This window comes from Hemitrygon akajei, chromosome 30 (genome assembly GCF_048418815.1).
Source record: "Hemitrygon akajei chromosome 30, sHemAka1.3, whole genome shotgun sequence".
NCBI lineage: Eukaryota > Metazoa > Chordata > Chondrichthyes > Myliobatiformes > Dasyatidae > Hemitrygon > Hemitrygon akajei.
Genome location: NC_133153.1, coordinates 10696699 through 10840877, shown reverse-complemented (window position 1 = coordinate 10840877; position 144179 = coordinate 10696699). Strand labels below are relative to the sequence as shown.

Below are 144179 nucleotides of genomic sequence, written 5' to 3'. Positions count from 1 at the left end.
ACAATGTTACACATTGTCTGACTTCTTCCACATTATCCAACGACCTTTTCATACTTCCTATCTTAACATCATTATTAACTCATAAACATTTCAAATAACACACCAACTCATTTGTTTCTCCTCTGGATCTCTCACTTTGGATAAAACAGATCAATTTTTCTATTACTGGAATAGTAACCCAAAAGATCAAAACAACGATCTGGAGATCACCACTGAAGCTGAGGAATTTAAATTCGGTCTAATAAGTGTCCAGAATGAAAAGCCATGAAGACACCACATTGGTTTGAAAACTATGGATTTGCACCCCCCACCCCCACCCCAATCCCTCTGAACATCAACATTCTTTCGTGCTTTACCTTTTACTATCATGTTCTACTCCCATTTGACCAACTAATAGACATCACCTTACACTTGTACAGATTAAATTCCTTTTGGGAACACTCTTGCCCAATTTTCCAAAGCAACACACACAAGATGCTGGAGGAGCTCAGCAGGTCAGGCAGCATCTGTGGAAATTAATAGATAGTCGATGTTTCAGGACTTGAAGAAGGGTCACAGCCCAAAATGTCGACTATCTGTTCATTCCCATAGATGCTGCCTGCCTTGCTGAGTTCCTCCAGCATTTTGTGTGTCTTACTCTGGATTTCCAGCATCTGCAGACTTTCTCATGCTTGTGCCCAATTTTCCTTCTGTGGCTTGAGACAACACTCCTCACTATCCACAACTCCAACAGTTTTCATGTCAGCCATTAACTTGCTAATCATCTCCCTTAAATACACATCCAAGGTGTTAATATACTGTTCATCACAAACAACCAGGGTTTCAGAACCAATCCCTGAAGTACACAGGTTTCCAATCAGGATAGTGTCAATCGAACGTTGTGTGATAACCAGAGAGTAAATGAGGCGATTTACATTTAACAGTGCATAACTGGTTACTTTTATAGCCAATTAAGCTGATTATAAGACAATTGAAAGAAAAGGTGCAGCAGGATGTTTGAAAGTTCTACTGGGAAAAAAACTTAGAGTGGTTGAGGGCTAGGTACTGACAGGGGAGAAGAAGTGAAATGTGTCAGGAAATGTAGAGGAGGCTTAACCCAAATGCAGAGCAAAGGAGATGATTTGGTGTTGAACAATAACTTTACTAATAGCTGGCAAAATAATAGGCCACAAACAGTGAATAGCCCTGAACAGATTTGATATGGAAAAGTTACTTCCCATGGTACGGGAGTCTAGGACAAGAGGGCACGACTTCAGGTTTGAAGGACGTCCATTTAGATCGGAGATGTGGAGAAATCACTTTAGTCAGAGGGTGGTAAATCTGTGGAATTTGTTACCATGAGTGGCTGTGGTGGCCAAGTCATTGGGTGTATTTAAGGCAGAGATAGATATGTTCTTGATTAACCAGGGCATCAAAGGGTATGGGGAGAAGGCAGGGGAATGGGGATGACTGGAAGAATTGGATCAGAGCAGACTTGAGGGGCCTAATGGCCTACTTCTGCTCCCATATCTTATGGTTTTATAAATCAAGAGAGAACAGAAACTGAACACAGTCGGCAATAAGGTAAACTTTAGGCAGGGAGAGTGAAGGCTAGAAGCAATTGGTTGAGTGCAGCTGGTTCAATGACTGAACAAGGACTGGGTTAAGTAGGCTGGAACAGGTGGCAGGTGAATCCTATTAGCTGTGTGGCGACTGGGAGGTGACCACATTTGCAGGCTGGGTTGTGTCAGCAGGAGCAGGCCTGACATGACTCCACTCCCTTTGGCCAGCCTCTGATGGTCCAAGGTGATCCGGATGGGTCCAGTGGAACTTATCTACGAGCAATGGGTCCAGGACGACACCCAAGACCTCTCCGCCATGCTGTACCCTTCCCGGTTATCTAGGTGTTACACACCCCACTCACCCAATATGAATCCAGCAACTGGTGAACCGTGTACACTGCATCACCTTCCACCATCCTAGGCTCCGGAGATGCAGGCTCAGGTGTCCATAGAAACTGGGCTTGAGGCAGGAAACATGGAAGGTAGGTGAGATCCTGAAGGATGGTGGCAGCTAGACACAGTAAGTCACCATCACAAAGGGGCCAATTAACCAGGCTGAGAGATTGCAGGAGTCGGTACGCAGGAGCAGATCTTGGCTGGACAGCCAGACACAGGCTCCTGGCTAGAGTAGTCCATCTGGGCACCCATGGCAGTTGGCCTGGTGGCAGTAGGTATGGTTAGCATCTCAGATGGCTATCCGTGCCCTCCTCCAAGGATTCCAGCAGCAGCAAACTAGGGCCCTGGTGGACAGGACCTCCTTGGGGAATGGCAGGAGTTGGTAGCCATGAATCCTTTCAAAGAATGATATATCCATGGCAGAGGAGGTGTGTAGATTGTGGCACAGCTCAGCACAGAGCAGATACTCCTTCCATGTAGAAGGGTTAGAGGCGGCAAAGCTCAGGGGATCTTCTCCACTTGTAGTTCACCAGAAGCAAGAGATGATTTGTAGGCCGCAGTCCGACACAATGTCCTGACGGAAGCCTTGAAAGCAAATGACGTGTCACAGAACCAGGTCCGCTGTCTCAGCAGCTGACGGAAGTTTTGGCAGGGCAATAAAGTAGGCCACCTTGGAGAACCACCTTTGATCACCCCATAGGAAGGTGGCAGCCCTGTGATGATATCCGTGGCAACGTGGAATCATGGTAGAGGATGCAGAAGACTGGAGGCCCACAATCTGGAGGTATTGGGTTGGACTCACTGAGGGCAGGAGTGACAAACTGTGGTACATCTGTGACCGTGGTAGGTCGTCAGAAACAGAGTCATGGAAAATCCAGGTTCTGCCCTGCACCTGGATGACCAGGGAGGGGCGAGGAGTGGGCCCACCGGGGAGCTTCAGAGGGTACTGCCCAGCGCCGGCAAGTACATGTGGTCAGACGTGTCGGGTGCAGCAGGCGCGTGCAGCAGGGCCTGGCAGATCTGGCTCTCAAGGTCCCAGATGATGAGGGTGAGGATCTGAAAAGATATATGATGGAATGAGGGCCAAACTGCTGTGACATGGCGTCCGCCTTTGTGTTCCTGAAACGGGGTCGGTAGGAGCTGAATTGTCTGAAGAAGAGGGTCTAGTGAGCCTGATGTGAGTTGAGTTGTCACGTCTGTTGTGTGGATATGAAGTTCAGGTTCTGGTGGTCAGCACAGATCAGGAAGGGCCTGGTGATTCCCATCAGCCAAAGTGGTTCCTCTGAGGCCCAGTTAACAGCGAGTAGCTCCCCATTTCGTACTCCATGTGTAGGGTTGAACATGTGCAAGAAGGAACACAAGGATGTGTCTTCCCATCCAGTCCCTGCTGGGAGAGTATGGCCCCGGTGCCCACATCAGATGCGTCCACCTCTACCTCAACAGGTCCAGGGAGCTACAGATAACGGGAGCGCTGGCAAAGTCTCTCTTGAGCTTCTTGAAAGCGTGGTCAGTGACAGCAAACCAGGTTATCCACGAGGTAGGTGACTTGGAGATAGAGGAGAGAGGAGCAGTGATTCGGCTGTGGTTTCTGAGGGAAAGGGGGTAGAAATTGAAGAAGTGCTCCAATTGTTTGTGGGAGCGTGGTCATGGCCATTCAACGATGGCATGTTCTTTCTCTGGGTTCGTGGTTATGATATGGGGTGAAAGGGCGTAAACCAGGAAGGAAATAACTAGGGTGTGGAACTAGCATTTTTCTAACTTGCAGTACATTTGCTTTTTGAGGGGATGCTGCAGAACTGAACAGACATGACAGGACGTTGTCTTGGGGGTGCTTGGAGATGATGAGGATGTCATCAAGGTAGACAAATGGACACCGGTGCAGCATGTCTCAGAGGATTCCATTAACGAAGGCTTGGGAAATGGTTGGAGTGTTGAAAAACCTGAAAGGCATCACCAAGTATTCATAGAGGCCATGGACACCATCTTCCACTCATTCCCCTAGCGGATGTTAATCAGGTTGTGCACACATCATAGATCTCATTTGGTGAAGATCTGGGCTATGCATAAAGGGGAGAGTGTAGCAGTTCTAACATTGACTCTGTTGAGTCTATGGTACTCAATGCTGGGACAAAGACTCCATCTTTCTTTTTGACAAAGAAGAATCCTACACCGGCTGGGGACTGGGATGGGCGAATGAATCTGCGCTGTATTGCTTTGGCAATGTAGTTATTCATGGCTTGGGTCTCAGGAGGGCAGAGGAGTAACGGACAGATCCGTGAAGGAATGGTGCCTGGGAGGAGGTCGATTACACAGTCAGATGGTCTGTGAGGTGGCAGGGTGCTGGCTTCCTTTTTACTGAAGGTGGTGGCTAAGTCGTGACATGCCTGTGGGAGTCTGGTGAGGTGAAGGGTTTCCTATATCTCTGTGGATTTATGGGGTGAAGTCAGTGGTCCCCAGCACAGCACTGGATGACCAGGTGAAGTGAGGGTCGTGAGTGGAGACTCGGGACTATCCCAGGATGCAAGGGGCGCTGGGTGAATCAATCAGGAGAAATTGGATGGACTCGCGGTGCTCTCCGATGCTCATATACACGGGCTGTATGCATGCTCTGACTATCCCAGACCCCAGGGAATGTATGGCACGATGCTGAAGGGATGAGAGATAGGTTTGGCAGGGAGTCCAAGCTGCACACACAGAGTTCGATCCACAGAGCTGGTTGCTGCATCGGAATCCACCAGAGCCTCCTGCGGTTGTGGAGCCAGAGTGTGGAGGAAGACAGAGAGAGTGAGCCGGGCTCGGGCTGTGGGGTTGGAATGAGGGGCTGGGGAGAGCCTGCCGGATAGAAAGCCCCTTGTCTCTACCTCGAGGCGTCGTTTCCCAGATGCAGTGGGCATTTGATGAGTTGGCGGTTGGCTGCTCTGCAGAAGTTGCTTCTCCACCAAAACTCGTGCTCGGGGGGTGGGGTGGGAGGAATTAAGGAAACTCTTCCTAAATGCATGGCTGATGAGGGTCCTGCAGCCTGAAATTGTTCTGGGAATGGAACTGGGTGTCTGGCTGATGATCCAGAGGGTCGTTCCACAAGACACTTGTCAAAACGGATAGTCAGAGTGACGAGGCTTTCAAGGTCCATGGGCATCCCCCAGATAATCAGCTCATCCTTCATGTCCTACAAGTGGCCATAATGGTAACGGACCAGCAGCACTTCTGCATTCCAGCCCCAGTCCACCACGAGGGTCCTGAATTCTACAAAGTAATCTAGCGCAGACCGTGAGCCTTGACGCGGATGAAGAATCGGATTCGCTGCCTCCCTTGCACTTCTTGGATGGTCAAAAACCCAGTGCACTTCGGCAGTGAAGTCCTTTCATTTATCGTTCCATTTAGCAGTCGCCCATGCCCGAGCTGGCCCAGTCAAGAGGGAGTTGAGGAAGGCGATCGTGGCCTGGTCCGTACAACACAGAGACAGCCAGAGTTCGAGGTGTAAGATTCATGAGAACAGGAAGTTGTGGCATTGGGTTGGACATCCATCAAGGAATTTGGGCAGAGGAATCTGGGGCTCAGAGGGAGGAGGCTGACTGGTGCGGAGCCGCTGCACTGAGGCGGAGAGTTGATGAGGGTGGCGGACAGATGGTCAATGGTTTCCTGCTGCCACTGGATCGTGTGGTTTAGTCAGAAAATGACTTCCTTTAGGTGAGCATATCCCGCTGGGTCAACTGGTTGTTCACTCATTCTATCGGGGAATGTAGAGGAGGCTTGACCCACAAGAAGAGCAACAGAGAATTTAACAGTGAACAATAACATTAATAACGGACCGCAAAATAACAAGCCATGGGGGCCACAAAATAAGAGGGGACAGAAATTAAACACAGTGGACAACAAAGTAAACTTTAGCACAAAAATACAACTGCAGATGCTGTGGATCAAAGAATACGTACACAACGCTGGAAGAACTCAGCAGGTCAGGCAGCATCTGTGAGAAAAGAGTAGCCAACGTTTCGGGCCGAGACCCTTCATCAGGAATGGGGGGGGGAAGAGAGGGCCGAAGCCCAGGAATAGAGATAGGGGAGGGGGTAGGGCCTAGAAACTTTAGGCAGGGAGAGTGCAAGCTAGGAGCAATTGGTTGAGGCTGGCTGATTCAAAGAGTGAATTAGGACTGCGGATGAGAGCCGGGGCTAAATAGGTCGCCGGTGATGAGTCTGGATCGAGCAGCAGGTGAATCCTGTTAGGTAGGTGCAGACAGCAGGTGCTTGCATGTGCAGGTTGGGAGGTGTCAGTGTGGATATAGGCCTGACAACATCAAGTTTTCTGAAAGATGGGAAATCATCTGACCCAGGTAGAATGCATGTTGCTGAACAAGCAGAGAAGTATTAGTTGAGGCAATTTATCTCTCAATGCATGATGGGTGCCATAAATAGTGCAGCAGGGTTGGAGACTTGTCAAAGTTGTATCTGTATTGCTAGGGAGAATTATGGGTCAGATGGTTAACATCTACTGGTACTAAACAGTCGTAACACAAAAAAAGAAAGTAAGGGGAAGTTTAATCTAGAAATCCCCTCACAAATGATTAACTAACTTGAATGAACATGTTTATGAGGTAAAAAAAAATTTATCAGGGCAGGTCAGTAACTATAAATCAATGCTTGTTGGTCATTGGCAATGGAATAACAGACAGGATGAAATTAAGGAGACAATAATGGAAGAGATACAACGTTGCCTTAGATGGATTTTTATTGGCAGTCAAGATGAGGTGCTGCTTTTTATACCTAGATCAGGACTGGGACACTCAGTAATAGTGTAAATGAGATATATTTCAGGATTGCATAGAAAGCTGGGGAGACAGTTACACTGGAGTTGGGGTTCAGTGCAGATGTAGATATGACACAGTCTTAGAGTGTTACATTGATTACTTAGCAGTATCATTCTAGACTCCAAGTAGGGGCCAGGTGAAGTATTGAGAGTAGTTCTGGGAAATGTGAGCATAAAACTACACATAAAGCTCACTGGGCTGTTGCTTCGATGTTTTGCCTTCATTCCAGTTTTTGGCAGCTTTATGCATTTGACTTTACTAACTGCTTCTGAAAGCCAGGCTTCTAATTGAATGCCTGTCTCAAGCATTTTCCTTTATTAATTAATATAATAAAAATGGTATGCAATTCCTGTAAATAACATTAAACTTAAGCATCACATTTTCTTGCTAGTCAGATAAATGTCAATCAGTAGCAAATGAGAGTGTGTATTTGTGCACCTCCTGATATCATAAAATGTCTCAAAGTGCTTTAGAGAAACATAATCAGACTGATGTCAATATTAGGACAGGAGATCAAAAGCTTGGTCAAAGATGTATGTTTTAAGAAGTATGCTGCCTGACCTAATGAAGGGTCTTGACCCAAAACATCGGCTGTCCATTTCCCTCCACAGCTGCTGCCTGACACGCTGAGTTAACCCCACACTCTGCTTGATTTATCTCTTTCCCAGTTCTGACGAAGGGATTTAGTCTTGAAATGTTCGCTCTGTGGGTCCTTCCACAGATACTACCCTACCTGTTGAGTGCTGTGAACATTTTGTTTTTATTTCAGATCTACAGCTTCTGCAGGTTTTGTCCTGATTTTCATTTCGTTATCTCAATGCTTGGCTACCTGAGAACAAGGACCAATGTTCTGGAAAAGGAGCAGGAATGTGAGTTTGAGCACTATTGCCCCTTCAATGGACAGCACAGGTCCCCCGTATGTTGTAATCACCAACCCTGTTGTTATTTCCATTCTTTTGCGTATCTATCTAACAGAAGGACCATAGTCCCTCTTACATTGCTGGGCCACTCATTTAACCTTACTCCTTTGCTTTTCTTCATAGTGTATCATCTTTTGTAATGGTACCTTGGGGTAACTGCAGTTCTGTAAGCTGTTGGCAAGATGCTGCACTCTGCAATCAATGAGGAAATCACTGTTCACTTAGAGAAGCTTAATGTCATCAAACTAAGTGAAGACATTTTCCTGAGTTCTTTGAGGATATAACAAGCAAAGTTAATAATTTTGGGTGTTCGGAAGGTGTTACAGAAAAGGCTGGCGCACAAGCTAGGAGCACTTTGTCATTGGGGGAAATCTACTGTACTAGATGAGTTATTGCATGGCAAACAGACACTTGGAATAAACGGGACATATTGGGATGGAAAATATAACTGGTGGAGTGCCCCAAAAATCAAAGTAAAAAGTCACCTCTGTAAGGGAGGGTAGATTGGAAATTGGAAGCAGCCTAAAAGAGATTTACAAGAATAACTTCTAGGTTGTGAGTTAGAGAAACCAGATCTACATTCTTTGGAGCTTAAAGAATCTGGGGTGATCTTATTGAAGTAGTTAAGATACAAAGGGGATTACAAGGTAGACAGTGAGATTTTTCCACTAGTGGAAAACCCCCCAAATGAGGTGACATTGTGACAGGATTAGGAGATAGTCATTTTAACCTGAGGTGCATAGGAACTACTTCATGCAGAGGCTGGAGAATCCCTGCAGTATTGTTTCCCAGAGAGTTGTGTGTCCGGATCTTTGGGAGTTTTTAAAGAAGTAGATACATTGCTGCAGGATCAGGGAATAAAGAGGTAAAGAACCAGACGGAGAAGAGGAGATGAGGACTGTGGCAGACCAGCTTTGATTACATTGAAGGATAGGGCAGACTCGAGAGGCTGAATTGTAGAGTTCTGTTCATTTGGGCTATGTAAGCATTCAGTTGGGATGCGCGTTCCCTGTTGTGGGCATGCACGTGGGGTGGGGTGGTGCGTGGGGGAGGGATTGTGGTTAAGAAAATGACAGCCCTTGTGTACTGAACGTGAACAGAGAAAGCAAAGTTGTTGAAAGGAAAGAAAATCTTTTTGGCTTAAGCATTAACAGAATGGCCTGCTCTCGTATTACTTACTTTCTTTCCTCTTTGGATATTTATTCACTCTCTTGAAATGACTATCATATCTGCTTCAATCATAATTCAAGGCAATTCATTCTACATCACTAGGACTGGCTGTGTGATTTTGAAAATAGTTTCCTCCTGTCAGACTGAGTGGGACTGAGATAGTCTGTGACAATTGAACATATTAGTGTAAATCGATAGAGCAGAGGTTAAAGATTGAGCTTTCTTCGATCTCAGTACTCCACCTGAGGCTAGGTTGGTTATTGCTCTTCAACCGTTCATATTGGAACCTTTTAAACATGACAAGGACTTCTGCCACCCTTTCTCTACATCTCAGACCTGCCAACTTTCAGGTGATTTTTCTCTCTCACTCCTCTCTCATCCTTTCACCAATTAACTCAAAGCTTTAAGATATAATTATCAACCTCCTTGCCTAGGTCTAGGTCTTTCAGTTTCAAAACTTCTCGTAATTTTATACACCTCAATTAAATCTCCCCCTTTGTTCCAAAGAAAGTAGCCCTTTCTTAATCACTCTCGACATAACTAATAGTTTACACTTTCTACGCAAATTTGTCTTTCCTATATTTGCACAGCTTCTGGAATGATTGCCAGGATCGGGAGAAATACCAGATTAACCCATCCACAAGCCCGTAAGGAAGCTCAAATCACAGCTTATGCGGGTCAAAGATGACCTGAGACTCAGGACAGCTGGATTTACAGGATTCCCTGTGAATGCGGAGCAGAGTATATCGGCCAGACGGGACGCACAGTGGAAACCCACGTCAAGGAGCACAGCAGGTGTATCCATTTGGGTTACCCAGAGAAATCGGTAGTACCAGAACATTGCATTCACAATGGCCACAGGATTGATTTAGACGACACAAAACTACTCTGCCATGCCGATGGCTTTTGGAACTGCCTGGTAAAGGAAACCATTGAAGTAAAACTAGAGGAAATAGTTTAACAAAGACAAAGGTCTCGCTCTAAGTAAGAACTGGAATTTGATTGTAAGCAAGGCGGAAGAGCAGAAACCTGATTGGATGAGGACTATCCAATCAGGAGTGATGGAAGACTGGTTTATAAATACCACCGGACTAGACACACCCAGACATCATTCCTGATGAAGATGGCAGAGTCTGTCAACAAAACATTGGTTATAATTAGTACCTGTACCTGGATGGAAGCCTATGAAGACTTTATTTGTCATATATGCCAGGAAAGCACTAGATCCTTTTACTCTTCAAATCAAGTTTGTTATCCTGTGCATAAGTATGGTGAGGTACAGGTAGAATGTGTGTAGATTCAGACAACACATAGAGCATCAATTGTACGTAAAATAGACAAGACAGTAAAGAAGCAAAAGATCTGTGAAAAGCAAGATATCAGTGCAAAAAAAAGCACAGTCAGAGACGGATCTCTGGTAGTGAAAGAGGTGGTCTGTAGTGTTCCACTGCTGAGGAAGGGGGAGGATTGTGCAGGTTAGTTCAACAATGGTTGTTGGAAAGCTAACACAAAGATTCTGCAGTTGCTAATAATCTTGAGCAACTCACACAAAATGCCAAAGGAACTCTGCAAGTCAGGCAGCATCCATGGAGGGCAATCTCACAGCTGAAACGATGAGGCCACACCCAGATTGGAAGAACAACACCTCATATTCCGTCTGAGTAGCCTCCAACTTGACAACATGAACATTGATTTCTCAAACCTGGTAATTTCTCGCCCTCCCCTCTCTTTTCCCATTCCCCATTCTGGCTGACCTCTCACTCCTCCTCTTCTCCTCACCTGCCCTCCAATTGCTGATCTCTGAATTGCTGAGATCCTCCAGCATTTTTGGTGGTGTGTAGAAAAGTAGCTGTTCCTGAACCTGGTCCTGTGGAACGGCAGGCTTCTCCACCTCCTGTCTGACAGTAGCAGCCAAAGAAGGCCATGGCACCATTCTACGTCAGTCCAGCACTATTGCATCCTTCCTACAGAGTGATGACGTGAATTGTAGGCAGCACTTCAGTAGCATCTTAAATAACAATTTGTAACCCTTTAGAATGACCTTTCTGCTATTTATCAGCCAATGAAGGCAATTTTCTGGTATGTCTTCCTGACTATCTGTCCTTCACCTTCAGGAACATGCACTCTGCTAACGCTCACTTCTTAATACCTGCAACTCTTCATCAGGTTTACCCTATCCGTAGGGATGAGTTTGTACGCTTCCCAGAATGAATTCCATTAACCACTATTGGGCTTGCCAATCCAGTCTGTCACTCTTTTCCTACAGCCTCAAACTTTCTTCCTCATTTTCAACCATACTCCTAACTTTGATATATTCGGAAAACACTTAAATCATATCCCCACCTTTAAATTCAAGCGACTAAATTACTTCTCAAGAAGGGGTTAATTCTGTGGCCCATGAAGCACCAGTACATTCACATTGACCACTTGCCTTTTGCTTCATGTCACTGAACCTAGTTTTAATCCAGTTATATTCTTGATCCCATTTCTAATCCCATGGGATCCCATAGTATCTATGCTGACCCTCAGAGTATTCCCATCAATCCCTTTTCTAAACTTATTTTTGGATTCATTCTTTCTAATTTTCCTGCTACTCTTCTACATTAGAGGTGAATTGACGTAACCAGAGAGTGGTGAATCTGTGGAATTCTTTGCCACAGGCAGCTATGGAGGCCAGGTTTATAGTTATATTTAAGGCAGAGGTTGATGAATTCTTGATTGGTCAGGGCATGATGGGATACGGGGAGAAGGCAGGAGTTTGGGGCTGAGAGGAAAATTGGACCAGCCATGGTGAAATGGTGGAGCAGATTCAATGGGCCAAATAGTCTAATCCTGCTCGTATATCTTATGGTCTTATCAGCCAGCACACCTTTGGAGTGAGAGGTAATGAGATCACTGAGTGGAAACCCACTCAGAGAACATCCAAATCCCACAGAGAAAGCACAAAGTGTTAGGATGGAACCTCGGTCACTGGAGCTGTTTTAGTGCCCCTATGCTGGCTCAAGCAGGTGGACCGACTGTATCAATTATAGTATCAAATGGACCCTGATTATTGATACTTTATCAATATGATAACAAAGTCAGAAGAGTGTAAATTGTTGAAAGCATATGGATATGAATTGTAAGACTAGGTGAACAGTAACCATCCAAAGCCAGTAGTCATTGACTTTAAGGTTAGATGGATACTGGCTGCTTAAAGTGCTAAGATATTTATAGTAAAATCAGATGGATTCTAATTTCTGATAAATATCAGATATCACGTATAATAATGAATTGGAAACTTGCTTGGGTTATTACTGAAATCTCCCTGATACGATTGTAACACTTAATAGATAATATTATTGAAATTTAAACTTTGAATCTGAATTTAGACTAACATTTGTATTTGAAATATAATGGTTGTTGAAAGTTTGCCATTATTGAATTCAATATTTAATGGAGACATGGAAGGAACTGGGTGGAAATTTATTGTAAAATTGGATGCTGTTAATAATTGATTATGAATGTTGACTCTGACATTACATTTTAAAAACGAATGGTTATAGAATTGTAAAATCTGTTGCACATTGCTTTTTGAAATAAGTAGACTATTCTCATTGAAAGCTGATGCATATTGATTTTCAAACTGGATCTACAATAATTTTCAAAGCTCATGGTCATTAAGTTTTAAATTAGCTATGGCTTTGATTAATTGAAAGATGATAATCATTGTCCATCATGGGTAAAGCCCTCCCAACCATTGAGCATATCTACGTGAAATCTGTTGTAGAGAAGCAACATCCATTATCTGAGATCCCCACTGGTCAGGATGTCCTCTCTTCTCACAGCTGCCATCATGAAGAAGATACAAGAACCCTAGGGCTCCCAGCCACCAGGTTCAGGAACAGTAACTACTCCTCAACCATCAGGCTCTAGAACAAAAGGGGAAAACTTCACTCAACTTGCCCCATTATTGAAATGATTTCACAACCACTGGACTCACTTTCAAGGAGTCCTCATCTCATGTTCTTGATATTTATTGCTATTTATTTATATTTGCATTTGCACAGTTTTTTTTCTTCTGCACTTTGGTTGAATGCCCTAGTTAGACGATCTTTCATTGACTCTGTTACAGTTCCTATTCTATAGATTTGTTGAGTATTCCCACAGGAAAATAAAACTCAGGGTTGTAAATGGACAAATATATTTAAATACTTATTAAATAATTAAACAAATCAAGCAATTAATTATTTTTATTTATTAATTGCTAATTTATTAATAATTAAATAAACTAATTAAATAAATAAAATGTATTAAAATACTTAGAGATATATTTGTCCTATATATGTAGTTCTTTATATATATGTGTGTGTGTGTGTGTGTGTGTGTGTGTGTATATATATATGACAATAATTACTTAGAACTTTGAATTTTGATTGATTTTCAAATTAGACAGCAACCAATTATTAAACACCAATGTAATTGTTCATGGTGCAGCAAAGTTTTCAAAAGAAAATAATGTAGTATTTGATCAAAGAAAAAGGGTTATAATGTTGTTGGAAATACAGTTAAGCCTACTGATACAGAACATTTCAGAATTCGGTAAAAAAGGACCAAGTTTTTGATAAGGAAAAGAAAGTAGGGTACAGGAGTTAGACAGTGAGACACACAAAAACAGGCAATAAGGACATAACAGACTATAAATTCTTCTATAGATATGTATAAAGGAAAAAATTAACAAAGGGTGATATGGTTCTCATACAGAATGAGACAGGAAACAATTAAAAATGAAAGCAGAAAATACTGAAAATACTCAGCAGATCAGGCAGCAGCTTAGAAAGAGTTAAGAGAGGTAATGTCTCGGGGCCAAAGACCCTTCATCAGAATCCATCCAAGTTTTCTGAAGATGCGGTGTGGTTTTCTGCAGATATGGATAGATTAACTAAATGGGCCAGCACATGGCAGTTGGAATATAATGTGGAAAAATGTGCAATTACCCAATTTTGTTGGAAAAAAACAGAATATTTGTTAAGTACTGAGGTTGTTGTTCAGAGGAACCAGGCTGCCTTAGTCTTTGGGTCACTGAAAGTTAGTGTACTGGTACAGCAAGGAAACAGGAAGGCAAATGGTGCACTGACCGTTACTTCAAAGGGATTTACCCACAGGAGGAAAGACTTTGTTCTGCAATAATGTAGCAGCCTGCTGAGACCCCACTTGAAATACCCCCAGTATGGGAATGCTGATGGAAATTGATTGCAAAATGAGATGAGCATTAATAGAGACTGGTTATAAATCTATTGGACACAGATTTCATGGATTGTTGAATCAAAAGTTAAATGATCATTATTATTGGAAACTGAATTCTGAAGCCTGCAAATTAAGACAAATGCTGATATTGCAAGCTGTTGCAGATTAAATGCAAAATTAGGCAGATACTGACTCTGGAGAGCTGATGGACATTGATTGTAAGATCAGATGAATCTGATTATTAGGATCCGATGGATATTGATTGGAAGATGTGGTGTAAGATAATTATTGAAAGTGTGCATATTAATTATGTCAAGATGATGGATGGAACTAGTAAAACGGCATGGAAAATGAGCATTGAGAGTAGATGGATGTTAATTTTAAAATCTGATTTTCTGGTGATTATTGAAATCTAATGGATATTTATTGCAAAATATAATGGGCAGTGATTATTAGAAACAAGTCAGATGGACAATGTCTTTAGCAAATAGAATGGACGTTGATAGATAAAGATCATTAACTGCAAATGGATATTGATTGTAAGGCAGATGGACGCGGACTGCTAAAGGTTACTTTGGATGATTTGTAAAGTCAGCTGGCTGCTTGTTATTGACACCGAATAGTTATCACAATTTAATATTTTTCACACTGCAATCACTGTACATGGATAGATATTAATTGTCAAATCAGGTGGACACTGGTTACACAAACTAATAGACACTGTGTGCAAAATCAGATGGAAGTTGATAATTAAAAGCTGATGGGAAATGATCACAAAATGTGATATGCAGCAATCATGATAAACGGATGCATATTAATTGCCAAATTGGGCCAATGACTATTTTAGCAAGCTACTGGATAAAATAGCATGGATAATGATTTTTGGAATGTTGACAAATCCTGATTATTAAGATATTGAATGAAAAAATGTGATTAAAATTGGTAGATATTATTTGTTAAGTTAGATAAGCAGGAAATTTTGAAATCAAATGAACATTGACTATAAAAATTACCCTAAGCTGGAGGATACCAACACAAACTGACCTGAACTGAATACACCTGGACTGTTTCGATGACCGTTTGTTTGATGTTTTATATTTCGTGTTTTACTCTTGATCTTTCGCTGTTGTTGTGATTTTTTTTTTGTGTGTTGGGGTTTTGGTAATTTTCCTTTGAACGGTTTCCATGGCTTTCTTTCTTTCGTTGTTGTCCGTGGGAAGATGAATCTCAGGATTGTATACTGCACACATTCATACTTTGAAAATAAATGTGGATTGAACTTTGAACAGAGGAGGCACAGCAACACCTCTACTGTCTTAGAGATTAGCACAGATCTGACATATTATCTAAAGCTTTGGCAAACTTCCACGGAGGCTCAGCGGAGAGGATCCTGACTGGTTGCAACGTGGCTTGGTATGGAAACACCAATGCCCGTGAATGGAAAAGACACAGCCCAGTCCATTGCGAGCAAGTCCCTCCCCTCCACTGAGCACATCTACAACGCGCTCTGCCACAAGAATATAGCATCCATCATCAAGGACCCCGACTTTCCAGCACATACTTGCTTCTCACTGCTGCCACCAGGAAGGAGACACAGGAGCCTTAAGTCTCACACCACCAGGTTCAGGAACAGTTACTATCCTTCAACCATCAGGCTCCTGAACAAGCGTGAATGATTTCACTCACCTCAACTCTAAGCTGATCTCACAACCTAAGGACTTATTTTCAGTAATTCTACAACTCATGTTATCAGTTTTATTTAATTAGTTACTTGTTTGTTTGAACAATCTGTCTTTATTTGCACATTGGTTGTTTGTTAGTCTGTGTTTGTGTGTAGTGATTCTATTGCATTTCCCTGTTCCACTGTGAATGCCTGAAAGAAAATGAATCTCAGAGCGGTATATGGTGACGCATACACACTTTGATAATACATTTTCTCAGAAATTTGAAGTTTAAAATCAAGTGGTCATCACTTATTTTTAGATGATAGAAGTTATAGATATTCATTATAAACTTAAATGAATGCTAATTATGAAGGATAATAGATATTTCTTGTAAATCAGTAGACTCTGATCATTGAAAACTTGTAGAAATGGATGCTGATTAAGGTAAACCTTTGGTCATTGTTTGCAAAGAAAAATGGACACAGTTTTTAAAATTTTGATTGACATTGATTATAATACAAAATAGTCACTGATATTGAAAATCAACAAATATCAATAGCAAATCAATAGTGTTGATTATTGAAAGCTGGTGGATGTAGATTGATGGATATTGGATATGGGAAATCATTGCATATTGATTAGAAAGTAGAACGGACAGGATTATTGAAGGCTTATGTGTATTGGTTATAAAACTACATTGAATTATGACAACAACACACACAAAATGCTGGTGGAACACAGCAGGCCAGGCAGCATCTATAAGGAGAAGCACTGTCGACGTTACGGGCCAAGACCCTTCGTCAGGACTAACTGAAAGGAAAGGTAGTAAGAGATTTGAAAGTAGTGGGGGGAGGAGGAAATGTGAAATGATAGGAGAAGACCGGAGGGGGTGGGATGAAGCTAAGAGCTGGAAAGGTGATTGGCGAAAGTGATTCAGAGCTGGAGAAGGGAAAGGATCATGGGATGGGAGGCCTCAGGAGAAAGAAAGGAGGAGGGGGGAGCACCAGAGGGAGATGGAGAACAGGCAGAGTGATGGGCAGAGAGAGAGAGAAAAATAAACGAACAACTAAATATGTCAGGGATGGGGTAAGAAGGGGAGGATGGGCATTAACGGAATTTAGAGAAGTCAATGTTCATGCCATCAGGTTGGAGGCTACCCAGCCAGTATATAAGGTGTTGTTCCTCCAACCTGAGTGTGGCTTCATCTTGACAGTAGAGGAGGCCATGGATAGACATATCAGAATGGGAATGGGACGTGGAATTAAAATGTGTGGCCACTGGGAGATCCTGCTTTCTCTGGCGGACCGAGCATAGGTGTTCAACGAAACGGTCTCCCAGTCTGCGTCGGGTCTCACCAATATATAAAAGGCTACACCGGGAGCACCGGACGCAGTATACCACACCAACCGACTCACAGGTGAAGTGTTGCCTCACCTGGAAGGACTGTCCGGGGCCCTGAATGGTGGTGAGGGAGGAAGTGTAAGGGCAGGTATAGCACTTGTTCTGCTTACAAGTATAAGTGCCAGGAGGGAGATCGGTTGAATTATGATTATTGAATTACGAAAGACAATGTTTATAAAATCAACCGGACACTGAATATTGAAGATGTTGCATATTACTGCAAAGTCAGATGGACTCTAATCAAACAAATGTATTTTAAATTGTAGTCAGTGGAGGGGAGGAAGGGATGTCCGTGAAGTGATGGAGGGCAAGGCACTAACAATGCATGTTATTGATAGATGAGGAGGTAGAATAGGGGAAGCTGAAGCCCGGTTGTAGAAAGAAAAGAGCAATTCTGGAATCGTGAAATGGAGTTGCTAGAAATATGAACTAAAATGCCCGTAATACTCTCCAGATTGGGTAATATATGTAGAAAGAGAACAATTAGTTAATGCCACAGGGGGAATGAAAGTAAATGGATTTCAACTGCACATAGTGTGGATATTGTTTACAGAATGTAGACTGTAAAATCAGATGATACTGATTATAGAATGCTAGTGAATGTTGATATTAAGATAAGATGAATACTGATTATGGAATCAACTATAACATCGGTTGGCAATTGGTTATTTAAAGTTGACAAATATTCTTTATAAATGATGAAGGAGAGTTGATTGTTCACAAACTTCGATTACACAGAATACCAAAAGCTGATAGCTTTTGATGGCAAATCACATAGATACTGATTTTAGAATTCTGATTGATTTTAATTAGATAGCAGGATGGACAGTGATTATTAAATGCTATGGATCTTCTTTGTAATATCAGGTGAGTTCTAATTAGTTTATGATGGATAGGGATTGTGGAATCAGGAGGAAAAAGGTGACAGTCATTAGAAATATGAATTAAGGTGATAGCATGCTCAAATGCAATGGCTTCTATGGATGTAACTGTCTTTTTTAAACATATTTTTAACAACCACAAGACCCTGCTGGACATTAAGAACATGGAAGTACTTCAAGTCTACCCCATCACAGGTAGAGGAACTGAAGGAGCTGAACTTGGGGCAGACTGCACTGCTGCTGGCTTCAAAAAGGCATTCAAAGTAGCCAGCGCAGGAGGGCAGTGTACAGTCTAACAGCGAGCGATCGCATTAGCCGATTTTCCTGCGTTCGTAAGACCCTGTTGAACATTGTTAATGTGGAATTCACCGTTATATTGGCGGTCAGCAGGGGCAGATGGCGGGGAGCTGCATGGCCTTGGTCATAGCAAGAACTAGGCCTCAAGCCGCGGTGTCACCTGTTTACAGCAATCCAGGAGAGAGGCACTGGAGTGCCAGGGGTGGTGTGGCATGGCATCGAAGCTGGAGTCAGTATTCCCCCCCCCCCCCCACATTTGTCCTCTTGGCCAAAAATCAAGCTGTACTGTATTGTGTTTGACTGAAGACTGCTTCAGCGTTCGTGGACTCAGGGTCTTAACTTTTTTTGGGTGTGAATGTATTTTACTGATATCTTACATGTGCTTACTATCTAATATGTGTTTTGTGCTGTGTGTGACTGTTAGTATTGTGTTTTGCACCTTGCCCCAGAGAAGCCCTGTTTCATTTGGCTGTATTCATGGGTATTCATATACAGTTCAATACCAATTAAACTTGAACTTCAGCTTGAAAGATTGTAGAAGACTGATTGATACTATTTTAAAATTGAATTGACACTAGTGATCAAAAGCTGATGAAATCTCATTGCAATTTATAAAACAGTTAATCATAATACTGATAATTATTGATTGTAATTTCAGTTGAATGTTGATAATTGAAAATTGATAGACACTGATTGAAAATTCTTTTTGGCAAAGATTATTGAAAGATAACAGATGTTACTTGTACAGTCAAATGCATGTTGATTATTGCAAAGTGATAGACTTTGACTGTAAAACCAATTGGACACTAATTAAGGAAATACGTCAGAAATTGATTTCAGCATCTGGTTGACATCCACTATTCTACACTAATGTTTATAACTTATAAAATCAGATTGATGTGAATTGCTGAATGTTTACGGAATTTCAAAGTGCTGGATGGGGCCATATCCATTACTTTTTGTTGCCTTTTCCATTTGAGGGCATTAGTGTTTCCATACCAGGCCATGATGCAACCCGTCAGGAAATTCTCCGCTGTGCATCTGTAGCAGTTTCTCAAAGTTTTAGATGACATCCCAAATCTTCACAAATTTCTAAGAAAGTAGAAGTGTTGCCAAGCCTTCTTTGCAATGGTATTTATGTGTCGGACCCAGGACAAATCCTCTGAAATGAAAATGCCAGGGAATTTAAAGGTATCTCGGCCAGATGCAGCCAGAAGGCCAATATACTGTATGCCTTCTTAACCACAGAGTTCTCCCTCTTGAAGGATGCTCTCATCTCGGCCTCAGAGACTGAAATCACAGAGTCGTCCAAGGGCATTAGGAGTTTGTGAAGGTACCTCCATGTTCTGTCGGTCAAAACGGGCATAAAAGGCATTGAGCTCATCTGGGAATGAAACCTTGTCACCTCATGTCATTTGGTTTTACTTTGCAAGAGGTCACAGCTGTTGAGCATCCTTCTGTAATTCAAGTTTGGCCTGGAGTTGTTACTTTTCATGTGAGATGGTTTTGCAGAGGTCATATCTGCATCTCTTGTACTTTCAATGAAAATATTTTGCAGAAACAAATGGATACTGATCACTAAATGCTTCTACCTGTTTTACTGGAAAATTCCATCAATATTTATGATAGTGTTTGGGAATATGAATGGAGACTGATCATTGAAGGCTGACTGATATTGATGGTAAAATCGAATGTGCACTGGGTATTGGTAGATTTTGCCTCAAAGTTGACTCAATGCAGGTAAGTAAAGACTGATGGCTATTGATTATAAAATCATATTGAATATCTATTTTAGAAAGATGACAGCTTCATTTAGAAATACGTACATAGACATTGAAACTTGATGGATATTAATTGCAAACTTGAAATCTGATAGAATTTAATTTTAAAGAAAGATAATTACTGATAAAAGAAAGTTGATAGATACTTTAAAATTAAATAGATGACTACAGAAATATTGGGTATTGATTACAAAATATGATTGATAAGAGACAACATTGAATTACAATATGTTGATTATAAAATCAGATGACCATTGATTCCTGAAAGCTGCTCAATTTTATTACAAAATTCTAAATACTAATGTTAGAAATCTGATTATTCATTTTAATATGTGACAGACATTGATTATTCAAAAGTGTTGGATATTAATCAGGATACTTATTTCCTGCAGACTCTTGGATATTATTTGTAAAAGCAGATTGGTTCTGATTTCTGAATAATGGTGGGTATTGATGGACACCCATCACTAATGGAAATTTATTGTAACATCAGGTGACATTAAACTGAAAATTGATGGCTTTAGATTGTAAAGTGGGATGTACACTGTTGAAAGATGGTGCTTTTGTGTTTAACAGTAAACAGATGTATATTATTGAACAACTGCCAGTTTGATTTTATAAGTGCATACACAATTCATTGAAAGTCGATGAGCATTGCTGAATTGGATGGACACAAATCATTGAAAGCAGATGGATTGCTAATATGAATTGGAGGTGGGTAATTATTTAAAATTAATGGATATTGATTACAAATAGAACAGAAAATAATCACAGAGTGGTAGATATTGATTATAAGGGAATATGGATACTGATTTGAGCAGATTAATTGCTGCTTATTATAAAATGGAAGTAACACTGTTTATTTAAAGAACAAAAACATTGATTGTAAAATGATGATATTGATTGTGCAATTGATTAATGGGAGGTTATTGGAAGCTTGGATTTTTTTGTAGAAAAATTTATGCTGTTTACTGAAAATAGATTGTAAAATAGCTGCTGTTACTAATCTACACAAGGTGATGGACATGGATTACTTAAAGCTGAAGTAATTCATTGTGAGATCCAATGGATTGGTGAAAGTTGGTGTATAAACAAATAGACCCATGCTTTAGAAAGAGACTGTAAAGTCATTTGGTTAACAGATGCTGATTGTAAAATCATACACTAATTATTAAAATCCGACAAGTGTTAATATTAGTATCAGATGAATGCTAATTATTGAAGTTTAGTCAATGTAAAATTAGCCACTTATTTCAAAAAGCCATTGGATATTGTTAGGAATCACGATGATTGTTTATTGATCAATGATGGATATTAATTGAAAAATCAAATGGGCTCTGATTTAACCAAGCTTGTAAGCAGCCGATACAAAATCGGGACAGACAATTTTTTGGAAACTGATGAATCTTGATTTTCAAATAATATGAAAAGTGATCATTGAAAGTGATAAATATAGTTTGTAACATGGATATTGTTTGTAACCTTACTGAAACCTGATGATTTTGATTTGCAAGCTTATATAGGCACAGATTATAGATTGCTAATAGATATGGATTTTAATATTGGATGGAGTAATTATTTAAAGCTACAATATTTGATACTGATCTGTTTTGAATGTCAATTGGCTGGAGAATGATCACTGAATATTGATGGATATTGATTGTAAAATCAGATAGACATGGATTATTGAAAACCATTTTATATTAATTTCAAATGTATATGGCAATTGAATATTGAAAGCTTCTGATCTCCTCGGTAGAGATTGTTAAGAGCACCAAATTTCTTGGTGTTCACCTGGCGGAGAATCTCATCTGGTCCCTCAACACCAGCTCCATAGCAAAGAAAGCCCAGCAGCGTCTCTACTTTCTGCGAAGGCTGAGAGAAGTCCATCTCCCACCCCCCATCCTCATCACATTCTACAGAGGTTGTATTGAGAGCATCCTGAGCAGCTGCATCACTGCCTGGTTAGGGAATTGCACCATCTTGGATCGTAAGACCCTGCAGCAGATAGTGAGGTCAGCTGAGAAGATCATCGGGGTCTCTCTTCCCGCTATCTCAGACATTTACACCACACACAGCACCTGCAAAGCAAACAGCATTATGACGGACCCCATGCACCCCTCATACAAACTCTTCTCCCTCCTGGCATCTGGGAAAAGGCACCGAAGCATTCGGGATCTCACGACCAGACTATGTAACAGTTTCTTTCCCCAAGCCATCAGACTCCTCAATACCCAGAGCCTGGACTGACACCAACTTACTGCCCTCTACTGTGCTCATTGTCTTGTTTATTGTTTATTGTAATACCTGCACTGTTTTGTGCACTTTATGCAGTCCTGGGTAGGTCTGTAGTCTAGTGTAGTTTTTTTCCCTGTGTTGTTTTGACATGGTTCAGTGTAGTTTTTGTACTGTTTCATGTAGCACCATGGTCCTGAAAAACATTGTCTTGTTTTTACCGTGTACTGTACCAGCAGTTATGGTTGAAATGACAATAAAAAGTGACTTGACTTGACTTGAAAATCACATAATATTCAATGTGAAACGGGTGAACACTAATTATTAAAAGCTGCAGGGTACTGATTGCTAAATCAGAAGGATAATTTGTGAAAATGGGTTAATAACAGGAGAAATAGACAGCAGGTATGTAAGATATGATGACACTGATATTTGTTAGCTGATGCATGTAGATCGTTAAATCAAATTGATTCTCATTACTGAATGATGATGTATGTTGGTTGTTAATTGATGGACACTGATTATTGAAAACAGGTGGATATTAATTGCAAAACAAATGGAGAATTATTATTGAAACTTGATTGCCTTTAATTCTATAACATAGCAAGCTGATAAATATATTGTATAAAGTCAGAAAAAGACCTATTATTCAAATAAGATGCACAATGATTTTTTATATAGTATTGGATACACGCTGATTAATAGAAGCTGACAGATTTTGATATTAAGATTGTGTTGGCACGGTTAATTGAAAGCTGATGAAGACTGATTTCAAAATTAGAAAGGTACAGTTTATTGGAAGTTGACGATAGGAAAAAATAATTGAGAGCAGATCATTAATGGTATTTGCAATTACATTTTGATTTTAGAAACTTGATGGATATTGATTTTGAAATCATTTGGGAGTTGGATATTTAAAAGTGACCCATATTCGTATTGTAACAAGGATTGATTTTGATCATGGAATGCTGATATTGATTGTTAAATCAGATAATAGACAGTTATTGAAAACCCAATCATATTGTTTGTAAAATCTGCTGGAGGCTTATTACTGAAAGATAATGGATATTGATTATAAAATCAAGTGAACTCTGAATATCAGAGGCTGATGATATTGTTTGTTAAAATAAATAGGCTAATCTCTTAGAAAGTTTGTGGAAAACAATTGTAAAATAGGATAAAACCTGTTTATTGGGAGCCAGAGATTATAGGTAGTAATGGTAAATAATTTTGACAGCAAGTAGTACAGGAGATAAATTGAAGATTTTAGTCAGTGAGTAGTTCAGAGAGTGAATGACCTGGGTATTGAACAGGAAATTTAGACGTTGAGAAATCAGGGCAGTGAGAATGTTAGAAGATAAGTAATCAGAAAAGTAAAAATAAAGAAAAAGATAAAGTGGGCCTTCGTCCCTCTCCAGCTCTGAGTAAGATCATGACTGATTGTTTAACTCAGCACAGCTTTTCTTCAGCAACTCCTTGGGTGGCACGGTAGCGTCGGTGGGCAGCAGAACACGCTACAGAGGCAGCGAGCAGAAGATTAGGGCTCAGTTATAAGGAGTTGGTATGCTCTTCCTGTGACCACGTGGTTTCCTCAGGGGGCTCCGATTCCCTCCCACATTCCAAAGCCTTAGTAAATTGTGGGAATGTGATGTTGGTGAAGAAGCATGGCGACACTTCCAGGCTGCACCCCCACCCCCCCACCCCCACCACAATCCTTGGACGGCACATTTGACAAATGAAGCAAATCTCTAATTTCTCTCTTTGTTCCCGAAGTACTCAGAGCTATCAGTAGCTGACTTGACTATACTTGGTGAATGGGCCACCAGCATCTCTTGAGGGTTGTACAGCCTAGATCACTGGAGAAGATAGATTGAGGTTTGAAAGACTGTAAGGCTGAAGATGATGTAGACCTGGCACAGAAGAGGAGAGAAGATCATTCATACTGAATATTGTGGTAAACTGGAGGGTCCAGATGGCCTACCTCTGCTCCTATTTTCTTGCCTTCTTGTGTTCTCTATTTGAACAAATTTCTTCTTATCTCATTCCTGAATGGCTGACACTTACTTTAAGGGTTGTTATTGCTAGCCGGGGTGAAACCCTACTTCTGTCCTTTCAAGCCATCCAAACATTTTATATGTTACATCTTTTATTAATTCAGGAGCGCACAAAACCTAACAAGAGAAAACACACAGCAAGCCAGGCAGCGTCTGTGGAAACAGAAATAGGGAGTATGTTTCAGGCCAGAATCTCCCATTTTCTGTTTTCGTTTCAGATTTCCAACATCTATAGTATTTTTTTCTGATTTTCAGAGTCCGTTTGTATGATAAACTGGACATTCCAGGAATTACTCTGCTAAACCTTCCCTGTAATCCACCTATCGAGAACATCCTGAGCAGCTGCATCACTGCCTGGTTCGGAAATTACACCATCTCGGATCGCAAGACCCTGCAGCGGATAGTGAGGTCAGCTGAGAAGATCATCGGGGTCTCTCTTCCCGCCATCACGGACATTTACACTACACGCTGCATCCGCAAAGGAAACAGCATTATGAAAGACCCCATGCACCCCTCATACAATCTCTTCTCCCTCCTGCCGTCTGGGAAAAGGCACCGAAGCATTCGGGCTCTCACGACCAGACTGTGCAACAGTTTCTTCCCCCGAGCCATCAGACTCTTCAATACCCAGAGCCTGGACTGACACCAACTTACTGCCCTCTACTGTGCCAATTGTCTTGTTCATTATTTATTGTAATGTCTGCACTGTTTTGTGCACTTTATGCGGTCCTGGGTAAGTCTGTAGTCTAGTGTAGTTCTTTTCTGTGTTGTTTTTATGTAGTTCAGTGTAGTTTTTGTATTGTTTCATGTAGTACCATGGTCCTGAAAAAGTCTCATTTCTACTGTTTACTGTACCAGCAGTTAAGGTCAAAATGACAATAAAAAGTGACTTGACTATTGCAAATTTATCCTCCCAGATTTGCACAATATTCCAAGTATTAACCTGGACATACTCTTGAAGAGCAACACCTCCTATTCCATTTGGGTTTCCTCCAACCAGATAGTATGAACATCTTTATCTCTAACTTACGGCACTTACTAACCCCTCCCCCTTCTCTCTTTCTTCAATTCCCATTCCGGTTACCCTCTCACGCCTGCCCATCACTTTCCTCGGGCTCCTCTTCCTTCTCTTTCCCCCATAGTCCTATTAGATTCCTTACTCTTCAGCCCTCTACCTCCTCCACCTATCACATCAACCCCCTCCTCCCACCCACCAACCTTCCCACTCACTTGGCCTCAACTATCACCTGATTGTGCTCCTCCCTCTAACCCCCCCCCCCCACCTTCATATACTGGCTTCTTCACCCCCCCCCCTCATTTCTTGTCCTGATGAAGGGACTTGGCCTGAAATGTTGACTACGTGTTCCCCTCCGTTGGTGCTGCCTGACCTGCGGCGTTCCTCCGGCATTCAGTGTGTGTTGTTTTGATTTTGTACTGGTGTTTCCGAACAGCAGCTGGGCGATTTTCCGCATGGTCGGGTGGCTGCCGGTGTGTAACTGCACGGCTTGACTTGGGGGAAAGCTCAATACTTCAGTACTCCAGCTGGGACGATGGCTGGATGCATTGCCTCTGTGTGTGCGCTGCTCTTGGTCGCTTCTAGAGTGAATTGTACTGTCCAGAGTCTGGTAGGGATCCCAAGTGGAAGCCAAGATAAGACCATAAGATATAGGAGCAGAATGAAGCCATTTGGCCCAATGACTCTCTTCCACCATTTCATCATGGCCGATCCATTTTCCCTCTCAGCCCCCACCTCCTGCCTTCTCCCCGTGTTCGGTCATGCCCTGACTAATCAAGAATCTATCATCGTCTGCCTTAAATATACCCAATGAAGTCCTCCACCATCACCCGTAGCAATGAATTCCACAGATTCACCACTCTCTGGCTAAATAGCTTCCTCCTTGTCTCTGCTCTAAATGGATGCCCCTCTATTCTGCTGCTGTGTCCTCTGGTTTTAGACACCCCCACCATAGGAAATATCAAGGCCCTTCAACATTCAACAACACAAACAAAATGCTGATAGAACACAGCAGGCCAGGCAGCATCTATAGGGAGAAGCGCTGTCGACGTTTCTCGTGTTTGCCCTTCAACATTCAACGGCATTCTCTGAGTTCACCCCTTATTCTTTTGAATTCTGGTGATTACAGGCCCAGAGCCACCAAATGCTTTTCATATGACAAGCCTTTCAATCCTGGAATCATTTCTGTAAACCTCCTTTGAACCCTCTCCAATGTCAGCAGCTCCTTTCTTAGATAAAGGGCCCAACTCAGCAAATCCTGTTAAACATAATTCTGACTGTTTCAGCACTCTCACGTTGGGCTGCTCCTCCCTATCTGTGTACCACAGTGTCATCTCCTCTGTCAGATCCGTGCTGTCAGGTAGACAAGCTTACAGTGTTGGAGTTGTCCGTAAGCTAAGAGTGAGTGTTACTTCAATAAGCTTCTGATTTACCAGCCTGTGGGACAGCTCCACCCCACAACTTTATGAGGAGGGATTTGGAAGACTAACTGAAATAGGTGCGCTGTGTCTGAATCCTTCCTCGGTCTGAGTGCAGTGCTAACAATAAAACATAGCAGCTTGAGGACATTTGAAAGTCTCCACATGAGATGGGTGGTCAGTCTGTAGATATCTACTGGCCAGACTGGGTTGGTTTGAAGTTTTTTTCCTGTGAGCTTTTTACAACAGTCCACTTGGTCTTTATCATTAAGACTAATGGTTGTTTTCTCATTGACCAGATTATTAACTGAATCTAAATTCTTTCTGTGATTCAACAGGTTAATATCATCCCTCACTATTGCAGATACCCCATCCTGTAATGACAGAGATACTGTTTTTCCTGTTCCTTTCTGCCAATCTCCCCCCCAAAATTCTTCTGAATATTCACTTCCAGCCTTCAACACCTTGCACCTTATCTCCCTCAGAGAGGAAATCAGCAAACCAACCCAGTTTCACATCATGCCATCTATTTCTGTTTATGTTGTCAGCTCAGTATCTTGTCACGAGGGCTGCCTGCTTCCAGATAAAGTGCCGTTATCTTATCACTTTTCATTACTCTGTTATATTTGTCCATTCTGCCACGTCCCAAAAGTCTATGGTTTTCATTATCACTGATTTTGCCCTTCTTTCCTCCTTTCATGCTAACTGCCCCCTCACCTGAGCCTCTGTCTTTTATCTCCATCTTAGCTTTTCTCCCTCCTGATCTCCCGTCAGGTTCCCAGAGTCCTGTCAGTCAGTTGAACTCTCTCCAGCATTGTCACACAAGGACATTGGTCCTGTCCCCATTGAGGTGCAACCTGTCTGCCTTACAGAGGTGCCCAAAAATGTTCCAGCTTCCATAAGTACCCATCACTGCACCCAAACGCCACAACTTTCAGCCTCAGCCCCATATGGACTTACCTCTAGCTATATTCCCCAGCAGTACTCAGCACCAAACAATGGTTGCTGAGAAGGATGGGTTCAAGAGACTCCTGTACTTCTTCTGTCTGACATCAACCCTCTGGTGTGCAGTATTAAGCTGCAGAGCACCCATCTCCCACAACGTGATAGCTGTATTGTTGTGAATCTACAGCCAGAACAAGTCAATTGGCACCGCTCAGGTGCTTCAGAACATCTGGGTAGTAAGCGATGCATGCATCAGGTGACTACGGTTCACTATTCAACACTAATAATAGGCATCCTTCCATGGATTTGCACCTTGGAAGGGCGCAGGCCTGGGCAGGGTTGTATGGGAGACCGGCAGTTGCCCAAGCTGCAAGCCTTCCCCTCTCCACGCCACCGATGTTGTCCAAGGGAAGGGCACTAGGACCCAAGCAGCTTGGCACTGGTGTCGTTGCAGAGCAACGTGTTGTTAAGTGTCTTGCTCAACGCGTTGCCTCAGCTGAGGCTCGAACCAGTGACCTTCAGATCACTAGACTGATGCCTTATCCACTAGGCCACGTGCCAACACGACCATCCACTCAATACTCAACACTAAGCTGGGTCTTAATACTCCCTGTGCAACTGGATCCCTGATTTCCTGACAGTATGCGTTGACAATAACATCTCCTCCACACTCACCATCAGCACAGGTGCACCACAAGACTGTGTGCTTAGCCCCCTGCTCTACTCACTTTATACCTACGATGGTACGGTTAAGTTCAAATCGAATGCCATATTTTTGCTGACAACACCACCGTTGCTAGCCGATTCAAAGATAACGATTGATCAACATATAGAAGGAAGGCTGAAAATCTGGTTCGGTGGTATCACAACAACTTCTCATTCAATATCAGCAAAACCAAAGAGCTGGTTATCGACTACAGAAGGGAGAAACCAAAGGTCCATCAGTCAGGCGTCATTAGGAGATCAGAGTTCAGTCACTTTAGTTTTCATTTTAAAAATCTTTTTATTAATGAAGATTAACAAAAAGATACATTAAGTCAATATGTCATTATGTACAATAAATAATTAAATTAGCAAATAACTGATCAACAAAGCTGAGCAATATATCAATAATAACAGAAAATAAAGTGTTAAGAATATTTTTTGAAAGAAAAAGAAGGAAAAAAAGAACCCCTACTAACTGAAAAAAACAAACAAAATAAAACCCATTGGGAGCACAACCCTGGAGCTATACATCATACAAGCTTCCATAAAAAAAACATCAATCTGCCAACTCAAATCCACTTAAAAAAAATTGGAAGGAAACCATATTAATTCACTCAAATCAAATGATAGTAGCGGACGAATGAACCCCACCTTTTCTCAAAATCAAATCGAGGACCGAAAGTTCGACTTCTGATTTTCTCCAAACTAAGACACAGCATCACCTGAGAGAACTACTGTATCAAAGTAGGAGCAGAAGCATCTTTCCATTTCAACAAAATAGCCCTTCTGGCCAATAATGTAACAAATGCAATTACATGTTGGTCTGATGGAGAAATACCATGAATATATTGAGGGACTATACCAAATAAAACTGTCAATTTATTAGGTTGTAAATTAATTTTTAAAACTTTAGAAATTGTAGAGAAAATAGACTTCCAAAAATGTTTCAGTACAGAACACGATCAAAAGTTCAGTTACTTTAAATTCGTGGACATTATCATATCAGAGGATCTGTCTGGGGCCAGCACAAAGGCACGGCAGCACCTCCATTTTCCTAGTGTGTGTAGATTTGCATGCCACCAAAAACTTCGATGAACTCCTATTGATGCACAGTGGAGAGTATCCTGACAGGTTGCATCACAGCCTGGTATGGAAACATCAATGACCAGGAACAGAAAAAGTCTCCTAAAAGTGGCGAATACAGCCCAGTCAATCACATGCAAATCCCTCCCCACTGAGAATATTTACATGGAGTGTTGCCACAAGAAAGCAGCACCCATAATTAAAGACACCATCCATCCAAGCCTTGCTCTCCTCTCACTTCTACCATCTGGCAGGAGGTACAGAATCCCGAGGGCCCACACCAGCAGGATCAGGAACAGTTATTATCCTACAACCATCCAACCATCAGGCTCCTACTGACTCAGTTTCGGGAACTCTTTACACCTCATGTTCTCCATATCTTTAATGTGTTGGCACAATTTGTTTTCCTTTGCACGTAGGTTGTTTGTCCATATAGAGTTTTTCATAAATTCTATTGTTTTTCTTCATTTTCCTGTAAACACTTGCAAGAAAATGAGCCTCAAACTAGAATATGGTTTTTTATATATATGTGTGTGTGTGTGTGTGTGAGAGAGAGAGAGAGAGAAAAATACACACACTGTGTATGTGTGTGTATATATAGATATATATATATATATATATATATATTCACACAGTATACAGTATATACACACACTCTGATAATAAGTTTTACTTTGAACTTTTCTATGCATCTTAAGGTTAGAACTGGGGTGCTCACTAATTATCGCACAATGATCAATTCCATTCACATCCAAAGCAAATTATATAGCTCATACCTGCATGCAGCGGGACCTAGATAACCAGGGGCTGATAAGTGGTTGGTAATATTTGGGTCACAAAAGTGCCAGACAATGACAATCTCTAATAAGGGACAGTCTAACAAATGGCTCTTGCATTACCATCACTGTGTTGCTAACCATCAATATTTTAATGGTGACCATTGAGCAGAAACTCATCTGGACCAGCCACAGAAATACAGGAGCACGTGAGAGGCTGTTTTACCCTGTGGCAAGTGACTCACTCCATGACACCACGAGGTGCAAGTCAGGACTGTGTTGAAATGTTTTCCTCGAACGCACAGCATTAATTAATCCTAAGAAAATTCTACATCAGTTGGGACCAAGAAACCCACTAGACTGGTGCCTCCCTATTCATTCCCTTCACCAGGGGGGCAGGTTGTACCACCTACAAACTGTTACTCTGCCGGGTTACTCAAACAGCAACCCCCCCCCCCCCCCCCCCAAACACCCTGTACTCGATCACCAAGAAGAACAGGCACAGAGGAGTATCTTCATGTTGCCTTCCAACTCCAACTCCTGGATCTCCCTCCCCACCCGCACCGAGGGAACATCTTCACCAGAAGGGGAGCAGCTCACTGCCAGCTCCTCAGCTGCAGTCAGGAATGAGCGATAGAAGTTGGTCTTGCCGGAGATGCCCAAATCCCTGACAGCAAACAGGGTCATTGAGTTATATCATTACACAGCAAAGAAACAGGGCCGTGCCCCAATTGTTTCATGCTGACCAATATGTCTACTCCAGCTAGTCCCATTTGCCCATGTCAGGCCCATATCCATCTAAACCTTTCCTATCCAAATTCCTTTTAAATATTCTAATTTCACCCACCTTTACCGCTTCCTCAGGCAGCTTATTCCACGTACCCACGCACTCTGTGTGAAAAGCTTGCCTCTCAGGTCACTTTTAAACTTTTCCCCTCTCACGTTAAAACTACGCTCACTAGTTTTGGCGTCCCCTGCTCTCTGAATACACTGGCCGTCCACCTTATTCACGTTCCTCGTGATGCCATAAGACTCTGAAAGTCACTCCCTCAGCTCCCATTGCTGCAGGGAAAACAGTCCCAGCCTATTCAGTCCATCCTTATCACTCAACCCCTCCAATCCCTGTAGCATCCTTGTGAATCTGCTCTGTGCCCTAGACAGCTACAGTGAAGCAGCAATTCAGGCAGAAGAGAGATAGGTTCTGACAATGCGAAGTTTGCACATTGAGAGGCGAGGACTGGCGCTGAGAAATGTAGATGGAAGTTGGGGAGTCCGAGCAGAGACATTCAAACTGTCAGCGTTCACGCAGAGAGTGAGATATACAGACAGTGTGAGGCTTGGGCAATGAGAGCTCCAGGAAGTGAGAATCTTGGATAGAAAGGTATCAGGCCGAGGTTTGAACAGTGAGAGTTTCTGACAGAGGTAGATTTGGCCAATGAAAACGTGATTCAGACATTCAGCATCACATCCCACCCAGTCACTTCTTCCATCCAGTCCATCTCCGTGGTGAAGGATCACGGTCATAGTCAGATGGTCAAGGATGTCTTCCATCCGGCCCATTCCCCTTACGCTCTTCTACCTTCTGGGGGAAGACACGGGGGCGTGAAATCCCAGATGCCCAGCGCAGCTTCTTCCCCATTGCTATCAGGACTTCTGAACCATTTGCCCCCTTTCCACAGTAGTGGTGCGGTGTTCTCAGACTGTTAACTCTACCCGTCTCGCTCGCCCCATTCTTGTCACCCCGGGTACAACCGCTGCGCTTTCGCGCCCGTCGCTGTATTTATTATACTCCGTGAACTGTTGATGTTATGAGGAATTTCATCGCGCTCTGGTGTTCGTGACAATGAACCATCTGAACTTGAGCGGGACGGACCGCGAGATTCTTTTCCACTAAGGTATTCAAACAGGTGTGAGGAAGTTTTACCGATGGGCGAGTCAGCAATGAAGCTGGGCTGTGCGATGAGAAATGACAAGAGCGAGGGATTTTACCTGGGTGAGTTTCAGTGACTCAGAGGTAACCCCAAGAACGCAAACGCTGAAAGTCTCGGGCAGATCGAGATTCCAACAGGTAGATCTTGGCACCTGGACGCCGGCACATTCACCTCGGAATGAGACAAACTCATTCCGAAATCCTGCTTCTCCTCAGCTCATTCTGGGACAGTGGGTACAGGGGAGGCAGCCGGATGCTGGAATCTGGAACAACTTAAAAAGCGGCGGATGAACTCAGCCGGCCGGGCAGCATCTATGGAGGGAATAGGACAGTCCACGTTTCGGGTCGAGTCTCTGGACTGTCCATTTCTCTCTATAGGTGTTGTCTGACTCGTTGAGTTCCTCCAGCAGTTGTGTATGGATTGAAAAGGCGCTGTTGGGATGGTGAGAAGGCGGACTCACCTGTCTCCCTTACCCTGTGCACCTTTTACACACTTGCGCATGGCTGAGGTTTAGTTAGATGCCCACCTACCCCGCGATGTTGGCCGCGCACCGCGCATACACTTCCACTGTTTAAATGCTTCTGTTACGTTGGCAGTGTTTAGCGGAAGCAGCGATGAATGAACTTGGAGCAGTTCGCCTGTCAGTGTCACTTTAAACAGGCGGGACTGGCTCGGTGAGGTGGGACCGACCAATCGGTTGCCGGCAGCCCGGTGCTTAAAGGCTGCTCGCCATCAACTGCCCCGAGAGCTCGCTGCTGCTTGTCGCACCGTGCGGCGGAAGCGAGGGGTCGAACGGCTGTGTTTCATGGCTTCAAACGGCGTGATGGACCACGGGGAGAGAGGCGGAGAGCAGCAGCCGAAGCCGGCCAAGAACATGCGAGTGAAGTACACGAAGGTGTGTGTGAGAACAGGTCGCTGCAGGGTTGATGGGTTTGGGGAGCGGCGTGGCTGGGGGTCCGATCCAGAGTACGGGGCAGATCCTCCGTGGTCCGAACCCACTCTAATTGTATGATAGCGTGGCATCACGTTAATCTGGATCAGCGTAGGGAGCACGGGCAGAGGTTTAGGCTGATCCGGATTCAGAGTGAACAGTAACAGGGGTCAGATTTGGAGGGCGCTGCCTTATCTCTGGTTATAGGATCAACCGAAAAGAACTGAACCGCGGTGGAAAGATACATAGAGCAGGTAGGGTCGCTAGTGCGGGGTCGGGGTTACCACTAATGGGGGGGGGGGGGGCGGCAGATAAGATGCGAACAGACGCGATCCGCTTCAGATTGAGTGGGAACCGATACCCGCGGATGTGAGGAGGTGCACGGTGACCCGGAGTCAGGGCGAACGCTTCTAGGAGCGGGCAGGGAACGGTCATGGACAGGTTCACCTTGATCCAAGGTCAGCGCAAACCGTTATAGACACCAAGCGGGATCTTGGATCTGGACTGGGCAGGGATAACAGGGTCAGAGGAGAACTGGCAGACCCGTTCTGTTCGGTTCCCCGTGAGGAGCTGTAGGAACTGATGCCAATGCGTTTGGAGAGTTTCGACTCGATGCGCCGGTGTCGCGAACAGCGAGTGCAGATTTAGGCAACTTCATTCGAGTTTATCGTCATGCGCACAAGTACGGTGAGACACAGGTGTGATGAAAATGAACCTTTAGCAGCATCGCGGGCACCTGCATTCAGGCAATACGCACAATATACATGATGCCTAAATCGTACGAGATAGAAAGAAATAATTTTTGCACTAAAGTATTGTTTCACACGATCAGAGACAGATGAATAGTGATCAGTGCAAGAGGTGGCCTGCGGTGTTGCATTGCTGGGATAGGGTCAGTTCAAGAACCCAACGGTTGTCGAAAAGTAGCTCAGAGTAAATTTAGCAAAGAGCAGATATGTCACGGTATATTACTCCGAGATCCATTTTCTTGCGGGCTTTCGCAGTAAATGCAGAATCGGTGAAAAACTGCACACAACAAGACGGACCAACAACGAAAGTCCAAAAGCCGTTCCCGAACCTGGCGGTTTGGGGCTTCAGGCTTCCGTACCTCCTGCCCGACCGTAGCAACGAGAAGAGGGCATGGCTTGGATGGTGGAGGCGTTTGGTAGATGCTGCTTTCACGCAATATCTCTAGTAGATGCTGTCCGTGGTGGGGAGGGCTGTTCCTATGGTAATTTATGATCCGTGTCCAAAATTGTCTGTAGCCCATTACGCTCATGTGCATTGGAATCGCGCACAATGATGCAACCTGTTAGTCTACTGTCTGTGGTTCATTACTAGGAGCTTGTTAAGAGTACTTGATGACTTGTCCAGATTCAGCGCAAATAGTATTGTGATGGCACAATAGATCTGGAAAGTTCCTGTGATCACTGGGAACTGAATAGGAACTCGGCTTACCTTCCTTAGAAAGAATGTGGTTGCGGTGGAGAGGACACTGGCTTGGACCTCCCTAGGATGAAATGTTTCAAGTATGACGAAATATTGGACACAATGGGCTTCTACTGCTTGGATCTGATAGAGAGATACAGAATTGTGAAAGGCATTGAAAAGATAGATAGTAAAAAAAAAATTCTACAGAGCAGAGTTGTATAACATTAGTAGACATAAAACATGGGAGCAGAATTAGGCCGCCCAGCCCTTTGAGGGGAATTGAGGGTTATGGGGAAAAGGCACGTAGATGGAGATGAAACCATGGCCAGATCAGCCATGATCTTATTGAATGACGGAGCAGGTTTGATGGGCCGGATGGCCTACTCCTGCTCCTATTTCTTATGTTCTCATGGAGTCTGTTCCACTATTCTATCATGGCTGAGTTATAATCCCTCTCTACCACATTCTCCTGCCTTCTCCCTGTAACCTTTGATGCCCTGACTAACCAAGAACCTAGCAACCTCCACTTTAAATATACTCAATGACTTGGCCTCCTCTGTCGCCTGTGGCAACAAATTCCTCAGATTCACCACCCTCTGACTAAAGAAGTTCCTCCTCGTTTCTGTTCTGAATGGACGTCCCTCTATTCCAAGGTTGTGCCCTCTGGTCCTAGACTCACCCACTATAGGAAACATCCTTTCCACACCCACGCTGTCTAGGCCTTTCAATATTCGATGGGTTTCAATGAGATCCCCTTTCATTCTTCTAAACACAAGTGAGTACAGTCCCAGGGATATTAAACATTAACTCCTTCATTTCTGGAATCATGCTCATGAACCTCCTCTAGATCATCTCCAATGCCAGCATATTTTTTCTTAGATAAGGGGCCCAAACTGTTCACAGTACGCCAAGTGCAGTCAGACCACTGTCTTATAAAGCCTCAGCATCACGTCCTTGTTCTTGTATTCTAATTCATTTGAGCTGGATGCTAACACTGTATTTGCCTTCCTTACCATTGACTCAACCTTCAAGGTAACCTTAAGGGAATCCTGCACAAGGACTCCCAAGGTGTTCTGCAATCTGATTTTCAAATTTTCTCCTTGTTTAGAAAATAGTCTATCCCTTTATTCCTTCTACCAAAGAGTATGACCATACACTTCCTTACACTATTATTCCATCTGCCACTTCATTGTCCATTTTCCCAATCTGACCAAGTGCTTATTTAGACTCCCTGCATCCTCAACACTACCTGGCCCTCTGCCTATCTTTGTATCCTATGCAAACTTGGTCACATAGCCATCAATTCTGACATCCAACTCCCCTTAAGGAAACCACATTGACTTTGTGCCTCCAAGTACCTTGAAACCCCTTCCGTAATAATGGGACTCTAACATCTTCCCAACCACTAAAGGCAGGCTAACTGGCCTATAATTTCCTTTCTTCTGACTCTCTCCCTTCTTAAAGAGTGGAGTGCTATTTGCAATTTTCCAGTAATTCCAAAACCATTCCAGAATCTAGTATTTCTTGAACGATCCTTACTAATGCCTCCACAATCTCTTCCAGAACTCTGGAATGTAGTACTTCTGGTCCAAATGATTTACCTACCTTCAGACCTTTCAGCTTCCCAAACACGTTCTCCTTAGCAGTAATAACTACACTCATTTCTCCCTCCAACACTCTCGAATTTCTGGCATACTGTTAGTGTCTTTCACAGTGAAAGCTGACACAAAATACACATTAAGTTTGCCTGCTGTTTCTTTGTCCTCCATTGCTACCTCTCCAGCATTATTCTCCAATGGCCCAATATCCACTCTCCCCTCTCATTTACTCTTTATACAGTACATCTTAAAAAAAACTTTTGGTATTTTTGTCTAGCTTGCCTTCATATTTCACCTTTTCTCTCCTTGTGGGTTTTTAGTTGCTTTTTGTTGGTTTGTAAAAGCTTCCCAATCCTTTAATTTCCCACTAATTTTTACTATGTTATGTGCCCTGTCTTCTGCTTTTATGCTGTCTTTGACTTACCTTGTCACTCATGGTTGTCTCAACTCCCTTTAGAATGTGTCTTCATCTCTGGGATATTTCAATCCTGTGCCATCTGAGTTGCCCCCAGAAGTTCATGCATTACTGTTCTGCTGTCATCCCTGATAGTGCCCCCTTCAAACCAACTTTGGCCAGTTCCTCTCTCAAGCCTCTGTAATTCCCTTTACTCTACTGTAGTACTGATACATCTGACTTTACCTTCTCCCTCTCAAACTGCAGGGTGAATTCTATCATATTATAGTCACTGCCTCTCAAGGATTCTTTTACCTTAAGCTCTCTAATCAAATCTGTTTCATTACACAAGACACAATCCAGAATTGTGTTTTTCCCCTAGTGGGCTCAGCCAGAAGCTGCTCTAAAAGCCATCTCGTAGGCATTCTTCAAATTCTCTCTTGGCATCCAGCACCAACCTGATTTTTCCAATCTACCTGTATATTGAAATCCCTGTTGACTATCGTAACATTGGCTTTATTAAATGCCTTTTCTTTTTCCCATTGAAATTTGTATCCCACATCCTGGCTACTGTTCGAGGTTATGTACATTACTCCCAACAGGGTCTGTTTACACTTGCAGTTTCTTAACTCTATCCACAGGGATTCTACATCTTCCGATCCTGTACCACCTTGTTCTAAGGATTTGATTTAATTTTTTGCCCCCAGAGCCACTCCATCCCCTACGCCTACATTCCTGTCCTTTGGATGCAATGTGTGTCTTTGAATGTTAAGCTCCCAACTGTGATTTTTCTTTCAGCTAGGACACAGTGATACCCACAACGCAATCCCTGCCAAACTCCTAACTGCATTACAAGATCATCTGACTTGTTCTGTATACTGAGTGCATTCAAATATAACACCTCTATTCATCACCTTTTTCGATTTTGCCCCCATGTTACATTTCAGCTCATCCCACTGACTGCAGTTTTGCCCTATGATCTGCCTACCCATCCTCACAGTCTCACTACACGCTGCCTCAACTTGTATACCAAACTGCCCCATCCTCAGCCTCATCATTCCAGTCCCTATTCCCCTGCCAACTTAGTTTAAACCCTCCCCAGTCACTTGAGCAAACCTGCCTCCAATGATATTGGTTCCCCCCCCCCCCCCACCATGTTCAGGTGTAAGCTGTCCTTTTTGTACAAGTCATAACTTACCCAGAAGAGATCCTAATGATCCAGAAATCTAAATCCTGACCCCTGCACCTCTTTCTCTGCCACTACTTCATCTGTACCATCATCCTGTTCTTGCCTTCACTAGCACGTGGCGCTGGGAGATATTACTACTTCTGAGGTCCTCTTCATCAACCTGCTCCCTATACTCACTGCACAGGACCTCTTCTCCCCTTTCTATCTGTGTTAGTGGTACCATTGTGCACCGTGACCTCTGGCAGCTCAGCCTGCCTCTTGACAATCTTCTGCAGCTGCCCTGAGACATCCTGGACCCCAGCGCCTGAGAGGTGACACAACATCCGGTCTTCTCTTTCGTGGACACGGAATCTCCTGGCCGTTCCCCTAACTACTGAGTCTCATATCACTACAGCTCTGCCTGACTCACCCTTCCCTGCTAAGCCTCAGAGCCACTGGCTTGGCCGCTGCTGCTGTGCCTTGAGAGGTCACATACCACCCCCCTCTTGGAGCAAGAATTTTTTCTCCAAGTGGTGTTGGAATCAGAACACACTATCTCAGGTTTGCTGAAACTCTCACAGCAAGGGGAAGAAAGTTATTGGTTAGGTGCTGGTTAATTGGATTAGTATAGATAGGTGTGTGACGGTAGGGTGAAGGACCTGTCTCTGTGCTGTGTGATTCATTGTGAGACAGGAGTCAAACAGCCTCACATTAATACAGAACCAGTGAAAGCTCTCAGAGCAACTGGAAAACAAACATGGCCATACTGATTGTGGGATAGATTCTGCGTGTACAATTAAAGGACCAGATTAGAACAAATTGGGGCATTTTCATTTCTGAATCACATCTGAAGAAAATTGATGGGAACAGTTCCTGATACAACGTGAGAGGCAAGAGAGGAGATCAGGGCAGTTGCGCTATGGTAGGACTCACTGTGACAGTGGCTGGGTGTGATGGAACACATTTGAGCCAGTTTACTGTGACTGGATTCTACACAAGCACTGACTGGAACTAACCAGAATTGAACAAATCCATGTTTTGAGAGCTTGGGTTTGGAATGGAGCACTGTGGTCTGGATTCAGTATGAACTCTGAAAATAATTATAATAACTACCACTTGTCCTGAAGAAGGGTCTTGGCCCGAAACGTCGACTGCTTATAATTTCCATAGGTGCTGCCTGACCTCCAGCATTTTGTGTGTGTTACTCTGGAATTCCAGCATCTACAGGATCTTTTGTGTTTAGAATAACCAACTCACAGACTATCTTCTACCTGCCCCGTCAGACATCTCCTTCCCAATCTAGGTGAGTCTGTTGGTTTTGTCTGTGACTTCAGAACCAACAGAATCAGAATGGAAGCAAGATCTGATCTGAATATATTTATTGTGATCCACATTATGCAAGTGAGCTGTGATAGAAACGTACTTGGATAGATTCAAGGCAAGGGGGCTGATGCAAGTACATTAGGAGAGATATGGAGTTAAAGGAAGGGTTCCCAACCTGGGATCCACATTCCCCTCAGTTAATGGTAAGGTCCATAGTATAAAAAAGGTTGGAAACCCCTAATTTAAAGGAACTATTGAGAAGTGGGAAGGTGTAACATGATCCAGGCTCACTGTAGACAGTAAAAGAACAGACAAATTTGTTCTGATCCAGATTCAGTAATAAGCAGGACTAAGAGTACATGGGGACAGATGTGGCAGAATGTCTGATGTGGATTTAGTGGGGATGGTTAGGAACTGCTGAGAACAGGTTTGGACAGAATCACTGTGACTGAAGACAAAATACACTGCAGATGCTAGAATCTAGAACAAGAACACAACACTGGAAGAGCTCAGTGGGTCAGACAAAATATGTAAGGACTTATGCAGGGGCCTTGATCCCAAACATCGACATATCTTCTGCCTCCTTTTCTGACGATTGAGTTCTTTACAGACAGGTAAAGGAGGAGATCAGAGTCTTGGACAGGTTCTCATTGATCTTGTTCAGTGTAAGCAGTAGCAGGAACAGATGAAAACTGGACAGATCCATTATGTTCCTAACTCTCCATGAGCAGTAATAGAGGCATTTGGACAGGATTACATTCCAAAGTTTATATTCTATCTCCTACCCAAGATCCACAAACTGGACTGTCCTGATAGGCCTATTGTCTCTCTTTGCTCCTGTCTCACAGAACTCATGTCCTTGTATCCCAATTCCATTCTATCCCCCTTGGTTCAGTCCCTTGCTCACCTACGTCCGTGACACTTTCTCCTCAGTAACTTTCAATTCCCCGGCCCTGGCCACCTCATTTTCACCATAGGTTTTTCAGTCACTGTACACTTCTATCCCCCATCTTGAGGCTCTCTGTTTCTTTCTTGACAAAAGAACCAACACAATCCCCTCCATGCCACTCTCCTCCATCTCGCAGAACTGTTCGTCACCCTCAAAAATGTTTTCTTTCAGCTCCTCCCACTTCCTCCAACCCAAGAGGTAGCCATGGGCACCTGCATGGCCCCAGTGTTGAGCCCCCATGGCCTGCCTCTTCATTAGCAATGTCGAACAGTTCATGTTCGAAGCCTTCCCAGTAATACTCAGCAACTTTTCCTCCGCTACATTGACGATTGCATTGGTGCTGCTTCATGCACCTATGCTGAGCTCGTCAATTTCATCAACTTTGCCTCCAAAGACCACCTTGCCCTCAAATCTACCTGGCCCATTTCCTCCAACACCTCCCTCCCTTTCTTGATGCCTCTGTCTCCTTCTCTGGAGACAAACCGTCAGCTGACATCTTTTATAAACATACTGATTCCCACGATTATCTTGATTACCTCTTCTGTAAAAATGCTATTCCCCTTTCTCACTTCCTTCATTTTTGCCGTATGTTCCCAGGTTGAGGCTTTCCATTCCAGAACCTCAGAGATACCCACCTTCTCAAAAAAAACAGGGTTTCCCACCTTCCACAATCGAAGCTGCCCTCACCTGCATCTCCTCCATTTCCTGAACATCTGCGCTCACTCCATCTTCCTGCCGCCTTAACAGAGATAGAGTCCCTCTTGTCCTTACCTACCACCCTATCAGTCTCCACATCCAACACATCATCCTCCACTGGTTCCGCCATCTCCAAAGGAATCCCACCACTAAGACATACCTTTACCTCCCAACTTTCTTCAGAGATTGCTCCCTCCACGATTCCCTTGTCCACTCATCCTTCCCCACTAATTTCCCTGCAGGCACTTATGTCTGGAAGTGACCCAAGTGCTACACCTGCCCAAACATCTCCGAACCTCACCTCATCTCCATTCAGGGCCCCTAGCAGTCCTTCCAGGTGAGGCAGCACTTCACCTGCAAATCTGCTGGGGTCGTCTATTGTGTCTGGTGCTTCTCTACATTGGTGAGACCCGTCGTCAACTGGGGGACCCCTTCATCGTGCACCTCTGCTCCATTCGCCAAAAGTGGAACCTACTAGTGGACAAACATTTTAATTCTGATTCCCGTTCCAACATGTCAGGCCATGGCCTGTGCTAAGATGGGGCCACCCTCAGGGTGGAAGAGCATCACCTTGTATTCTGACTGTGTAACCTCCAACCTGATGGCATGAGTTTTGATTTCTCCTTCCAGTTAAAAAAAATACCCCTTCCTTCTTCCTGTAATCCTCATTTTGACCTTTTTACCTCTTCTCACTTGCCTAGCACATCCCCCTAGATCCCCTCCTCTTTCCCTGATGATCCACTCTCATCTCCTATGAGATCCTTCTTTTCCAGCCCTTGACCTTCCCCACCCACCTGGCTTCACCAGTCACCTTCTAACTAGCCCTCTTTGCCTCACCTAGTATCTTCCCCCTTCCTTCAGTCCCGAAGGAGGATCTCAACATGAAACGTCAACTGTTTATTCATTTCCACAGATGCTGCCTGACCTGCTGAGTTCCTCAGTAGAGAATCAAATAGATTTACTGCAATGTGTTCTCAGTATAACCCGTAACATACAGGGGTTGACTTTCTCACTGCCTGTTACGCCACTGGTGTTTGGGGCAGTAGTGAAGATTCTTCATCTCTGGTGGCGTTCAGGGCTTCCTTCGTCATGTCCGGAGCTTCCTGGTGCTTTTTAATATTGTCAGAGATGCAAGTCCTGAGTGGAGAATCAGCAATACCTCCACACTCAGATGTGGAAGGATTCTTCATTGCTGTTTCTATAACAGTTTTGTTTTACCAGTCAGGGTTGTTAGCTGTGAACTGAACCCCCGAACCTGGAGGGCCGGAGGACCACTCCTAGTCTGGCCTCTGCCCTTTGACCTGTTTGGCATGGGTGACCCTACCAAGAGCCAAAGCATAAAGCCCTAACATAGTTCTCTGGGTCATTGAGGCACGCAAGTCTCCAAACCACGACAATGTTGTGGACCCCTTGGAGGATACAGAGATCCCTACAGATTTATTGTGATCTAGGTTCAGTCCTGACCTGTACTGCTGTCTGTGTGGAGGTTGTGCACTCTTGTAATGTGTGGGGTTTCCTCTGGCTGCTCCAGTTTCCTGCAACAGCCAAAGCATGGAAATTGTAAGGGTAACTGGCTATCGTAAATTGCCCCTAGTGTGCAGGTGAGTGGTAGAATCTGGGGAGAGTTCCTGAAAATGTGAGGAGAATAAAAGATGGGGTTAGTTTTGAATCAGTGTAATTGTGTGATTGATGTGTAGCACAGACTCGAAGGGCTGAAGGGCCTGTTCCCCTGCTGTGTCTATCTGTGGCGCTAAGACTCTGAACTCAACGGGAGTAGGAACAGATCTGATTGATTTTATTGTGATCTCCATTCAATGTGATTTGGAAAAGAAGCAAATGGAAAGTAAGGAGAAGGTGCCTGAGAAACTGAAAGGTCTGAAGGTAGATGAGTCACCTGGACCAGATGGTCACCCCAGGGTTCTGAAAGAGGTGGCTGAAGGGATTGTGGAGGCATTAGTAATGATCGTTCAATAATCATTGGTTCTGGAGGACTGGGAATTTGCAAGTATCAGTCCACTCTTCAAGAAGGGAGGGAGGCAGAAGAAAGGAAACTATAGGCCAGTTACTTTGACCTAAGAGGTTGGAAAGATGTTGGAGTCAATTATTAAGGATGTGGTTTCATGGTACTTGGAGGCACATGAGGCTGCTTAACATGATAAGAGTACAGGAAGGATACCAGCATGGATAGAACAACACACAAAATGCTGGAGGAACTCAGCAGGCCAGGCAGCATCTATGGAAAAAATACAGTCGATGTTTCATAACCCTCTGAGAGAAGAAGTTCCTCCATCTCAGCCTTAAGTGGGATATCCTTATCCTGCTTCCCCCATGACTGATCTTCACAGTCTGGTATGTTTCAATAAATGGAATAAAAAGAGATGTGGCCAGATCTGAAGGTTTAGTATGGATGGCAAAAGAAACAACACCTGGGAGAGACGTGCCATGATCTGTATTCTCTGAGTTTTATTAGAAGTAGGACCTCCAGCTGAAATAACCACCACATGTTTTTGCACAAATTTATTTGATCCAATGCTTGTAAGTAACTAGTTATAATTATTAAGCAATATGAGGTACTTAAGAATAGTTAATATCTAACTCATGGTATAAAATGGGCGAAGAGGCTACCTTCTGTGCAATTGTAACCATTACTCAAAGAGCAGATACTGACGAAAATGTGCTGGGAATTGGATGGGTCCTGGTATTGCTGTACACTGATACAAAGCCAAGTGGGAATATGAGAGGAGGATAAAAAGAGGCTTCAGTAGCACGGACGTACAAAGAGGATGTGGTCAACAAACATGGCAGATGGTGTACATGGGAGGTTATCCTCTTGTGGCAAAACACTGAGCTGAGTATTTTTTCTAAATGGTGAGAGATTCAGATCTGTTCAAAGAAACTGTGTTCCCTTGCATATTGGGTCATGAGGGAGTGCATGTGGAGTATCATGCACAATTTTAAAGGGATGATGGAATAGGGCAGGTAATGTGGCACTGAGGTAGATCAGTCATGTTTCTGTTAACTGGTAAAGCAGCTCTGATGATCCAGATGGCCTACTCCTGCTCCTATTCTTGAGTATAGAATAGAACAGGATCTTTCCATGCCAAGTACCCATCTCTTCACAGTCCTGATAAAATAAGCCATTGAGAGAGGGCTACATGGGTTCATCCAGAACGCCAGATATTCCAGGAGAGGTGGTTTGGCACAATATGAAGAGATGGAACCGGAAGCCGTGGGAGGAATTGACAATGCGTGATTAGTGGACGGAAGAAAGTATATTTTGTAAATGTGGCAAAGATTAACAAAAACAAGGAAAAATTGAACAAACTGCATGTAGTTAAGGAACTGAAGACTGCTTCTTTATACTTTGATTTCTTTTAATAGGTAGTTCATGAACTTTCTGCTTGGGCACGGATAAATGTCCTGAATCAATAAGATTTTAAATAGGTGCATTTTTGTAAAGCTGTCAACCACTGATAGTAATAATTATGTTTACATAATTATAATTTATTAGTTACTCCTTGAAACTTTAAACTAGGTAAGATTTTATAATAATCTTATAAGGTGTATAAGATGATGAGAGGCATTGATGGTGTGGATAGTCAGAGGCTTTTTCCCAGGGCTGAAATGACTTGCACAAAAGGGCACAATTTTAAGGTGCTTGGAAGCAGGTACAGAGGAGATGTCAGGGGTAAGTTTTTTATGCAGAGAGTGGTGAGTGTGTGGAATGGGCTGGCAACGGTGGTGGTGGAGGCGGAAATGATAGGGTCTTTTAAGAGACTCCTGGATAGATACATGGAGCTTAGAAAAATAGAGGGCTATTGGTAACCCTAGGTAATTTCTCAGGTACTATAAGGACATGTTCGGCACAGCTTTGTGGGCCGAAGGGCCTGTATTGTGCTGTAGGTTTTCTATGTTCTATTTAAAGGCTTTACCTAAGTAGTAATTGGAGCAGCAAGATGGTCCTGGGGGGTGGAAATGCCCTAGCCCCATTCTGTACAGTGAGACCTTTCAGCAGGTTGGTTAGTTCAGGCTGTTTCTGTTGTGTTAAACTGCTAGCCTACATAACTTAGTTCATAAATGATCACTGCATCAGTGATGGTTTTGCCTGGCCACAAAATCTTTATTCTTACGGAAGTTTTCAATAGGCCTTTGCAAATATTTGTTGCTTTAAAACTACCCTCTGACACACGAACGCTCAAAAATCCGCAGCGTTGCTGAAGCCCCAGTGGTAACGTTGCATCTGAGTGCCCGGCTGAGGAACTGTTAAACTCTGCTCTGTCTGAGATTTACCTCTCCCTGTCTGTTCCGTGAAGAGCAATGCAGGGATGCACACCAAACAATCTGCAAATACTGAAAATTATTTTAGCATTAATGTTCATTATTATCACAGACAGATAACTAGACTCCTTTTATCTCTGGAACATTGGAAAGATTACTGAATGTTTCTTTCCTACTGTCACCCCACCCCCTTCAATCCTTTAGGAAGCCCTTTTTAAACAGCTTTTTGATGGTGGCTTCAGTCATCACCTTTCCCTCTCCCCCTCTGCCCAGATATTTTGTCTTTCCGAAATACTTCAGGACATTCTATTGCATACACACATAAGGGCAAGGTGGGACTGTCTCTAATTTTATACTGCAGCTGCTAACATGCAGGAACAATGACACATCATGTAATTGTGAGCACAGATGGGTGCCTTAGTGTACTTGTGTTTATGTAGGTGTAAATCTTCCTGTGTCCATGTATCGGTCTTTAATTTGAAAGGCTTCAGCCCAAGAAAGAGCCCCTATGTTAGTATGTTTTCCATACATTTCATCACAACAGGTGTTATTTGGCGTCAGTCCGTTGTTGCATCTGAAAGGGCTGCTGGGAAGTGAATGGGAGGAGAGGGGATTCCGACCATGAGGGTGATGATCACTGGGCCTTGGTTTACCTTAGTGGGGATCTGCTATTTGTTAACCTTGGAGTATTGTGTGCAGTTCTGGCCACCCACCTACAGGATAGATGCCATTAAAAGTGCAGAAGGGACTCACAAGGATGTTACATGGACTGGAGGGGGTGAGTTATAAGGAGAGACTGGAAAGGTTGGGACTTCCTTCCTTGGAGTGTCAGAGGTTGAGGGGTGACTTTACAGAGTTTTATAAAATAATGAAGGACATAGGTATGGTGAATGTTCTTTTCCAGGGTAGGGGAATCTAAAACTAGAGGTCATAGATGAAAGCTGAGAGAGGAAAGGGTTCAGAGAGGCTGTGGATATATGGAATGAGCTGCCAGAGGAGGTGGAAGAGGCAGGTACAGTTACAATGTTTTAAAGACATTTGGACAGGTACATGGATAGGAAAGGTTTAAAGGATATGAGCTAAACACAAGCAATTGAGACTAATATGGCTAGAGATCTCAGTTAGTATGGGTAAGTTAGGCCGAAGGCCTGTTCCTGTGTTGTGTAACATAGTGACGGAGTCTAGGGTGGACAGAGATTCTAAATGATGTTCCAAGCCAGTATTGAGATATGTACTTTAAAGAAATGCATGAACACAGAGATTCCGCAGATGTTGGAAATGCTAGATGAACTCAGCAAACTAAGACCTTAGTGCATAAAAACAACACGATTAGTAATAAATCCATGATTGTACAAGAGGTGATTCATAGCATTCTGTCACTAAGATAGGTTTAAGGTTGTGCAGGTTGGTTCAAGAACTTGATGGCTGTAGGAAAGTAGCTAATGTTGAATCTGGTGACACACACACAAAATGGTGGAGGAACTCAGCAGGCTAGGCAGCATCTATGGAAAAAAGTACAGTCGACATTTTGGGCTGAGACCCTAATGTTAAAAAAATGTCACCTTGAGAAGGAACTGTTAAGGTCCAAAATTACTCTCCACTTCACTGCAATCATCCCAGCCCTTGTCGATCACTGCATGCAGTGAAGCAGCTTGCACACACATCTCCACTCTCATCCTACTTAAAAAGCAAAGGGGGAGAATTAGCAGCAACCCTTGTCCCTTGTCCCCTCATTGTCTTGACACCTGCCAAGCCATACCCCAGGCTTACTCCTGTCAAAACTGTCAAAGAGATTTCATCTCCATTGTTTCCAGTTTTTGGCAAGAATTTATGTGGAGGTGTTATCACAATTTTGCTTCTTAAAACAAAGTCAACCCTTCATCTGTTTTGGGAACAGTAGAAATTCAAGAATGTCGGGTAATTTAGTTTCATTCCTTCAGCTGAAGTAAAGTGAAGGGTGTTTAACATTGGAGCAGGATGGTAGCGTAGTGGTTAGCACAACGCTTTACAGGACAGATGACCTGGGTTCAATTCCCGACACTACCTGTAAGGAGTTTATACATTCTCCCTGTGACTGTGTGGGTTTCCTCCCATAGTCCAATGATGAACCAGTTGCTAGGTTGATTGGCCATTGTAAATTGTCCCGTGATTAGGCTAATTAAATTGATGGGTTGCAGGGCTATGCAGCTTGAAGGGATGAAAGAACTCCACGCTGTATATCAATAAATAAATAAATAGAATTTCACTACCAGTTTCTTGAAGCCAAAGCCCTGGATAATGCAAGAACTCAGAACATACTGTCTTGGCAGTACAGAAGTTCAAGACGAAATCCTTTCAGCATTGCTGGTTATAAGTTTTTTTTCTTTTGGGAAGTGAAGGACATGACTACTAAACTTACTAACCATACATTCATTCTGAAACCAGACTGAAAGCAGATAACAGGAAACAGAAACACCATTCCTCTTTTAATTTTGAGTCTCCAGACTGGCCACGTACAGTAGAAAATGAATAAACTTTTGCTACTCTTGCAGGGTTAGTTAATCAGACTCCGATTATTTATATTATTTATGAACTATGATGTCTTCTTTATTTTCTTCTAAATATGCCTGTCTTCAGCCGAGCCACTCTCAGATACCAGTATTATATAATGAAACCAGAAACAAAAGCACACATGGTGCACAGGGTTTGTATAATTGTTCACACTGTTCCCCTATTTGGTTAATCAACAGAAGCATTAGTCCAAAAAGATGGCACAGTTCAGTAAACGATTATCAGTGGGTTACTTGAGGGCCCCTACATTACGATCAGAATTAACGCTACCTCTTTACAGTTAATTCACACAGACTACAGAAAATAAAATTTATCAGAGAGTAAAACACCTTCTCTCGTCTCTATTGTTCTCTCCTTTTCTAATTCCCGAGGCAAGTTGTTTGTGGCACGTTGCACGGGATTGACGTCCTTGAATCCTTAAACAGGGCACTCAGCAGCTTCCTGCTGTCGCTGGGTTCAGCAAGCTGATGGCTGGGTTCTGTGACAATGGGACCTCTGGGGGGGGGGGGTGCAGAGGTGTGACATCTAACACTACAGGGTAAAAGTTGCTCTGGGATTACTGGACACATCGCTGAATCTTCCTCCTTCCATTGGCTGTTTTACTGAATATAAAAGAAGCAAAGAGCTGTGATGTCGACAGGCTTGTAGAACCCCCTCACTCGGCATGTTGATTCCAGTGTTCAGTAGCTTTGCAGTCCTGTGTTGTAGCTTCTCCCTTTAGACGCTGCATTTTTAGCTATGCCTACTGCTGCCGCTGCATGCCTTCTAATGTCTCTCCTTAACCCAGGGCAGGTTCCCTTGTTTAATGAGAATGGTAGTGTGAGGTCCTGACTGAGGAGCCTGCATATTGTGGTCGATTGCCTCTCTGCTGTGGTCGACACACTGCGCCTTATGGACGTCCGGTGTCGAGATGCTGGATCTGTGGTATTAATGGTGGAACTTCACCTGCACAAGTGGTTACCCCCGTCAACGTTCTCCAGGGTGGATGTATCTGCAGCAGGTGAAATATTTAAGGGGAATCTTCGTCACTCAAGGTGGCATGAGTATGGGATGAGCTACCATAGAAAGCCAGTTGTTACATTTAAGGGAAGTGTGGATAGGTACATAGATGAGTGGGACATAGAGGACTGAGTACTGGTAGATTTGACTAGGCTGGAATGGACTAGATAGGCCGAAGGACCTGTTCTGTGCTGTCATGCTGTAAGACTCCATGACATTTGGAAGACTTGTTCCATCTGCTGCTGCCAGTTTTCAGAATCAGTGAGGTTGTTCAGTCCAGATGATACCAAGCCTCCCCTGGGGTTGTACATTGGATTTCCTGTCCAGCGTCCATGTCATTCCTCACTGCACCCAGTACTTCCTCCAGGTTTACTGTTCACCTGTGCTGTGCGCTGCAAGCATTTTGAATTATGTTTTATTGACTTATTTCTGGTGCTGTGCGTGATGCATGTTGTGCGGGCGCACCGTGATCCGGAGGAGCACGGTTTCGTTTGGATGACAGTAAACCTGAGGGAGTGCTCAGTTGGGAGCGGTACTGCTTCATCAGTAAGGGGAAGGCAGTGTACGGCAGCCAGCAGGAGATTTCCTTGTCCATGACTGACCTGACGCTGAGAGCCCTCAGGGCACCAAGCCAGTGCTGAGCAGTGCCTGAGCTGACGTCTCCTGACTGTGAACTGTACCGCGATCTAGCAAACAGCAGAGACCGAGCTTTTTCACATCCGACATCTCAGAGTCAGAATCACGTCTGTGATCACTGGCATATGTCGTGACATTTGTTGCTTTGTGGCAGGGTTACAGCGCAAAACATAAAATCACTGCAATTATATAAATAAATGGCAAAAGAAGAATAGTGAGGTGGTGTTCATTGGTTCATGGACTTTCCAGAATTCTGATGGCAGAGGGGGAAAAAGCTGTTCCTAAAACTTTGAGTGTAGGTTTTCAGGCAACCATACCTCCTCCCTGTTGGTAGAAATGAGAAGAGGACTTGTCCTGAAATGTGAGATGCTGCCTTCTTAAGGCACTGCCTTTTGAAGATGTCCTTGATGGTGGTACTTCTATAAAACTTTTACTGTGCAGAGTCTATAAAACTGAGAAGTGATTTTACTGAAACATAAGATCCTGAGGGGCCATAATGGCAGAGATGTTAAGGATGGCAAATCTTGTCTGAGTTAAGGGGAAAACACTTAAAATTAAGGTGCATAGCAACTGCTTCTCGCAGGATGTGGTGACGTCCTGCAGCTCTCTAACCAGGGGAGTTGTGGGGTATTTAAAGAGAAAGCAGATAACTCTTAGAAAGATTGTGGAAATGAGACCCAAGAGGATCTGGCATGATGATACCCGAGGTAGATAAACCACGACCATACTGAGTGCTGACACAGGCTTGATGGGCTGAGTGGTCTACCTTGCTACTACGTGGCAAGGCCATGCCAGCATCCAGTCCCTAGTTTTGGTTGTACTCTGAAAATGTCACTTCCTATCCACAAACATCTCAACTTCCTGAGGGGTCTCGGCCCGAAACATCAGCTCTTTATTCCTCTCCATAGACCTACTGAGTTCCTTCAATATTTTGTGTGCATCACTCTCCACCTGGTCCAGTTTGCTGAGTGGTCCATATAAACCTCACAGATTCGGATTCCTTTCCTGCCCAGTCTTGAAAGCAGAAATAAGTGGGCGAGGTATGATCTACTGCATTCTGATTTACCTGGCCTTTGGTCACCTTTATCCACCCACCTTCTGACCTTCATAAAGGTAGTCCGCCAATCAAGCTCTGCCGCGTGATGCTTCATGCACACACTATCTTTCCCAAGGCTGGGAATCGAGAAATAGAGAGCATTGGTTCAAGGTGAGAGAGGACAGATTAATAGGAATTGAGGGCCTACTGTTTTACATGAAGAGTGGAAAGAGCTGCCAGAGGAAATGATTTTGGCAGGTACAATAACAACAGTTAAAATGCATTTGGACAGGTACATTGGTAGGACAGGTCTAGAAGGATATGGGCCAAATCCAGGTAAATGGGATCTATTGAGATGGGCATCTGGGTCAGCATGGACTCTTTGGGCTGAAAGGCCTGTTTCCATGATGTATGTCTCTATCATGTATCATCACTCCACACTTCACTGCTTCTGCGTTCTCTCTTTAGTCCAACTTCTCTCTTTCCCCACCACTTTAAAAAGAAGACCATCACCTCAGTCAGTTTTAAGTCCCAAGAACAAGTTAGTTTGGCTGAGAAAGGAGTTAAAATTTTTAAACTTGAAAGCTCGCTCCAAACTGTCCACTCCCAGTTTTAAAGAAGATGTAAAGAGGAATGGGTGACTATACCTGTCTTGGGTGGTGAGGCAGATATAATTCAGGATATGTTCCTGCCTCCCCAAAATCTCCCTGGGGCACTATCATCCACCCACCATGATCTCTCCCACCCACCCACATGGCTTGTGTAGCATTCCACGCTGGATGTTCAGAAAGAGCCACCTGGGCTGTAGTCACCTGCCCAACGGCCCCTTTACTCCAATGGCAGAGTTTGTACACTATTTTATAATTGTTTGGGCATGGAACTCAAAATATGAGTCCCACTCTTCCTGTGTCCCCAGATGTTCTGGATAACAGGACTTATTGACAACATTTCAGCTGCAGAGGCCAGTTCTGCATGAGCCTTCCCAAGTAATCGTTGTTTTGGTGTCCCAGGTCTATACTTCTATTCTCAGTGTATACAGCAGATAGAAATGCAAACTGAACCTACCCAGCAGCAGCCAGACGGGGAGGACTGTAAGGACTGCTTTAAAGTAGCACTAAGCCTTGCAACCTGTTACTACCTGGGTTGCACTGGGGACATTATGATCTTTGTCATTAAAACATACTAAATTAAGGACAAATCTTGTCAAATGGAGGATCTCCTTTTGTGTTGTAACCCCAGGATTGACAAGAGAATTGAAACGAAGGTTGATTAATCCAGGGGTGGAATTACTTTTGATGAATGTTTTTTCTCTTTAGATGATGCCACAGTCTGCATTGGAAGATAGATGAGCCTAAAGTTTAATTCAATAGTTAAACTAAATAAATGGTTTTCATTTTTCACAAAGTTAGAGTACTTGAAATGTTATTGGCAAAGGAAGTACAATGGAATGAACACATTGGGGAGAAACAGCTAGTGAATTATCAAATATACTAGACATGAGACACAGTAAAAGCAAATGTTATGAGAGACTATGGAATTAAAATAGAACTTTGAAACATAAATGAAAAGCAGGGGGAGGAAAATGCCTGATGTGAAAGTGAGAAAGGAACTGGAAATGCATAAGCTAAGTTCATGAGCATCATTGTATACAAACTTTAGTTTAATGTCAGGGTTAAGAAACTTCTATGGATTTGTCAAAACACACATAATGATTAAATAGAATTGGTAATTTTCAGGACCAATAATAGTATTAAATAGCAGAATGGGTAAATAACAAGGCAAGGGAGATACTTGCAGACAATTTATAGGCATTTGGGGAACCGGAGCAGGATTTCTCCAAGTGTATACCATTAGTCTGGAGGTTTCTGTCTCTAGCTTTCTGAGATTGCTGTGATGTGCTGAGAAAATTAACCTTTGCTAATGGATGGGAACAGAAGTGTTACTGGTTGCGTTGAAGTACAAAAAGCCATTCAAGTATATCTGACTACAATCTAGGAATCTCTCCTGGTGCTGGATAGATATTCCTCAAAGAAAAAACACAAAACGCAGAAGGGCAGAATGGATAAAGATGAATGCTTAAAAACAAGTTCATGCATACTTTCTGTCTCTAATTGTAATAATATTGTAACCCAATATTGGAAAAAAATGTTGCTCATAGACTACAGAATCTATTATTTATAATAACAGAATATCTTGCTTGAAATAGAAAACAGATAAAACTTGCATCTTCAAGCCCAAGACCCAATCACTCAGGCCAATCATCACTCAGAAATTTTACCCAAGGGCCCTCTTGTGATCTCCCCTGACACCCGGCGTTTATCAATGAGGCATAAGCAAAGAGACTTCAAGTGATCAAAGGAAAGCAAACTACAGAGATGGGGAACATGGAGGTCAGAGGAGCTACAAATCAGAGAACAGAGCTCCAGGGTACCTCATTCCAAAGTTACCTGATCACGGAGCCCATTGTCTTTACAGTGATCCCTTCATCTCAATATCATTAATGATCATTACAAGTGTCTTTTATAAAGCTAAAATCATTCCCTTCAGCAGCACCACTCATCTGTAAGCTTAAGTCTTGTCCCAGGACGTGTAGACTAGTTAAGCCTTGTAATAAATGGTATAATGTGGTTTATAGGAGAGGGTTCCCAGTTTTTCCTTTCTTCTTCAAAAGCCTCATAAGCTGAAGTTGTTCAACATCATTCATATGTCGAATTATACATTGATTCAATGAAACAAAAACTATGTACAAAGCTCCAGTTAGCAGGAACGAAAATAAGTTCAATGATGAGGGTTAGTTAAGTTAATGCATTTATTTATTGAACGGTGAGGGTTAAACACCTCAGTATGTTTTAATAAAGGCCCAGTGTGTTTGAGGAATGGCACTGTAAATTATGTTTCAGCCAAGGCCCTGCAGGAGTTAAACATCTAGATGTCTTTGATCAAAATTTTTGCAAGGTTAAAAATACTGAGAGTGCTCAGACAATGGCAGAGCTTGTATTAACCAGGCTAAGGGGTTAATTCCACTGTTTCTTCTAACTATGGCATTGTGAGGATTAATTACCGAGGACCTTTTGAACAATGACAAAGCAGGTGTGTTTTAACTAAACAGGATGGACTTCACACACCCAGGTGTGTTTCAACAATACCTTAAATTGACACTAGCTCCTGGTCAGTGTTAACCTCATCCTTGCTTCCCATTAGCTTCTGGGAATGCTTATGACTGTAAACATCTCCAGCTTCACAAACATCTAATATGTCTACTTTCTTCCAGTCCTGGCCAATACCCCCTAAACTAATCAAACTGATTCAAGAACATCTTCCAAATCCACTGGAGATAGTTCACTTCAGTTCCAGGTAGTGCAGATGCTTTTCTGTTCTCTCTGATTTGAACAATACTCACAGCCAGAGTGTTAGGTCAATCCATTGCCAATCCTTGGCCCTGTTTCTCTTCATCAGCAGTCATCCCTAGAACCAGAAGGTGACAGCTTTGTAAACAGTGGTATTTCACATGCTTTCAAAGATCAAGATCAAAGTCCATCATTGATTTTGTGGGGAACCATTAAGAGCACTAATTTAATTTCTGTGTTCTTCTCTCAAGTCTCCTGTAACCAGGAAGTCAGCAGAACACACAGAAAATGCTGGAGGGCCACCTGGACTCACCTAACATCTGCCAGCTTGTATTCCTGTTTCTCCCCCACCATCTTCTCCTGTCTTCTGATCCCTTCCTTTCCAGTCCTGATGAACGGTCTTGGCCCAAAATGTCATCCTTTCCATAGATGCTCCCTGACCTGCCAAGTTCCTCCAGCATTTTGTGTCTATTCTAACCTTTGCAGAATCTCTTTTGTCTAAGGAAGTCAGGGTTTTGTGATGGATGTAAGTGGAACAGTGACATCCATAAACATATCTATGCTTACAAAATAGTGACAAAATGTTCTGCTGCATTAGAAAATAGTGATGAAATGTTCTTTATTCAGCTGAGAACACTTATCTCTGCTGCAGTCAGTTCTCTGCGCATAAACCCTGTTGACATTTAAAAACCATCTTCCATTCAGCGGCTCAGCTCAGCACCAACATCGTAAGGCAATGCATTATCAGCTGAATTTAAAGGTATGTTTATTGTGCAATGGACCGGCACAGCAGTATACTGTGGTAATTCTTTGGACTCCGTAACAGGCTTCTTCTGAGATTTAGTCCATCTCCACTTCACGTTGCTTTGTAACAGGAACACAGCTGAATTTGACAAGGATTTATTATGATGATCTAACAGTCTCGGATACACCTTCAGCTCAGTTACGTTATATAGGGCAGGAACATTGGTGATAGCTTTTACCTCCTCTTGAACTGGGTGTAACTCATTCGATGAGATGTTGTCCTAAATGTCCTGCCTTATCTGAAATGCTCAACACTCCCTCCGAATAGCACAGAGTGTACTTTTCTCGAGTCTCCTGTAACTGGGATATCATCCAAGTAGTTAGCAAACCCAGGAATGTCCTGCTGCAATCAATCCATGGTCCACTGAACGATAACAGATACAGACTAGACTCCAAAGGGTGGTTAGATCTGAGCAAACCCTTGTGACTGCTGATTCTCAAATACCTCTTAGACTGATCCTCGAACACTGATTGTTGATGTACACGACTCATATGCAACTTGGCAAACTGCTAACCTCTGGACAAAACTGCAAGTACTTCTATTCATGGGAAAGGGATATTGTTCTAGGGTTCAATGGTTCCAGTTAACATCTGAGAATGTATACAAAATACAACCTGAAATTCTTACCCTCTGCAGACAGCCATGAAACAGAAGAAAAAACCCCAATGAATGAATGGCAGAAGATAACGTATGAACCCCAAATTTTCCCCCCCCCCCCATCCCATGCACAAGCAGCAGCAAATCATCAACCCTCCCTCCACTTATTTCAGCAAGAGCTGCTTCAATATTACAGTCTACAGCATGGCTTTAATTCAAGTTCGCCCAACCCGAGACCAGCAACAAACTGTCACCTGGTTCAGACATGGCCCAAGTGTGGAGTGAGAGCCTGTCGATATTTCACAGACTTTAATGCGAACTATGTTAAAGGAAAAAGAAAACAATGAACGCTAGGCCAAGCCGGGCCGTTGACTAAAACGCTCAAATGGAAACTGAAGCCTACACTGCGGCTGAAAAGAACAACCAATTAAATGAATACCACTAGTCTTCAGAGTCGGTTGACTCGACAGTCCAATTTCTCAGGCAAGGTGGAATGCAGATAACGAAGCGTAGCTATCTCCAAGTCCCGACAAATACTACGGCAGAATGAATGGAGTTAAGTACTATCACAATGAAATAATAAATCACTGACACGGGCATATTCACAAGCGCAATTGCCGAATCCATGGTTGTGACACAAACATTCTTTCACCACCAAGAGACAGAGCAGTGGCTCGAATGCAGGACCCTCCAAAAGCCACGCCCACTGTCCCAACGTTCCGATCTCCTGTGGCACCCTAATTGCCGTCACCAGCGAGAATGGAATGAAGCATGATTAAGTTTCACCTTCTAACGTCAACAGAACTTTGGGAAGAACATGAGTTTTGGCTTGGACATCCTTCAACGTGCCCTGCTCGTCTTCAAACAACCCCAGCACTGCCTATAATATTCCTGTCTCATTCAGTTTAATCTAAAGTGCTGAATGTTCCTGCAATCCGGAGAGTTTCTTTTAGACAGCCTTTTCCCAATGGTTGCCTATGTTAAAGTTTTAACCTGCCTTTGGTATTTTACTGCCACGCTGCTACTTATATGCTTTCATGTGTACGGGATTTCTGATTTAACCATGTAGTACTCTGCATATCGTCTAGCTCATTAGTGCAAGACAGCACCCAGTGTCAACTCCAGATGTTGTGTCTTTGTCACTCACTTCCATGACAGCGGTTAACTAGTCATTGGTCTATTATTGTCACATGGACGGAGACAGAGAAAAGCTGTTTTGCATGCCATCCGTACAGTGCATTTTAAAACATCAGTACATCAAGATAGTGAACAGTATGCAGAATATAATGTTACACTTACAGAGAAAATGTGGTTCAGGTAGACAAACAAGATGCAAAGACCATGATGAGGAACATTGAGAGACCAAAAGTTCATCTTATCATACAAGAGGTCCCTCCAAGAGTCCTATAATGTTCTACAGAAACTGTCCTTGAGCTTGGTAGTGTGCATACTCATGCTTTACTGCTGTTATGTCAGCCCATTTTTCATGAAGCTTTGCTCAACGTTCAAAAGGTTCAAAGTCAACTTTATTATCAAAGTGGTTCATGCATGACCATACACAACCTTGAGATTCATTTTCCTGCAGGCATACCCAGCAAATCTATGAAATAGTAACAGTAAACAGGATCAATGAAAGATCAACCAGAACGCAGATGACAACAAATTGTGCAAGTGCAAATATAAATCAGAGCAACAAATAACGAGGACATGAGATAAAGAGTTCTTAAAGTGAGATCATTGGTAGTGGGAGCATTTCAAGTTATGGTGAGTGTAGTTATCCACTTTTGTCCAAGAGCCTGATGGTTGAGGGGTTGAAACTGTCTTTGAACCTGGTGCTGTGAGTCCTGAGGATCTTGTACTTTCTATCTGATGGCAACAGCAAGGAAAGAGCATAGCTTGGGTGGTTGAGGTCCCTGATGATGTATGCTACTTTTCTATGACAGCATTTCATGTAGATGTGCTCAATGATTGGGACGACTTTACCCGTGATGTACTGGGCCGAATCCATTACCTTTTGTAGGATTTTCCACTCAAAAGTATTTCCCATACCAGTCCATGATAGACAAGAATAGTTTTGAACACCTCATTTAATTTTGAACTTGCATTTTATTTGCTTATCTTAGCCTTATGCTCAACACTATAAGCCTTTTAAACCACCTATGCAGAATTTCTCTTGCGTGAACCAGTATTCAAGGGCATATATCTCACTCCACAGCTGTAACAGTGTTGGTTAAAATGATGCTCACTTTAGTTCAGATAAATAGGTTTTACCTGTCCACCAAGCACACTGTTACATGAAACAACTGATTTTACTTACAAGATCTACAAATTGTTACTTATCAGATTTACAAAAATATTTTTTGAATATTTGCAAAAATCAGATTCGCTTCTGATAACAACATCCCTGAATCCAGTCACTATTGATTCCACACACACTACGCATCTGAGAGAATTTACCTGGTAATTATTCGTGTGATAACTTTCTCAATTCACCAATAAGCACACAATTGATGTTTGCTAGGTTTTCTTGACCATGAACCAATCTTGGAACCTTGCACAATCCCACTATATTTCCATTTAAATGATGCAGCAATAAATGATTCACCTTGAGGGAATTATCAAGTTTCTCCCATTAAACTAATTAGAATAAGCCTTTCTTTATCTTCATTGATATTCACAGGAAAGGATGTCAACAACATCTTATTCCATAAGACCATAAGACATAGGAACAGAATTAGGCCATTTGGCCCATCAAGTCTGCTCCACCATTCAATCATGGCTGATCCTTTTTACCCCTCCTCAGCCCCACTCCTCGACATTCTCCCCATGACCTTTGATGCAGTGTCCTATCAAGAACCTATCAACTTCTGCCTTAAATACACCCAACGACTAGGCCTCCACAGCTGCTTGTGGTAATAAATTCCACAAATTCACCACCCTCCGGCTAAAGAAATTTCCCTGCTTCTCTGTTTTAAATGGGTGCCCCTCTATCCCGAGTCTGTGCCCTCTTGTCCTAGACCCTCCCCCCCACCATGGAAAACAACCTTTACACATCTATTTTGGCTAGGCCTTTCAATATTTGAAAGGTTTTATTGAGATACCTCCTCATCCTTCTAAACTCCAGCAAGTACAGACCCAGAGCTATCAAACGGTCCTTGTATAATAACCCTTTCGTTTCTTGATGTGAATGTCAAGTGCTGCAATTAAGCCGATTGTTAGGGATATTTCTGAATCAGAATCAGGTTTAATATCACCAGCATATGTTGAGAGATTTGTTGATTTTGTGGCAGCAATACAGTGCAATATAATAATAGAAAAAAAAGACTGAATTACAGTAAGTATATATACACATACATATCAGTTAAATTAAATAAGTAGTGCAAAACGTAGGGGAAAAAGGTAGTGAGCTGGTGTTCATGGGCTCAATGTCCATTTAGAAATCTTATGACAGCGGAGAAGAAGCTGTTCCTGAGTCATTGAGTTGAGTTGTGCCTTCAGGCTTCTGTACCCCCTTCTTGATGGAAGCAATTTTTAACAAGGCATGACCTGGGTTTTGGGGATCCTTAATGATAGACGCAACCTCTTTGAGGAATTGCTCCTGGATAATATGGAGGCTAGTGCTTATGATTGAGCTGACTAACTTTACAACTCTCTGAAGCTTACTTCGATCCTGTAAAGTAACACCCCCCACCCCCCCATTCCAGACGGTGATGCACCAGTTTGAATGCTCTCCATGGTACATCTGTAGAAATTTTAAAGTGCTTTTGGAGACATAGCGAATCTTCTCAGACTCCTAATGAAATATATCTGCTGTCATGCTCAATATGTTGGGTCCAGGTTAGATCCTCAGAGATACTGACACCCAGGAATTTGAAATTGCTCACTCTTTCCACTTCTGATCTCTCTGAGGATTGGTGTGTGTTCCTTCTTCATGTCTTTTCTGAAGCCCACAACTAGTTTTATGGTCTTACTGACATTGAGCGCAAGGTTGCTGCAACATCATTCAACTAGCTAATATATCTTGCTCCTGTACGCCCCCTCAACACCACCTGAAATTCTATCAACAATATTTGTTCCAACAGTGATTGGAATTTGAGCTTTGACTAGCCACACAGTCATGAGCGTAGAGAGAGGAGAGCAGTGATCTATGCACACATCCCTGTGTTGCACCAGTGTTGATTGTTAGCGAGGTAGAAATGTTGTCTCCACTCCGTACTGATTGTGGTCTTCCGGTTAGGAAATCGAGGATCTGGTTGCAGAGGGAAGTACAGAGGCCCAGGTTCTGGAGCTTTTCAATCAGAACTGTAGGAATGATGGTGTTAAATGCCGAGCTACAGTCAATAAACAGCATCCTGGCATAGGGATTTGTATTCTCCAGGTGATCCAAGGTTACATGAACAGCCCATGAGATCAGGTCCATCATAGATCTATTGTGATAGGCAAACTGCAGTGGGTCCAGATCCTTGCTGAGACAGGAGATAGGAGTTAATTCTAGCCATAAAAAAATAGATTGCTGTTAGTTTTTCCTTCTCTCTCCACCCTCCCATTTTTTTTAAACAACAAATTTATTTTCTGACCTACCTGACTTTGGGAATGTTTTCCTGTAGCTATTATGTTATATCAATATACAAACAAATGGAGGCCTGCTGTCCTCCTTTAAGGATGTCTGCTCATTATCCTCAAGCCTGCTGGGTGCGCTTGACTGCAAACACAGCCAAGAAACCAAAGTCGTGTCACCGAAAAGCAAGGACACAAGACAAGCCCCAAAAGAGCACAATGGCTGCTGCTGCTGGCTAAAATATTCCTCTTTGACCAAGCTTTTGGATACCTACACTAACATCTCCATAGGTGGTTAGATTACTGTTCGTATTGCTTAAAGCATGTCTTGGGATGTTTTGTGATGTCAGGGCTGGTACACAAACGGAAACTGAGGTTGTTGCAGCCACTTAAAATGTGAATTATTTAGGCACGTTTGAATAGTGATGCTACATAGGGTTAAATGATGGAGTGATATACGGTGCTGATGGGGTCAATCATCTTAATGTTTCCAACAGTGGTAATTCAGGGTTCAAGTCATTAAAGTGTTTAAGCAATGGCATGTGTGAAGTTAAATATCATGGTTCTTTTCATCACTGCCAGTGCAGATTTTGTGTATCTCTGTGAATGATGGCTACCATACAGCCTAAACACAAATAAGAGTTATGCCTGCCCTGGTATTTGAATGTGGATTTAAGGAAAAAGGAGCAGGAGCAGCAAAAAAAGGTCTTTTGAGTATTTTGTGCCATCCAGTAAGATCGTAGCTGATCTGATTGTGCCTGAACTTCACCCTTATACCTGATTCCTGTAAGTCTTCATATCTATTCAACTCAGCTAAATATTCTCAACGACTCAGCCTCCACTGTTCCTTGAGGAAGGGAATTGCCTACATTCCCAACTCTCTGAAAAACCAAGTTCCTTCTCATCTCAGTATTGACGAGTGAGCCCTTACCCTCACACTAATGCCGCAGGTTCTAGAGAGCCACCTTCTCTCATTATTCCCCCACCAAATCCTTCCTCAGAATCGAACAAGGTTTCATTCTTCTAAACTCCAGAGGGTAGAGGCCCAGACTGCTCAAGTGTTCTTCGTTCCTGCAGCCCTCCATTCTGCATTCTGAATTGTCCACGCTCAGAATCAGTCAGGTTATTGCCATGAACTTTGTTGCTTTGAGGCAGCAGTATTGTGCAGTGCATAAAATGTCCTATAAGTAATAATATAATAAAGAAGTAGTGCAAGAAGAGAGTAAAATATAGCGAGGTAGTGCTCATGGTTTGGCTTATTGTCCATTCCAAAATCTGAGGGTAGCGAGGAAGAAGCTGTTCCTGAAATCATTAAGGTTGTGTCTTCAGGTTTCTGTTCCTCCTCCTCGTGATGTGAAGGTGGCACGTCCTGGTGGTGGGAGTCCCCAATGATGGACGCTGCCTTTTGAAGCTGTCCTTGATGGCGGGGACGCTGGTGCCCGTGATGGAACCAGCTGACTTTACGACCCTCTGCAGCTTCTTTCCTTTCTTTCCTTTTCACCTTCCTTTTACTACCTCAACGTACTTATGCATGCCGTCATCCATCTGCAAGGCAGGCAAACGAGGTCTTTTTACTGTATCTCAGTGAAATATCAAAACTAAAACCCAATCATAAACACGATCTGCAGTTGCAGCACACACAGAATGCTGGAGGAGCTCAGCAGGTCAGGCAGCACCTACGGAAAAGAAGAAACAGTCAATGCTTTGGGACGAGACCCTTCTTCAGGACTCATAAAGGGTGACGACTGATGAAGGGTCTTGACCCAAAGCATCGACTGTTTCTCCTTTCCCATAGATCTCCTGCTGAGTTCCTCCAGCATTTTGTGTGTGTTGCTATAAACCGATCATTCCTCCATCCGAGGAATCAATCTAGTGAACTGTATCTGCCGACACCACAGTGTAAAAATATCCTTCCCTGAGTAAGAAGACTGGAAATTGGGGGCAGTGTCAGCATCTCTCTGTAAAGTTGCATTAAATTTCTTCCCAGTTTCATACAATGTGCCTATGTGCAGGCCGACATCGCAATTCATGCCAACCTTTTGTGGTTTACTAACTAGAGCCTCCTAATACCACAACATTTTGAGTTCTCATTCCGCTTAATTTGCTTTGTCCTCCCACCTAAAGTAGGTAATCTCACACTTTCCTTCTTTATCCTCATTTGCCAATTCCCTACTCACCCACTTAGCCTATCTATATCCCTTAATTACCCAGTGGCATTCTAACTAATTGCCTAGCACGACAGTGGGTTTTCACTGTCATCCTTTTTCCATCAAACAAGCTCAGACCTGCTTCAGCAACACACACAAAAAGTTGTAGGAACTCAGCAGGCCAGACTGCATCTATGGAAAAGAGTAAACAGTCGATGTTTCGGGCCGAGACCCTTCAGCAGGACTGGAGAGAGTCAGACTGCTCCTAAAATCTCCACGTGGCAGCTGATTTTTTTCTCAGTGTTTTGTGTGTGTTGCTTTGAATTTCCAGTATCTGCAGATTTTCTCATGTTTGTAAGACCTGCTTTAACTTTCCTCACGTAGTATTTCTAAATGTTAGTGGCATTACTGAACTGGTGTTTCACCAATCTTTGACTTGTCTTTCCAACAGATTTTCATCAATAATGAATGGCACGAGTCTGTGAGTGGGAAAAAATTTGCTACGTACAACCCAGCCACAGGAGAGAGAATTTGTGACGTTGAGGAAGGTGATAAGGTAAGTGGTTCATTTTTTTTTAATTGTTCAAATAGCTCACAACATTAGTCTTATGGTTAATGCTTAGATTCTGGAAAAAGATCAGCTAGAGGAAAATCAGAGTGCAGCTCTGTGTCATCTTGTTTGGACATTGACAACTTCAAGGGCTGTTTTGGGTTGCCTGGTCATTGAGAGTTTAATGTCAGTTGTTATCTCTAGCCTTTGGCGGGTTGTCTTACCCAGTCAGAAAGTTTTTGTCACACATTGCCTGCTTTCAATTTAGTTCTCTTTCAGAACACAAGCTGTGAATCTGAAATAAGCCCTCAGAATATGGGGCTAAGCCTAACCAAATGTCAGGGGTTGGTTTTCATTGTACTTTTAACCAGGAACACAGCTAACCAAACATAAGTTGAATTAAAAATAAAAATCCAAAGCAATTATGTTTGTCTTAGTTTTCGCTCTAATATTACCATTGCTTTCTTTTCTTGTTCCTTCCTCATGATAACACTAAATGTTAACTTCTCCCGTACTTTCTCCCTCTGGTGTCTGTCTGCATGATAAAGTAACTGAGTCTTCAGCCCATGGACAAGCGCTTGAAAGGTTGTGTTTTCAGTAAATGGAAAGAGTCCAAGCTCAGGCCTAGTGCTGTCATGAATTGACCAGATGAGGACGTTGAGGGAAGACAATGGCAGTTGAATGCTACGATCAAACACAAGGAAATCTGCAGATGCTGGAAATTCAAACAACACACACAAAATGCTGGTGGAACACAGCAGGCCAGGCAGCATCTATAGGAAGAAGCACTGTTGACGTTTCGGGCCGAGACCCTTCGTCAGAACAAAGGGTTTCGGCCCGAAATGTCGACAGTGCTTCTCCCTATGGATGCTGCCTGGCCTGCTGTGTTCCACCAGCATTTTGTGTGTGTTGTTTGAATGCTACGATGTTTTATTTACTTAATCCCAAAAATTAAAGTGGATGCCATGGGAGAGTCAGTTAGGTGTTGTAATCCAGATACTTTGTGACTGAAGTGGGGATTCCAGATACCTTAACCTTCTTCCCTGTAGATAATTAATCACTTTTTGCACAGATTCCCTAACGTCTCAACCAGTCTTGTTAGATGAGCTGGATGTCAGTGGCCAGAAGATAAGGATTGGAGCAGAAATTGGCCATAGCCCGTACCTGTTCTGCCATTCAATGTATTGTGGTTAATTTATTCATTGGTCTTAATTCCACTCTTTTGGTCAATCCCATAAGCTCTGCATGAGAGTCCAGAAATCTAACTCTTCAAATATATCTAATGACTCTGCACCTACAGTGGAGCTTGCTTGTGTGGATAATTCCACTGGTTCAACATCTAACAAATGGTAGTCCTCCTCATCTAAGTCTAAAATGGCTTAGCGTTCAAGTTCCTAGGTGTCAAGATCTCAAAGGATCTAACCTGGTCCCAACATATCAATATGGCTATAAAGAAGGCAAAACAGCAACTATATTTCATTAGGAGTTTGAAGAGATTTGGTTTTCACTTAAACCACTCAAAAACCTCTATAGATACACCGTGGAGAGCATTCTGGCTGCCAGCATCACTGTCTGGTTTGATGGGCTTTTGCACAGGACCGAAAGAAGCTACAGAAAATTATAAAATCAGTCAGCTCCAACTTGGGTACTAGCCTCCATGGTATCCAAGACACCTTCAAGGAGCTGTGCTTCAGAAAGGTGGCGTCCATTAATAAGGACTCCCATCACCCTGGAGGTGCTCTCTTCTCATTGTTATCATCAGAAAAAAGGTATACCAACCTGAAGGCTCACACTCAGCGATTCAGGAACAGCTCTTTCCTCTCTGTCATACGATTCCTAACTGGACATTGAACCTGTGAACACTGCCTCACTCTTTTTTACTGGCAGAGGAATCTAATGTTTGATGAATCCAAACTCAGGCTGAAGGAACAACACCTTATAGATAGATAGATAGATAGATAGATAGATAGATAGATAGATAGATAGATAGATAGATAGATAGATAGATAGATACTTTATTCATCCCCATGGGGAAATTCAACTTTTTTCCAATGTCCCATACACTTGTTGTAGCAAAACTAATTACATACAATACTTAACTCAGTAAAAAAAATATGATATGCATCTAAATCACCGTCTCAAAAAGCATTAATAATAGCTTTAAAAAGTTCTTAAGTCCTGGCGGTAGAATTGTAAAGCCTAATGGCATTGGGGAGTATTGACCTCTTCATCCTGTCTGAGGAGCATTGCATCGATAGTAACCTGTCGCTGAAACTGCTTCTCTGTCTCAGGATGGTGCTATGTAGAGGATATATCAGCTGGGTAGCCTCCAATCTGATGGCATGAACATTTAACTTCTGTTAATGCCCCTCCTCCCCTTCTTACCCCATCCCTGACATATTTAGTTTTTTTTTCTCTCTCTCTGCCCATCACTCTGCCTGTTCTCCATCTCCCTCTGGTGCTCCCCCTCCCCCTTTCTTTCTCCCGAGGCCTCCTGTCCTATGATCCTTTCCCTTCTCCAGCTCTGTATCACTTTCGCCAATCACCTTTCCAGCTCTTAGCTTCATCCCCCCCCCAGGTCTACTCCTATCATTTCGCATTTCCCCCTCCCCCCACTACTTTCAAATCTCTTACTATCTTTCCTTTCAGTTAGTCCTGACGAAGGATCTCGGCCCGAAACGTCAACAGTGCTTCTCCTTATAGATGCTGCCTGGCCTGCTGTGTTCCACCAGCATTTTGTGTGTGTTGTTTTCACTTTTTTTACATTGTTTCTGTTTTGCACTGTTTTTAATCTAACTATTTAATATACAAATATATACATACTGTTATTAATTTACTTATTTTCTTTTATATTATCATGCACTGCATTGTATTGCTGCTGCTAAGTTAACACTTTTCACGACACATGCTGGTGATAATAAACCTGATTCTGATTTATCCTGAGAGCATTGTTCACTTCCCTCCCTCTCCACCCTCACAGTTCTGAAGGTGAGCAGACAATGAGTTTTTGCACTAGATGGACAAGTGAGCCAAGAAATTTACAAGCAAAAGATCTGACATGTGGCAAGATGGGTTACACCAAGAGAGAGAGAGGAAATCGGGCAAATATTTGGGAGCCCTACAGCTACTGTGCATCCCTACGAAGCCCCACGTCTTCATTTCTGGGTTCTCGACAACCAGGTTCAAAGACAGCAACTTCCTTTCAACCATTCAGCCCTTGAACCAGTCTGCACAGTCCCAATCACAGCAAAACTACGACCACTTTGATCACTTCACACTAAAATGGGCTTTTTTGTTCTAATTGTGTTCTTTTTTTATAAAAATGGGTGTAATTTATGTTTATTTTTTTCATGTGAATGCTGCTTATCTGATGCTCTGTACCCAGGTTTTTCATTGCACCAGTACCTATATCCACTTGTGCATGTGACAATAAACTCACCTTTGACTTTGGTATGCAACAGTGCTCAGGGAGCCTTGATTTGGTTTGTCACTTTCCTTTTATTTTATATCCAATTTAAGCATACTTCACGCACTCAGAAAATATGACTCCAACTTATTTTACTTGATAGGTTGAAGAATGGAGGGTTATAGTGAATTCAAGAATTCAAAGTACATTTATTATCAAAATAAGTGTTATACGACACTGAGATTCATCTTCTCACAGACAGCCGTAAAACAAAGGAAACCATTTAGAGAGAAATATCAAACCCGCAGTGTGCAAAAAAAAAGGGAACAAGTTATGCAAGCAGCAAGGAAGAAAAACAAAACAAGTGTAAAGCACAGATTACAAAACAACAAATCAAAAGGACGTCAAAAGAGTCCGGGCATATTCAGTTCAGTTCAATCTAGTGCCACAGTCAGTCACTATTTGCAGGCCACAGAGCTATCCATCCTGATTTAAGTTACACAAAACAGCAACAACAAAAAAGTGATCAGGAAAACCTCATAACGTGAACTACAGAGCCCAATCCACACACTGCGTCGATTAAGCCTTGCCCGAGACCCGTGGACTCCGGCACCATCCTCTAACAGCATCAAGGGAGGGAGAGAAACCATTCAAATGCAAGGAATTTCCTCCGGGAGCAGGGAGCGAGACTGTTTATATGTAGACACTTGCCTCTAGGAGCAGCAGGCGAGAAGGAGAGAAAGAGAGACCATTCACGCTGGTTGATGCAGTGAACACCTGCCCACCTTCCGCTCTCATCCCAGATTTCAATCTGCCTCAACACTTTTGAATCAGAATCAGGTTTATTATCACCCGCAGGTGGTGTGAAATTTGTTAACTTAGCAGCAGCAGTTCAATGCAATACATAATCGAGCAGAGAAAAAAAATAAAAATAATAATAAATAAACAAGTAAATCAATTACATATATTGAATAGATTTAAAAACTGCAAAAACAGAAATATTTTATATTTTAAAAAAAGTGAGGTAGAGTCCAAAGCTTCAATCTCCATTTAGGAATCGGATGGCAGAGGGGAAGAAGCTGTTCCTGAATCGCTGAGTGTGTGCCTTCAGGCTTCTGTACCTCCTACCTGATGATAACAGTGAGAAAACGGCATGCCCTGGGTGCTGGAAGTCCTCAATAACGGACGCTGCCTTTCTGAGACACCGCTCCCTAAAGATGTCCTGGATACTTTGTAAGCTAGTGCCCAAGATGGAGCTGACTAGATTTACAACCTTCTGCAGCTTCTTTCAGTCCTGTGCAGTAGCCCCTCCATACCAGACAGTGATGCACCCTGTCAGAATGCTCTCCACGGTACAACTATAGAAGTTTTTGAGAGTATTTGTTAACATGCCAAATCTCTTCAAACACCTAATAAAGTATAGCCACTGTTTTGCCTTCTTTATAACAACATCAATATGTTGGGACCAGGTTAGATCCTCAGAGATCTTGACACCCAGGAATTTGAAACCACTCACTCTCTCCTCTTCTGATCCCTCTACGAGGATTGATGTGTTCCTTCATCTTACCCTTCCTGGTCCACAATCAGTTCTTTTGTCTTACTGATGTTGAGTGCCAGGTTGTTGCTGTGGCACCATTCCACTAGTTGGCATATCTCACTCCTGTACGCCCTCTCATCACCAGCTGAGATTCTAACAACAATGCTTGTATCATCAGCAAATTTATAGATGGTATTTGAGCTATGCCTAGCCATACAGTCATGGGTATAGAGAGAGTAGAGCAGTGCGCTAAGCACACACCCCTGAGATGCACCAGTGTTGATCGTCAGCAATGAGGATATGTTATCACCAATCCGCAAAGATTGTGGTCTTCTGTTTAGGAAGTCGAGGAAGGTACAGAGGCCGAAGTTCTGCAATTTCTCAATCAGGATTGTGGGAATGATGGTATTAAATACTGAGCTATAGTCGATGAACAGCATCCTGACGTAGGTGCTTGTGTTGTCCAGGTGGTCCAAAGCCATGTGGAGAGCCATTGAGACTGTGTCTGCCTATTGTGGCAACAGGCAAATTGCAGTGGGTCCAGGTCCTTGCTGAGGCAGCAGTTCGGTTTAGTCATGACCAACCTCTCAAAGCACTTCTTCACTGTAGAATCAGGGATTTCAGTGATAAATTGAGTTGATCATGGGCTCGTTCTCCATCTCCAGACCACACACTTCGCTCGAAACCTCACTGAGCCCCTTCGGCGATGGTAAGGCACCAGATCGCTCAATCAGCCCAAAACCCACCATCAAAATGTAGATCACAGGCTCCAGCAGTAGCAGAAACATGTCTGAAAGAAAAAGAAGATGCCAAGGAAGTAGTTTCATGAACTGTCTGGAGGATGTTGCCCTTGGCCGCGGTTTTCGCTGGCCCCCATCTTCTTCTGGTCGTCTTCTCCTGTCCTCTTCATACAGAGAAGAGTTGAGACCAGTCCTTGATCATTTGCACCAGTGAGGCAGTCTTGAAGGGTTAAATGGCCTATTCCTGTTCTTCTTTTCTTTGATACAAAAGACTACAGATGTTGAACTCTGGAGTTTTGAAAAATGGCTGGAGGAACTCAGGGAGGGGGTGGTTGAAATAGTTGACATTATGGATCGAGACTCTGCAGGACACTTATTTCCTTGCGTTCTTGTCTACTTATTCCTGAGAAAAATTGCTCCAGCCAATCTGTCTTCTTCATTCATGGAGCGTGGTTGCCGCTGGTGAGATCAACAGTTAGTATTGCTATCAAATGCCTTTGTGAAGATTGTGGGAAATTCTCACTTTTCAACCTCAACAGCTCTCCTGTCGAAGGTACCCCCACATTGTTGTTGGGTTTGGAATTTCAAGATTTGGATCCAGTGATGAAGAAGAACTGATATTTGCAAGTCAGGGTGCTGTATGGCTTGGAGGGAAATTTGTTCATTTAGTAAAGGTTGTATATTTACGAACTGATGTCTCACTGTGCTCTAAGCCTTGGTGACTAATGCCAATGCACTTTGTAAATGAAGAGTATGACAATTATGGTGTCCTAAGGACAAAGACTTCTTTAAATGATCTAAGAGGCTGAGACTTGGTTGGGAGTTGCTGGGGAATGCTAGTCATGTGAGGGAACTTGTCTTGTTTGTGACAGCCCTGTTGATGACAGATACCCTCCTTTACGTATGCAATGTCTTTAATTGCCATGACCTATAGATCAGGTGTAACAAGTCCATTTTCACACTCAGATAACTTCTCAACGTCACCAACTCTAAAAATTGCATTTCTCCTCTTTAGTCATGTTACTGAAGCTGTTTTCAAGTTTCATGACTTGAGTTAGAACCAGAAAGGATACTTCAACTCGGAATAATATTTATTAAAAAAAAACATTAAAAATATTGCTCATTGCTGGCATTAGTTCAAAAGAACTGGTTTGTCCTGTTCTTTGTACAGATGGTTAGTCTTTCAGTAGAGCCATGTTCAAAATGAACAAAGTCCAAGAAAAGAGCTGTTTAATGCAATTGTTTACTTTCTACAATAATCAGTAACAATTTATGTGTTTAAATGGAATGCAGAACCAATTAGAATATGATCAATACTGCTACAGTACTATAAAACTGTGTATTAGTTTCTAATATTTATTCATGGAGGAATTCATCCAGTATTCGCTACCATGTTCTTTTAATTGACTGTAAATGAACAAAATCAGTGCAGACACCTAGGGCAGATAATGGACGGTCTTCATACCTCTCAATGATTACATCCTCCAAATCTTTCTTTGCATTGTAACATTTAAGATGATTGTTGATACTTTCAAACTCTTCGTAGTGCCTAATTTGTTGAAGTAGTGAAATCATTTCATTTTCACTCCTAGCTGTTTCTGGCATCTCCAAGCCTGACTGCTCAAACTCAGTGATAAAAATAGATACGACTTGTCTTACTGCTGATTTCTCACCAACTATCAGTGACAAGAATCACTGCCTTTTGAACATAAACACACACTATTTCAAAACTGTTTGCTCTAAGCACAGTCTAGTATCTAACAGCCATGCAAGTGCATACAACTGATGCTAGTCAGAAACTGTTAAGTAAAAACCTGCAGTTTCAATTAAGCAGCAGAGCGTTCCAAATAAATGAAGGGAATCTTGGCTATTTTCTTGAGTAGTTTTTGTTCTTAACATGTCGGCCCAAATACGCAGCTGTCCTGATTAACCACTATATATTGAAACTGTTCCAGCGTTAAAAAGTGAAAGCAAATACAAAGGGAATTTTTAACTCCAGAAGTGATTCTCCCGATATATGTGTAGCATTGACCTCATTAATGATCTAGTGAGAGTAAAGAGAGAGAGTGAGTGAGTGAGGATAACAAAAGTTTGCACAGCTTGGTTCTAAGAATGCAAAACCCAGACCAGGAACTCTGGAATCCAGAATTTGGTTCTAAACCAAAAATAGAATATGCTCAGCATATTTCTGGTTCTGCAAGTTGCTCATCTTAATAGAAAAGCAAGTATCAGATTGAGATATTAATAGTACCTTCTAACAAGGATCTTTTGATAAGCTTGGAACTCTTTCAAAGCTGGATAACTCAGGTTGCCACTTATGCAAGTCCAGACTCTGTGGAATTTGAGAGAGGTTTATTTAATTATTAATGGCTGCATATTACTTTCTTTCTGTATGCTTGTTTCTTTTACATTTATTTTCTGGATCTGGGAATTGCTGGCAAGGCTGGCATTTACTGTCCGTCCCTGATTTGCCCTTATGAGCTCCCGCAATCCTTCTGGTGAAGGGTCCTCCCCTAGCTAGCTTCAGCTCCTGCCACTAAGCATATCCTTACCTCCCCCCTCTCTGTTTTCTGCAGGGATCGCTCCCTCCACGATTCCCTTGTTCATTCGTCCCTCCCCACAAATCTCCCTCCAGGCTGCCCAAGTGCTACACCTGCCCGTACACCACCTCCCTCACCTCCATTCAGGGCCCCAAACAGTCCTTCCAGGTGAGGCAGCACTTCACCCGTGAATCTGCTGGGGCCGTCGGTTGTGTCCGGTTCTCCCGATGCAGCCTCCTCTACATTGGTGACACTCATTGTAAACTGGGGGGCCGTTTTGCCAAGCACCTCTGCACCATCCACCTGGTAGCCAAACATTTTAATTCCGATTCCTATTCCCATTCCAATGTGTCAGTCCACGGACTCCTCCTGTGCCGTGATGAGGCCACCCTCAAGGTGGAGGAGCAACACCTTGTACCATCTTGGTACCCACCTTCCGGTTTAAAAAAAAATCTCCTCTCCCCTTTCTCTATTCCCCACTCTGACCTTTCACTTCTTCCCACCTGCCTATTACTTCCCCGGGTCACTTCCTCCCTCCCTTTCTCCTATGGTCCACTCTCCCACCTTTAACCCACCCACCTGCCTTTACCTAATCACCTTATAGCTAGTCCTCCTTCCCCTCCCCCACCTTTTTATTTTGGCATTTTTCCCCTTCCTTCCCAGTCCTGAAAGGTTGACTACTATTCATTTCCTTAGATGCTACCTGACTTACTGAGTTCCTTCAGCACTTTGTGTGTGTTGCTATGGGTCCAGTGACAATGAAGAAATGGCATGCTGTTCACAATTGTAATACTGTGTGATTTGCGGGGAAACCTGCAGGTGACGATGTTCTTGGTGACAGGGGATTTGAGTGGTTGGCTTGGAGATCGACTTCAGTGCAAATTACCAGTGCGAAATATTGTAGCCACTGTGTGCCTGTAGTGGAGGGAATTAGTAATTTTTGAGTGTTTTTGACTAAACACACTTACGAGCACGTGTACAGTATTCCCTATATTCCATCCTGTTCCTGATTTGTAGCTTGCAAACACCAGAAAGGACATCAGGAGGTGAGTCACTCATCTCAGGTTTCAAAAGCTCTGCCTTGCTCTTCTTCAACGGTTTTGACACTGAATGCATGTACAACTCTGATACAGTACTTGTCTTCTCCAGATTGCCATGAAATACAGAAAGACCACCCCCCACCCCCACCCCCCATGTGGAGAAAAAAGAAGCAGAGCTCACAGACTCGCTACTGCATTGATGTGACTGGTTTAGCTGATTTCTAGACTAGTCAATGCTAAGACTTCCTCAAGTATAAATGTAACTTGCCACTTATCAGCCCATGTCTGAACATGGTCTACATCTTGCACGTTAAGTTGTGAATGGAGTTGAACACCCCCCAATTTGACCTGGTAATGGAAGGAAGAACACTGCCCCGAGGAACTCCTGCTGTGATACCTGTTTGGTTTTGACATCCGCAGCCTCCTTTCTTTCTGTGTAGAAATGGTGACTCCAACTACTAGAGTGTTTTCCCTTTGATGCTGGCTGACTTCAGTTTTTACCAGGGCCCTTTGATGTGACAGTCAGTCAAATGCTGGCACCTAACCCCTGGAATCTGGGTCTCTATTCCCTGTTGGACGCGAGCTGTGATGGGTTTGGGAACTAACTGGTTCCAGTGATCAGCTCTTTACTGAGAAAATGCCACCTGATGGCGCTTTTGCAGACAAGTTATAGGAGGGAGCTTGAAAATCTGGCTGAATGGCCCCACAACAGTAACCTCTCACTCAGCACCAGTAAAACCTGACTACAGAGGGAGGAAACTGGAGGTCTAGGAGCTAGTGCTTATAGGAGATCAGAGGTGGAGAGGGTCAACAACTTTAAATTCCTCACTGTTATCATTTCAGAGGATCTGTCCTGGTAAGTGCCATTACAAAGAAGGTATGACAGCACCTCTACTTTTTTAGAAGATTTCACATGTCATCTAAAACTTTAATGAACTTCTGTTGCTGCACTGTGGAGGGTATATTGACTGGCTGCCCCAGTCTGCTATGGAAACACCAATTCCCTTGAAAAGAAAATCCTACAAAAACTAGTGGATACAGCCCACTCTATCACAGATAAAGCCCCCCCCCCCCCACACCATGGAGAACATCTACAAGGAGCACTGTCACAAGAAAGCAACATCTGTCATCAAGGACTCCCACAATCCAGACCATGCTGTCTCCTCACTGCCAACATCAAGGAGGTCCAGGAGCCTCAGGTCCCACACCACCAGGTTCAGGAACAATTATTAACCCTCAACCATCCAGCTCTTGAACCAGACGGGATAGCTTCACTCTTCCCAACAACGAACTGACTCCACAACCTATTCTTGCTTTCAAGGACTCTATTCCTTATTACTTATTTATTTATTATTTTTACTCCGTTTTATTTCTCATCTTCTTTGGGATGCCTGGCGCTACTCCCAGCCTCTGCATGCTCAGTCAGGGTTTGATCCTTGGACTTGATGAGAATGGTAGAGTGAGGGATATGCCAGGGCACCGAGGTTATAGATGGTGGTGGTGAACATTACTGCTGTGTTTGATGGTCCACTGCACCTTACGCATGTTCAGTTTTGAGCGGGCAGGTCTATCCCATTTAACCCGATTGCAGAGCCACTCACAGAGCAGAGGTTGTGATTTCTGTCTCCTCAAGGCCTGTGCAGTGCCCACTTTCACCAATGCTAACGCTATCACGGACAAGTACATCCGCCACAGGTAGATTTGTGAGGATGAGTTTCAGCAGGTTTTGCAATGTTAGAGTCGCAAAAACATTCAGGAAAAAGGTGCATTCGCTGAAAAAACTCATGAAGGAGATAATGGCTCAGCAGTTCAGACAGCATCTGTGGAAGAGAAACAGTGAACGTTTTGCTCTATTCCTGGCGTTCATCCAGGAAACCGTGTCTGAATGATAATGTTTGCAAAGCATCTTAATTTATTCTTTACTAAGGAGACCAGTATTTCACACTGTACACATAGTCTCAGGGAGATGCCCAGAAGTCCAGAGTGACATCAAACATTGTGCAACACGTCTTTTGACATCATATGTGTCCCACAAACAGTGAGGGGTGGAGACTGCTTTGGCATGACTTAAAGAACATGAATTTGGTGCTTGGCCCCTCCTACGAGAAATACCACCCAATGCTCCCTACCCATGTGAACTGCAATGTATGACCTACCTATGCAACCTCAACAATGTTGTAATTGAATATTACCGAGGCATCGATAATGTTTTGGTTACCATCACCCCACCCACAATTGCTAGTGTATGAAGTCATTAGAGCTGTGGGGTGATTTCTAGAGCACAAAAATTGGGACTGTAGGCAAGACCTACACCTGTACTAAATTCACCTGGTATTAATTTGCCAGTCACATGCTTCAAAATGTTTTGATACAGCTCTCACAGAAATTGTTAAGTCATTATGAATTCGATCACTTTGCCCTGCACTGGATGACTGTAAAACTCCCTGATAATTCTTCATACCTGATTACTGGACAAAAAGCCACTACAATTTCCACCATGTTAGATTATTATGTATGCAAGTAAGATTTGCCCACTCAGTACGTTGGTGAGGCTGTCCAATCACGTCACTCCAGGCATCTTCGACCAATCAAGTTGTTTCATTGGCTGTTAAATTTATAAATAGATTTTTGTCTGAATTGGCTCAGAGATCCAGATATCAGAAGGCATTTTTCAGTGTTTTGATGATTTCTGGGATGGTGACTGGAAAGTTCTTATCAACTTGTATTAAGGTAAAGACCATCCGACATCAGAAACTACATATAAGCTGGATAAAGAAACAGCAATTGAGTTTTGTTTGGGAGACAGAGTCTTGCTGCTGTAGCCACTCTGGGATAAAAGCTTTGCCCATCTCTACTTCCTAGATATTTTCATGTCTGGTATCATCAATTTGTGGGATCTCAAGCGTTTGAGATCCCACACAAAGGTGAAAAAACTTAGTGATTAAAAAGTGTTTCCTGTTCTATCAATGTATAGTTCTATTCACTTTATTTATGTTGTGAGAGACAGAATTAATCAGCTGCTAAACACAAACAAGAGAAAGTCTGCAGATGCTGGAAATCCGAGCAACACACACAAAATGTTGGAGGAACTCAGCAGGCCAGGCAGCATCTAGGAAAAGAGAACAGTTGACATTTGGGGCCCAAACCCTTCGGCAGGACTGGAGAGAAAAAACTGAGGAGTAGATTTAAAAGGTGGGGGGGGGGGGGGGAGAGAGAAGAAAAGCTTGGCGCGTCGAACGTGGTGGGAGAAATTGATAGTGAATACCTGGGGTTTTCAGAGGGTCCAAGTCGAGAAGCTTGAAAACAAATCTGGAAACCCTGTGGTACAAGCTGGTAGTGAAGACATGTTCCCAGAAAGGACACATAGCTGTAGTAGTGGGCTCGGGTAAGCACGTGGTCGAAGAGTCGGAGGGCAGCAGGGATCACAGTGTTCCCAGGCAGCATCTAGGAAAAGAGTACAGTTGACATTTGGGGCCGAAATGTTGACTGTACTCTTTTCCTAGATGCTGCCTGGCCTACTGAGCTCCTCCAGCATTTTGTGTGTGTTAATCAATCAGCTTCTGTCCATCATCCTGAATGAAGTTAGTAATAGCACCCAGGCATTCCAGAGTGATGGGGTTACACATGATTCTGTCCTTTGGACTTTACCTGTCACCTCAATAACCTCAGCAACCAACACATCATCGCTTGGCCAATTCCACTGGCTCCTACAGGATCCCACTGCCTGTCACATCCTCCCATTACCCCATATTTCTTGTTTCTGTAGGGAGCACTTTCTCCATGACTCCCTAGTCCACTCGTCCTTTCTCACCCAAACTTTCTTGGCCTGTGGCACTTTTCCCTCTAGCAGAGGTACCTCCTCCCTCAGGGACCGAAACAGCCTAGGAATGAGGCAGAGGTTCCCCTGCACCTCCTGCACCCTGGTCTGTTACATTCAATTCTCAGGCTGTGGTCTACTCCTCACCGGTGAGAGCAAACGTAGACGGATCCGACGCCCGCAGCAGCCCACTGGATCTTCCCACTGGATGCCAGTTCAAGTCCTCTTCCCATTCCCATTCCCACATTGATCTGTGTGTCCTTGGCCTTCTCCACTGCCACGATGAGGTCAAATGAACATCACCACGTATTCCCTTTTGCTAGTCTGCGACCCATTGGCATGAAGAGTGAATGGTCCAGTTTCAGGCAACCTGATTTCCCAGGGTTCCTTTCCCACTTCCACCTGGATCTCTCTCACTTTGTTCAACTTTTCCCTCTCTCTCACCCCCCCCTGCCCCCCATTACCTCAGCTTATTACTCTCTCCCACCTGGTTCCATCTGTCCATCACCCACACCCAGGTAAGCTGTGAAATGCACTGAGAGCAAAGGTGGTGGAGGCAGATACAATAGGGTCTTCTAAGAGACTCAGATTATTGGAGCTTAGAAAAACAGAGGGCTATGCAGTAGGGTAATTCTAGGCAGTTTCTACAGTCGGTTACATGGTCAGCACAACATTGTGGGCTGAAGGGCCTGTAATGTGCTGTAGATTTCTTATGTGAGACCTGTCCAGTGTCCATAGATCATCAGTGGTCGGTGCCTAAGAATCCAGTAGTCTAGTTGACAGCCTACTGTCTAAGGTGGCCATACATTTGAGGTTTTTATTCCAAGTTGGGGTTCAAAGTTCAAAGTACATTTATTATCAAAGTATATATATCTATTATACAACCTTGAGATTTGTCTGCTTACAGACAGCCACAAAACAAGAAACCAAAAAGGGCCCGATTTTTAAAAAAAGACCAACACCCAATGCGCAGAAAGAGGGGAAAAAAAACACAAATCGTGCAAATAATGAAAGTAAGCAACAGCATTCAGAATGATAGTGAGTCCATAGACCTTGGACCTGGATCAGCCAGACTAGGCCCACAGCCTCAGCCTCAGTTTATCACACAATGGGACAAATCATCGCAAAGCTCACAGACACAAAGGCCAGAGCAGCTGGAGCAGGACGCAACCTCAGCCGCAGGGCCGCGGAGAGCGGAGCAAACATCGCAGAGAATCAGAAATTTGAAATTGCCTGATAGCTTGGCATGTAAATACTTTGTGTTTCCATGAGACTAACAGCACCAAGCTGCTCGTCCAGGTTTTTTGTGACAACCAGAATTCGTGGACTTTCATCTGAGCAGGTTTGGACTCGTGCCAAATCTTTCTCCACTCCTTGTGTTACTTACATGAAACTGATAAGGAGTGTTGCTCATGTAAGTAAGACAGAAATGCTCAGAGTCTTAGGAATGAAGGCCATTCTGTTTCTCCAGTGACGTTCCTTTGCAGACAGAATATTTACAAAAATTGCAGTCAATTTCAGGCAATCATTTAATTTCACAATGGGGTTCTGGCTTTGAAGCTCGTTTCTGTAACATTTACCCCTGTAATATGCCGATTGCATATGCCTACTGTAATATTTGTTTATATTCTCTGACGTAGTTATCTTTGATAAATCGTCTAACAAATAATGTAATTTTTATCCATTACTAACTAAACCTTGTCACTGTTGACACTGTTCTTGACCTTCCTAGTGGTTTGCATATTGCTTTTCACTTATTGGTAAAGTATTTTCAGTTGACGGAAGACTATAGTACAGTATAATATCATTTATAAACAAGAGGAAGTTTGCAGATACTGGAAATCCAAAGCAACACACACAAAGTGCTGGAGCAACTCAGCACCTATGGAAATGAATAAATAGTCAACGTTTCAGGCTGAGACCCTTCTTCAGGACTGAAACGGAACGGGGAAGATGCCAGAATGAAAAAAGTGGGAAGAGGGTAAGGTGAAGCCAGGTGGGTGGTAAATGTCTAGGGCTGGAGAAGGAATCTGATAGGACAGGAGAGTGGACCATAGGAGAAAGGGAAGGAGGATGGGATCCAGTGGGAAATAACAGGCAGATGCAAAGAGGTAAGAGGCCAGTGTGGGGAATAGAAGAAAAGGGGAGGAGGAGAAATTTTTTACTGCCATCAGGTTGGAGTCTACCCGGATGGAATGTAAGTTGTTGCTCCTTCACCCTGAGAGTGACCTCATCTTGGCAAAAGAGGAGGCCATGGACAGGTCAGTGGGAATGGGAATTAAAATGTTTGGCAACCTGGAAGTTCTGCTTTTGGTGGATGGAGCAGAAGTGCTCGACGAAGCAGTCCCCCAAATTACAATGGGCCTGACCAATGTAGAGGAGCACTGGACTCAATAGATAACCCAACAGATTCACAGGCGAGGTGTTGCCTCACCTGAAAGGACCGTTTGGGACTGTTTAATGTTCTTTATAACTTTGCTACTAATCCACTGAAAAAAGGAAAATTAGTAGCAAATTTATGATGTTTTTCTTAACTTTGCTCTGAGTTCCCATTTCATTTCTTGGGACACTTCGAAACTGAAAAGGCAGGTCCTTTGTAGTGTCCTCCTGAGGGGATACATTTTACAGAACAGTTAAGAGTATATCACATCAGTGTGAGGTTGAACTCACCAGACAATGAAAGGGAAGCCATATTTTCTTCCTGAAAAGAACTTGGTGAAGTACTCGGCTTTTCAGCTGTTAATGATGTGGTCAGTTTGATGAAGACAAAATTTACTCCCCTATTTTTTAATAAAAAGCCATACACACTGTGCATGGTTGAATTCATATCATCAAACAGGTAGAGAAAGATTTGAAATGATCCTTCCTTAGATTACCAGTGAATAACTCTGAACATCCTCTACATAGCACCATCCAGAGACAGAGAAGCAGTTTCAGCGACAGGTTACTATCGATGCAATGCTCCTCAGACAGGATGAAGAGGTCAATACTCCCCAATGCCATTAGGCTTTACAATTCTACCGCCAGGACTTAAGAACTTTTTATAAGCTATTATTAATGCTTTTTGAGATAGTGATTTAGATGCATATCATTTTTTTACTGAGTTAAGTATTGTATGTAATTAGTTTTGCTACAACAAGTGTATGGGACATTGGAAAAAAAGTTGAATTTCCCCATGGGGATGAATAAAGTATCTATCTATCTATCTATCTATCTATCTATCTATCTATCTAACTAACACTAGAGTCCTGATAGTTCCATGTTAAGGAATCTTTGAGAATATTCACCTAGTAACCCATTAGTGATAAAATCTATTCTGGGTTTTACTTCCCATTAAATATAAGTGAACATCGGACCAGAGTAAACAATGCCAAGTATCTAGAAGCCCCCTTTGTCTACTGTCTCTGGTTGGTTCAGATTTCCCATGCATCTTTTCATAGCCTATCTTCATTATTTAACTGATATTTATACACTGTGCACCGCATATGCAAAATTATTATTGGGCTGTTGTACTGAATAAAGGTGATTGGAAGCCTCTGAGATAAAACTGGGATTACAAATGGTTCTTGTGGGGAGGAAACACCCACCAGAAATTTTGGAGATGAAAGCAGAAAATGTCGGATTAGCCTCAGTATCCATGGAAAGAGGAACAGCGACAATGTTTCAGCTGACATTTCCTCTCAGCAGAAGTTGGGAATGTAACAAGCTTTAGGCAACTGCAGAGAGAGGCAAGAGAAAGGAGAGTAAAGTAAAATGGGGTGCAATGAAACCGGGAAAGAGGCAAAAGACCAGACTGCAGAGATGTAGCAGAATCGTTTTTGAAACCAATGAGCTAAATAGTGAGGCTGAAACGCGGCGGTGTGCTGAACTGAAGAATGAATTTCTGTTCTTACAATGATTGGTACAAGGATCACAGTGGGAGTGGGCTGGAGAATTAAAATGAAGGTCACCGAGAGTAACAGAGGTTCTGGGGGTGGAGGGTGTTCTATCGAGCTTTCACTGAATCGGCACAGTCTCCCCTACCCAGATAAACCCACATTGTGATTAGCATTTTGTCTGCACTGAATGAAAGGAATACCACAAATTGTGGCTTCACACAGAAGTGTGCTTCAAAACTTGGGCAGTTAGATGAGTAGCCATAGCATCATGCACCGACCATAAATAATTCAAGCCTAGTTTAAGTACAAAATTAATCATAACTACAAGAATTACAACCTCATCACTAAAAATTGTCCTGACATTTCACTCTGATGTATTTCCATTCCTGGGATGTCAAGCCATCCAGTAGGAAAGCCACCTTCCATTTCCACGTGCTTGCCCTTATAAGTTGACGCAATTACGGTGAAGCAACACCTTGTTATGCGCATTACAATGTGTAGTGATCTTAAAGAGCAAGTTAAGTAGAGCGCAGTCACTGAAAGCTATCGTGCCCACACCTGTGATTTTGGTCTGGCACGGAACCAAAGTAAACACCAATAAAACTCAATCTCTTTACCTACCACAGACAGCTATTTTATTTTAGTCATCATATTTATGAAGAGACAAAGCCTATATTTTCTGAAAGGAGATATTTTGGACGTAACAGATAATACAATAGCTGTGATGTTCACAAATTATAAATTCCAGGTTGCATTTGTGAAACATGTTTTCCACGAGACTGAGCAGGTATGTCTGGAGCATCAATACAGTATTCTATTAGTCTGATGGATTTATGTACTGCTGACACTAACTCAGTGACAACTCACGCTCTTCTGTAGAATACAAGCCAGAATTCCATTCATTCTTTTGTGATTCTCACAATATAAAGTGACTTATGATTTGTGTAATTAAATGGTGAGACATAGATCCTATTTATAAATAGCTTCTGGTACAGGCTGGCCACTGGGACGGACTTTCCCTGAGTCTTGTAGACTCAATAGTGGGTACTTTATGAGAAATTTGGATCAAAACCAATTTCTGCTAGTTTTATGCCAAAACATAACTAGGGCAAATTTCCTTCCAAAACCTACCAATGGGGTTGCTATTGCAGTTGGGGTAGATTGGACAGCAACACTTCCTATTTTTTACGGTATCGGGCTCCCTGGGTGGCAGTAGACCTGACTTACAGAAATCCAATCTGACCATAAATATTTAAAGAATTTTTCAAAACAGCAACAGTTAATTACAGAAATGCAAACTAATATTCATTAACAACTGGAAACAGTATATGTATGTTGCAGTTGAATCGTGGGTAGCATGGGCGTGAACATGAAATATACTTGATGAAATGAAAGAATTATTGAATATGTATGCAGAACAATATGATATGGATAGCAATATATTCAGATGAATGGATACTATTCAACAATATGGAGCAATTTCATTCTGATAATAATTTCTAGTCCCCAGTCCTATTTAATTTGATTCTCATAAAGGCTTGGTTTTCTGATTGAACCATTGGGTTGGCTTGTAGAAATCATCAACAAGTTCTTTTTTTAATGCATTAAAGTAGAAATTGTCAGTAGCCATATACACCCAGTGTCATTTTACATCATTAAATATAGTATAAAATATAATATTTCTGCAAGGTTGCACTAAACCAATTCCTGTTGTCCATAGGTCAACTTGTACCAAAGTTCTCCTTGCTTATCACTTTTGTAATCACTGGCCTACACTGTCATGTGTCATACCCAGATGGAGAGCCTGGTAAGGCTCTGAAAACTTGTGCCAACCAACTGTATTCAAGGACATTTTCAACCTCTCACTGCTACGGTCACAAATTCCCACCTGTTTCAAAAAGGCAACAATTATACCAGTGCCTAAGAAGAGTAGTGTGAGCTGCCTGAGTGACTATCACCCAGTAGCACTCACATCCATGGTGATGTAATGCTTTGAGAGGTTGGTCATGGCTAGAATGGACTCCTACCTCAGCAAGGACCTGGACCCATTGCAATTTGCCGGTCGCCACAATAGGTCAATGGCAGATGCAATCTCAATGACTCTTCACACGGCCTTAGATCACCCGGACAATACAAACACCTACGTCAGGATGTTGTTTGTTGACTATAGCTCAGTATTTAACATCATCATTCCCACAATCCTGATCAATAAGCTTCAGAACCTGGGCCTCTGTACCTCCCTCTGCAATTGGATCCTTAACTTCCTAACCAGAAGACTAGAATCTATGCAGATTGATGATAATATCTCCTTCTTGCTGATGATCAACACTGCACAGCTCAGGGGTGTGTGCTTAGCTCACTGCTCTACACTCTCTATACCCACGACTGTGTGACTGGGCATAGCTCAAATATCATCTATAAATTTGCTGATGATACAGCCATTGTTAGTAGAACCTCAGATGGAGATGAGAGGACATACAGGAGTAGGATATGCCAACTAGTGGAGTGGTGTCACAGCAACAAACCTGGCACTCAACGTCAGTAAGACAAAAGAGCTGACTGTGGACTTCAGGAAGGGTAAGACAAGGAAACAAGAACCAATCCTCATTGAGGGATCAGAAGTGGAGAGAGTGAGCAATTTCAAGTTGCTCACTGGATGTCAAGACCACAGAGGATCTAACCTGGTGCCACATCTCAATGCAGCTATAAAGAAGGCAAGACAGCAGCTATATTTCATAAGGAGTTTGAAGAGATTTGGTTTGTCAACTAAAACACTTGAAAACTTCTATAGGTGTGCCATGGAGAGCATTCTGACAGGCTGCATCACTGTCTGGTATGGGGGGTGGGGAGGTGGAAACTACAGTACAGGACCAAATGAAACTGCAGAAAGTTGTAAAATTAGTCAGCTCCATCTTGGGTACTAGTCTCCATATTATCAAAGATATCTTCAAGAAGCGGTAGCATGCTGTACTTTCCACATTCCAAAATAAACAAAGACTTTGATTGGAGTTATATTCAGGCCTTCAAACAGTAGTCAAGATATCAGTTAAAATTACCATGGGAGATAGAAAAGGAAGTCAAGAGAGGGAAGGGCAGAAGTCAGAGGCTAGAGGGCACCCCTGTGGCTCTACTCCTTGACAATAAGTACTCCTGTTTGAGTACTGTTGGGGTGAGGAACCTACCTGGGGGAAGCAACAGTGGCCATGCCTCTGGCACAGAGTCTGGCCCTGTGGCTCAGAAGGGTAGGGAAAGGAAGAGGATGGCAGCAGTGATAGGGGACTCTAGGGGATCAGACAGGCGATTCTGTGGATGCAGGAAAGAAACACAGATGGCAGTTTGCCTCCCAGGTGCCAGGGTCCAGGATGTTTCAGATCATGTCCACAATATCCTGAAGTGGGAAAGAGAACTGCCAGAGGTCGTGGTACGTATTGGTACCAACGACATCACTAGGAAAAGGGAGGAGGTCCTGAAAACAGACTACAGGGAGTTAGGAAAGAAGTTGAAAAGCAGGACCTCAAAGATAGTAATCTCGGGATTGCTGCCTGTACCACACGACAGTGAGTATAGGAATAGGATGAGGTGGAGGATAAATGCATGGCTGAGGGATTGGAGCAGGGGGCAGGGATTCAGATTTCTGGATCATTGGGCCCTCTTTTGGGGCTGGTGTGACCTGTACAAAAAGAATAGGTTGCACTTGAATCCCAGGGGGACAAATATCCAGGCAGGAAGGTTTGCTAAGGCTATTGGGGAGAGTTTAAACTAGAATTGCTGGGGGGTGGGAACCAAACTGAAGAGATGGAGAAAGAGGCAGTTGGCTCACAAATAGAGAAAGCTTGGAGACAGTGTGTGAGGGAGGATAGGCAGGTGATAGAGAAGGGACATGCTCAGACCGATGGTTTGAGATGTGTCTATTTTAATGTAAGGAGTATTATGAACAAAGCAGATGAGCTTAGAGCGTGGATCAGTACTTGGAGCTGTGATGTTGTGGTCATTACAGAGACTTGGATGTCTCAGGGGCAGGAATGGTTACTTAGAGTGCCAGACTTTAGATGTTTCAGAAAGGACAGGGAGGGAGGCAAAAGAGGTGGGGGTGTGGCACTATTGATCAGAGATAGTGTCACGGCTGCAGAAAATAAGGAAGTCATGGAGTGATTGTCTATGGAGTCTCTGTGGGTGGAAGTTAGGAACAGGAAGGGGTCAGTAACTCTACTGGGTGTTTTTTACAGACCACCCAATACTAACAGGGATATCGAGGAGCAGATAGGGAGACAGATTCTGGAAAGGTGCAATAATAACAGGGTTATTGTGGTGGGAGATTTCAATTTCCCAAATATTGATTGGCATCTCCCTATAGCAAGGGGTTTAGATGGGCTAGAGTTTGTTAGGTGTGTTCGAGAAGGTTTCCTGACACAATATGTAGATAAGCCTACAAGATAGATAGATAGATAGATAGATAGATACTTTATTCATCCCCATGGGGAAATTCAACTTTTTTTCCAATGTCCCATACACTTGTTGTAGCAAAACTAATTACATACAATACTTAACTCAGTAAAAAATATGATATGCATCTAAATCACTATCTCAAAAAGCATTACTAATAGCTTTTAAAAAGTTCTTAAGTCCTGGCGGTAGAATTGTAAAGCCTAATGGCATTGGGGAGTATTGAGGAGAGACTGTACTTGATCTGGTATTGGGAAATGAACCTGGTCAGGTGTCAGATCTCTCAGTGGGAGAGCATTTTGGAGATAGTGATCACAATTCTATCTCCTTTACCATAGCATTGGAGAGGGGTAGGAACAGACAAGGATAACTGGAGAAAGGGGAAATATGAGGCTATCAGGCAGGAACTTGGAAGCATAAATTGGGAACAGATGTTCTCAGGGAAACATACGGAAGAAATATGGCAAATGTTCAAGGGATATTTGCGTGGAGTTCTGCATAGGTACCAATCAGACAGGGAAAAGATAGAAGGGTACAAAGGCTGTTGTAAATCTAGTCAAGAAGAAAAGAAAAGCTTACAAAAGGTTCAAAAAACTAGGTAATGATGGAGATCTAGAAGATTATAAGGCTAGCAGGAAGGAGCTTAAGAAAGAAATTAGGAGAGCCAGAAGGGGCCATGAGTAGGCCTTGGCAGACAGGATTAAGGAAAACCCCAAGGCGTTCTACAAGTATGTGAAGAGCAAGAGGATAAAACATGAGAGAATAGGACCAATCAAGTGTGACAGTGAAAAAGTGTGTATGGAACCAGAGGAGATAGCAGAGGTACTTAATGAGTACTGTGCTTCAGTATTCACTATGGAAAAGGATCTTGACAATTATAGGGATGACTTGCAGCAGACTGAAAAGCTTGAGCATATAGACATTAAGAAAGAGAATTTGCTAGAGCCTTTGGAAAGCATCAAGTTGGATAAGTCACCAGGACTAGATGAGATGTACCCTAGTGGGAGGTGAGGGAGGAGATTGCTGAGCCTCTGGTGATGATTTTTGTATCATCAATGGGGACAGGAGAGGTTCCAGAGGATTGGAGGATTGCAGATGTTGTTCTATTACTCGAGAGGGAGTAGAGAGAGCCCAGGAAATTATAGACAGGTGAGTCTTACTTCAGTGGTTGGTAAGTTGATGGAGAAGATCCTGAGAGGCAGGATTTATGAATATTTGGAGAGGCATAATATGATAAGGAATAGTCAGTATGGCTTTGTCAAAGGTCGTGCCTTACGAGCCTGATTAAACTTTTTGAGGATGTGACTAAACACATTGATGAAGGAAGAGCAGTAGATGTAGTGTATATGGATTTCAGCAAGGCATTTGACAAGGTAACCCATGCAAGGCTTATTGAGAAAGTAAGGAGGCATGGGATCCAAGGGGACATTGCTTTGTGGATCCAGAACTGGAACTGGCTTGCCCACAGAAGGCAAAGAGTGGTTGTAGACAGATCATATTCTGCATGGAGGTCGATGACCAGTGGTGTGCCTCAGGGATCTGTTCTGGCACCCCTACTCTTCATGATTTTTATAAATGACCTGGATGAGGAAGTAAAGGGATGGGTTAGTAAATTTGCTGATGATGCAAAGGTTGGGGGTGTTGTGGATAGTGTGGAGGGCTGTCAGAGGTTACAGCGGGACATCGATAGGATGCAAAACTGGGCTGAGAAGTGGCAGATGGAGTTCAACCCAGATAAGCGTGAGGTGGTTCATTTTGGTAGGTCAAATATGATGGCAGAATATAGTATTAATGGTAAGACTCTTGGCAGTGTGGAGGATCAGAGGGATCTTGGGGTCTGAGTCCATAGGACACTCAAAGCTGCTGCGTAGGTTGACTCTGTGGTTAAGAAAACATATGATGCATTGGCCTTCATCAATCGTGGAATTGAATTTATGGGCCAAGAGTTAATGTTGCAGCTATATAGGACCCTGGTCAGACCCCACTTGGAGTACTGTGCTCAGTTCTGGTCGCCTCACTACAGGAAGAATGTGGAAACCATAGGATGTGGATGTGGGTGCAGAGGAGATTCACAAGGATGTTGCCTGGATTGGGGAGCATGCCTTATGAGAATAGGTTGAGTGAACTCTGCCTTTTTTCCTTGGAGCAACGGAGGATGAGAGTTGACCTGATAGAAGTGTATAAGATGATGAGAAGTATTGATCGTGTGGATAGTCAGAGGCTTTTCCCCAGGGCTGAAATGACTAGCATCAGAAGGCACAGTTTCAATGTGTTTGGAAGTAGTTACAGAGGAGATGTCAGGGGTAAGTTTTTACGCAGAGAGTGGTGAGTGCGTGGAATGACTGCCGGCAATGGTGGTGGAGGCAGGTACGATAGGGCCTTTTAAGAGTCTCTTGGACAGGTACATGGAGCTCAGAAAAATAGAGGGCTACGGGTAACGCTAGGTAATTTCTCAGGTACGTACATATTCAGCATAGCTTTGTGGGTCGAAGGACCTGTATTGTGCTGTAGGTTTTCTATATTTCTATGTAAAAAGGACAATGTAACGATGGTCATGGGGATTTCAAAATGCAGGTAGATTGGAAAATCTGGTTGGTGCTGGATCTCAAGAGAAGGAATTTGTAGAATGCCTTGTGGATGAGCCCAGTATAGAAAGGCAATCTGGATTAGGTGTTGTGTAATGAACCAGATTTGATTAGGGAGCCCTAAGGAAGCCAAGCTGAACAAATGATAGAATTCGCCCCGAAGCTCAATAGAGAAAACCTAAGTTCAATTGCACCGAAATTACAGTTGGGTTGAGGTAACTAAGGAGGTATGAGAGAGTAGCTGGCCAAAGCTGACTGCAGGGGGATGCTAGCAGGGATGATGGTAGAGCAGCAGAGCTGGAGAATCTGAGTAATTCAGACAACACAGGATCAGTTTATCCCAAAGAAGAGGAAGCATTCTAACAGGAGAAAGAGGCAATCATCATTAACAAGGGAAGTTAAAGACAGCATAAAACAAAAGAGAAGGCATACAGTGGATTTCTTCTCCCGCATCCCTAAATAAAACAAAATTAGTGGAAGTGAGAGGATTGGGAAGCTTTCAAAAACAGACAGCAATTTAAAATAAAACAAGACAGAAAAGATTAAATATGAAGGTAAGCTAGCAACACAGAGTCCTGCCATCTTCAGAAGTTTTCTGATGACTCTGCCATAGTTGGATGCATCAGCAAGGGAGATGAGGCTGAGTACAGGGCTACGGTGGGAAACTTTGTCACATGGTGTGAGCAGAATCATCTGCAGCTTAATGTAAAAAAGACTAGGGAGCTGGTGGTGGACCTGAAGAGGGCTAAGGCACCGATGACCCCTGTTTCCATCCAAGGGGTCAGTGTGGACATGGTGGAGGATTACAAATACCTGGGGATAAGAATTGACAATAAACTCGACTGGTCAAAGAACACTGAGGCTGTCTACAAGAAGGGTCAGAGCTGTCTCTATTTCCTGAGGAGACTGAGGTCCTTTAACATCTGCCGGACAAGGCTGAGGATGTTCTACGAGCCTGTGGTGGCTAGTGCTATCATGTTTGCTGTTGTGTGCTGGGGCAGCAGGCTGAGGGTAGCAGACACCAACAGAATCAACAAACTCATTCATAAGGCCAGTGATGTTGTGGGGGTGGAACCGGACTCTCTGACGGTGGTGTCTGAAAAGAGGATGCTGTCCAAGTTGCATGCCATCTTGGACAATGACTCCCATCCACTCCATAATGTACTGGTTAGGCACAGGAGTACATTCAGCCAGAGACTCATTCCACCGAGATGCAACACTGAGCGTCATAGGAAGTCATTCCTGTCTGTGGCCATCAAACTTTACAACTCCTCCTTCGGAGTGTCAGACACCCTGAGCCAATAGGCTGGTCCTGGACTTATTTCCACTTGGCATGATTAACTTATTATTATTTAATTATTTATGGTTTTATATTGTTATATTTCTTCACTGTTCTTGGTGCAGCTGTAATGAAACCCAATTTCCCTTGGGATCAATAAAGTATGTCTGTCTGTCTGTCTGTCAAAAAATAACATCAAAGAGGAAACCGAATGTTTTTCAGATAAATAAAAAGCAAATGAGAGGAGAAAATGGGCATCAGACCACTAGAAAATGACGGTGGAGCGATAATGTTGTGGAACAAGGAAATGGGGGAAGAACTGAGTAATTATTTTGTATCAGTCTTCATTGTGGAAGACACCAGCAGTATGTCAGAAATTGAGAGTGTCAGAGGGCAGAAGTGAACGTAGTTGCTATTACTAAGGAGAAGGTGCTTGGGGAGCTGAAAGGTCTGAAGGTGGATACGTCAGCTGAAACAGATGGACTACACCCTAAGGTTCTGAAAGATGTAGCTGAAAAGATTGTAGATGCATTAGTAACAATCTTTCAAGAATCACCAGATTTGGGTATGGTTCCTAAGGACGAGAATATTGCAAATATCCCTCCACTCTTTAAGAAGGAATGGAGGCAAACAGTATGTTTGCCAGTTAGCCTGACCACAGTGGTTGGTAAGATATTAGGCTCCTTTATGAAAAATTATGTTTTAGGGTATTCGGTGGCACATAATAAAACAAGTCAAAGTTAGCATGGGTCGAAGTTCCTTCCCTTAAGAAGAAATTTTGCCTGGCAGATCTGTTGGAATTCTTTGAAGAAATAACAGGCAGAAGAGACAAAGGAGAGTCAGTGGATATTGTTTACTTGGATTCTCAGGAGGCCTTTGGCAAGTCGCTGCATGTGATGTTGCTAAACATGATAAAAGCCCATGGTATTACAGGAAAGATAGCAGCATGGTTGGCTGCCAGTGACTCGTGGTGCTCCACAAGGGTCAGTGTTGGGTCCACTACTTTTCACATTATTTGTTAATGATCAGGATGATTGAAATGGTGGCTTTGTGGCCAACTTTGCAGATGATACAAAGATAAGTGGAGAGGTAGGTAGTGTTGAAGAAGTGGGGAGTTTGCAGAAGGATTTCGACAGATTCAGAGAATGTGCAAAAAAGAGGCAGATAGAATAAAGCATAGGGAAGTGTATGGTCCTGTGCTTTGGTAGAAGGAATAAAGGCATAGAGTATTTTCTAAACTGAGAATGAATTCAGAAGGGGACTTAGGAGTCTTAGTGCAAGATTCCCTAAATGTTAACTTACAGGTTAAGTTGATAGCAAAGAAGGAAAATGTAATGTTAGCATTCATTTTTGAGAGGATTTGAATGTAAAAGTAAGGATGTAATGGTGACACTTTATATGGCATTAGTCAAGTTACGTTTGGAGTATTGTGAGCAGTTTTGGCTTCCATATCTATGAAGGGATATGCTGGAACTGGAGAGGGCCCATAGGAGGTTTAACAGAATGATCTTGGGATAGACACAAGATTATTGTTAAAGATTATTTTAAACAAGAGAAGAATTAGCCTTATACATTGAAATATCAACACATACAGTGAAATGCATTGTTTTGCACCAATGACTAACACATTCCAAGGTTTGTGATTGTGTTGGAGTGGGGCTGCCCACAAATGTCATCGTGCTTCTGACATCTACCTAGCATGCCCACAGGTCACCTACCCTAACCGGTATGTCTTTGGAATGTGGGTGGAAACTGGAGCACCCGGAAGAAAGACACTCAGACACGGGGAGAATGTACAGACCATATAACCCAATCAATCAATGATCACTGGCAATCTAAAGCGATGGTGGTAACCATTAGGCTACAAAGCCACTCTAAATATTGCTCTGAACCTGGAATCAGTGAGATGTACTTCTAGTCCAGTAATAACACAACTGGATCTCTGCTTGTCATTTAACACCAAGTCCCATTTTATTCATCCCCTTATGCCCCACGCACTGGCGATAACTTACAGTGGCAAGTAACTTCTGTGAAGGGGGAGCAGGGGGATCACTGGACTGAGAGACACCAACTCTACCAACAGGCCACTGCACCACGGTGACGTTAATGTGCGAGGAGCATTTGACGGCTCTAAGCTTGTACCTAGAGTAAATACAAGCCTAGAGCCTCATTCTTCTAACCTCCACTGTGATCTGCCCCTCATTCCTCTAAACTCCAGAGTGGAGTTCAGAAGAATCATCTCATTGAAATCTACCAAATATTGCAAGGCCTATATAGAGTGGATGTGTAGAGGATGTTTCTGATAGTGGGAGATTCATGACAATAGGGCACAGCCTCAGAACAGAAGGACATTCCTTTAGAGCAAAGGTGAGGAGGAACTTCATAAACATGACAGATTGTGCAGATGCTAGAAATCCAAAGCAACACATACAAAATGCAGGAGGAACTCAGCAGGTCAGGCAGCATCAGAGGAAAGGAATAAACAGGCCGAGACCTTTCATCAGGACTGGAAAGGAAAGGGGAAGAAGCCAGAACAAGAAGTTGGAGGAGGGGAAGGAGTCCAAGCGAGAAGGTGACAGGTGAAGCCTGGTGAGGGGGAGGATAAGGTGGGTGGGGACGGGGATTGAAGTGAAAATCTGGGAGGTGGTACGTGAAAAAGGTAAAGGGCAGAAAAAGAAGAAGAAATCTGGTACAAGTGGAGAGTGGACCATGAGAAAAAGGAAAGGAGAAAGGACACCAGGGGAGGCGATGTGCAGGTGGGAAGAGTTAAGCGGGGCACCAGAGTGGAAAATGGAAGGAGAGGGAAGATAAAGGGGTTTCAAATTACCATGTTAGAGAAACTGAACTTCAAATGATCAAGTAGGAGGCTACCCAGATGGAAAATCAGGTTTTGCTCCTCCAACCTGAGAGCAGCCTCGTTGTGGCAGTAGAGGAGGCCATGGATTGACATGTCAGAATGGGAATCAGGGTTGGAATTAAAATGGTTGGCTATTGGGAAATAATGCTTATAGTGAACAGAGGAAAGGTGCTCGACAAAATGCTCCCCAACCTACATTAAGTCTCACCGATGTCGAGGAGGCCGCACCAGGAGCACCTGATACAGGAAGTGCGGAGCACAGCCCCAGGGCCATTTTTAAATTTGCTGATGATACCATTGTCATTGGCCAGTTCAAAGGTGGCGATGAATCAGCATATAGGAGGGAGATTGGAAATCTGGCTGAGTGGTGCCGCAACAATAACCTCTCACTGAATTTCAGTGATTACTGACTTCAGGAAGAGGAAACCAGAGGTTCATGAGCCAGTCCTCATCCGGGGATCAAAGGCGAAGGGAGTCAGCAACTTTAGTTTCCTCGGTGTTATAATTTCGGAGGATTTGTCCTGGGCCCATCATGTAAATGCCATTACAAAGAAAGCACAGCAGCACCTCTACTTTCTTAGAAGTTTGTGAAGATTCAACTAAAAAGATTCATCTAAAACTTTGACAGACTTCTATAACTGTGAGGTGGAGAGTACTGTACATTGACTGGTGCATCACAGCCTGGTATGGAAACACCAATGCCATTGAATTGAAAAACCTACAGAAAGTAGTGGGTACAGCCCAGCCCATCATGGGTAAAGCCCTCTTCTGCATTGAACACGTCTACATGGAACGCTGTCGCAGCAAACAACATCCATCATCAAGAACTCTCACCATCCAGCACACGCTCTCTTCTCACTGCTGCCATCAGGAAGAAAGTACAGGAGCCTCAGGACCCACACCACCAGGTTCAGGAACAGTTATTACCCCTCAACCATCACGCCCTTCAACCTCACTCACCCCATCACTAAACTGTCCCACAACCTATGGACACACTTTCAAGGGCTCTTTGTCTCATGTAGTTGATATTTATTGCTTATTTATTTATATTATTGTTTCTTCTTTTTGCATTTGCACCGTTTGTTGTCTTCCGCACTCTGGTTGAATGCCTTAGTTGGTGGTCTTTCATTGATTCTGTTATAATTATTATTCTACAGATTTGTTGAGTGTACCCACAAGAAATTTAATCTCAGGGTTGTACATGGTCACAAATATGTACTTCGATAATCAAACTTATTTTGAACTTTGAACCCTTGCCCAATGAGGCAATGTCAAAAGACAGACACAGAATAAACTATATTGTAAAGTTCTGCAAATATGTCTGCACTGAGGCAGAAAATAACAGGAATGAAACTGCCAAGACACTCAGTGTCCCTCTCTATGATGCTGCCTGTCTTACTAAGAGGTACCTATATCAGATCAATAATGGGGATTGCTCTCCTGATGATGTTAAGGTGGAACTTTATTCTGTCATACTTCATCCGTAGAGCAGCACACAAAGTTTGAGAAAACTCGTCCAGTGTATGTCCATAGTTATGAAACAATTACTATAAGACCATGAGACATGGGGCAAATTTAGGCCATTCAGCCCATCGAATCTACTGTGCCATTCGATCATGGCTGATTTATTTCCCCTTACCCCATTATCCCACCTTCTCCCCGTAACCTTCGACACTGTTACTAAATAAATACCTTTCAAACTCCACTTTAAGCACGTATATCCAATGACTTGATACCCACAGCCATATATGGCAATGAATTCCACAGATTCACGGCCCTCTTGAAATCAAAGTTCAAAGTAAATTTAATATCAAAGTACATATATGATACCATATATAACTGAGAGATTAGTTTTCTTGTGGGCATTCACAGTAAATACAAGAAACACAATGGAATCAGTGAAAGACTCTACCCGACAGGACGTACAACAACCAGGGTGCAAAAGACCACAAACTGTGCAACACACAGTGAGAAAAGCAACAGGACAATAACAAACTGGACTGGGCTGTACCCACTACTTTCTGTAGGAATTTCCACTCAAGGGCATTGGTGTTTCCATACCAGGCTGTGATGCAGCCAGTCAATACACGCTCCACTATACACCTATACAGGTTTGTCCAAGTTTTAGATGCTGAATCTCCACACACTCCCGTGGAAGTAGAGACCCTGTGTGCTTTCTTCGCCCAGGTTTGACATTTAAATTTAAAGCAGTGTGCCACGTTGTTTTCAAACTTATAGCGGTGTTTCACCGCAGACCAAAGTGAATTTCAACCACAACATGTCCTAATGGTGTTAATGCCGCCAAGGTAATTTCATCTACTCTGCCCTTTGTTTACAGCCTGACGTGGATAAAGCAGTGGAGGCAGCACGAGCAGCGTTCCAGCAAGGTTCCCCGTGGAGAAACCTGGACACTTCAGCCAGGGGAAGACTCTTATGTAAATGGGCTGACCTCATTGAGCGAGACCGACACATCTTGGCCGTAAGACACGATAACATAAAGTTCTATGCGCACGTCTGTTATGTGATTGTGAATAGCAGACTATCGTGGTATTGGTGTCAACTCTTGTACTTTGTCCTTTGTGAAGTTTGATCGAATGCTGCATTTATAGACCTTAAAATTATCTTCTCAAAACATCCAGTTTTATGTAAATTTAATTTAATTATTGGAAGTTACAGGGGATTGTAAGTATGGAATGTTTTGTGGTTATAGAATTACATCATATACACTATAAAGAACAAGTGGGGTATTGCTAATAGCAACCAGCAATTATTAATAGAGTAATTTTGTATGTTGATGATATTCTGCTTTCTTAAAGAATTCTGTTACCGATATTTGAACTGAACAAAGAACGTGTAAATAAGTAACAGAACCAAATTAAGGATCCGTTATCTATAGTTGAATAAAGTATCTCTTCTTCAAATGAAGAAAACTCTTGTAAGATTGACTATTGGTAAACGCATGGTTTACTCCATTTGACAGATGACAATTGGTGCTAGTTTCTTACAGCATTATACGGAATCAGAGAGAGAGACGCAGCACAGAAACAGATGCTTTTGCTCATCAGTGACATCCCTTTAGAATTTCTTTAGTCAGAAGGCCACGAATATGTGGAATTCATTGCCGCAGATGGCTGTGGAAGTCAAGTCACTGGGTATATTAAAACAGAGCTTGATAATTTCTTGAACAAGAGATAATCTGCAGACGCTGGAAATCCAAGCAACACACACAAAATGCTGGAGGAGTTCAGCTGGCCAGGCAGCATCCATGGAAAAAGTCCTGCTGAAGGGTCTCGGCCGGAAACGTCGACTGTACATTTTTCCATAGATGTTGCCTGGCCTGCTGACTTCCTCCAGCATTTTGTGTGTGTTGCCTTGAAAACTTGTTGATTAGTAAGGGTGGCAAAGGTTACGGGGAGAAGGCAGGTGATTGGGGTTAGAGCAGAGTTCCCAAACTTTTTTATGCCATGGACCAATACCATTCCAAGGGGTCCAAGGACCTCAAGTTGGAAACCCCTGGGTTAGAGGGTTAGTATATTAGCTATGATGTAATGGCAGTGCAGACTCAATGGGCTGAATGGCCTAATTCTGCTCCTGTGTCGTCTGGTCTAAGTTGACCATCAGTCATCCAATTACACAAATCTGATGTCAGAAAATATAAAGCAGGTTTGATCTACATGTAGAGCAGCAGAGATGATTAAGCAGTGAGCAATAATTTTAACAATAAACTGCAAAATAACAAGCCATGAGGAGCCACAAAACAAGAGAGAGCAGATACTGAACACGACAAGGCAACGAGGTAACTGAAGGTGAGGAGCAACTGGTTGAGGCTGGCTGGTTTGAATGAGTGAACAAGGATTGTGGAAGAGAGCAGGGTTTAAATGGGCTGCAGGTGATGATTTGGAAACGAGGAGCAGTGACTCCTTTTAGCTGGGTGGAGGCTGGGAGACGCCTGGCTGTGGAAGCCTAATAGGACTTCTCCCTGCTACGGCCAACACTTGATGGTCCAGGGTGATCCCGGATTTATCCTGCGTAACCCTTCAATAAGCAATAGCTGCAAGATGGAACTGGACGGCAGCCAAGACCTCTCCCCCGGGCGGTACCCTCACCATTCGGTGAGGCATGGGGTGTGTGGCATCATTGGGTGATGCCATCAACCGGCAAAACGTACACTGGTCCTCATTTCGCCTTCCTTGCTTCCGGAGGTGGGTTGAGTGGTCCACGGCCAGTGGGCTTGGAGGCAGGACACGTGGACGGTAGGGATCATAGCAGCAGGAGATGGTAAGTGACTGTGTTGATGCAATCGGTCACCTTAATGCGACCAGTGAACCGAGGCGAGAGCCTGCGGGAGTTTGTGCACCAGGCCAGTCATCAGTGGACAGCCGGACACTGACCACAGGCTGGAGTGGTCTGACTGGGTGCCAGGCAGCGTTAGATACGGTTGGAAGGTAGGATGGCATTCCAGCAACGGCAAACTGATGAACAGGACCTCTGGCATTGGCTCTTCTGTAGGTAACCACGAAGCACTTCAAAGTGTGACATACAGTACCTGTGGCAGAGGAGATGTGGTGGGATCGTTTGGCCCAGAGCAGGTAGCTCTTCCATGTGAAAGGCGGGTGAAGCATCGCAGGAGCTTCTCCGCTAGCTGATTGGCTGTTTCTGACTGTCCATTGTTCAGCGGATGATAGCCGGAGGACAAACTCACTAAGGTGCAGAGTAGCGGGCAGAAGGCTTGCCAGAAGCGGGAGCTGGATTATGGGCCCTGGTCCGATGCATGGCCCTGGGGGAAGCCACGGAGGTGAACTATATCTTGTGGAACCAGGTCCACCATCTCAGCGACTGATGGAAGTCTGGGGAGAGCAGGTCCAGCATTGTCCTGATCCTTGTGGCTTCATCAGATGTGACAAACCCATGATGAAATCCATGGCGATGTGGAACCATGACCATTGAGGGACCAGCAGGGGCCACAGGAGCCCAGAGGGCCACTAGTTGGAAGAACTGGACTGGGCATATTGAGGGGCAGGCATTGATGAACTGGCATACATCTGCGATCATGCTGGGGTACCTGAACTGGTATTGCAGAAATATCCAGGGTCTAGATGGCCAGAGAGGGGTGAGTGGTGGGCCCACTAGAGTGCTTCAGAGCACACGGTCACCTGTACATGCGTTTGTCAGGTGAGTCTGCTGGAGCAGGCTTGTGCTGTAGGACCTGGTGGATCTGCTTCTTGTGGTCCCAGATGATCAGGGCGAGAATCTGGAGGACTCTGTAGATACAGTTTGGTGAAGATCTGGGTCCTGCAGTGTGTTTCAAATGCACTATCCATCAAGGGGAGAAGGTAGCAATTCTTCATGGTGAAATTATTGAGCCAACATTAGTTGGTACAGGGATGAGGACCCACATCTTTGTTTTTGACAAAAAAGAATCCTGGACCATCTGGGGGCTGGGATGGTTGAATGAAGTTGTGTTGTAAAGCTTCAGCGACGTAATCATTCATGGCTTAGGTCTCAGGAGGGGAGAAGGAGAACTGCACATCTTGAGATGGGGTGTTCCTGGGAAGAGGTTGATCTCACAGTCGTGTGATTAGTGAGGCAGCACGATGCTGGCTTCCATTTACTGAAGCCAATAGCCAAGTCCTGGTTTTCCTGCAGGAGATTGGTGAGGTGGAGAGTTTCCTCCGTCTCCTCGGACTTGCAGGGTGAAGTCAGCTGAAGTTGCAGACAGGTGGTTGGGCAGGTAGGTCCCCACCTCAGCAGGAAACTGGATGACCAGGTGAAGTGAGGGTCATGAGCAGGGAGTAACCAAGGATGAGAGGAGTGTTGGGCAAGTCGATAAGAAGGAATTGGATGAACCAGCAGTGCTCCCCAAAGCCCGTGTGCACAGGCCGTACGCACATGCTGACCATCCCAGACCTCAAAGGACATCTCGTCAATGGCCATAACGCGGAAGGGATGAGAGATAGGCTCGACAGGGAGCCCCAGCTGCACACACAGTGTCCGGTCCAGAAAGCATCGGAATCCACTGGAGCCTCCTGTGTGTGTAGAGCCGTCACGGTGTGGGGGAGAGAGACAGAGGGAGACAGACTATGGTGCTGGAATGAGAGACTGGCAGGTTGGGGCAAGGGAAGGGGGATGTGGGGGGAGTTTAGCAGACAGAAGGCCCCTCAACTCTATCTATTGCTACCATTTTCCTAGACGTAGTGGGTATTTGATGCATTGCTGAATGGTGGCTCCACAATAAGCGCACAAGTTGTTTCTCCACCGACATTCTTGGGGGTGGAGGGGGGGTGGTTAAGAGAGCTCTCCCTAATTGCATGGATTCTGGAGGCTTTGATGATTAGGTCCTGCAGTCTGATATGGTGTGGGGAATGGAACTGTGGTTCTGTCTGATGATCTCGAGGGTCGTTCCATGAGACACTGTTTGAAATGGAGGGCCAGAGCGATAAGGCTTTCAAGGGTAGACAGCATATCTTTCAAGTGCTCCGAGATGCCATGCTGGTAATAGGCCAGCATTCCAGCCACGTGAGTCTTGAACTCCGTGGTGTAATCCAGCGCCGACTGTAAGCATCGACTCAGGTGAAGAACCCAATGCGCTGCCTCCCATCCACATCCCAGATGGTCAAATGGTGCATCTCAGCGGTAAAATCTGCATTGTGGTGCTTTTCTTGTCCCACTTAGCGATGGGCCAGGTCAGAGGTCACCCAATCAAGAGAGGAATGATGAAGTCTCGGCCTGTAACATACACTGGGACAGGGAGTTGCAGCATCAGGGTGGGGATCTGTACGAGCATTCAGGCACTGGAATCTGGGGCTCCGAGGGAGGAGGTTAACTAGCACGGGGTTGCTGTCTCGAGACAGAGTTGGTTGAGAGTGGGGAGCAGGTGGTGAAAGGCCTCCTGCTGCTTCTTGATAGTGCGCTTCTGCCAGTGGACGACTTCCATTCGGCAGGCATACGCGGCTGCGTCAGTCGTTGGCTCACTCATCCTGTCAGCAAACGTAGAGGAGGCCTGACCCAAATGCAGAGCAGCAGAGGTGATAAAGCAGTGAGCGGTATCTTTAACAAAAATCTGCAAAATTGTAAGCGACGAGGGACCACAAAATACAAGGGGACAGATTCCTAACACGGCAAGGCAACAGGGAGCAACTTGACAGCCAGGAGCAATTGGCTGAAGCTGGCTGGTTCGTGTGGGTGAAGAAGGGCTGCGAATGAGAGCCTGGGTTTAAAGCAGTGAGTGGTAACCAGCCACTGGAACAGCAGTGGCTGGTTCGTGTGGGTGAAGAAGGGCTGCGAATGAGAGCCTGGGTTTAAAGCAGTGAGTGGTAACCAGCCACTGGAACAGCAGTGGCTGGTTCGTGTGGGTGAAGAAGGGCTGTGAATGAGAGCCTGGGTTTAAAGCAGTGAGTGGTAACCAGCCACTGGAACAGCAGTGGCTGGTTCGTGTGGGTGAAGAAGGGCTGCGAATGAGAGCCTGGGTTTAAAGCAGTGAGTGGTAACCAGCCACTGGAACAGCAGTGGCTGGTTCGTGTGGGTGAAGAAGGGCTGTGAATGAGAGCCTGGGTTTAAAGGGCTGCAGATGATGATTTGAAAAGTGGAAGCTGGGAGGTTCTTGCCCGTGCAAGTCTGACATCCCATGTTAACCCCTTTCTTACCTGTATTATTATTGTTGACCAAAACCTTCCACTAATTCCTTGCGGGGTTAATCTTCCCATGCTGAGATGTCAGGCAAGAGTCAAACAAGTGGAGGTGGAGCCACCGATTGTGGTAGCGGTTGAGTTGTTGTCTGAGTTGTTGTTGTGTGACAATGTTGGCATCTCGCATGTCTTGGGACACATGACCTTTCTCCAGCAAAGACACAGAAGCTTGTGTAGATGATACTTGCTGCTCTTCAAGACTTCAGAGGGAATTCCATCTTTCCCTGGGGCTTTCCCGATGGATTTGCTGAGCTCCTCCATGGATGGCAATGTATCACGCATGACTGGCAAGTCAGTCAGTGCCTCCAGGGCAGCATCAGTTACCACGTTCCGGGTCACATACAGCTCCGGGTGTTGGTCCGTGATGACTGCCCCATTTTTAGACTTCAATGGGGTTGTCTTGGTTGTTGAAGAGCCTGTTGTTGACCTGATGCCATCTTGCATTTCCGCTCTTGGCAGCCGATTGGATTTTGCTGCATAAATTCAGCCAGTGGCTGTTCTGCACAACGTCGAGCAGTTTGGGGCACCTTGTTAGTAGCAGCTCGGAGGGCGTTGCGTGTGCTGGTGTAGGGGTTTTGCTTGTAGGCCAACAGGGCATCTGTATAATACAACTACAGAAATGTGTGAGACAGAAGGGCCCTTCTAGACCCCCTTGTCCATGCCGACCCTGATGCCCATCCAAACTGATCACATTTGCCTGCATTAGGCCTGTTTCCCTCATCACCTTTCCTAGCCAAGTCCCTGTTCAAGCATTATAGTTGTATCTGCCTACACCACCACGTCCTCTAGCAGCTCATTCCAGAAAAACCTTCCGTAAGTTATTGAATAACTTGCCTCTCAAATCCCCTTTACATTTCACTTCTCTTCTCTTACATCGAGTTCTAGAATCTCCTGACCTGAGAAAAAGGCTCTCTACCCTACTTATGCCCCCATAATTTTATAAACCACAATAAGGTCACCCTTCTGCCTCCAATATTCTAGGGAGAATAAATCCAACCTATCCTATCTCTCCTTATTACTACTGTCGTCTTTTCCAGGCAACATCTCTCTCAGTTGCCATCACAACCTTCCCTAACTGTCCTAGCCTCCCATTTGTATATGGTGGAAGCATTGATAAGATTTCCTATCACTCTCCTGGTGAATGGGGTGTTGCTTATTCTGTTTTATTTTTGGATAAAAATTTATCTAGGCATTATTCCATAGTAGCTTAGGGCTTCATGACTGCTACCTCAATGGCCTTTCCATCTTCAGGTTCCTCATTCCATGAGAAATACATCAAAATGGCTGGTCAGTGATCTTTATGATGGTGGAGACTAACATGGACCATCTGCTTGACATTTGCATTTGCTGGGTCTTTAACACTAATACTGTTGAGCCTGACCACGGAGCTTCCTCCTGTTTAGGTGCAGAATGTGATAAATCTACGTTTTTTTCTCAAATTTGTCAATGGATGGACAATTTAGCCTTGCCTTTACCCTGTATTTGTGTTGTTTCTTATATGAGCAGCTGAGAAGAGTAGCCTCACCATGTTTTGTAAATTTTGAAGATATTTATCCATATTCAAAAGTTATACAATATTGGAAATCACTTCAATGTGTCAACAATGAGCCTCCTGTCCTCACAGTAACTGAAGAGTGAAGGATTGAGCAGAAGGGGAGTTGTTAAAGTCTTACAGTATATAAAGCTTTGCTCTTGATGGGTCCTCTATGATGAGGTTTGTGATTTGTTGTCAGTCTTACCATGTTATCCACTTACCACGGTTATAGTTTTAAACCACTTGGTGGAGAATTTTCCAAGAAGTAGACGAGGCAAGACTTTGTGCTCACAAGGAAGATGGATTGACCATTACTATTTTTTCTTGAAGGAATGTTGGGTGAGTTTCTCATGTTGGCTCCTTTGCCAAGTGATGCACCAAGTCTAGCCTCTGTGTCTAGTGAGTGTCAGTCAGTGATGGCACTGCTGACCCAATCTTGGTTCTGGATGTGATAATCAGCAAGACCGTGACGTTCTCTGACCTGAAGCCATGAGGCTTTATTGAGTCCAGGTCAATATCTAGCATATTTAACTTTGTATCAATGTGGGTGGTGATGCTGGGTATTGACAACAGGTCAGATAAACCTCTCAACCCTGTAACCTGACATCTCCAAGTTAACTCGGAAATTCTGAGGGAGAAACCAGGAATAGCGGTTCATAAATCGAATCCTGACACTGATGCTGACACCTATTCTGTGAGGGCACGCTCAAGCTTCATAGAGAATTTGTAGGGAAAATTAAAGATTTTGCTGAGCCTTAGAGACAAAATTAAATTTCATAAAGTGACTGAATCATTGCTGATTGATCTGGTTAATTATCCAAATGTAATGTATATTGTTTCCAGATCACTTAAACGGTATTAAGAGGGTAGGCAGGGTATTGAAAGTCTCGAGGACAACTTCTATCCCACCGTTATCAGACTCTTAAATGGACATCTTGTACGAGAAGATGGGCTTTGGCCTTGCAGTCTATCTCATTATGATCTTGCACTTTATCATTCGTCCACACTGCATTTTTTCGGTAGCTTTGATATTTATTCTGCACGCTTATTGTTTTCCCTTATTCAAGCTCAATGTGCTGTTTAATGATTTGATCTGTATAAATAATATGCAAGACAAGATTTCCACTGTATCTTGGTACAACGTTAAACCAATACCAATACCAACATAATCAGACTGAGCAAGGAATCTGGGTTCCCTTTCTTATCAACTATTTGTCAGTAAGTCGTATCTTACAATTATCTTTACTTTCTAATATCCTTTCAAGTGCTAGCAACTTTATATAACTGCATTTTATATTTTCCAGGGTTGAATCCAACCTGCAATGTTACTATCTTTCCTTTTGGTTCGTCCTGACGAAGGGTCTCGGCCCGAAACGTCGACAGCGCTTCTCCCTATAGATGCTGCCTGGCCTGCTGTGTTCCACCAGCATTTTGTGTGTGTTGTTGTTTGAATTTCCAGCATCTGCAGATTTCCTCGTGTTTGCTCTGCAATGTTACTGATCACTATGTGGCTGCCCCACCCAACTTTTCATAAAGTTCAAAGTATATTTTTCAATCGGAGCACATATACGTCACCATATACAACCCAAATGAACCATATACAGATTCATTTTCCTGTGGGCATGCTCAGCAAATCTATAGAACAGTAACTATAACAGGATCAATGAAAGACTAATGAGATTGCAAATCTGTGCAAATGCAAATATGAATAAATAGCAATAAGTAACAAGAACTTGAGATAATGAGATACAGTCCTTAAATTGAGATCATTGGTTGTGGGAAACATCTCAACAGATGGGCAAGAGAGTGTAGTTGTCCCCTTTTGTTCAGCAGCCTGATGGTTGAGGGGTAGTAACTGAGAAGCCATTTGGAGAGTTAGGGACCTCACATTTTTTTTCTCGGAGAGCTCAATCAGACAGCATCAAGCACGGAATAATCTATTAGGGTTAATAGAATAATATAATTATCCCACATCACAGCACAAGATGACAAGCTGAATTAATTTTCACTAAATGAAGGCAGATTGTTGCTGTGATATATTTCCAAGAAACAAAGACCTTTATAAATTAAAGGAATGATAGACAATGGACTATCTCAGGATTGGATAAGCCCTTTTGTGTTGGTGATGATTCTATTACGGAAAAAGAGAAAAATGATACAACCACATTACAAATACTTCCTACAATAGAAAAATAGCAGAGAGTAACTCAATAGCAAATAAATAGCTTTGAGTCAAGTTCAAATGCACCTGGCCAAGAGCACATAGGCTGAAAACTTCAAGTTCTTTTCATGTTGACATGAATAAAGCACAAACCTAACTTTGATGATTACAAATATTTAGTTTGTCAGCCGCTTTCTCCGTCGTTATTAAACACAGTAATCAAGTCAGCCTGCTGATGTCGAGATCATTCCGTCAAGGGCTGCTACATAAGTGGAATTTGCTCCCCTTTAGAAAGGTTGTCTGTAACAAGGGAGTCAAGGGGGTTGTCACTGTGTAATACAAGGAATGGATGACAGTTCCTTCATTTGGGGCAATAGAATAGGTTCATGTTCCATTCTCCAGATTACAACGCAAAGGGGAGGAGGACATATTGTGAACAGAGGGGTCTGTTGTAAATCAACTGAACCCTGATGCCTTTTCAGATGAATATAGTGAGGCATTATTACAAAAAGCATGTGCTTTCTTTGCATGATCTTGAAGATTATTCAACCCTCAATCAAAACAGAACTGACAATTTGCCATCTGATCCTTATCGCACTCTCTGATTTAGTTGATATCAGTGTCGTTACTGCCGATCTGCTTTAAGATGGTGCTGGTGAATCTCAGCGATTTCTGGCTGGTGGTCAGTGAAACAAGGAAAACAACTAAGTTCTTGGCTAATCACTCTTTTTCTGGTAAACGATCATCGCCCACTGACCTAAAAGCCTCATCACTGGCCCTAGAGCGTACCGAAGCAACTGACCCACTGTTTGGATGACAATTTAGGTGCCGGGCCAGATTGAAAAAGGTCAGGGTATTGAGGCCCAAGGTGAGGGGTGGTCCGGTTCAGCTCGCTGCTCTGCTCAGTGTCAAACTAGGGGTCTGTGGACAGACTCTCTCTCTGAACTTCAGTTCCGAATGCTATTTGCTTGCATTTATTGTTTGCATGATTTGTCTTCTATCCCTCTCTGCACATTGGGTGCTTGACGGTCTTTTACAAATGTTTCTTCTCGTGTTTCTTTGCTTTGTGCTGCCTGTTAGGAGATGAATCTCAAGTTGTATAATGTATACATACTTTAATAATCAAGGCACTTTGAACTTTGGTTGTTACTTGTTCCATAACCACCATTACCAAAACAGATAAGCAATTACCGTGTTAGAGACATCGAGTCAAACAGTGCAGAAACAGGCCCTTTCTCACTAAGTGCCAGTACTTAATTACCCTTGGTGATTCAAATACTCATTGAGACACTTGTTAAATATTATGAGAGCCTCTGCATTCACCATCTCCTCAGTAAGTGTGTTCCCATCGCCCGACGGTCTCCTGGGTGCAGAAGTCCTTCAAAGGTTGCTTGCTCTGGTTTGGTGTGGGGGAGTTGGCTTCTGCAAGAAATGGACACAGAGATGACATCTCAAAAGACTCTGTTGACCATCAGCCAGGCAATACACAGGAAGACGCTTTGCTGAAATTGATTGCAGGATCACTTCATTGGTTATAAAGTTCCTGTGGTCCCTGTAAGTTCATTACAGAGTGGAAGTGTACTTCTTTAACTTTCCTTTGAACTTTCCGAATCACCAGAGAACAGCTGGATCTCAGCATCGCAAACCCTTACTTCCACCATAGCAGGGACGAGATCTTGCCGTTTTACTGCAAGTGTCCCGTATCCTACGTGTCCATACATCCCTGCCAACTGGATAATGGCAACCTGGCCACCCTACTTCTTTCAGTGACAGCCTTGAGGAAGGAGCGAGAAGCAGTCATGTTTACTGGGATTTATGAGAGTCCTTAGTTCTCAGAGCTTGCAGGGCCTGAGTGTTTGTGCTTCAGAGTAGCTTCAAGCTGTTGTGGATGACTTGACAAGAGCAATCTTTGATGTGGTGATGCCTCCACGGTGTCACTGAAACTCTGCGAGGCACATACCCTGCACCTAGCAACTTGGCATAGAGCCACAGACACAAATATCTAGCAGTAAGGGTTCTTTAACACCGCAGTTTCCCAAGGGTGTAGGGTATCATCAATTGTGCACGTGGGCTCTTTCAGTCTGAATCAGGGCAGGCCTGAGAAATAGGGAAGGATAATAGTTGATGTGCAGATGGAGGTGGTGTCATTCTGGACAACTTCACCGCCAATGCAGGAGATAGTGAGAACTGGAGTTCAATTCAAACTGCTCGACAATGATAAAAGATTTGTGGGTGTTTAATAAAGAAACCCATCTCTCTTATTTGATCTTGGAAGATGAAAGCAGTAAACTTGATAAGCAACAGGTGCTGTGATGAGGAGCATATTAAAAGCAGAGCATCAGTAAGCAGTGTTTTGTAGCCTTGAAGTAACAATTCTATTGTCTGGACCACTGAAGAGAATAGAGCATGGCCCAGTGGATATGCTAGGGCAGGTTTAGTGTGCTGGGGCTTTCAGCCTTTAGTTAGAAATGTGGAGCCTGTAGAACTCCAGTAGGGCAGAGAACACATGCAGGGGTGCCCCGGTTGTTGAGGGGGTGAAGAGGCACCACTGTTACTGCTGATGGAACCCTGCTGTAGGGCCACTTGTGGCAACCGAGCACTAACAGATTTCTCAGCCATATTCCAGGACTGTGACTGTTAACATGGATCAGATTGATAGTCATTGTCATGTCTGTCTGTCCATCGAAGTACCAGGACTGCCCTACGATTTGCTCCCACGCTTAACGTGATGGCCAGCAGGTTTTCCCGAGGCTCTCTTTGGGATGTCACACATAACTTGGTGTGTGAGCGAAGATGTTCCTTGAAACTGTTTCACATAATTTTGCCGCTATGTAACATGGCACAGTAGAGGAACTTAGGCTGTTGGAGCTAGAAAGAGCAATTCTCTCAGAGATTAGCTGAAGAGCTGGAGGTCTCCTGCTGAAAGGTATTCCTCACTTCAACCTTCCTTTTCCATGTGCACTAACTCAAGGGCACTAATGTGAGACAAAGGCAAGGGCATTAATAGTCATAGAGTCATAGAACACTACAGCACAGAAACAGTCCCTTTGGCCCATATAGTCTGTGCCGAACTATTAATCTGCCTCATCCCATCAGTCTGCACCCAGACCATAACACTCCATAGCCCTTCTTCCATCCATGAATCTATCCAAACTTCTCTTCAATGTTGAAATCGACCCTGTATCCACCACTTCCACTGGCAGCTCGTTCCATTTCCTCACCAACCTCTTGAGTGATGAAGTTCCCCCTCATGTTCCCTTTAAACATTTCACCTTTCACCCTTAACCCATGACCTCTAGTTCTAGTCTCACCCACCCTCAGTGGAAAAAGTCTTCTTGCAGTTACCCTCATAATTTTGTATCCCTCTATCAAATCTCCCCTCATCCTTCTACACTCCAGGGAATAAAGTCCTAACCTATTCAACCTTTCCCTATAACTGAGGTCCTCAAGTCTTGGCAACGTCCTTGTAAATTTTCTCTGCACTCTGTCAACTTTACTGGCATATTTCCTGTAGGTAGGCTGAGGTTAGAATGACACAATACTCTTGTGAAGTTATGAAAAAGAACATATAGATGCAAATCAGGAGAAATGACACGTGAGGACGAAGCTCATGATTCCACAGTCAGCAAATGCATACACAAGGCATTCCATCGCCTATGAGACCCTAGTAGGATTGTGCTGGCATAGTCTTCACTTGACTGGATAAATGCCACTCTCCATGACATCACTTTGTTCACAGAATACACTGCAGAAACTCACCTAGGCTTACTCCGGTCCATCGTCAGTACATCCTGGGCTTGTCAGAGCCTGCAAGATCACACACCATCAAACATCATTTTGTTTATTTATCGATGAGATACGGTCTGGCCCCTTGAGCTGTGCCACCCAGCAATCCCCCAGTTTAATCCTCGCCTCACCGTGGGACAATTTAAAATTTACTAACCGGTAGGTCTTTGGATTGAGGGTGGAAACCGGAGCACCCGGGGAAGCCTATCCATTCCACAGGGAAAAATCCCCTTACGGGCAGCGGTGGGAATTGAACCTGGGTACCCTGCACCGTAAAGCAGTGGGCGAACCATTACACTACCATTCTCTCCATTATAAGGTCAAAGGTGGGAAAGGCGTTTGCATGATGCTGCGTTCCCTTCCAATGACACAGCACCGTGTGTGGTCACTTGCAGCAAGATCCACACAACCTCATGGTTGTGCTAAAGAGTGGCAAGCCGGGTTTTCGTCACAAAACTGGCAGGCAGCGACCACCCCACAAGAGAAGGTCGAGCCTCTCCTGGGATAACATCCCACTCAGTAGGTGCGAATTACTTGCGCCTGTTTTCAGGGCGGACTGATTCATAGACCAATGTTTTCTAAATCGGCTATTATTTGAACTTGCCAGACCCTTGAAACGTTGGACACGGGCAAGCCATTTCTGCAATCATTTGCCATCGACTTGGAGGGATGTATAAGGACCCTGCGTTACTATGCTGGCTGGGCAGATAAGATCCATGGGAAGAGTATACCAGTGGGTGAGTTGCTCACTTATTTTGGAATTTTACTGTTTATAGAAATAAAATTTGGTAACACTCCTCTACTAACTATGTGTGATGCTTGCTTATACCACTGGACCTGGGACTTCTGAGGTTGAGAGAGTGGAACTGCCCCAGTGCAATGGCTTCTTCACTTCAAAAACTCTCCCACACAGGTTTCCTGTCAGCGTGGGGCACAACGGACAAACACCACCACCATGTGGACGATTTTCACACAGAAGAGTATAAGAATGGCACCCAAAAATGAGAGTGTGATGGTTGTGACAGAGGCAAGGAGAGTCAGTGATGTGCATAGAATCGCTTCTCTCCATGTTAGCATGATATTCAACTTGACAGCGTCTTATTTTGGCATTGCTCCAACAAATTACTGGGCTAAGTGCTTATTGCCTGACACATAATGACAGGATGAGTGAAAGATTCTCCTGTGCGTGTTCCAATATCCTAAGGTGTTTTAAAATGCCACAGTTTTAGAAGAATGTGTAAAATTAAATTCTGGAGGGTTGTGTTGTAACAGCGATAACATTGAATGGGTATTTTACTAAAAAAAACTTGAACAACTTTTGTGGGAGGAGGGCTTTGGGTGTTGACGTGCCTGTTTGTTTTATTCATGTTTTTGTGTGGGGAGGGGGATTTGGGGTTCGAAGTGTCTGTTCCATTCTGTTTGTTTTTTGTGCGAGGAAGGGGATTTAGGGATCGATGTGCCTGTTCCGTTTTGTGCAGGGAGGGGAATTTAGGGATCAATGTGCCTGTTCCATTTTGTTAATTTTTTATGTGGGGAGGGGGATTTAGGAGTTGATGTGCCTGTTCCATTTTGTTTGTTTTTTTGTGCAGGGAGGGGGATTTAGGGATCGTTGTGACTGTTCCGTTTTGTTCACTTTTTGTGTGGGGGAGGGAGATTTGGGGGTCAATGTGCCTGTTCCATTTGTGTTCAGTTTTTGTGTGGAGAGGGGGATTTCGGGGTCAATGTGTCTGTTCCGTTTTGTTCGATTTTGTTTTTGGGCATGGAGGGGGATTTGAGTGTCGATGTGCCTGTTCTATTTTGTGCAGGGAGGGGGGATTTGGGGGTCGATGATCATACTGCCTTTCTTTTCTTTCCTGATGTCATGGCTACCCAGAGAAGAAGAATTTCGGAGTTGTATGCTGCAATAATAAATGAACCTTTGAAACTATTGTTCTTTTATATTGGCAGATGGAGATTTTGTTGTGTTTACAAGACACGAACCAATAGGAGTCTGTGGACAGATCACTCCAGTAAGTTGGACTGAGAAACTTGCTGCAATAACTTCTATTTTCATTTTTTTGGTGACTGGAAATGTTTAATTACAAAGTAAAGTTCAACTGTTTTTTGTAAGCAAGCTGTATTAATGTAGGAAAGTGCACCTTTCAACTATATCTGTTAAACGTTGTGGAAATATTTCTTGATGCCCAAAATGTTTTCAAGCTGAGTGCAAAACAATACTTTAATAATACTGGTGGTCTGGGGTCACCTTCCGTTCTGCAGACCAGCTGTCATCGGGACGGGTTTGGGCTTGGGGCTCTCTGTCAGATGGACATCTCACCATCCATCCTGCTTCTTTCAACAAAGCCTCGACTGCATCAAAGGGACATATTCTTTCTGGTCGGAGTTCCTAATCGCGGTTGCAAAGAGAGGATCTCCAGTAGAACTTGACCCTACCTAGAAACTCCCCTTCTCACCCATCTCCCAGTCACTACCTTTGCCAACCCTGGCGTCCAGTTTCTTTCCCTTCCCTCACAGGCTCTATCCCTCCGTTTTCTGCTGCTTTTCATCTTCCTTACTTCCGATTCTAGAGTCTGTAGCCTTTGTTGTCTCCACTTATCGCCTTTCAGCTACTATCTCTGTCTCCATCCTGCTCTCCATCTGCCTCTCACCACCCCCCTCTCCTTCTTCTATCCCTCGCCCCTCACCCTCACTTCTTTGCACTGACCATCTCCCCTCTACACTCTCAGTCCTAATGCAGGGTCTCAATGTGAATTATCTCTCTGCTTCTGACCCGCTGAGTTCCTCCTACAGTTTGTTTCTCACTCCGTCCATGCCACGATGGACCAAGGCAGCTCTACTCGCCAGCAATAAGCCATGTTCTCTTCCTTCCGTCCACAGGGAAGCATTCTGCAAGTAACCCCGGGTCCACAGTTTGTTCCCTGGGAAACACTGTTCACTCAGCCAGTCTGATCTTCACTAATTATGATATTGACGACCGAATAAGTTGGGGAATTTAGAGTCAGGGAGTCCCAGAGCACTACAGCACAGAAACAGGCCCTTCAGCCCATCTAGTCTGTACTAGCCTGGTCTGTCTAGTCCCATCTACCTGTCACCTGGACCAGAGCCCTCCGACAACATATGGTCGTGCTTTGTCCATATCCTATCAACTAGTAGTCCCTTCTCATGATAGGCTCCCAGAGTTCACACTCATTTGACATTATGTCAGATATACCGTATATTCATGAGTCAAAAGTTAACATAAATGAAAAGGAGCCTTTGTTTTGCCATCTGTGCAAGTGAGGTTATTAGATTGGAGGGATGTCACGTTGTCATGTTCCTGCCCATTTTCACAGAGAGAGTACTGGCCTCTCTCCAGCTCACAATATCATACTGCCCTCTGCTATTTGTTTCAGCACAATAATAGGAAGATTGCAGAGACAGGCGGCTCGGAGGGTTGGGGTATCATGGGGGCCATACCTTGAGAAACATTTTGGGATATTTCCCATTTCCCGATCTCCTCATTAATCCTCAGCTCCTGAATATCACCGTGCCTCCTCCTTGTTCTTACTGGTCCTCACTCACTAGCTTCTGGCTTTCCAAACAATCGCTGATGAATTTGTTTTTTCCTTCCCCACCCAGTGGAATTTCCCCCTGCTGATGTTCATTTGGAAAGTGGCACCAGCGCTGTGTTGTGGGAATACTGTGGTGATCAAGCCAGCCGAGCAGACGCCTCTGACCGCACTTTACATGGGAGCGTTAATCAAAGAGGTCAGTGCCTTTTACTATTGGTCCCAAATTCCGACACGTGATGCACTGAGATCAGTTAGAAAGTGGGAAGGGTTACCCAGACCTTCTGCTGGACTCAGGATATCCACAGTGCCTTGAAACCTCCTGGGAGTTTTTGAAGAACAGCCAATGATAGAATTTGGAACAGTGAGACCTCTTGTGCACAGCAAGATCCAACGAACAGCATTGTGATTAAGGGCAGAACGTGGAAACTAGGAGGGACCTCTTGAACCTGCTCCTCTGTCACTTTGTCGAGCATCTTTGCTCCATTCATCGCAAAAGGCAGGACCTCCCAGTGGCCAGTTAAATTCATCTTCTTATTCCCACTCTGGCCATGCCTGTCCATAACCTCCCCTACTGCCATGATGAGGCCAAACTCAGGCTGGTGGAGCAGCATCTTGTATTCCAGCTGGGTGCCCTCCAACCTAATGGCATGAGCATCAATTTCTCCAACTTCTCCCCCTCCCTCCTCCTCTCTTTTTCTATTCAACACTCTGGCTCCCTGTGCACCCCTTCTCTTCCTCATCTGCCCATCACCTCCCTCGGGCTCCCCTCCTTCCTCTTCCCCTTCTTCCAAGGTCTACTGTCTTCTCCGATTCGATTCCTCTTTCTTCAGCCCTTTTACCTCCAGAACTTTTGTGTGTATTTGTGTCTGTTCCTCTAATCTTTACGTGCTTTACGTGATTTTTGCTGTGACTCCACTTTCCACGTTGCCCCTGACCACATTCAGATGCTCACATTATTTTCGGAGGGTAGGTCAAGCTTCCGTTTAACCTTTGACCCGAAGGAAGGCACTTCAGCTGAGCAGCACCCCACCTATACCGCAGCCAAGGTTTAGTGTTCTGTGGCACTTATAAACATGAATCACTTTCAGAATGTAGACATCATCTGCCAGCATTTCTTATCCATTCCTCATTGCATCCAAATTGTTTCGTCAGTCACTGAGTCTGCAGCCACCTATTGGCCAGATCGGGTAAGGACAAACTTTCCTCTCCTGAAAGATCTGATGGGTTACAGCAGTCTGATAGCTGATGGTTTACTGACGGTGGCTTTTCAATTCCTGATTTAATTAAATGCCTGGATGTAAATTATGCAGCTGCCATGGTGGGATTTGTGCTCTTATATCTCTGTTTTGATGGTCCAGGCCTCCGGATGCTAGTTCAGTAAAGTGAGCACCTAAGTTGCTTAAGGAGAAGGTGTCTGACGCACTGTGGGACAGGGATCATGTTTCTAGCAGCGGGGGTGTTGGCTGGCAGTGGAATTTTAATATTTTACTTTATTTTCTCCTATTGTAGCTCAGAGCAGTTCTACGAGCGTGTTTCCAAAAACTGAAATTCTGGTACACACGGACAAAGGACAGGGCAGAGAGTATCGGGGAAAGAGTCCTATCATGATTAGAGTTGAATAAAATGCAAATAACAGAAGTACAATTCCTTTCAAAAACAATTCCTGTCTACACCATAAACTATTCAGGCTCTCATTGATTAGCCAGCCATGTTGTTGTTCACGACTCAAGGACTGAGGTTAACTTGCTTCTACTCCAGGCCCTGGAGTTCAAAGGTGGCTAATGAGAGTGGGTGGCTTCTGAAGCGGGCTCTTCTTCAGTCATTTATACTGGACTTCTCCGAGCTCCATTCTCAGGGGAACCTGACAAGCAGTCGGTCGCAAATCCCAGCCCTTTTGCAGCAGACACGCAGCGACACGGCTAGTAGAGCTGCCCCAGTGCCAGAGGCCCGGGTTCAATCCCCAGCTTCAGAAATTGTCTCGGCTGAGTTTGCAGATCCCACCCTGTGAGCACGTAAAGTTCCCACAATGTCCTCCCACGTCCTCAAAACATGCAGGGTCATTGGTTAATGGCTCCAGGTGTATAAGTGAGTGGTTGAATAAAGTGGAGTTATAGTGTCCATGGATACAGCGTAGTCCATTTAAACATGAGAAAGACTGAACATGTCTACAGGGACACAAACGGGCGGTGCGGAGACATGATCTATTGTCACTATTCTCGGCACATACACGAAGACCAAGAAGGATACCACTTTAACTGTGACACCGAGGAGGTTTGGGTGCTGGCAAACACGGGGCAGGCACGAGAATTTTTAGAAGCATGGTTCTCTTCTGATAACTCTGTAAACAAACATATAGAAATAGACGTCATCTACAAACCCCTGACAGCCAAAGGAAATTGAACCAATTTTTGACCCCAGCATCTGCAGAGTATTTTGTGTTTAGAATTCAAAGGTCAACTGAAGGGGTAGCCAGTCAGGACCCAGGGTGGGGGCGTTATATAAACGTGAGCACTCCCAGAGAGAAACACCAACAACTGTGCTCTGAGGATGTCGCTTTGACCGGTGATCAGACATCTGCAAGCTAATTGCCAAGCTTGGAAAACACCACATCAAAAGTCTGCAGATGCTGGAAATCCAGAGCAACACACACAAAGTGCTGGAGGAACTCAGCAGGACAGGCAGCATCCATGGAATTCAATAAACAGTCAACATTTCGGGCCAAGGCCCTTCTTCGGTCCTGAAGATAAATTTTTAAAGATTATTATTATTATTTAATAAACGTTAGGCCATTTAATCAGTGTTGACCATTAAGCATCCCTTGATGTCCTACCTGAACCCATTTCATTCTCCTCGTGTTCCCACCCCCACGCCCCCAAGATTTTTCCACTAATTTACACACTAGGGGCAAATGTGAGGATTACATTCCTTGACTTCTCTAGTGCCTTTAACACCATCCAGCCCAAGATCTTAAGGCACAAACTAACGGAGATGGGAGTAGACTCTCACATGGTGGATTGGATAGTGGACTACTTGACAGATAGACCTCAGTATGTGCGGTTGGGAGACTGTAGGTCTGACACGGTGGTCAGCAGCACAGGAGTGCCGCAGGGAACCGTACTCTCTCCGGTCCTGTTCACCCTGTACACATCAGACTTCCAATATAACTCAGAGTCCTGCCATGTGCAGAAGTTCGCTGATGACACGGCCATAGTCGGGTGTGTCAGGAATGGACAGGAGGAGGAGTATAGGAAACTGATACAGGACTTTGTGATATGGTGCAACTCAAACTACCTGCGTCTCAATATCACCAAGACCAAGGAGATGGTGGTGGACTTTAGGAGATCTAGGCCCCATATGGAGCCAGTGATCATTAATGGAGAACGTGTGGAGCAGGTTAAGACCTACAAGTATCTGGAAGTACAGTTAGACGAGAAGCTTGACTGGACTGCCAACACAGATGCCTTGTGCAGGAAGGCACAGAGTCGAATGTACTTCCTAAGAAGGTTGGCGTCATTCAATGTCTGTAGTGAGATGCTGAAGATGTTCTATAGGTCAGTTGTGGAGAGCGCCCTCTTCTTTGTGGTGGCGTGTTGGGGAGGAAGCATTAAGAAGAGGGACGCCTCACGTCTTAATAAGCTGGTAAGGAAGGCGGGCTCTGTCGTGGGCAAAGTACTGGAGAGTTTAACATCGGTAGCTGAGCGAAGGGCGCTGAGTAGGCTACGGTCAATTATGGATAACTCTGAACATCCTCTACATAGCACCATCCAGAGACAGAGAAGCAGTTTCAGTGACAGGTTACTATCGATGCAATGCTCCTCAGACAGGATGAAGAGGTCAATACTCCCCAATGCCATTAGGCTTTACAATTCTACCGCCAGGACTTAAGAACTTTTTAAAAGCCATTATTAATGCTTTTTGAGACGGTGATTTAGATGCATATCATATTTTTTTACTGAGTTAAGTATTGTATGTAATTAGTTTTGCTACAACAAGTGTATGGGACATTGGAAAAAAAGTTGAATTTCCCCATGGGGATGAATAAAGTATCTATCTATCTATCTATCTATCTATCTATTTATAGCAACCAATGAACCCTACAAGCTGCACGTCTGTGGGATGGGGGAGGAAAGCGGAGCAGTCACAGGGACAGGAACATGTATATTCCACATCAACAGCACCTGAGGTCAGGATTGATCCCTCATGAGGCAGCCCCCACTCTGCTGGTCACAGGAACAGTGCTTGATTGCTGGTGTAGACTAAGTGGGCTGAAGGATCTCTTTCCATGATGTTAGACTCAATGGAGCTTGAGCATCATTGACTGTGGATTACTTTGGGAATATCTGAGCCTGTCAGAAATGCTGCATCAGAGGGAATCCAGTGTCTTCATCGTTTTCTGCAGCTCATACTGCCCCCTGGTGCCCAGACTCCCAACTACTGCCTGAAGTGGCACCTTGACCCAGAGAGATGCCCCAAAGGTCCAGGGTTATTTCCCAAAACGAAAAGGCTGAGACACCCAACAATAATACGTTGGGTTTGGGGCATTGGGGCAGGCTTATTGAAGAGAGGCAGAAAGATTCTGACACTGCATAGGGGGTCATCAGATCCACCCCTACTGAGTTCTACCACTCAGAATACCTCATTAGCAGCATGAAAGTCCATGTAGATTGTGATCGAATTATCCCATACTTTATCCTACTCTTTGTGATATTTGGGGTATTAGCAATGAAAAGGGAGCATTTCAAAGTTCATAGTAAATTTTATTATCAAAGTATATATATGTCACCACATACAATCCTAAGATTCTTTTTGTGGTGGACATACTCGACAGATCTACAGAATAATTACTATATCAGAATCAATGAAAGACCACCTGACTAGGGCATTCAGCCAGAGTGCAGGAGACAACGAACTGTGCAAATGCAGAAAGAAGAAACAAATATATAAATAATTCAGCAATAAATATCGAGACCAGGAGATGAAGAGTCCTTGAAAGTGAATCCATTAGCTGTGGGAACATTTCAGTGATGGGGCAAGTGAAGTAGAGTGAAGTTATCCCCTTTGGTTCAAGAACCTGATGGTTGAGGGGTAATAACTTCCTGAACCTGGTCGTGTGAGTCCTGAAGCTCCTGTACACAGACAGCACCTTAAATGTAATAAAACGTTGCGTGAGATTTCATAAAAAAGTAATTAAACAGAACTTGACTTGAGGTGATATTGGAGAAGATGAACAACAAACAGCAAGTGAGGAAGGGAACAGAGATGAAGTTTAGGACAGGAATTCCCAAGCTTAGAATCATAGTAGCTGAGAAAGAGATGCCAGTGTGGAGCATTTAAAATCAGGACTGTTTCTGAGCTCAGGGTCAAAGGAGCACAAATATCTTAGAGGACCGGAGATAACAGAGATAGGAAGACCACAGAAGGGTTTACAAACAAGAATGAGAATGTTGATGCTGATAGCTCTGATTTTTGGTTGAGCTTCAGCTTGTTCAGACACTGGGAGGCTGCTCAGGGTGACAATGGGATGGTGTGTATTTCTGCATGGGAACTGGCAATGTTGTGGGGATGGAATTACTGCCAGAGGCATGTCATCAGAAGCTCATCTTAGGGTCCACTGTAACCACAAAACTGCAAACGGGCTGGTTCAACCTCAGACTTTTACCAGATGGAAATAGGGTAATTGGAGAGAAAACATAAAATGACTCATTTTCTATTATTGGATGTTTGAGAAGCAGCAAAATCTCTGGCACTGGCACTGAGGTCTGGTAATTTCTATCATATGGTCACGGAGAGTCACAGAGCAGCACTTCTGCACAGAAATGAGCCTTTCAGCCATCTAGTCCATGTTGAACTGTTATTCTGACCAGTCCCATTGACCCACACCTGGACCATAGCCCTCCATGTCCCAATGTCCTTTTGCCGAAGTTTAGTGCCATGATTCAGTGCTAGTGTTGTTCTGGTACTGAGGCTCAGCATTAAACCTCAGGAAAAAGAGCTAGGCTGTTTGCATGCGTGGCTCCCCTTGTCACTGGATGGGAACAGGCCCTTCAGCCCACTGAATCAATGCCACCCATTTATACTAACCCTAACCAAAAAGCAATCTGCTGGAGGAATTCAGTGTCTGTCGGAGGAAAGGAATTGCTGATGTTTTCAATTGAATTAGGGCTGAGAGGGGAGATGGTCAGTACATAGAGGAGAGGGAGACTGGTAGATGAGGAAGGCTGAAGAATAATGAGCAGCTCGAGTCATACGGGGTGGTGATTGTAACAGAGGCAGGTGGATAACGGATAGAGGTAGATGAAAAGGAGAGAGAGGTGGTGCCAGGTGAGGGACAGGAGGATAAATGTGGAGACAACTACTGGAGAGAGATCCCACACGAATCCCAATATTTATTCTCTGCACATCTTTGATCAACTCCCCAAGAGATTCTACTACTCACCTTCACACCAGGAGCAATACACAAGGACCAATTAACTTGCCAATCAGTGAATCTTTGGGATAAAATTGATTGAAATGAAAACAGAATTTACTGAGGTTCCAACATAGAAAGGGCCTCCACTCTCTTAGTGGTGAGCTACAAATAATTTTCTGTCAAATTAATCAGTGCCAAATTCTCAGGGTGTTGGTATAGAGCTTTTTGGAGCATCTCCAGCCTTCCAACTCCTTTCAGAACAGGCAGTAGAGTTATAAGATGGTTTCTGGGAAAGAATAGCCCCATACATGTCAAAGAAAAATATGAAAACCAGAAATGAAGCAAAAAAGTGCCGATTGGAAAGTTAATTGGTTCTTGTGGATTGCTGCTGGTGTGAAGGAATCATGAACAAGTCAGGCAGCATCCATGGAGGAAGAAAGATTTAATCTTTTGACTTAATGGCCTCTCGTCAGAAGTGGCTGGGGCAACTCATTAGTCAGACGTTGGTCAATGGAATTCATCAACTAGTGTTGAGCCAGAGTTGTTCAATAACCAGAATCCAGATGGAGCAATCCATGACAGTATGTCATTGTTGACATTAGAAGTCCCATGTGTTCCATTTGAGACTCCCATTTAAGTCCCAAAAGAAGAGTAAATATTTTGCCTCCTTATTCTGAGTTGCCCCATCAGGAGACCCCTTCAGTATTTGACATTTTAAACTCATCACCTCTAATGGCCATGAGCCCAGTTCTTCCCAGCAACCATGTCCCACGGGACTCACGGGTGTCCTTGTGACACCGTCCACACCAGTTCAACCAGGAAGCTATTCTATGAATGGTCACTGAGTCCCTGGTTCATTGATGGTGCCCCAGTGATGCAAGATGACTGATGTGGTGCCAAACTCTCGTTAATTAATTTTGGCACAGTGACTTCTGTTTGCCTTACCTGCATATGTGCCAATTTCTTTAATGTAGAGTAAGTGAAGATCGGAGTTATAGAAAACCACAGCAAAACAAAAAACAGATCCTTTGGCCCATCTAGTCCATGCTGAACTATTATTCTGCTTAGTTCCATTGACCTGTTCCTGGAACATAGCCCTCCATACCCCTTCTATCCAGGTACCTATCCAAGCTTCTCTTAGATGTTGAAATCAGAACTGTATCCATCACTTGCACTGGCAGCTCTTTCCACACTCTAGGTGAAAAAGTTCCCCCTCATTTTCCCCTTAAACATCTCATCTTTCACCCTTAACCCATGACCTCTGGTTCTAGACTCACCCAACCTCAGTGGAAAAAGCCTGCTTATGTTTACCCATCTATACCCCTCATAATTTTGTACAACTCTATCAAATCTCCCCTCACTCTCCTACACTCCAGGGAATAAAGTCCTAACCTATTCAATCTCTACATACAATTCAGGTCATCAAGACGTGGCAACATGTTGTAAATTTTCTCTGTACTCTTTCAGTCTTATTGATATCTTTCCTGTAGGTACATGAACAGAAATGCACACAGTACTCCAAATTAGGCCTTACCAATGCCTTTGTTTCAATAAAATGTCAGAGTCAATGCTGATGGCTCCTAAAAGCCTGCTTTCCATGTCCACTTCAAACAATTGGAGCAGAACTAGGCCATTCGGCCTATCACGTCTGCTTCTGGTGTTTCATCATCACTCACAATCCAATTCTTCTGCCTTTCCCCCGTAACTTTCAACACCCTGACTAATCAAGAACCTATCAACCTCTGCTTTAAATATACTCAATGATTTGGTCTCCACAGTCATCTGTGGCAATAAATTCCACAGATTCACTACCGTCTGGTTAAAGAAATTCCTCCTCATCTCTGTTTTAGATGGGCATCCCTCAATTCTGAGGTTGTGCCCTCTGGTTGTAGACTCCGCTGTATAGGAAACAGCCTCTCCATATCCAACCTTTCAATATTTGGTAGGTTTCAATGAAATCCCCGTCTTTTTTCTAAACTCCAGTGAGTACAGGCCCAGATGCATCAAACACGCCTCAGATGTTAACCCTTTCATTCCTGGGATCATTCTCGTGAACTTTCTCTGGACCTGCTTCAATGCCAGCACATCTTTTCATAGATAACAGACTCAAAATTGCTAACAACACTCCAAGTGCAGTCTTTCTAATGCCTCAGCATTACCTCCTTGCTCTTTTACTTATCTTTTTAAGACCTTAGAAAAGTTTAATTTTGGGCCTAATTTTATTTGTTGGGTTAAATTAATCTACTTGTCTCCTACCACTCAGGTTATTACTAACTCCCAAATTTCTAAGCCCTTTAAATTACAACGGGGAACTAGACAAGGTTGTCCTCTTAGTCCTTTACTTTTTGCTTTAGCTATAGAACCCTTAGCAATAGCACTTCGAGAATCTAAGGACATTTCTGGTATACTAAGGGAAGGTATGTCTCATAAAATTTAATTATACGCTGATGATATTTTACTTTTTATCTCTAACACTGAAACTTCTTTACCTTTGGTTCTTTCTTTAATCTCCTGGTTTAGTTCTTTTTCAGGATATAAGCTGAACCTACATAAAAGTGAGCTATTTCCTTTAAATGACCTAATGTCATCAAATGCCAAATTTCCGTTCAAAGTTGTTACAAGTCAATTTACATATCTAGGTATAAAAATTATTAAAAACTTCAAGAATTTATTTAAAGAATAAATTTAATAAGAAACCCCTTATTGAATTATGTGAAAAAGACGCTTTCTAAATGGTCCCCTCTTTCTTTATCCCTAATTGGCCGAATTAATTCGATTAAAATGAAGATTCTTCCTAAATTTTTATATCTTTTTCAGGCCTTACCTATTTTTATTCCTAAGACGTACTTTGATTCTTTAGATTCAATTTTAACCTCTTATATTTGGAATAATAAACAAGCTCTTTTACTCTAGTACTTTCCAAATGAATGCTAACTTTGCATTTGCCTTCCTTACCACCAGTGAACCTGCAAGTTAATCTTTGGAGAATCCTACGCAAAAACCCACAAGTCCCTTACACCTCTGATTTTTAAATTTCCTCCATTTAGAAAATAATCTATGTTATTACTCCTTCTACTAAAACGCATCATCATACACTACCATACCCTATATTCCATCTGCCGATTCTTTGCCCATTCTCCCAGTCTGTGTAAGTCGTTCTGCAGACTCCCTGCCCCTCTACTTATCTTCATATTATCCGCAAACGTAGCCATAAAGTTATCGATTCCCTCATCCAAATCACTAACATATAATGGAGCAATAAATGGTCCCAACACTGGCCCCTGCTGAACACCACTAGTCACCAGCAGCCAATGAGAAAAGGCCCTGTTTATTCCCACTTTTTGCCTCCTGCCTGTCAGCCAATCTTTTATCCATGCTAGTATATTTCTTGTAATACCACGGATTCTTATCTTGTTCAGCAGCCTCATGTGCAGTACTTTTTCAAAGGCCCTCTTAAAATAAAGTAAACTACATCCACTGGCTCTCCTTTGTCTGTCTTGTCTGTTATTTCCTCAGAGAATTCCCCTTAAGGAAACTACGCTGACTACGGTCTATTTTATCATATGCCTCCAAGTACCCTCGAACTTCATCCATAATAATGAACTCCAACATCTTCCCAACCACTGAAATCAGGCTAACTGGCCTATAATTCCCTTCTGCTTCCCTCCCTTCTTAAAGAGTGGAGTGACATTTGCAATCTTCCAATCCTCCAGAAACTAGTGATTCTTGAAAGATCATTATGAATGCCTCCAAAATCTCTTCAGCTGCCTCCTTCAGAGCCCTGGAGTCAATGTTCCGTCTGGTCCAGGTAACTTATCTACCTTCAGAACTTTCAGATTCCTATGCACCTCATCCTTAGTAATCACAACTACACTCACTTCTGTCCCTGACACTCCTAAATTTCTGCCATACTGCTAGTGTCTTCCACAGTGAGGACTGACACAAAACACTTACTCAGTTCATCGGCCATTTCTTTGTTCCTCAATACTACATTTCTACCATCATTTTCCAGCGGTCTGGTATGCGCTCTTGCCTCGCATTTACTCCTCATATATCTGAAAAAACATCTGGTATCCTCTTTTATATTATTGGCTAGCTTACCCTCATATTTCATCTTTTCTCTCTTTATAGCTCTTTTAGTTGCCTTCTGTTGGTTTTTTAAAGCTTCCCAATCCTCTACCTTCCTGCTATTTTTTGCTATATATATGCCCTCTCTTTTCCTTTTATGCTGTCTTTAACTTCTCTTGTCAGCCACAGTTGCCTCATTCTCCCTTTAGAATCCTTCATCATCTTTGGTATGTGCCTCCCAAATTGCCCGGTTTAGATGGAGACGTAACGTAAAGAGTTTTACTCATCATGTATGTGAAGGATGCAAGTAATAAAGGCAATTCAATTCATACTCCACCTGTTGCCATTCTGCCATCATCCCTGCTTGTGTCCCCTTCCAACAAGTTTTGGCCAACTCCTCTTTCAATGCCTCTGTAATTCCATTTACTCCACTGTAATACTGATACATCTGACTTTATCTACTATTTTTCAGACTCCAGGGTGAATTCAATCATATTATGATCACTGTCTCCCCAAGGTTCCTTTACCTTAAGCTCCCTAATAAAATCCGGTTCATTACACAACTCCCAATCCAGTAGCCTTTCCCCTAGTTGGCCAAACCACAAGCTGCTCTAAAAAGTCATCTCATTGACATGCTACAAATTCCCTTTCTTGGGTCTGGATACCAACCTGATTTTCCCAATCTACCTGCATTTTGAAATCCTCCATCACTGTCGAAACATGGCCATGGGGAGACACTGGCTGTCACAAGTAGAAAGTGGGGACTGCACACAGACAGTATGTGAGATTACTGGAGTTGAGACTGGGTAACTGGAATTGTGAGATTAAAGCAAAATTGTTTTTGTATTGTGAATATGGTAAAAGTAAGAATAATTTTCCCCAATGTCATGTAACATTTTTATGAACTGTCCAAGTCAATATCAGTATGAATTTGACTACAAAGGAAAATATAGACTAGCCACAAGTTCCACTAAATTCATGATTTTCCTCCTGACACCTGTACACAAAAGGGGCCTGAACAAGTTCAATGACACCCTGTGCGATAACATTTAACACCACCTCCAAGAGTTGGGTCCGCACTTCATCACTACTTGCAGATCTGCCTCACCAGGCTCAAGTTCTGAAGTCTGCTACAGACAGATCTCCTTGAGGCAACATCATGACCTGGCTTTAGCTCGGCTCCCCGTACCTCCCATCTGTACCATCAGACGAGCAACCTGCAAGCCAGGCAATCACTCCAGCACTCTCCACTGACCTTCCTAGCGATCCACCCCACACTGACAACTTACCGTATTTATTTGATATCGTTGAGCTAACCAGCCAACTCCATGTTAGTGGTGGACAGCCACTCACCTGTAACTGATGTGTCCTCGTTGGAAAGTCACGACCGTTGTGTGCATGAACTAATGTTGATGGCCAATGTGAAATTTGCAGCCTAGTTTTGGAAGACAGATGCTTTTGGATATTTCAGTCGGTAAACGTGTAAATCTATTCATTAATTTCAGGTTCCATTCCCTCCTGGTGTGGTGAATATCATCCCTGGGTATGGACCCACTGCCGGGGCTGCTATAGCCTGTCACAAGGACATTGACAAAGTGGCGTTCACTGGTTCTACTGAGGTATGACATCCCCAATACAATTCTGACAATGTGTTCGAACATACTGACGCTGATGTAACAAGAACTTGCTGTAAGTGAAGGGAAATTCATTTTGCCGCAGACCTGTGGTGTGGACAGGATCGGAGACATGTGTGGGCGAGTGATTTGCAAGGCAAGGTTAGCCAGTGGGAAAACCATGGCACAGTTGGTCACACTTTGATGTTGGGTCATGAACCTGGCAACAGGTAGCCAGGCCTGGGGACAACGCTGGATTTTCAGCTCAGCTTGTGTAACCAAGGAGGTCTGCTCAGATTGTGCCCACCTCCATATCCTTTGTGCCTCCTTGATAAACAACATGCTGGAAGCTGATCCCACCCATAATGTGCCATACACGTGTTCAAATACATCACCAAAGTCAGCTTCTGTTAATTACAGCCATTCCAGGCCTTCAGGAAGCCCCATAGTAATTTTCAAACACAAGGATACCCATGGATAAAATTTAAATGAAAGTAACAGTCTAAAAGCCTACAAGAACCTCAAAACCATTCAGGAGAAAGCAGCCACTTTGACGAGCAATCCAGCCATGGCTCCCATACCCTAACTATCAAAGCAGTGGACTTCATTAGATTCCACAACATGCACTAGAATTACTTACCCTGGCTAGTCTACCAGCTCCTCCCAAATCCATAATCTTTAATCACCGACAGGTGATATATAGGACCAAATCCAAAATCTTGGTAACCACCGACAGGTACAACTTATAGGAACAAATCCATAATCTTTAACCAACAACAGGTATATAGGAAATCCATCACCTGAGGTTCCCCTCCAAGGCACCTGTCTGATTGGCCTGGAAAAACGTCATTAATGGAACTTCCTGCGACAGCACTTTTGGAATAGTTTCACCACAAGGACAGTAGTTGTTCAAAAATGTGACTCACCTCGTCAAGAATAATCAGAGATGGGCACCAAGTCCTGGCCAAGCCAGCAGTGTTCAGATCCATCACATAAATAAATAAAAATATAATTAAATTACTTGGAAAAAAATGATTGGTATATCTGCAAAACAGGAATTCAATTCTGCATAAGTTTTAAAACTAATTGTCAGTTATCTGGAATTTTAAAAATTGTAGCAATTATTATTCTTTTAAATCTCAAATGTCAGTGCGGAGTGTATTTTTACATTGTGAGCTAAATGATTCAAAGGTTTTTTCCAGCAATTACAAAAACTGTTCAAGTTGCATCTTGAATAGTAAATTCCCTCAGGAAACCCAGCCCAATTTTAACTGCAGGGAATTGCATCTAGATTGTAACTTAGCCTGAAACAGAATCCCTTGGCTCCAGTTTTGGGCTGAGATCCAAGATGGTGGGTGTGGTCGTGTTCCTGGCGGTTGTGGTTAGTAAAGTAACAAATCACACGGGGGAACCTGCAGGGAAAGAAGAGCAGGCAACCAGGTTCAACCAAGCACCAATGCTCTCCCAAGGATTTCAGACCGAACTTGTGGAACGAGGTCTATCCTCCACACCATTCAGTGCAATGTAAAGAGAAGTACAATCCTAGGATAGGGTCCTGGAATAACAGGATAAACATTAGGAATTTTTCCACTGCAAAACAATGTAGTAGCTAACGGACATACAGAAAGTGTATATTATTTGTTGAGGTAATTTGGATGATGTTGTCAAGGTGTGGTGCTAATGAAAGGGAATTTCTGAAATAATACAGAAATTCCAGAGAAGGTGCTGTGTTTACAGTGAAAACGTATTATTGAAGTAGTATACTGACCGGTGGTGTAGTGGCATCTGCACCAGGCTTCGGAGTGAGTGGATCTGGGTTCGAATCTGGCCAGTTCCTTGCATCCTTTCCATCTGTGCAGGGTTGAGCTAGCAACTTAACCTTGTAAAAAACAAACAAAATGCCAAAGAACCTGTAAGGTTGCCGCCCAAGGCACCATGAGGCACGGAGAGGAACAACATGGGAGTTAGCGTTATGTACAATGAAAATATATTATCTGGGTAGTCATCGGGTGAGAGGGATGGAAAGGGGAAAAATCTTATTCAGTGGGTACTGGAATTGCTGGGATGTACAGTGAGCATGTGTAATTGGGAGACACTGCTGACGTTAATAGGTTTTACATGTATATTGTGGAGACACAAGCGTAAATGGGATCAGCAGTGGGAATATGTTGTTGGGATAGAGCAATGTGGAGGTACAATGGAAGTATGTTGAGATACAGTGGTGGATTTCATGGAATACTCTGTATTTACTGGAATGTATAGTAGGCATCAATTTTATTTTATTTTACTGAGATACGACAGAACAGGCCTTTCGAGCCACACCGTCCAGTAATGCCCCAATTTAACCCCAGCCTAATCATGGGACAATTTACAATGACCAATTACCTTACCAACTGGATTTGTCTTTGGACTGAGGGAGGAATCCCACGCAGTCACGGGGAGAACGTAGAAACTCCTTACAGGCGGTGGCGAGAATTGGACCCGGATTGCCTGTATTGTGAAGTGTTGCGTTAACCACTACACCACCATTGGCATCTAAGTGGGACGTACAGTGAGAATATATTATTAGGGCATAGTATATCAAATTATATGATCAGGATATTTAGTAGGGATCTATTATTAGGATAATACTCAGGTTAGTGAGGTATAAAATGAAAAACTTTTATTAGGGAATATTGTGTTGCCCTGTACATTGAATGTTATTGGCACAGTCTTTGCATGATATATTCACAGGCAGCATGATATATTACTGGAGTTCTGGGATTGACAATGGCAAACACAGTGTTGGATTAGTACTAGGGTTAATAGAGTGTAAAATAAGAATATATTACCACCAAATTCAAGGTTATTGATTTTCAAATCTCAGAAGAGAGGATCCTAACTGAATGAGAAGTGTTGTTTGTCCATGTATTTACTCGGACCCACTTGTCTTTCCTGTCCTGACAGGTGGGAAAGTCCATCGTGGAAGCTGCCTCGAAAAGTAACCTAAAGAGGGTGACCCTGGAGCTTGGAGGCAAGAATCCCTTCATTGTCTTCGCAGACTCCGATTGTAAGAGAACATCCTTTTCTGTTTTTATGAATTTCACAAGTTGCCATTTCATAAAACTGCCCTCCTGCTAGAATCGAACTGCGTTCAGTTCAACGAAAACTAGAAGTGTTTTGAATCTTTGAACTTCTCAGTCTCAGATAACCATTTGCAGCAGTTAAGCCTATTAATCTCTGAATATTGTTGAATTTTCTGATGGAATCACTTCTAGGTAATCAGCAAAGGAGACGTAAAAATTGGAAAAGAGAGAAAACTGTTCAAACAATTGATTATACTTTGAATTTCCATCAGTTCGAACAAGATTTCACCTCCAGATACATATTCACTTCCACTTCCAGGATTTTGAAGAGATCACTCCCTTCATGACTGCCTGCTCTGCATGAACCACTGCCCATCTTGTGGTATTTCCCCTTGCAAAGGCAGGAGGTGCAACATCTGTCCTTCAACATCACCTCCTCCCCTCTCACTGAATACTCTTTTCACGGGAAGCAGTGATTCTCCTGCACTTCCTCCCAATCTAGTGTAGCCCGTTCAGTGCTCGCTACATGTCCACCTCTGCATTGGAGAAGCCAAGCCCAGACTAGGTGATCCATTTATAGAACACTTGAATTTATTACACAGAGATGTTTGTGAGCTTCCAGATTATGCCTGCCACTTTTGTTCCCCATTCCACACCCACTCTGACCTTTCTGTCTGTGGTCTCCTGCAGCGTTACAATGAGGAACAGAGTTTGAGGAATAGCAACTTAATTTCCATCTGGGACATTGCTGTCTTCTAAACTGGGGGGGGGGGGGGAATTTCCCTCTTTTCTGTCTGTTTATGAACTCTCCTTCACCATTTTGGCTTAGTTTTCCTTTTTTACTGTTCATATTTTCTGGCCTGCTGGACGTGCCTCAGTCTAACAGCATTAGAGAGAGATTTTGATCCTAACCATAACCTAATACCCTGGGTCTCACCCTATCAAAGATATTCCCTTTGTTCCATCATTCATTCCCCACCTTCTCTGCCACTGAAAACAAACTTGCTTTCTTCCTTCACCCTCAGTTCTGATGAAAAACTAATTATTTCTTTTTCCGTCGATGCCGGCTGATCTGCAAGTGTTACCAGCAATTCTGTTGCTTTTAAACCTTATTGAATGGCCCCAAGATACCCAGAATGTATCAGGAAACATTTCCTGATGAGCACTTACTGTTGTGGCACAGACCTGGAACCCTGACCAAGACCCACTACGCTGCTCAGACCGAGAGTCTTGGCCCCAGTACCATCACCCAGTGCAGAGGTTCCACCGATGAGTGTACGGTCCAGGACTCTGCCACGGCTTCTGCACATCACTGAAGGTGGAGTGATGAGGAAGGTCCCGGGCTGCAACTTTGCCTCTTTAAGAGAAGCTAGAAATGCTTACAGATTCCGTTTCCTCCTCAGTGGGCCTGGCCGTCGACTGCGCCTCGCAGGGGGCCTTCTTTAACCAAGGGCAGTGCTGTACTGCGGCCGCTCGAATATTCGTGGAGGAGAAGGTGTACGAGGAGTTTGTGCGCCGCAGTGTGGAAAGGGTCAAAAGGCGAGTGGTGGGCAACCCTTTCGATCCAAAGACAGATCAAGGACCTCAGGTGAGAAGAGGCTGCCAGGGCCTAACCATTGGCAGTGAGGATCACATTCCCACTGATCTCGGGATAAAGAAATCCCAGTTGAATTTTTAGCTTTGTTTTATGTGTGTGATGGGGTGACCTTTAGTTTTGCTCTTTGCCTCAATTAGAAACTTCTTTCCCTCTGTCTAATTTAGCAAAGTTATTCAGAAATTGGGGCTCCCAACAGATTGCTGCAGAGCCTCCCCTGTTCAAAAGAAAAGCCCAGCTGGTTCATCCTTCCCCGACAGTTATGACTTCACATCTTAGCCTCGTCTCTATCTCTTTATCCATTTGTTAATATAGCAAGCAGGGCTAAGTCAGACTCATGCCACGTTTATTAAAACTTTTACTCCCAGCAGTTTCCTACTAGAAAAATACTTGGGCTGCTCTTATTGCTTTCAAAATCTGCGTAAGGTCATCTGTATCTGGGATCCTTTCATTTTTCCACCCCATTTTCCTAATTTCTTATCAAAATGTAATACTTCATATTTTTTAATTTATTTGCCAATTAAACGTCCATTTCAAATGTATTAATGCACAGAAGCCCTTTTATTTATGGACACTCTCCTCACACATTTTTATTATATAGTCGTTGATTCTTTGGAGCTCCTGAACTCAATTTACAAACTGGTTTTCAATGCATCAAACAAGTGAATACAACGTTACTAAATTATGCATTTCACCCACTTGTTTTGCAATAATGCAAAGTTTTCCTTTACAAGATGTACAGTACTGGGGAATATCTGTAATTTGCTACAATTCACCTCAGGGCCGACTCTCCCCAACCTGACTTTGCTGCCATATCCAAATTTGGTGTCACCTTCAAATTTATATGTAACGCTTTTGATTTCAAAGTCTACTTCATTAATGAGGATTGTGAATAACAGGAGACCCTTGTGAAATACCACTTTACACAGGATTGCATTAGATATATGTAGGGTAGTCCCAGAAGAACGTCATTCAGCCTAATCACTCCATGTTCATGCTGAAAGTCTTCTTGAATATTCTCCAATATTTCCTCAGCTAAATCTATCTGCGAGATCCTCTGTTCCTACCTCCTTTGTGTTTGTCCAGCTCCCCTTTGATGTATCAACGCTGTTCACCTTCATCACACTGTTATATCATATTCATCATATTCTCCCTGTTCTTGCACAAGGAATTTCCTTTTGGTTTCTTGGACAGCTATGTTGACAGCTTCTTCCCCACAGTATGAAAATTTTCTCAGTGTCCATGCCATCAAAATCCTTCATAATTTTCAATCAGTTTACCTGTCTGCCCTACCACTCACACTTCCTATGTGAAGTGTTACCACCACCTTCCTGCTTTCATAATGTATGACATGGTACTGAACCTCATTTGCCTATTATCTGCACATTTTATTATATGTAGCAGCTCGTAATGTGACTGGCACTAAATACTCCGTCACTGGCTCTTGTGGGATAGCACTCTTCCACTGAGGATAGCTGTTCTTCATTCCCACTCTCTTTACTCAATAGAAAACCTTCCAGAGCCTTGAAATCCTATGTAGAGTCATAGAGCACTACAGCACAGAAACAGGGCCTTTGGCCCATCTAGTCTGTACCAGCCCAATCTTCCACCTAGTCCCAATGACCTTGGTCCAGACCATAGCCCTCTATACCTCTCTCATCCATGTAGCTATCTAAAGTTGTTTTAAATGTTACAACTGAACTCACATCTACCACTTCCACCGGCAGCCCATTGCACACGTGCATGACTGCTGAGTGAAGGTGTTTCCCCTCCGATGTGGGTGCCAAGGTAGCATAGTGGTCAGTGTCACACTTACAGCTCGGGGCACTAAAGTTCGGAATTCAAGTCCCGCACTGCCTGAAGGGAGTTGGTACGTTCTTCCCGTGAGTGTGTAGGTTTCCTCTGGGTGCTCTGGTTTCCGCCCACAGCCCAAAGACTAATTAGTAGGTTAATTGGTCATTGTAAATTGTGCTGCATATAGGCGAGGGTTAAATAGATGGGCTGCTGGATGGCGTGGCTGATTGACCAAAGGGCCAGTTCCGCGCTGTATCTGTAAGAAAGTAAATACGTATATACTCATTCCCCTTTCACCCTAAACCTATGACCTGTAGTTCGAGTCTCAGCCAATCTGGAGAATAAACCCTGCAAGTATTCATCCTACCTCTACCCCACATAATTTTATCATTATTTGGCACTTAGAGTTTGCACTGTACGTGAGTTACCAGAGGAGAAGCAGGTACAGTGAGGTGGGGGGAAAGAAAAGATCTGGAAGTTGACAGGCTGCAGTATAGACTAGAAACAGAATAGGGTGATGTACATGCTTGGGGACAGTGATCATGTTGCAGAGAGTAAGGATGAGCTTCTATCTCAAAAAAAATCTTTGCTTGGATTTCAAAATTGGATTGGATTAAGTAAAAGTTACCAGGTTGGAATGGTGAAGAATTCAGACAGGACAGGGGTAGGTTAACTGAGGCGGAGAAGGTGAACTTGCCATGTAAATCAGGAATAGACCTTTAAAGTTTCTCACCATGCGATATTGTCTGAACTTCATATTCTCTCTCCACCTGCAAACTCCAGGAATATCACTGATGAGGGTTTCATCAACAAATTTGCCAATTGTCTATATCACTTTTATGTAAATGAGACATAACATATAAAACTTTCATAATCATATTGCATGAAAATAGCACCTTAAAGGGTTGCCTAAACAAGAGAAGATTTTGAATTCTCATGTATTTTAAAAGGAATAAATTAAACCATTCCTTGTAAAATTCAATGAACAACATCAAGGAAGAATTTCAGAGATGGCAGGGAAGGAGTTAAGGAGCATTAATCTGATTCCTCAAATAAGATAATGTAGTATAAATGAGTTTTTGACGTCTCCTGAAATAATTGCACATAAACTGAATGGATGCCATGCTTAAATCGCTTTGACAAGTTACTGGTAATACATCACCACACCCTTAAGGAGACGGGTTGTGAAAGGTTTCGTAGTACCATCCATGAAACTCAATAGGGGACTGAGAATGAAATCATGTCTTAAGATGGGGCAGCCTGAAGCTAGAGTCTGCCACCGACAATGAGATGCAATTGTGTGCTCAGATTCTAATATTATAACAAAAACATGCAATTTCACAAGGATTGCATGTGTTTGAGGAAAGCCTAGATGCATGTATGATCCCTGTAGAGGGAGCATCTTTGATGCACGGGTCCCAAAATGGAACAGCCACAACAGATCGGGTTTTCAGCCACTTAAACCCTCTAGTTCACTTACGTTCAGAGTGATGACAAGATGATGCCTGAGGGAACCAGGACCTGTTCTACCACATTGGACCATCGATGTGTGAACAGAAGGTACGTTCCTTCTGTTGACTGTTGCTTCTGTTCCTTCTCTTGACTGTTGGTTTCTCAGACAGGTTTAATTAAATATGGCATCCATGCAGAGATACTGGTTAAACCCTACCATCAGGGCCTGCAGTTAATTCTCATCCATTTCTCTCCATCCATGTAGATCGACCAAGACCAGCTTAACAAAATTCTGGAGCTTATCGAGAGTGGCAAGGAAGAGGGAGCCAGACTGGAATCTGGCGGCTGTGCCTTTGGTGATGAGGGCCACTACATTCAGCCCACGGTCTTCTCAGAAGTGACAGATTCCATGCGCATCGCAAAGGAGGAGGTACTTCTCCCAAGCCAAAGCTTTGAATGAGAATGTTGTTTAGCACCTCATAGACGTCACCAATGTCTTTCATGTGATGCAGATCTTTGGACCAGTCCAAGTAATAATGAAGTTTAAAAGCACAGAGGAAGTGATTAGAAGAGCCAACAGCAGTGAATTTGGGCTGACGGCGGGAGTGTTCACCAGGAATATTGACAGGGCAATGGCCGTGGCTTCTGCACTTCAATCTGGAACTGTCTGGTAAATATCAAATTAAGCAATTTCATCTAGAATTACCATTTCAGTATCATAAATATTTCCCTCTGAGGTGTCTCCAATAACAGAGGCTGCAGTGTGGTTAGAGCGGGGAGCAGCAGGTTCATTACTTGTCAAAAGGAAGAGGTTGGAGAAGAACGTCAGAGACGAAATTGAAATTGAATTTGGAATTGGAATTGGTGTATTATTTTCACATGTACCAAGATACAGTGAAAAGCTTGTCTTGTGTTCTGTTTATACAGATCACTCAGTGCATCAGGGTAGGACAAGATACATGGATAACAATGCTGAATAAAGAATAAAGGAAGGGCAATGTAGGTAAACAACAAAGGGCAAACTCATATTGAAAGATCAAGAGCCCAGCCTATTGTAATAGGGAGCCCTTTAATAGTCTCATCACAGCAAGTAGAAGCTGTGCTCAGCATGATGGTACGTGCTTTTGTATTTCAGGTTTTGAGGTCAATGACACAAAATGCAGAGAGATGATGAGAAATGCACTGTTTGAACCATTGATGGAATCATAGCAACCATAACATACCTGAAGAAAACTAGACAATGTCCTACAAAGGGGGGGAAAAAATTGAAAAGCTTAAGGTCATGGCAGGCGGCTGGGATAAATTACAGCATCCTTGTGTATTGGTCTAAGACTGCCTGAACCTCTGCAGAGAGTCTGATAATTGCACCGATCTTCTCTTGCTTACCCTTCTTGAACAGTCCCCTGGGATCCAAAATGATTTGCTTCCACTCAAAGCTGCAAGTCCTGAGTGGTTGTGGAGGTCAATGACAGACTCTGCCACAGACGGCAAGGTGTGTTGTGGGGTAACTGGGCAGGTGATTTCTGAAGTCATGCAAAGACTCAACGTTCTGCGTGCCATCCCGCAGTGACCTTCTGCAGGACTGAGGTTTGGTGGGAACATTGTTCTTCTTCAAAGAGGCTTCAGCACATCCTTGAATACTTTTCTTTGAAGTTAGAGGAATAACACCTCACGTTCTACCCGGGTAAAGCCGACCACATGAAATTTTAATTCTCAAATTTCAGGTAACCTGCTCCCCCTCTGTCCCTTTTCTCTCTCTTCCCGGTTACTCACTTCCTCCTACACCCACACAGCCCCTATTACTGTTTCTTCCCCTTCTCCACCTACACCATCTGCCCATCACTCACACACTCCTCCCACTGGCTCCTCACCCTATTCCCATCAGCCCTTCCCAATTTTCTTATTTGTTTTCCTGGTCCACCTTACTTTCCTACCAGATTCCATTATCTGGAGTCCTTTGTTGCCTCCACCAGTGCCTCTGTCACTCTAACTCCTCCATCTGCTTGTGACCCCTCTTCACCTGGATCAACCTATCACTTGTCAACTCTTGCTTCCCCCCCCCCTCCTCACCGTTTTATACTTGCTATCTCCCTCTAATCTTTGACTGTCCATTTCTCTCTACAGATGCTGCTGAACCCACCGAGTTCCTCCTGTAGTTTGCTTTTTTCTCTCACTCCAGAATCCAGCATCTGCAATCTCTCATGTTTCCTTTCATGTGTTCAGCTGGTAATCTTTGCATGTCTGTTTTGGGAGTATGATGTTGGGTGCATGAACTACATGGTCCATACAATGTTGAGTGTAACAGGGAATCAGTCCTGGGAATGTCATTCTGAAGATCATTCACGTACCCTGCCACTGGAAATTACAGCACAACACTGGCTAGACCACAGTTGCAGTGATGATCAGGGTTTTGTTTGCCTCATTACAGGAAGGATGTGGTTGTGCTGCAAAGATTCACCAGGATGTTGCCTGCAATGGAGTGTTTCAGTTTTGAAGAGACACTGGACAGACTGGGCTGGTTTTCCTTGGAGAAAAGGACACCAAGGCGGAACCTAATAGAAGTATATACAAGTATGGGAAGTTAGATAGATTAGATAGCAGTAAACTTTTCCTGAAGCTGTGGTGACAAAAGTTAGAGCGAGTGCATTTAGGGTGGAAAATAAGAGGTTTAGAGAGGATCTGAGGAGATAATTTTCAGTCGGAGGGTGGTTGGAATCTCCAATACAGTTCCAAGGAATTAACGGGGGCAGGGACTCACGACACGGAAAAAGTATCTCAACAAAGACTTCAATACCAAGGCATAGAAGGCTATGGACCAAATGCTGGCAAAGGGATACCTGACAGCATTAGCAATGATGACCAAAGAGCTTCTTTCTGAGCTGTCTGACTGTAGATTTGGAGAAATCAGATGAGACAGTGTTGGTGCATCTCTCCAGTGTCTGGAAGTGATTGTGGGATGGAGACAAGAAAGGTTGAAAGAGCGTTGAGACAATAGTGTGACCACACTGGACATTGGTTTGCAGAGCAATGGGTCTTTTGTGAACCATGAACCTTGTTGTCGTGTGGACAAAGTCACTGGGGAGAAGCAGCCTCTTTATTCAACAAAATGAGACACAGCAGGCATCATATTGAGACCCCTTTCGGAGGATGAGTCCTGCTCAACCCAACACTACACGGCATTTTATGGAGTGATCAAAGACCAATTCCGTATTTACGATGCATCCACAATGCTTCCTTTCAACTACACGCAAATGTCACACCTCCCACTTCGCACCCACACCACAGGCATCTAAATGCATTTTAATTAGCATTGTTTGGTCTTCCCAGTAACTGTGATTTGTGGTTTTTAGGAACCCATTGTTCAGATTTGCATTTTAATGTACAGTCTATATTCAGATTTGAAGATTGGTGGCTGGTTTTTGTCATATGTGCTAGCCTCCATAAGAAACTTATCACAATTATGGTAGAAGGAGAAACATCAGAGGCATGCCCACAGTGCCTCTGGATGGATGGAGAGCAGCTCTTTGGTCATGGGGAGAAATTGAGGAGGACCCGAGTAATGACTTTCCCCATGAGAGACAGCAAGCAGGTCCCCCATATTACAGCAGTCGGTTTTGTCTCTTTTCTTAAAGGTAGTCACAGTACACACTGCTCCTGGCTGTACTCTGGCCTCTACTAAAATTCTAAAACATGGCAGTGAAGACCTTGAGTCACAAATCCACTATCTCATTGTCCATATCTGGGAAGGGAAGGGTGTGCCAGAGAACCTGGGAAATCCGTAATTGTGTCTGTCATCTGACAGTGCAGCAAGGCACCAGGAGTGTTCAGTTCAGGTTTCTGGAGTAAGATTTGAACCTGTGTTCTTCCAGCTCAGAAGTGAGTAGCTAGACCATTGTTAACACATTGCTCCAACTTCACAATCTTTAGCTAACCATAAAATTATTGCAGAGCTATTTTAATATATCTACAACACACACAAAATGCTGGTGGAACACAGCAGGCCAGGCAGCACCTATAAGGAGAAGCACTGTCAACATCAGGACGAAGGGTCTTGGCCTGAAACGTCGACAGTGCTTCTCCTTATAGATGCTGCCTGGCCTGCTGTGTTCCACCAGCATTTTGTGTGTGTTGTTTGAATTTCCAGCATCTGCAGATTTCCTCCTGTTTGCTGCTTAATATATCTACTTTTAGTTTATGCCTTTGCCCTCTATAAGGAAAATTCACAACAAATTTCATGACGAATGTCAGTGATACGAAACCCAATTCTTATTTCTGAGTCCTGCCCAAATTCTAGGAGTCAAATGATCTGCCCATAATAGATGAAACACAGCAAAGCATTAACCACCAGCCTGGTGTGATCATTGTGAGTGAACTTGCTGGTTCTTGCCAGCTGAGGTCTGAGCAATGACTTTGAGCATCCTTACATGACACGGCAGAATGAGAAGCTGCCTGGTGCACACTGGCCACTTGTCTAGGACTGAGAGATGCAATGGTTTAACGTGACTTTTATTTTCTTTTACAGGGTTAACTGTTATAATGCCCTTCATGCTCAGGCACCTTTTGGAGGCTTCAAAATGTCCGGAAATGGAAGAGAAATGTAAGAACATAACACATTATGTATTTGTTTGAATTGCAGTTCTGTGGTTGTCGGTCGTTCCCAGTGTTAGGGTGTGCGGAAAATGCTGAAAATTCTTCTCTCACTATAGACATAGTGAAACTGAGAGCAGATGCCCCTCTTCCTTTCTGTTACTCTTCTCTTTGCATTTTGGTTTTCGAATGAGCCTTCTTGTTCTCAAAATAACAACAGCAGTACACTTTACATGAGTGTAGAACTGCTGTGCCTATAAGGCAGGGGTTCCCAAGCTGGTGTCCATGGGTAAGAAGGCTGGGAACCCCTGGTGTAAGGGAAAGAGCAGGTATCCTAATGGAACGGGTGTATAGTGTCCTAAAACATGATGAGTTAGTGGTGGTTGGCATCCGTCTGTCTCAAAGGACAATGGGTGATGATCATCATCTCAAGCCTTGGTGGAAGGTATGTAGATCCTGAGATGCCCAGTCGTCAAGATCCCCCCTCTCGGCCTCACCACTGTAGTTGAAAGGAAAGTGAAGCAGTACGTTTAGCACCGGCTTGGCAGCAGGAGCTGCTGGAAGGGTGTTCAGCGATGTCCAGCTGTCTTTGTGGCTCCACTCCAGATTTGCTGTCTGGGTTTACTCCCCAAGCCTTTGTCTCTCGGCTCCGATGAGTTGGTACATTCACAGATTAGACTGCTGGAACAGGCGAGATCCCCACCTCTCAAAGAGAAAGGAAAGCCACTAATGAAGCAGCTGAAGATGGTTGAACCTAGGTCGTACCTGAGGATTGATTGATTGATTATTTATTTATTTACTTACTTGCTTATTTATCTATCTATTGATTGAGATACAGTGCAGAATAGGCCTTTCTGGCACTTCAGGCTGTGCCACCCAGCAATCCCCAGTTTAACCAGAGCCTAATCATGGGATAATTTACAATGAACAATTAACCCATCAACCGGTAGGTCTTTGGACTGTTACGTACCCCGTAACTGGGTCACTTACCAGCAAAGATAGAGAGGTCCGTTGAAGTCTGATGGTACTATTTTTAACAGTATTTATTGATAAAAAAAATACACAAAATAATGTCAATGCAAACATGCAGATAACATACGTCATCAATACTAAATCTAAAAGCGCGGGTATAATAATAATCAATAAGAAATAGCTCTATCGTTGTCTAGGGGATAATGTATTGTCCGATGGAAATATAAAAGTCACTCAGTTCATTCAAGCTGCAGCTTTTGGGTTGGAGAGAAAGACGGGTTTAAAACTTGCCCATTCCTGTTATGATGTCAATCCTTCGAGAGTCGTTGGGAGTTGGTTTCCCCGTTGTTAACTAAAAACCTTTCGGCTGTGGAAAAGGGGCCACCGATTCCAGGGCAAATGGAACCTGATGCACGTGGCCTTTCCCCTGGTTTCTTGCTATTACGGGATCGCTGGCGTTTCTTCTGGTGCGTCTGAGGGGCTGTTCCCACAGACCCTCTTTTATCATGACTCACAGGGTCTCAGATGTCAATCAGGTTGAGATGATGCAGTCCCTCCACTGACCTCCCCCTCGGTTCATTGCCTGGGGCTTCGATGCATCGTACAGGATGCAATACACAAGTCCGTCTCCAAGAGACAATAGCCGGCATCAATGTGTCCGCCTCTCGGAGGCCAAGACACATTCCAACGACTTGTGGATTCTGCATGTCTTTCTCCCATTTCCTGGGTCTCCGGAATGGACTCAATAGTGATCTTGCGATTCTCACAAAGGAGGGGGCTACCCCGTGCCCTTCGGCCCCTCAGAGCTGTGGTACATTCGTAACAGGACTATGGGAGGAAACCCACATGGTCACAGGGAGAACGTACAAACTCCTTATACTGCGGTGAGGTCCTGGGCTGCACGATGGATTTCCAGAAACCACATCCATCTTCCCTTCTGTGATGTGTTTGACTCCACAATTGGAGACCTTTCCCTTTGAGCCTCAGTACCACATCTGCTTGAATGCTGAATGAATGTCACAGGTAGTCACTCCAGTTCCACATTTGGATAAAAACTGCAGAAACTCAAACTTGCATTGGCGAGCAGGTTATTGTGAGACCGTGCCGGTTAAAAACAAAATTTTGCCTTTCACTTTGCATATTATGGTAATGTTTATTCAGTGGCACTCGGCTAACTGCTTGTGAAGATAAAATAGTGGACTACCTTTCACTTTGTCGGGCAGAAGTTGGTGTTGCAACTGTACGGGAGCAGCCTGGTTAGAAACACAGCCGGTTCTGAAGACTGGGTATAGCACTCCAGCTGTCTTCAGTCCCATAATGGTAACCGGTTCTGACAGCCATTTCCTGATATCACATTAAATGAATCAAATTGGCTGCGGACATTCTCCTGTAACGTGGGGAGCTCAGAAGGGCCTGAATATGGCCATCTGTTCAGCACTACCTGGAGCATTTTCCTTATCGCTGCCTGCCGTGGCCCATGATCACTGAGCGGTGGGGTCCACCCGTTACACGTTTAATTTTCCACCACTCTTCATGAATAGACACGGCAGAACTGCACAGCCTCAGTACTGACTTACAGATATCTGTGTATGCTGTGCCTACAGTAGTTCCGTGTTGGAACTTCACTAGGATGGCATCTCACCACCAGGGGCATTAAAGCTGCCCCCGTCATACCTGTCACAACACTTCACAGTAAAGCTGGAATGAGGGACGTTCTGGGATATGAATTTACATGTTGTTGTGCATGAAGTCAAATACGTTTATTGCTTGTGTAGGTCCTTAGACCCACTTTGGCATTAATATAATACCAGGCTCAGTCACCTCGGCCTGTGGTACCAGAGAGCATTCTGTGTCCCTGCTGCTTTCAGTGCTTCTCCCAAGTTTCGTTCGACATGGCTCATCAGCTGAGGGAGGCAGGAGGTGGTAATGAGGAGGCAGTTCGGGACCAAGTATCATGTGACAAGTCTTCATGGGATTTGAAGTCAATGTTGAGAACTCGCTCTTACCTATAAGCTCCTGTTCTGACCCGCTGGTGGGTCTGCCCTGTGGGTGGAACAGAATGAGGCCAATGATTGTGATGGAGGTGGCTGGCATCTGATTGCAATTACAGGAACAGGTCTTAGACCATAAAACATAGGCGCAGAAGAGGCCACTCGGCCCATCCAGTCTGCTCTGCCATTCAATCACAGACTGATCCAATTCTCCTAGTCATCCCCACTCCCCTGCCTTCTCCCCATACCCTTTGATGCCCTGGCTAATCAAGAACCTATCCATCTCTGCCTTAAATGCACCCAATGACTTGGCCACCACAGCTGCTCATGGCAACAAATTCCACAGATTTACCACCCTCTGACTAAAGTAATTTCTCCATATCTCAGTTCTAAAAGGACATCCTTCTATCCTGAAGTCGTGCCCTCTTCTCCTAGAATCCCCTACCATGGGAAATAACTTATCATATCTAATCTGTTCAGGCCTTTTAACATTCAGAATGTTTCTATGAGATCCACCCCCCCCCCCCCCATTCTCCTGAACTCCGGGGAGCACAGCCCAATTAATCCATACAGGGCTCTAAAGATCGTTAGAAAAGATATGCTGTGGAATTCTCTGCCCAATGAAGCAGTGGAGGCTACTTCGGTAAATATATTTTAAGACAAGGTCAGATAAATTTTTGCATAATGTGGGAATTAAGGGTTATGGGGAAAAGGCAGGTAGGTGGAGATGAGTCCATGGTCAGATCAGCCATGATCTTATTGAATGGCAGAGCAAGCTCGATGGGCCAGATGGCCTACTCCTGGTCCTATTTCTTGTGTTCTTATGCTTGTTGTGATGTATAACCTCCCAAGCTACCTACTGGTTGCAACTCCCCTTTGGCTCAGGCTGGGAGCCAGTGAAGAGGAATTAGTTGGTGGGTTCCCATAATAACGCACTTTGTAAAGTGTCCATTGGTTGACTCCCAGTATGTAGTTCTTCACTGCTAAGTATGGGCTGAAGAATCTGTACCTCGTATAGGGCCTCAACATGCTGAAGGCTGTTGTGTTTCTTGACCTTCATTGCTACCTTTTGCAGATGGTATCTTCTGTGTCAGTGTACGTTTCATGCTCTGACCTCTGACCACTCAGTAGAATCTTCACTTCAGACTCAACGCTGACATTGTGGAGGTGAAACCTACCCCGGATCAGTCTGCTGGTGCCAGGCTGGATACCGACAGTGAGGGATCTGTCACTGCTGAAGCCACTGCTGGAAAAAGAAGATGCTGGAGATGGTTACTGTCTAAAGACAAAAATATATTTGCCCTCTATCAGCCTTACTGGTGATCTTACTGCTTCTGGACATGGGAAGCTTCAGAGTTTGGGGAGTGGCAATTTAACTGCCCACTGTGCCCAAGTGAACAAACACACCACAGCATTTACAAAGTAGCTGAAGGTGACTGGGCCCTGGACACCATTTACAACAGAGATGAGGAGGAATTTCTTTAGCCAGATGGTGATGAATCTGTAGGATTCATAGCCACAGACTGCTATGGAGGAGGCCAAGTCATTGTGTATATTTAAAGCAAAAGTTGATAGGTTCTTGATTGGGCCCTGGAATAGAACATACACTACAGTACAGTGAAGGCCCTTCAGCCCATAGTGTTGTGCTGCCTCTTAACCTACTCTAAAATCAATCTAACCCTTCCCTCCTACAGAGACATCCATTTTTCTATGCATATGCCTACCCAAGAGTCTCTTAAATGCCCCTAATGTATCTGCCTTCACCACCACCCCTGGCAGGGCATTCCATAATTTCACGACTCTTTGTGGAAGAAACTTAGCTCTGACATCCCCTCTATACTCTCTTCCCATCGCCTTAAAATCATATCTCCTGGTAGTATCCATTTCCACCCTGGAAAGAAGTCTAAACATTAACTTGCAGCTTGAATCAACAGTAAGGAAGGCAAATACAATGTTAGCATTCAATTCAAAAGGACGAGAATATAAAAGCAAGGGTGAGATGTTGAGACTTTATAAGGCATTGGTCAGACCAAGTTTGGAGTATTGTGAGCTGTTCTGGGACCCATATTTAAGAAGCTATGTGCTAGACCTGGAAAGGATCCAGAGCAAGTTCACAAGAACTTGATCCTGGGAGTGAAACGGTTAATGCATGAAAAGCTTTTCATGGCTTTGGGACTGTACTTGCTGGAGTTTAGAAAAATAAGGGGTGATCTCATCGAATATTGAAAGGCCGAGATAGATTGGACATGGAGAGGACGTTTACAAAAGTGGGAGAGTCTAGGACCAGAAGGCACAGCTTCAGAATGGATGGACTCCCTTCAGAACAGAGATGAGGAGGAATTCCTTTAGGCAGATGGTGGTGAATTTGTGGAATTTATTGCCACACACTTCTATGGAGGAGGCCAAGTCACTGGGTATATTTAAAGCAACGGTTGATAGGTTCTTGATCAACATGGGCATCAAGGATTACGGGGAGATGGCAGGAAAATAAATCAGCCAAGATGGAATGGCAGAACAGACTTGATGGGCCAAATGGCCTAATTCTCTCTTATGGTCTCGCATACTCTAGGATAATGCCCAACAATGAAAGCTGGAGCACAGTATTAAGTAGGGTCTGCATAAATTAAATACAGAGATGTCATCAAATAATTATTGAAAAGATTGGGCCAATAAATTGTTCTTCGCAGCCACAAGCATCATGCCACCTCTCCCTGGGAGGAAAAGCAATGCAGCTGGGAATAATGAATATCTTGTGTGCATTACGCAGGACTTGTTCTAGACCAGCCTCATTCCTGAAAGAGAATGGGTGTAGTTCAGGCCTGCAATGGGATGGGCTGCATTTCTCCAGAACTGCTAAACACCTTTCAACAAAAGGCATAGATAGAAATAACCATATAACAATTACAGCACGGAAACAGGCCATCTCGGCCCTTCTAGTCTGTGCTGAACGTTTACTCTCACCTAGTCCCACTGACCCGCACTCAGCCCATAACCCTCCATTCCTTTCCTGTCCATATACCTATCCAATTTTACTTTAAATGACAATACTGAACCTGCCTCTACCACTTCTACTGGAAGCTCGTTCCACACAGGTACCACTCTCTGAGTTAAGAAGTTCCCCCTCATGTTACCCCTAAACTTTTGCCCCTTAACTCTCAACTCATGTCCTCTTGTTTGAATCTCCCCTACTCTCAATGGAAAAAGCCTATCCACGTCAACTCTATCTATCCCCCTCATAATTTTAAATACCTCTATCAAGTCCCCCTTCAACCTTCTACGCTCCAAAGAATAAAGACCTAACTTGTTCAACCTTTCCCTGTAACTTAGGTGCTGAAACCCAGGTAACATTCTGGTAAATCTTCTCTGTACTCTCTCTATTTTGTTGACATCTTTCCTATAATTCGGTGACCAGAACTGTACACAATAAAAAAAAATAACGATCCTTCTGCAGGATAGATCCTGCCGCCGAGATAGGCAGAGTCTTCTTTGGGGGTGGAGGTGTCAAATACTAGAACACGCAGATTTAAAGTGAGTGGACTAAAGTTTAAAGATGTGTGAGGTATTTTTTTTACAGAGAGCGGTAGAATGAGCCATCAGTGTAGGTGGTAGAAGCAGCTACTATAGTAATGTTCAGACACACACATTGACACATAGGAATATTCATTTGGAATGGTGGTCAGTGGAAATCCCACCAGAACAAGGGTACAATTCCCGGCTAGCGAGGAGCTCTGGGGTCTACTCAAGAGTTCAAGTTTGGGGACCTGCTGCAACTGCTAAAGCTTTTGCAACTCACTTACTGGAAAGATGGCCCGCGAGTCAATCTTAATTCCTTTTTGTCAAGGACTGCTTATGGCCAGACAGAGTAAGTAATAATCTTAACTTCATCATCTGGTGGCATCTCTGGTTTTAATTTCTGTAACCATTCACCCCCACCCCACTGCTCCAGCTTTCATTGTAGGGCCTTGTCCCAACATACACTCTGTGTAACCTTCTATTCCCACTGCCTACTGAAGTCCCACCATCTGTTTTTCTGCCATAACAGCTACTTATGAGAAAGTTAATTAACAGGGGACAGGTAATGTGGCAAGCTTGTCGGGGGCTCGCAAAACACTCAGACAAAAAAAAGTGTTTTGTGAATTCTGTTTTGATACTTATTGTTGAACTTCCTTTCACCATCTGTTCGAGCAGCAACTTTCAGATCACCACAGTTCAGTGTTTAAAAAAACTCTTTACAATACCCAAAACAAAAATCTGCCTTGCTGTCCACTGAGAGATTGTGCTTCAATGGTGTTTTGTAAACGCACACCAGAGCCAAGAGGCCAAGCAGTGCACATATCCAGAGCACAAGGCCTACAGTCCCTCAGAGATCTTTGCCTGAATATTTTAACAGAGCATTCTCCTTTTGCCTCTGTGATTCACTTAGTTTCTTGCACCACTGAAAACTTACTTACCTCTGTTTACCTTGTGATGTCATACAGATTCTAAATAAACTCAGTGCTTTACAGAGTAACAGTTAGGGATCCATAATTTTAAACAGCAGCCGGAAGGCACCAAGTATTCCTGAGATTTGACACAGTCATACTCCTGCAAAGAGACAATCTTTGAAGGGCCAAGGTGAAAGCTATCCCTGTTTACCCTCCCACACAACCCCCCAGAGCACAAAATAAACCTTCTGCATGATCATTTCACCTTTAAACATTGAATAGCCAGTTCCTTTTAGTTAATCAACAGGCAGTAATCCAATGTGAGTCTGTGTCTGTACCAGTCTCATTTGGATTGAACTGAATTAAGAAATTCGACCTTATTTTTTTGTTGGTACAAATATAAACCAGTGGAACCTAAATTGCTTTGCATTGTGAAGATTACTGCTCCTTGGCTATACCATTATCAAACAGGGTACTCAACAAATTTACAGAGGTGCGCCTGCTCTCTGACACCAATAATTAGTGAACCAAATTAACGTTCAAATGATTTCTATTATTTTAAACTTTTTAAAAATTTTAATGTTTGCTAATTAGCTGAGAATGATGTCCTGTGCAAAGAATTTGCTCATATGTTTCTGCAGCTGCCTGACAGAAGCAGTAGGCAAAATGATGCCTATTGATAATACAATTGTGGTGGGGTGGAGATACGTCTCTACCAAAGGAGGTGTAAGACACTCCTTCCGTCTGCTAGCCTGCAGGTCACCCTTGGGCAAGGTGTAGACCTGATTAGTGCCTCTTTGATCAGGGTCACGTGAAGCCATGGGAGCAGGTGGTGGATGGTCGGATGAGTAGCTGGTGCATATCACAAGTCCTGGTTATGTGGACACTGACACCAGGCTGCCAATCTCTAAAGAGTATTGATAAAGGCTTGGGTCACCTGTCTTGTGAAGACACTGCCCAGAAGAAAGAAACGGCAAACCACTTCTGTGGAAAAATTTGTCATGGAAAGTCCATGGTTGCACACATCATACAATATGGCACATAATGAACATATACAGTATATGTATATTGTACATATATGTATATTGATAATATACAGAACAATTCAATGTTCCAATGTGAATACTGGCCTCAGTATTATCCACCTGTAGATGGTTATATGCCAGGTTAACTTTCAGTAGCTATTGTCACCTCCTTCCTTTTGATTGTCAGGCTCACAGCTAAAGGGAACTGAGATTCCTATTGCCATAGAGCAACAGAGTGTGGATACAGGCCCTACGGTTCAACCTGATGAAGGGTCTCAGCTCGAAACGTTGACCTGTTTACTCTTTTCCATAGATGCTGCCTGACCTGCTGAGTTCCTCCGGCATTTTGTGTGTGTTTCTTTGAATTTTTTTAAAAAATCAGTGTTAATTTTACAGACTGTGGATCAGCAGCTGAGAAATCTCCAGCAAGTGAGTTTGTCCCTCGAGAACACAGTTCTGCTTTTCCCTGGATGTATTCTGTAAAGTTTAGGGGTGAGTTGAAGGGGCAGAGGACAGGGTTAAATGGGCAAATAGTGTGCAGCCAGTTTACTCATTGAAGCCAGACATAACGAAAGGAAATAAGGAATTAAGGATTTAGATGCAGTATTAACCTACCAACCGGTATGTCTTTGGACTCCGGAGCACCTGGAGGAAATCTGCACAGTCACGGACAGAACATACAAACTCCCTACAGGCAGTGGCGGGAACGGAACCCGGGTCACCAGCAGGGTAAAGCGTCGTGTTAAATGAGTCACGCTTTCCCCGCCCCCCCTCACTTCCAGAGCTGGTGACAGAATTTCACTGCTACAGGTTTCAAATTGGTTCCGGGTTTCGCTGTAACAGGTTTTGCTGAGCTCATTTCAGATGAAGCCCGGCTGGCACTGACGTTTGTTGTGTTGTTCACTGCAGGGGTGAATATGGACTGAGCGAATACACAGAAGTGAAAACAGTCACCATCAAAATCTCACAGAAATGCCAATAAACTGAAGTGTGATAAGCAGTGAAATGGTTCCAGAAGAAGTCTGAAGAAAAGATGAAAGATAAAGAAACATAAGGACATGTTTTATAACTTAGCAAAATGCTTATGTTCTTAAAAAATAATTCCTGACTTTGCACAAAGAAAATATTTTTTTATTTCCTTCAGAACTTGTAGATTTAATCTGATATTAGCATTTTACAGTAACTGTACCCAGAGGCTGAAGGAGACTGTCTATTTTCTTCGTATATAGGACACTGGTTATTGGCAAATGCACCACCTCAGTTTCACACTGGGTATCATTCATTGGGAGATTGCCATCAGAGCTAATCTTCTTCCCCGTAACTAATCAACAACCTGCCATTAGTGCAGAACAGCACTTCAGAAAACTTCCCAGAGGGGCAAATAGACAATTGCAGTCTATATGTTTCCCAGATTCCCAATGGGCAAAGCTCAGTATCAGGTCTGCAACTTTGAAATATACTTTTTTTAACATATTATTCTTAAACAAAGAAACAAATGTACCCTAACCCTTCTACATCTCAATGTCGGAGTGAATATGTTGGGTTTAACCCATCAATAAAATTGTTATTTGGCTCTACGGTGGTCATTTTGCTTCAAATGCAAATAATAGATTTCAAAACATCACATTTTCCAGCAGAAAATGCTTTGTGTGTCGATATGTGTTTAATTGATCAATTCAGTTTTGATCAATTCTGTAGCCACGTTTAGTTATATTGCTTGAAGTACAAGAATTTCCTTTCTACATTGAAATTACTATTCAATTATAACATTATAACAAGAGTACAAGAAACTCTTGATATACCTGCACTGGTAAAAGGATTGAGGAGTAAAGAAAGATCATTCAACACATCAAAGATGTTCCTTTCTTCATCCAGCCAATCAGGGAATAATAAAATGCTTTTCTACAAATAAGTTTCATATTCATGTGATCAGCCACAGAACAGATTAAGAAGATACAACATCACTTTCCTGACAAAGGGTCTTGAACAGAGATGCGGAGAAATTACTTTAGTCAGAGGGTGGTAAATCTGTGGAATTTGTTGCCACGAGCAGCTGTGGAAGCCAAGTCATTGGGTGCATTTAAAGCAGAGTTAGATAGATTCTTGATTAG

At 43.5% G+C, this 144179-nt stretch overlaps 1 protein-coding gene across 1 annotated transcript; it reads left to right on the top strand.

Annotated features, from left to right (window-relative positions):
* The first annotated feature begins 32930 nt into the window (after positions 1-32930).
* aldh1a3 (aldehyde dehydrogenase 1 family, member A3) lies at positions 32931-143642 on the top strand. The gene is made up of 13 exons (XM_073032825.1): positions 32931-33138; positions 62137-62241; positions 92696-92836; positions 106131-106260; positions 107471-107532; positions 109142-109270; positions 121057-121170; positions 124111-124213; positions 125633-125817; positions 129335-129499; positions 129582-129739; positions 133592-133666; positions 142978-143642. Exons 1-13 carry the CDS (start codon positions 33049-33051, stop codon positions 143048-143050), a joined length of 1530 nt encoding a protein of 509 aa, XP_072888926.1. The 5' UTR covers positions 32931-33048; the 3' UTR covers positions 143051-143642.
* Positions 143643-144179: the final 537 nt, after the last annotated feature.

What these genes read in the sequence shown, in the direction of transcription:
- aldh1a3 (XM_073032825.1), top strand. Translation starts at nt 33,049, where the DNA reads ATGGCTTCAAACGGCGTGATGGACCACGGGGAGAGAGGCGGAGAGCAG. An exon ending in GAGACCGACACATCTTGGCC is followed by an intron (nt 92,837 to 106,130) that starts GTAAGACACGAT and finishes TGAACTTGCCAG; the next exon opens with ACCCTTGAAACGTTGGACAC. An exon ending in CTTCAATCTGGAACTGTCTG is followed by an intron (nt 129,740 to 133,591) that starts GTAAATATCAAA and finishes TTTCTTTTACAG; the next exon opens with GGTTAACTGTTATAATGCCC.